General features: G+C 42.0%; 2 protein-coding genes across 4 annotated transcripts in view; one reads left to right on the forward strand and one right to left on the reverse strand.

The window, feature by feature from the left end:
- Positions 1-8,187: 8,187 nt before the first annotated feature.
- Positions 8,188-68,006, reverse strand: LOC143974982 (cilia- and flagella-associated protein 337-like). 2 transcript variants are annotated; one of them, XM_077476884.1, is made up of 26 exons: positions 66,475-66,524; positions 65,159-65,385; positions 62,025-62,113; positions 60,791-60,886; positions 55,828-55,873; positions 55,422-55,468; positions 53,399-53,516; positions 51,522-51,591; positions 48,038-48,278; positions 46,708-46,813; positions 44,583-44,734; positions 40,433-40,535; positions 38,631-38,737; positions 32,259-32,353; positions 32,106-32,160; positions 31,974-32,019; positions 27,956-28,018; positions 22,097-22,247; positions 16,816-16,905; positions 16,652-16,710; positions 13,157-13,298; positions 11,450-11,489; positions 11,173-11,261; positions 10,428-10,588; positions 9,341-9,423; positions 8,188-9,148 (listed from the first exon to the last, which is right to left on the reverse strand). In XM_077476884.1, the coding sequence occupies exons 2-26, from the start codon at positions 65,366-65,368 to the stop codon at positions 8,986-8,988; spliced, it is 2,622 nt and encodes an 873-aa protein (XP_077333010.1). In that variant the 5' UTR covers positions 65,369-65,385; positions 66,475-66,524; the 3' UTR covers positions 8,188-8,985. The 2 variants fall into 2 exon arrangements, with proteins under 2 accessions (XP_077333010.1, XP_077333009.1); XM_077476883.1 differs by lacking the exon at positions 66,475-66,524 and adding an exon at positions 67,901-68,006 and having other exon boundaries at positions 8,191-9,148.
- An 18,634-nt stretch (positions 68,007-86,640) lies between these two features.
- The window catches only part of PLK4 (polo like kinase 4), a 41,050-nt gene continuing 4,819 nt past the window's right edge, over positions 86,641-122,871 (forward strand). Inside the window, exons 1-14 of one of the 2 annotated variants that reach the window (XM_077476887.1) lie at positions 86,641-86,875; positions 88,247-88,342; positions 88,624-88,719; positions 88,804-88,918; positions 89,817-90,834; positions 95,235-95,335; positions 96,577-96,899; positions 97,455-97,559; positions 99,022-99,124; positions 100,912-101,061; positions 107,031-107,164; positions 109,655-109,746; positions 115,505-115,652; positions 121,784-121,909. In XM_077476887.1, coding sequence (XP_077333013.1) covers positions 86,846-86,875; positions 88,247-88,342; positions 88,624-88,719; positions 88,804-88,918; positions 89,817-90,834; positions 95,235-95,335; positions 96,577-96,899; positions 97,455-97,559; positions 99,022-99,124; positions 100,912-101,061; positions 107,031-107,164; positions 109,655-109,746; positions 115,505-115,652; positions 121,784-121,909 — 2,637 coding nt within the window. In that variant the 5' untranslated portion in view covers positions 86,641-86,845. Of the gene's footprint in view, positions 86,876-87,093; positions 87,301-88,246; positions 88,343-88,623; positions 88,720-88,803; positions 88,919-89,816; positions 90,835-95,234; positions 95,336-96,576; positions 96,900-97,454; positions 97,560-99,021; positions 99,125-100,911; positions 101,062-107,030; positions 107,165-109,654; positions 109,747-115,504; positions 115,653-121,783; positions 121,910-122,871 lie in introns of those variants that run through there. The other variant, XM_077476885.1, reaches the window with a different exon arrangement.

Genomic DNA, 122,871 nt, shown 5'->3' on the forward strand with positions numbered 1-122,871 from the left:
TGTTTATAGACATATACATGGTCTACTGGTCACATGTGTTGAATTCCTCCGAGATCCATGCCTCATTCATTTTTAGAAATGTGAGGTAGTTAACACTGTCGTGAGCTAGGCGAGTACGCTTATCGGTCACGATCCCCCCTGCTGCGCTGAACGTCCTTTCGGACAGGACACTGGATGAGGGGCAAGCCAACAGTTCCATTGCAAATTGGGCAAGCTCTGGCCAGAGGTCAAGCCTGCCCACCCAGTAGTCCAGGGGTTCATCACTCCTCAGAGCGTCCACATCGGCCGTTAACCCGATGTAGTCAGACACCTGACGGTCTAGGCGTTCCCTGATGCTGGATCCGGATGACACCTGTCGATGGGTTGGCTGAAAGAATGACCTCATATCCGAAGTCACCAACACATCTTCAAACCGGCCTCTTCTTGCAGGCGCTGTTGGATTGGTACCCCCAACTACTTCTCTGGGAGTGGGAATTGCTCCTCTGCCAGCGCACGCAAAAGCAGAATGCAGCATTTCTCGAAGCAAGGCCTGGAAGTGCTCCATTCTGACAGCCCTCTGCGACGGCGGTAACATTTCCGCCATTTTGTGTTTATACCGGGGGTCTAAGTACGTTGCCACCCAGTACTGGTCCTTGACCCTTATGCTTTTTATACGGGGGTCCCTATTAAAACACTGGAGCATGAAGGCCCCCATTTGCACTAAAGTGGAAGCGGTGTGGTGGCCTGGCTCCTGCTCATCATCCAGGATAATGTCGTCCTCTTCATTCTCCTCTCCCCATCCACGCACAACAGGGATCCCAGAAAGGTTTAAAGCATGCTCTTCTTGCTCCTCCTCATCCGCCCCGGCACCATCCTCCACTGACTCCTCTTCAGACTCCTGTTGTTGACTTGTCTCAGATAGAGTAGCCCCCCCTGGTATTCATCCAGCATTGCGACTTCCTCATCTTCCCGCTCCTGCTCCTCCACAGCTTGATCAATGACACGACGCAATGCACGCTCCATAAAGAAGGCATAAGGTACCATGTCACTGATGGCGCCATGGCTGCGACTGACCAGTTTGGTGATCTCCTCAAATGGGCGCAGAAGTCTGCATGCGTCGCGCATAAGCAGCCACTGGCGCGGTGAAAAAAAACCCAGCTCCCCAGAACCGGTTCTGCCGCAGAGTTCATACAGGTAGACGTTAACTGCACGTTTCTGCTGGAGCAGCCTATCAAGCATATAGAAGGTTGAGTTCCATCGCGTCGGGCAATCGCAAATAAGACGTCTGACCGGCAGATTGTGTCGCCGCTGAATGTCAGCAAGGCGAGCCATGGCCGTGTAAGATCTTCTGAAATGGGCCGAGATTTTCCTTGCCTGCCGCAAGATGTCCTGGACCCCAGGGTATTTGACAACGAATCGCTGCACGACCAAGTTTAAGACGTGTGCCATGCATGGCACGTGCGTGATTTTGCCCTGTTTCAATGCGCTAAGCAGATTGGCACCGTTTCCACACACCACTTTTCCAACTGTCAAATTGAGCGGTGTTAGCCACTGATCTGCCTGTGAACGCAAAGCTGAAAGGAGTGCCGGGCCAGTGTGGCTCTTGGCTTCCAGGCACAACAGACGCAGCACGGCATGGCAACGTCTCACCTGGCATGTCGAATAGGTTCTGGGGAGCTTGGGCGGCGCAGCGGAAGAGACGCTAGCAGCGGAAAAGGAGGAGTCAGCTGAGGAGGAGAGGGAGGAGGATGGAGTAGGAGGAGGAGGAGGAGAAGAAAAGTCAGGCCTGCATGCAATCCGTGGCGGTAAAACCAAATCTACACGGGTGCCACGGGTTACATGCTTGACGGCCGTCAGAAGGTTCACCCAGTGGGCAGTAAAAGTGATATACCTTCCCTGCCCGTGTTTGCTAGACCACGTGTCTGTGGTCAGATGTATCTTGGCACCGACACTGTGTGCCAGAGATACATTCACTTGCCGCTGAACATGGCCATATAGCTCTGGGATGCCCTTCTCTGAGAAATACTTCCTTCCTGGGACCTTCCATTGTGGTGTTCCAATGGCCACAAATTTTCGAAAGGCCTCCGAGTCCACCAGTTTATATGGCAGTAGTTGGCGGGCTATGAGTTCTGACAAGCCAGCCGTCAACCGTTGGGCAAGAGGGTTATCCGGCGTCATCATTTTTTTACGCTCGAACATTAGGCCCACGGAAGCCTGTCTTTTTGCAGAAAAACGTGAGCTTGGCGTGATGGAAGGTGGAGTGGAGGACAATTGTGAGGAGAGAGGAGAAGGAGAAGTAGAAGACCAGGCTGGATGGTGAGAGCCTGCAGTGTGGCTTTGTGTGTTCCGTTGCTCCCACTCGGCTCGGTGATGGCTGCCCATGTGCCTTCTTAAGGCGGTCGTCCCTAGGTGAGTGTTGGGCTTACCGCAACTAATGCATTGACTGCAAAGATTGCAGATGGCAACGCTATTGTCAGCAGCGGACACGTTAAAAAAAGCCCACACTGCGGAGCCATGTGCCGGTGTCCTGGGAGCGCCAGATGTGACCGTACATGGTCGATGACTCGCTCCTGATACATTTGCAGTCTGCTTTGTCCCTCCTGTGCAATGTAAGTTATTCCTGCTTCTCCTCCCTATCTGCTGGTCCATATCTCCCTCTGAACTCCCTTCCTCTTCCTCTCTTGTGGGCACCCACGTGACATCACTAGACACGTCATCATCAATGTCACCTTCCCCATCCCTATAAGTAGAGATCTCGGAGTAGGCAGTAACACCGGGAACCAACCTCCTCCTTGGGCTGATCTGGGTACTGTCGTCAGACTGCTGAGTAGCGGTTGTTGCTACCTCCTCTTCCTGATCCAATACCAAGAGTGGCTGCGCATCAGAAATGTCCTCTTGATATGGATCGGAAAATAATTCCTGTGACTCAAGCGGAAGGTATGTGGTGGTGGTGTTGTTGGTGGTAGTGTCTTTGGGGGTGCACATAGCAGAGAGTGAAGAAGAGGGTGCAGATCGAGAGGATGAGGAGGGTGCAGAAGAGTAAGGCTGAGCGAGCCATTCAACCAAGTCTGGTGCGTCCTTTAAAGTAATTGAATGCAGCTTCTGCAACTTCCCACTTTGGCTCAAGCCTGTTGCTCCTGCCCTACCCCTACCACCCCTGCGGAAGGGCCTGCCTCTTCCTCTGCCTGTCATTTTTTAAATGACCCTGTGACAAAGCTCTCAGTCCCTATACCAATGAAGGACTGCTGCAGTATAGGGCAGCGGTCAGCAGTAGTGCACCTCAACCCTATGTATTGTGGACCGATACCAGTCCTTATAGAATAGCAGACTGTACCTCACTCAACCCTATGTACTGTAGCACCCTAGACCAAGTTACCAGTCCTTATAAGGACTTTTGTGGACCAAGTAGGTTGTGTGTGAGTGATTAGCAGACTGTACGTCAGTCCCTATACCAATGAAGGACTGCTGCAGTATAGGGCAGCGGTCAGCAGTAGTGCACCTCAACCCTATGTATTGTGGACCGATACCAGTCCTTATAGAATAGCAGACTGTACCTCACTCAACCTTATGTACTGTAGCACCCTAGACCAAGTTACCAGTCCTTATAAGGACTTTTGTGGACCAAGTAGGTTGTGTGTGAGTGATTAGCAGACTGTACGTCAGTCCCTATACCAATGAAGAACTGCTGCAGTATAGGGCAGCGGTCAGCAGTAGTGCACCTCAACCCTATGTATTGTGGACCGATACCAGTCCTTATAGAATTGCAGACCGTACCTCACTCAACCCTATGGACTGTAGCACCCTAGACCAAGTTACCAGTCCTTATAAGGACTTTTGTGGACCAAGTAGGTTGTGTGTGAGTGATTAGCAGACTGTACGTCAGTCCCTATACCAATGAAGGACTGCTGCAGTATAGGGCAGCAGTCAGCAGTAGTGCACCTCAACCCTATGTATTGTGGACCGATACCAGTCCTTATAGAATAGCAGACTGTACCTCGCTCAACCCTATGTACTGTAGCACCCTAGACAGACCAAGTTACCAGTCCTGATAAAGAGCTTTGTGGAACAAGTGAGTTGTGAATGATTAGCAGACTGCAGCAGAAGGGCAGCAGTCAAGTATAATATTCTTTCTATATTTGGAAGAAAGAATAATATACGTGTACAAGCCTATTACCATACCACTGATACCAGTCCTGAAAAGAACCTTTGTGGAACTAAAGCCCCGTACACACTATCAGATTATCTGCTGAGTTTTTCCTTCAGATTTACCAAAACCATGTAGTAGAAGGGCCTGCCTGATTGCATACACATTGAAACTCCTAAGGTTTGACCTCATATTATATGGTTTTGGTAAATCTGAAGGAAAAACTCAGCAGATAATCTGATAGTGTGTATGGGGCTTAATAGTAACAGCTACTGTTTAAACTGACCCTCACTGCCTGACACACTGCTTCCTGCCTGTCCCTATATAAACTGGCAAAACAGAGGCTGCTGGAACAATAACTGGTTACTGGAATAGCACTTTTGTGGACCTGATAGTAACAGCTAATGATGATGACTAATCTGGCTGTCCCTACAGCAGCACACAGCGTTCTGTCCCTTTCTCTAAACTGACAAAAGACACTCAGGCTGCTGCAACAATCAGTAGCACAGCAAACCTATATCCTGAACTGTGAACTACACCTATACCAGTCCTGAAAATAACTTTTGTGTACCAAATAGCTAGCGATTTATCTCTCCCTGCTCCACACAGCAACCTTTCCCTATAGTGACAGAAGAAAGAATGTAAAATGGCCGCCGGATCGGGTGTATTTATAGGTTAGGGGGAATGTCCAAGTGTCCATGTGCTGTAATGTCTCAATTGGCTGTCCTGTACCCCATGATGGATGTGTCATCAGGTCAAAGTTCTTTTACACAGTAAAAACACGGAAGTCCGCCTGGCGAACGGCGCCAATAGTCCGCCGAACGGGCGGACCGCGAACAGCCGAAATTCGCCGCGAACCGTTCGGCCATCACTACTCGGGACCTGAAAATTTTTTTTTGGGTTTGCTCTAGGGTTAAAAGGTTGTGAAAGTCTGCTCTATGAATTGAATTTCTAACCTTCGGCACGTGTTTTTGTAACTTACAATACACTGATAAATGCATTTTCCTTAAGATATATTCCACAGTGAGCCTAATACAGTGTATAAGAATTCCTACTTAATATATGGCAGATGTGTGCCTATGTTAGGACTCAGTAATTAGTGGCAAGAGAAATTGGCCATTTCTGTTCAATGTGCTGCCAGCTTGGGGCTAACCAAAGTAGAAATTACGACATGCATATACGGGAACTAAAGACTGAGGAAATGATGTGCATATTTGCGGGTAAATTAACCCTTTCCAGAGAAGAGAGAATTCTACAGGTAAAGTAGAACTCCAGGAACCTTACAACTGCCCAACTCCCATTATAAATTGCCCCACTCTGAGTATTGATGTCTCTCTCTGTGCCAGCTTAGGGTTGTTCCTAATTACCACCAGTTTCCTAATCTGCAAACTGGCAGTAAATTCTGTCACTATCCTAGTGCCAGGTAGTAGTAAGAACCTACCTGAATTTGTTGAAGGTGTTGTATTGTTTCCTCCCTCCCTCCCTGTTGCTTTCCCTCCTCTTCCTTTCCCTCTTCCTCCTTTTGTTTTTTAATTATTTTTTTGTTTTGTTTTTTTTTCCTCTTTTTCTTTTATTGTTTTCATAAAAATAAAAAAATTGCTCTATAAGCAGAGATATTAATATTTAATTTACATATTTGTTGATTGTTTGAATTGTTTTTCCTTTTTTTTTTTTTTAAGAGCTAAAATGCCTGACTATATTTATTCTTTTTGTATTTGTGTTTGAAATGGAAATAAAAAAATAATAAATAAAAAAGTACATGTTGTACTGTTGCCGAACCTGGCAAATGCTTAGTTTTATGGGGAGGTAGTTTTAAAAGGACCTACAGCACACAAAAAAAAAATAACATAAATGAATTCCCTTCATTGAATCCCCTTGTCTTTTTGGCCATGTGGCTGTATGTTTCAAATTCCATGGGGCTCAACTGAAAATAAGGATACTTATCCTGGTGAGTAAGTTTTCTCAACTAAGATTTTAGAGACTGCTCACACAAGCCTCATGCTAAAATGATCCAAAGGCAATTGTTTTCTGAGTGCCCCATTCACACTGCAGTGGATTGATGCGGTGAGCTGCGGTAAAATGCAGACATGTCGAATTTTACTGCAGCACACTGGAAAGCATCGCATGTCACCGCACTTCATTCATGTCTCTGGGCTGCTGTGAAGTATAACCGCATTCACACAGGTGTACCTATCTGTTCACCCATACAAAGTTCCATCTGCCTGCAAGGGATGCCCAGGTGTTCTGGGCATCTGCATGCAGGCAGTCCCATTCATTTCTATGAGGATACAGGGGTGAGCAGCCTGAAAGATGTTACTTAATGAAGAAGCTACTCATCAGTCACCAATAACGCCTGTTCCATTTATATTTTGAAATCCAAGTCTTGGTACACATTTGAGAACATTGCAGCTGATAGACCCAATCTGATTTTGACATTCTGGGGAAAAAAAAGGGAATTATTCGTTTTACTACTGCACATTCAAATCTCTGCAATTACGCATATTTGTCTTTTCAACACCTGCCATGATGACAAATAGGCAGTGTATGCAGGTAAAAGTGGCAATATTTGCCGGTTTATTTTATATAAATAGCAGATACCAGGGACTTTTTTCACCTTGACAGTAGAAAATTCATATCTATTTTACAATAAGCTATTCTGCTGCCCTCTAGAGGAAATCTTTCTACATTACAGGTGTTATTTGTAACCCGGCTTTCTTGTTTTCTAAAAACAATGAACATTACCAACTCGACTGAATATAGCTTGATTTGGCATTGAGACTACTTCAAGACTTTACATATTTTACAATGCCAAAAAAAGTATACCATGTTTTCACAATACTACTTAAAGCTGAACTTCAGGAATTGTTTTGCATAGTTATATTGGTCCAACTGGGCAGTATGCATGTGCCATACCTGGTCGATCATTTTGGAAATGGAGAATAGCTGTAGTAGCCTACTAAAGTGATCCTCACAGTCTTCTGTGTCCCATTAAGAATGGCTGCCTTTCTCATAATGAACACGGGTCACTCACCTGGCATTGGTGCCATTCAAAGAATGGCATTTATCTCAATGAATGCAAAACTTTATGCTTGGGTGAGAGGAATAGGCGGGACAGTGACACAATCTCCACCTTGTCCAGAGGTTGCATTCATTGACAAAAATACAAGGTGTTTACTCAATAGCCCAGTCAGTAATGGTTGGTGCTAAACTTTTTTTGGGGGGCAGCAAACAAAACCCCTACTCACATCTCCACCAATGCAGCTTCCCCTCCTGGCCAACCCAGTCTTCTTCAGATCTGCCTCCTGCCCTGATTGGCTGGGAGGAGAAGATGGAAATCAATAGCAAATATTGATTTGCTAGTGTCACAAGTGGGTGGGTTCTGCTCCCCAAGCCCAACCTTTTTCAAGCCAATTAGAGCCTCAGGCTCTAATCATGTGCTTGAAAAAACCTCATAGAAAGCTATGAGTCCAGCGCCCCGCATGCAAACTAGGGGGGCAACACCCGTTCACCCCTTATAAATCGGCCTCTGCTGAGCCCAGTGGAACTGGACCCAAAAGACAGTGAGGATCAGTGTAGTAGCAGTGGTTACTATGATTCTACACTTCCACAGGGATCAGCTAGGTATGGAATGTGCAGGGCTTTTTTCAACCACAACAGCTGGCCCTGTGCTCAGCACTGTCCACTTTCACTTAAAAAACAGAAGCCGGCTTTTGTATTTATAAGTAACAGCAAGGGTCTCCTAGTGGCGTCTACAGATTCCTTCCTGCCCCTGCACTCAGAGCTTGAACAAGGGCTACTGCCATGCGCAGTGTGTTCATGGGTGGGAGTGGGGCATTGCGTGGGGAGTTGCACCATGAACCCCATCTCTGGCCTGGTAGGTGAGAGGCAGAGCCCATTTAAAATTGTAAGTTAACAATTAAGGGACATACCAAAGTGGAAAACAATGAAACAGGAAAGAAAGGTAACTAAATATAACTTGAAAAATTAGCAACGTGTTATAGGTAAAAAATAATATATAGAAAAATGAACATGATAAGGTTGTACGCTCTGTAAACACTGGGAAATATAACAAGTATACACTACACAGTTTGGAATATATTATTTTATACCTATTTTTTTCTCAGCGATTTGGTTCCTCCTGCATATTATAAATGCTGCTATGTTCACATATTGAAAGGAACATTATAATTAGTTTACATACAGTAGAGTAAATACATCCTGATATACATCTTTGTTTCATAATTGAGCGTGACAGAACTAAAATGGTACTTATGGTTTTACCTGTAAAGTACAACAGAGATGTGAGACCTGCCTTTGAGTGTTCCCTAGCACTCTACAAGATCTTGTATTCCATCTATGTTGTATATTCTTCATGAAGCAAAATAATAATTATACATTAATGTTTTATACAGGCATATATAGAAGGGGATCCCATAGGTTAGTTATATTTGTGCATTAAAAGTAAGAGACGCTCTATAATTCTGGGGGTAACAGAACTCTTTGATCTCATTGTCGCTTAAATAACCTGCCAGTTGATACCATCACTTTACAGACCTGTTTTACAAGTATGCATGATTTTATTGTTTTACAATATATTGTTGTTTTGTGTTGAGCAATTATAGTTATATGTATGCTGTCGTGATTACTTGTGGAAGTTTCTGTTACAAAAATTACATAGCATCCTTCTCTGAAACCTTGGCCCCTTGATGAGAGAGGCTGTTGCTTTGGTTACTAAAGCTTTTTCATCAGGAATCACATTTACAGTATCTCCAGCAACATCCAGTCTTGAATGTTATTTAGGCAGACCCGATGCACCAAGTTAGAACAGCCACTGGATCATGAGTTACTGATGACTAACAGAGCTAGAATGCCAGGTCATATGGGTCATTGAGTTCTGCTCTTAGGTTTGGCTTCCGGATGGTAGCTGGCACTGGCATCAAGTCACAAATTTGTAAGGATTTATAAGCATTGAGTCTTCCCCAAGACTGCTGGAGTTCCAACTGCTTAGAGCCCACAGTTTTTATCCTGATAAAGAAGACAATGAGAGTCATACAAACATACACAAAATATTGAATGCACTAAAAATATGCGTTATACCATAATTTAGCTAAGTTCAAAAATATGTAACCTACCCACTGCTGTCAGTAAGATTCAGTTATGTAACAAAGTTTAATACTGTAACCCAGTTACCTTGCAATGATAAAGAAAACAGACTACCTGTTTTTGGAGTTGTGTGTGTTTATCTCCCTTAGATCTTTTGCAATGTCTGTTTCATCTACTGGGATGGAAAATACCTCTCCCTGAAACACAAAAATGATATATTTTAAGGGTCTTCTTATATGCAATCAAATAACAGCTTTCACCAATCCTGACGAGTGTTGAAGGACCAGAGGTCACAAAAGCAACCAAGCTTAGCTGTGGAAATTGGGCTTAACTGCTGACTAGGGGGGGCTATATTTTTTCCCAGGTCAAAGTAATATATCTGCATCCACATAAGTTTGAAAAAAAAAATTATATAAAGAAATTGTGTAATTCTGTGAAGCCCCCAAAAGGAATTGGCCAATATTTTGCTGAGGCTGTCGCTGGTGAAAAACAGTCTTGCTGCAGGCCATTTTCATGCTCTCATTAAGATTAAGGAGAGCACAGGTGACACATCAGTGTAAAATTGGGCAGCGGTAAGATTATTTTGAATAGCAAGGCTATGCTTAAATGTACTAGAGACAATAAGCACAGGCTGGGGCTTTACTATATAATTACAGATATTGCAGAGGATACAGCAGTGTAAAACTGTCTAGTAGCTGGACAGTTTTAATCAGGGATAATAGGCTAAAATGTACCAGAGACAAAGAATATGCAGGTGTTTTACTACACGAATAAGGAGACACGAGATGATACAGTAGTGGGAAATTAGCCAACAGTAGGACAATTGTTAAATAGCAAGGCTAGGCCTAAATTTACTAGAAACAGCACACAGGCTTGGGTTTTACTACAATAATTAGGATATTGCAGATGATACATCAGTTTCAAATTGGCCAATATAAGTTTCAAATTTAATCAGGAATATTAGACCTAACTGGTGTATGCACAAGCCTGGTGGCTATATTTCAAAATGAAATGTAGTACATTATGGTTTATCTCAGTCTGTGCAAAACATGGTCAGGAGTGCAAATCTCAATCCTGCAGGATTCACCTTGAACCTGTGGAAACAGCAACCCAAACTACATCCCAAGTAGCAGATTAGGCCATTTACATGTCACCTGCTGACAAGTGGTTCCATTTGGCAATTTGGCTTCAATGATATTACCTCTGGGCTAGTGTTTTGCTGTGCCTGTTCTTCTTCTGACTCTTGTCTAGATTCACACACAGCAGGTGACGCTTGTTCCTTACAGATACAATTGTTATTGCTGCTTTCCGTCTTGACTTCAGTGTGCTTAATACACCATGGTTTACGTTGTCCAAATGTCCCTAGAAAGTAATTACACATCACTGTCCCACTGTATAGTCTAAATAAGTTTCATACAAGTATAAGAAATAACAAAACCTTCAAAGTACAGGTAATTAAATGTGACTCTAATATCTGTATTTTTATATTTTTTCTATGTCTTGCATTGCCATCCGGTGAGGATCTTGTACTGAAGGATAGGGACAAATATTACCTCCTAGTTGAAGCAGGATTTAAGTTGGACGTTCTATACATTGGGTGGCCTAGATAAAGGAGCTCTACTGGACATACAAAAAACGATTTAAAAATGAACAGCCTTATCCACTGGCACCAGTTTAATATTATTGTTAGTTACTACAGTTTTATAACTTTTTAAAGATATATACCCAAAAACAGGAGCTCAAAGGCAAACATAATCCAAACCTTGGATGATTAATTCTTCAATTCTTAGCATCAAAAAGAACCATCCCAGGTCTTAGCATACAATCCTGTCATACGTCATGTAAAATGTCATATACATTTAATTTAAAATAGACCCATGACAAAAATACAGAAGCTACCCTTGCAGACACAACCTCATTCATAAATAACACATTTGACACCTTACCTATATATTCTCCATGCATTGTCCAAAGCTTTACTGTGCAGTCTTGGGATGATGTGACTATTACCTTATGCTTTACCACTGGTATAACTCTGTATAGATAGCAAAAAAAGCACAGCAATATGTTGATTGATAAATTGATTTTCTTTAAAGGGAGAGTATAGTGTTTTTCTATATATTTTAATTATGATGTTTAGGTCTAAATTAAATTACATAAAAATGTATAGATTCTTGTCGGTTAAATATGAAATATTGCATATACAGTATATTAGTTTCTTACCTGCTAATTGCACAAAGATGTGCTCTCCAGCAGTGAAGTACTGTTTAGAGAAAAGAAAAGAAAAAATATAATGTACATATGCGATAATTTCTATAAGCGCATTACTTTTGTAGCCGGTGTATATTTATAAGGGAGGCCAGAAATTAACCGAGAATCCAGCCTCTGCTAATTACCACACTGCTATGACCTGCCACAAGCGTCTAACTAAAAGATGTAATATATATGCATTCGATCATTCCCCATAGACATTTGGCCAACCTGAGGGGGTTTTTTTTAAATGTAAAATCCCTGAAATTCTTAAAGTGCTGATTATTGCCCTCAAGTTAATTCATACAAAACACATGTGTCAGAAAAGCTGTTTATATCTACACACTGCCCCTTTTAGGCAACCTTAGCAGACCCTTTTATCGCAGTACATTAGCTAATCCAGCATTTTAGTGAAGATCTGTACGAAAGGCAAGGGATTCCGGGAGTGACAAAAAAGTAGCCTCAGCCAAGACCTACTGTATGTGCTCACATAGGACTCAATGGGGGATGTGCTCTCCTTGCTTTAGCCACATTACAACAGTGACTTTTCAAGTCTTCTAGCTGTAGTGTTCTCCTAGTTGATAGGAAGATCTAGTTTTTGGCTTCACTGTAGGGAGTGGAGTGGTTGTTGAATGGTTTGGTCTCATCAGGGTTCTAAGCTGAGAGTCTGGTTGCTTCTCCCTGCATCCTAGAAGCAGGATCGCTGGGACAAGAGACTACAAACAACAAAAGTACACCACTCTAGGCAGACATCTCATTATGCATCCCACCTGCTAATGGAAACAGGTGCTGGCTATGACTAAGCATAGTGGTGTGAAACATGTCAGCTTTTCATTGATCCTTTGGCTCTTATGTCTTTGTGCCAGAAGACTTTTTAAACTGTCTTAAAGGTGTCAACAGAGTGCGGCCATGCAGTCTTTTATTTGATTCATCCCGACAAGACACTACAGTTTGAGCCTCAGTGGTTGCTGGGGAGAGGGCCTTAGAAGAATTGCTGAGGAGGCATAACTCCTGAAGGACACTGGTCTGGAGAAGGATTTTGTTATCTCCCTCATGAAAGATCTACCTATGGAGGCTGAATGGCAGACAGCTCCAAGGACACTGAGTAAAGATCTTACTGGGGACTGATAGCTTAGCAAAGCAGAAGGGATCAGTGGCCAAGGATTGCCCTATGGTCGGCAGCTGGGTGACATTCTAACCATCCCCTGCTACTTCCTAGAAAGCAGCTCCTGGGAGAGAATAAAGAAATTTGTCCTCTTATGTTTTTTCTGAACATTTTGGATTATCCTGTGACCTCAATCCCCATCCTCCTGTTAAAGTTCTTCAGCAATAAACCCTAAAAAGACATTCCCTAGACTAAGAGTTATTTGTCAGTGTGCTGGTATGATTGGTGGCTTGTAAACTACTTGGGGAGAAGCTGTCTGTTTCCAGCAACAGGTGATTGATCAGAGAACATAAATTCATTTTAAAAGCCGAATGTTACAGAACAAATGTTGCCAAATGTCAGGGAATGTCATTTTCACAAGCAAAGGTTTTGCAAATGTCCACAGATTTTGGCGAATGTAAGGTAAATTGGCCATTACATTGTTTATATATAGCCTTTTCTTTGTATGTATAAATTGAATCCAAGAATTACATATTAAATCGGTATTGAGGCAGAAATTTGGGGAAATAACTTACAGACAGGTGGTTTTTCCTCTGGTCCCGTCAAGGCATACTCTAAAATATTCCAAATGTAGACATAGAAGTACTCATCAGCTGCGCACAGGATTGAATCATCTTCACTGATGGCTATATCACTCACAACAGACTTGTAATGTGACTATAGTGAGACAATTAAACAGTACAGATGAAAAACTTAAAAGTGCAATTTTATTTTTCTTATAATACATTTTTATATGGTGTCCAAATATTGTAAAGCATTTCTGGAGAACATTTCACCATTTAGACAAGACTCTGCAACACTAAAGCTTATTGGGTTAGTTCACTTTCACCAAAAAACTGCATACCTCCTGAAGCCTGGCCAAAAATCTCCCAGAGATGGCATTTTCCCATCCTGGCTTGTTGCTAGGATGTTGCTAAGACTCTCAGCTACTACTGCTCACCCCCACCATCACAAGAATGAGCTCTCAAACCCCTGCACATGTGCAGTCTTCTGTGTCCCCATCACAGCATTTCTGAGGTCAGAGCTACTGTGACAGGGGCCAGAGAGAGCACATGCAAGAGGTTTAAGTCAGCTGAGAATGTGTCCTAACAACACGACATGATGGAATGATGCCAACTCTGGGACCTTTTCAGCCAAACTTCATATAAATGGCCTACACCTATAGCAAGGGCAAAGATGAACAGTTTATTTTTATTTACAGATGCCCCTTACTTCCATAGATAAGTAAATGTGGTTTGGTAAAGGTGGACCAACCCTTTAAACCAATTTCAACAATCTACAAAAGCATCAAAAGACACTCTATGGCTAATATTATAAGATAAATAGTCCCTCGTATCAGTGGGAGGAAGAGTGCCCCAAGGAACAGATAAAGGCAAGCAAAGGGCTGCATCTGACCCCAGGACAGCAGTTTGGAGACCATTGTTATAAGCTATGGATTACCTGGACCATGGAAGTGAATGGACTTACAGGTGACAACCAGAATTTTACCACACAGTGTTTGTACAGTACAGTGGCGGATTCCAGTTTGGCTCTGCCCTGGGCCCTGGGCCACACTTCTGGTGCCTTTTTTTTTACTATAATTCCTTTTAGTTGCACAAGATTCAGAAACTTTAATTTAAATAAAACTTCAATTCAAATAAAGGGATGAAATATACAGAATGTTTTGCTTACATGCTTATGGGTTGTAAAATATGTTAAGGTAATGAAACAAAAGGCAGCCTGTCTCCTCCTAAGCCAGGCCCTGTGTTGCCTTTCTACAACTAGGGAATACTGACAATTTGCCTTTTCTATTCTCCTTTTATACTTGACCTACATGGGCACTTCTGGGGCTGCTGAGACCTCAAGATTTGATGTAGCTATATCAGCATGTAGCCATGTAATTTTCTGTACATGCGCCTTTCATTTTTTTCCCTATTTCCAAGATATCCTGACAAATAGCAGAAACACAGGAGTTCTATTACAGATTTAAAGAAAGTGCTCATAGATCACTAATTAATAAATTAAGAGACATTTTTAAGCTGTAAAACATATCAAATATTGTCTTCTATAGAAGTCCTAAAGCTTCTTCAAAACTCTTATGCCGTGTACACACGACCGTTTTTTTCCGTCAGAATAAACTCTGACGGTTTTTCCGATGGCATTCCGCTGAAACGTTCTTGCCTACACACGGTCACACCAAAGTCCAATCATCTAGAACGCGGTGACGTACAATGCGTACGATGGGACTAGAAAAAGGAAGTTCAATAGCCAGTGGGCAATAGCTGCCCATGCGTCGTTTTTGGTCCATCAGAACAGCATACAGACGAACAGATTTCCCGATTAGGAATTTATTCCGTTGGAAAGATTTGAAACATGTTCTATTTCTAGGTCCATCAGAATTTTTGGAAAAAAAAGTCAGATGAGGCTTACACACGATTGGAATATCCGATGAAAAGATTCGGTCTGACTTTTTCTGCCGGACATTCCGCTCGTGTGTACACGGCATTATGCTTATCCTGGAGGAGATAAAGTACTACACAGGCAGCCAGGTCAGTAGTCGGACAATCATTAGCTGTTAGCAGATATCACTTCCCTTTTCATTCACCCCTCTGCAATGCCTGGAGCACTCCTGCTTCATTGTTTTCCTGTAGTGGGGAATATCCATGTTTTTTGGCCCTTATCTATAATGCATTTAACGGGACTGAGAGACAAAGAAATATGATTTGTCATAGCCAGGGGGTCATCTGCTCATGGAAATAATGTGCTATTTGTAATTATTAGTACTTTTACATTGGGATTTACTGGGGGTGAATCTAGAAGTAACTGTATTTTCTGACTGCAGATGCTGTCACCTAACTGGTCCTCCTGCCTGTTTTCACATTTTTTTCTACCATCGCAGGTAGAAAAAATTGCCTTAACCCCCTTAATACCAGTATGTTTTTTCATTTCTAAAAATTTCTAGAAATATTAGATTACCTTGGGGTGTTTTCTTTCCAAAAAGGGTCATTTCTGGGGTGCTCATACTGTCCTCCAGTAAATGTGGTAAAGCTCTGCTGATTTGCATTATCCAATCATGTGCAGGCAAAATGCTGTTTTTTTTACAGCAGGGTGCTGCAACTCAATCAGCTGGGGAGCCAGGAGACCCTCGGCCATGAGAGCTGAGAAAGGGCTGCAACTGGAAACACAGAGGTACTTTGAAAGGTAGTCTGGGGGACCAGAAGCCAAAAGCAAGGGGTTACGGCCTAAGCAGAAGTGCTGCCAAAGCAGAAGCTTGAAAGCCTTGAAAACCACATTGGTTGGGGACTCACTACAAATGCTTCTACAACTGAGCTGAATTCCCCGATATTACTATTGTCTATCTATCTATCTATCTATCTATCTATCTATCTATCTATCTATCTATCTATCTATCTATCTATCTATCCTTATTAAGGTATATTTTACATACATTATCTAGCAATCCATTTCCCATTGTGATTTTAAAAACAAAGACAAAGCCTATTGTTGTCCCCATTCTTTAATTGTAGATTATATATATGGACCTCTGCTTTAGCGCACTCGGTTTTGAACAGAGCATTACAAATGCAAAAAGGAGCCATTACATCAACCAATCTACATATTTTTAAAGGAGAACTGGACCCAAAGCAGAATCCTCCCCATTTTGGCTGGAACATGCCTTTCTCATATCTTTCTGTAATTTTTGTGAGGATATTTTTCTATCCTTACTATGGTAGTTGCTGCTTGTCCTTTTAGATAAAATTCTGGTGGCAACATGTAATCTCTATATAATAAGATCCGCATATAGAATTAACTGGCGGGTAGGTGGTACAGCATTACTGTTACCTGCATCATACAAAAATACAGAAACATAATTAGATGAAACCACAGGCTCAATCAAAAATTTGAGTTTTCTCAATTCCTGAATGACTTGAAAGACACGCCATTAAACCGTGTTCATCTCCACCTCAAACGCAAAAAGCAAACTGCACATCATAAAATTTAGTTTGGGTAAATTGCCATGAATTACTTACACCTGCAAACCTTCCAAAGACTTTGCCCCCACCAGCAATACTCCAGAAGGTAATATTTCCTAAAACAAACAAAGGCATATTTGCAGTTAAAGGTAACTGGTATTGGTCCAAGCAAGCATATTCTGGTCATACTTGTTATTTTTTTACTTATAATCAGAGCTCACCTTTAGGTCCACTGGCTATTAAAACTGCAGCTTCCTTTCGTCTCTCAACTCTTGAGCCCATGAAAAGAACTTTGTTGATGATCAAGTCATCTGCACAAAAAAAACATAAGCAAATACATGATTACATGTATAGTGGAGAAACATTAGCTGGAGTTCATCTTTAAATAAGAAAGTCCTGTTAATGTAATCAGCAAAAATACCTGTTAAGCCGCGTACACACAACCAGACTTATGTCCGACAGACTTTCGAAGGAGTTCTGACGGAGTTCTGGCAGAATTCTGACGGACTTTCCGAATGAGCGGACTTGGCCACACAAAATCACACCAAACTCCGATGGATTCGAACGTGATGACGTACGACTCGACTCGAATAAGGAAGTTCATAGCCAGTAGCCAATAGCTGCACTAGCGTCGGTTTTAGTCCGGAATAGCATACACACGAGCGAATTTCTCGGTAGGAACTGGGTCCGGCAGAGTTCTGGCGGAAAAATTTGAAGCATGTTCCATTTCTAAAGTCTGTCAGACTTTTGCGAATCAAAAGTCTGTTGCAGCCCACACACGATCGAATAGTCTGCCGGAATCGTTCCGTCAGACTTTGGATGTTGAAAAGTCCGGTCATGTGTACGGGGCATAAGGGAAGGGTGGTGGTTGTTTGTCACGTCTTTCATGTTTCCCTCCTCATTGGGTGCCAAGCAAGGGTCACATGAGAGGCTTAATTTGGGGTGGTTTCTTCTGGGCTACGTTAAGTCACTTTACACACATACACTGGTCACTTTACTGGTCACTGGTCACTTTACACACATACACACACACATGGGGTACCTTTGATTTGTGCTGTCTTCACCAATGCCCTGGCAACAAGGCTGGGGCTGCTGTAGGAGAATACTCAACCTTGAGCTAGGCCCCTAATCTTAGAGATGAACGTATACTATGTACAGTGCCTTGAAATAGTATTCATACCCCTTGAAAGTTTCGACATTTTGTCATGTTACAACCAAAAACATAAATATATTTTATTAGGATTTTTATGTGATAGACCAACACAAAGTGGCACATAATTGTGACGTGAAAGGAAAAGGATAAATGGTTTTAATTTTTTTTTTAGAAATAAATATCTGAAAAGTGTGGCATGCATTTGTATTCAGCCCCCTTTACTCTGATACCTCTAACTAAAATATAATGAACCAATTGCCTTCAGAAGTCACCTAATTAATAAATAGAGTAGACCTGTGCATAATTTAATTTCAGCATGAATACAGCTGTTCTGTGAAGCCCTCATAGGTTTGTTACCTTAATGAACAAACAGTATCATGAAGGCCAAGGAACACACCAGACAGGTCAGGTAAAGCTATGGAGAGAGTTTAAAGCAGAGTTAGGTTATAAAAATATATCCCAAGCTTTGAACATATCCCAGAGCACTGTTCAATCCATAATCCAAAAATGGAAAGAGTATGGCACAACTGCAAACCTACCAAGACTTGGCCATCCACCTAAACTGACAGGCCAAGCAAGGAAACCATTAATTAGAGAAGCAGCCATTGTAACTCTGGAGGAGTTTCAGAGATCCGTAGCTAAGGTGGGAGAATCTGTCCACAGGACAAATATTAGTTGTGCGCTCCACAAATCTGGGTTCTATGGAAGAGTGGCAAGAAGAAAGCCATCGTTGAAAGAAAGCCATAAGAAGTCCTGTTTGCGAAAAGCTATGTGGGGGACACAGCAAACATGTGGAAGAAGTTTCTCTGGTCAGATGAGACCAAAATTAAACTTTTTGGCCTAAAAGCAAAACACTATGTGTGGTGGAAAACTAACATTGCACATCACCCTGAACACACAATTCTCACTGTGAAACATGGTGGTGGCAGCACCATGTTGTGGGGATGCTTTGCTTCAGCAGGGACAGGTAAGCTGATCAGAGTTAATGGGAAGATGGATGGCACCAAATACAGGGTAATCCTAAAAGAAAACCTGTAATGCCCTGTACACATGGTCTGACATTCCGACAACAAAATCCGTTGGATTATTTCCGACGGATTTTGGCCCAAACTTGTCTTGCATACACACGGTTGCACAAAGTTGTCGAAAAAGCCAATCATTCAGAATGAGGTGACGTAAAACACATACGACGGGGCTAAAAAGAGGGCAGTAGCCAATAACATTCATCTTGTAATTTATTCTGAGCATGCGTGGCACTTTGTCCGTCGGAATTGTCTACACACGATCGGAATTTAAATGATCGGATTTTGTTGTCGGAAAATTTTAGATGCAACTCTCAAACTTTGTGTTTCGGAAATTCCGACAGAAAAAGTCAGATGGAGCCCACACACGATCGGATTTTCCGACAACACGATTCCATCGGAAAGTCTGACCGTGTGTACAGGGCATTAGAGTCTGCAAAAGACTTGAGGATGGGGCAGAGGTTTACCTTCCAGCAGAACAGTGACCCATAATATACAGCCAGAGCTACAATGGAATGGTTTAGATCAAAGCATTTTTATGTGTTAGAATGGCCCAGTCAAAGTCCAGACCTAAATCCAATTGAGAATCTGTGGTAAGACTTGAAAAGTGCTGTTCACAGACGCTCTTCATCCAATCGGACAGAGCTTGAGCAATTTTTCAAAGAAGAATGGGCAAAAATGTCACTCTCTAGATGTGCAAAGCTGGTAGAGACATCCCCAAAAAGACTTGCAGCTGTAATTGCAGCGAAAGGTATTGACTCGGGGGGGGCTGAATACAAATGCATACCACACTTTTCACATACCATATTTATCAGCATATAACACGTGCCGGCGTATAAAATGCACCCCAAGTTTAGGAGGGAATTTAAAAGAAAAAGCTTTTAGGTGGGAAGTTTAAGGAAAAAAACTTACATTTAAATGCCCATTAATGCAGCCTTGTCAGTGTCATTTGCAGCCTTGTCAGTCATTTACAGCTTTGCATTGCAGCCTTGTCAGTAATTTCCAGCCTTCCATTGCAGCCTTGTCAGTCATTTGCAGCCTTGTCAGTGTCTTTGCCATTTAAAAATGGCGACGCCGAGATACAGAGCGGATGTCCTGTGTATCTCGGTGGTGCACGGTAGCTCTCGGCGGCTTTCGGCTATTTTTGGCCGCACTTGACCGTTCTCGGCTAGTTTCGGCCGCACTCGGCCGCTCTCGGCTATTTTCGGCCACACCCGGCCATTCCGAAAGCCGCCGAGAATGGCCGAGTGCAGCCGAAAATAGCCGAGAACGGCCGAGTGCGCCCGAAAATAGGTGAAAGCTGCTGAGAGCGGCAGAGAAGCTTTGAAACGGCGGGGAATCGGTGTATAACACGCACCCACGATTTTCCCCTGATTTTAAGGGGGAAAATGCGTGTTATACACCGATAAGTACGGTATTTATTTCTAAAATATATTGAAAACCATTTATCATTTTCCTTCCACTTCACACAATTATGTGCCACTTTGTGTTGGTCTATCACATCAAATCCCAATAAAAAACATTTACATTTTATTTCAAGGGGTGTGAATAGGAACTGTACATTGCATTACAATTGTTCTCCAGTTAACTCTCCCGTGTCAATGCACACCTTCTCTGTAACTTGCATTTTGGAGGGACACGCTAAGCCAATGTCTACAACCACCTGTACAGTGTTTTCCACTACTACTCTCAAGCTTCCGTACCTCTGTACAGGATGGAGAACCTCTGCGGTGCAATCTGTTCCCACTGCTATGAGAGACAGACTGCTGTCAGAAGGAGTGCTGACAACATCTCTCTTACTGCTGGGGCTGTGCCACCTATAACAGGTAGACGCTATTGACAAGCCACTTGCCACACTTCCATTACTCTAGGTAACCACGTGTGTTTTGATATTACTCCATTCCAGGCTGATATATTCATATGTGTTAAGACTCACTCTTTGACTATATGTGTGCTAGTTACTTTCGATACACCTCTTTAGTAACTTCAGACCAGGCAGGAACAACGTTTTAAAACTTTACTCAGAAAAAGTGCAAAATAAACATCTCACAGTCCAACAGACAAAGTCAGTATTTATTCCTTATTTCCTAACTATAACTACAGACTGAGTGCTGCCCTGGCATACCTGCAAAAGCATATTCCAGTAATTATAGTTCTTCAGAGGCTCTCATGTAGATATAAGTCCTTTGGAGGCATTCTCCAATACTGTTGTCTTCAGGGTAAACCCCAAGTTAGGAGTCTACATGTGGGCAGTGGTGGATGACATCCTCCTGCTCCTCTGGGTCTCATACTGCACCTCATTCCTTTATGAGTCTCACAACCCACAGGTGCACTGGGACTCTCTCGAACTCTCCGGGGATTCTCCCTATCCCAAATACCTCTGGAGGACAACTGACTGCTCTCGCTCTGTCCCAATTTATATCACTGTGGGCGAGTAAGCAGAGAAAAACTCTGGAGAAAGACTTGAAATCCCGTCTTTTATTGAAACAACGTAGGTCACATCAAATCAAATCAAATAAGCCACAGCAAGAAGATAACAGGGTACAAAAACTGACGCGTTTCGCACCGTGATCAGTGCTTACTCATAGTGTTCTGCTTACTTGCCCACAGTGTGTGTAACAGCCAGCACCTGGGGCTCATCAATAGGAGGAAGAGCTTTTGCCCTGGAGGGTTACTTTGGAGCGGTAGTCTTTCTTCTCTACCAATTTATATCACACAGGACAAGTGGGCCAAACCCTCCAAAAAGACCAAGGAACCGGACATTGAATTAACTCTCACCTTCCCAGGTGGGACAGCACCTAACTAACTGGTTTAATCTTCCACATATTGTATACATGCCATATGTGCATATAAAATGACATACCACAAATAAATAGAAGGCTTTAACATATGATTGATAAGACAGCAAGTTTATCTATTTTACATGTTTATCTAAAAATAAAAAGTTATCCTTGGAAGAGACTTTACTATGAAATGTGTGTCCTCCAATAAAAAAGCTCAAAGATCTTTAGGAGCCTCTACCACCCCGGCCCAAATATATGCTGTGCCCTAGTTGGCCCAGGCCCAATACTAGATATTATACTTTGAAGCTCAAGCTGCAAAGCAGCCTGACAGGGGTGTACATATGCTGCTGCCACACTGCTTTGCTGTGTGCCAAAAATGATCCTCCCTGCCATGTTTGGTAGGCAGTAGTGCTACTGAACACAACATATGCAAGTGACTGGGGCCTCGGTGCAACCGCGAGCCAAATATGTTATGTAAAAGGTGAAACAGTCTAGAAATCATAGAATGATAGGAGAGTAGGAGGTGAGCAATCAAAGTTGTTACCTGTTCCATTGTCAAGTTCTTCTCCCTTAGGCATCTTAAGGTGAGAAAACACATCTCCAGACCCAAGGCTCCACACACAGACTTCACCAGCACAGTTTGATGTAGCCATGAGATTCGAAGATGATGCAGCCAGGGAGAACATCCCTTCTTTCTGTTTAATGAATAACAACAATCTACTGCAGTTCATTTCAAATAATCCTCTCGCCAATGGCCTGTGCTCCTTTCTATGTCAATGTAAAGCCGCGTACACACGGGCGGACTGTCTGGCCAACTTAGTCCGTCGAAACACATTTCAGCGGACAGTCCGCTCGTGTGTGGGCTTCAGCGGACTTTTTCAGCGTGCAGTCTGGCGGACTAAGTATTTCGGAATTTCCGTAATATTGTCCGTCATACTTTGGTTTCAGCGGACAATCCGCTCGTGAGTAGGCTAGTTGGACGGACTAAGTATGGCGCATGCTCAGAAAGGATTTACACGGCGGAAGGTTGCATTGCTGTGTATTGGACGTCCTATTTCTAGTCCCGTCGTACGTGCTGTACACGTCATCGCGCAAGCTTTCAACGGACTGTTTGTTCATCGTGTGTGGTCAAGTCCATTCATTCGAAAGTAGGACGGACTGTCCGTCGGATTGTCTGACGGACTAAGTTGGCCATACAGTCCGCCCGTGTGTACGCGGCTTAACACAGCAAAACAAAATGGCATTGCTCATCTCTGCTGTCTAAGCCCCTGTACACACGGTCGGAGATTTCGACAACCAAATCCGTCGGATTTTGTCCGTCGGATCTTGTCCGAAACTGTTGCATACACACAGTCGGACAAAGTTGTAGAAAAATCCAATCTTTCAGAGCGTGATGACGTAATTTCGTTACGATGGGACTACATTCAGGCTAGTAACCAATAGCTTTGATGTAGGAATTTGATCTGAGCATGTGTGGCACTTGGTCCGATCAAAATCCTCTACACATGATCGGAGTATGTCCGATCGGCCCAGATGGTCGGTAAATATTTTCAACAAGTTGGAAAATTGGGTCCGACGGATATTCAGACAGAATCAGTCCGATGCATACCACACAAAGTCGGATTATCCAACAACACGGTCCGATAGGACACATTCCGATGGATTCTCCGACCGTGTGTACAAGGGCTAAGACCTGGGACTTCCACTGACCATTGGTGTAAGGTAGCATTTTCAGTTGTGGTAGTACTGCTTTAACAAACAAACAGCATCATCCATCCCCTGCATGACTTATATTGAACCTCAAACAGACATATCCCACTTTTAAGTACACAATGGAGTTTATTTACTAAAGCTGGAAAGTGCAAAATCAGGCTCACTTCTGCATAGAAACCAATCAGCTTCTATCCCCAGCTTGTTCAATTAAGCTTTGGTAATAAAACCTGGAAGCTCATTGGTTTCTATGCAGAAGTGAGCCTGATTTTGCACTTTCCAGCTTTAGTAAATAAACCCCATTGTGTGGGCTATGCCTGTATAAACATGCCACAGAGTGGCTGATTCAGACCATAATCCATAGAGCTGGGTATGATTAAAGGCGACCTGATTGTTTTCATACCATCATCACTTTCAGGTATGTGCATTAGATGGACATGGCAATAATTATTATTCTACACTGTTAAGCATCAAACACACTACTAGTTCTTTTTTTTGTTCAGCCCAGGGGGGGTGAAAAAAAAAAACCTGACAGCTCAGGTCAGGGCCGCTATACCAACAATATGATGTTAGTACAGCAGCCCCCCCCTTCTGTGCTATTGTGTTCTGAAAGGGGGTGCCCCCCCCCACACCGCCAGAACACTCCAGCCATTGGCTGAGAGCGCTGACAGGGAACCAGTTGGCAGACCTTTTTCAGTCATGATCCTTCGACAGAAGCCGGGCGATGTCTCTTTGATATGCTGGTATTGAATGATAGCCTGGTCTTCTCTATACTATACAACAACTAATATTGGGGCTCCAAACAGAGAAAAACTGGGTCTTGGGGTCTGACCACAGCACAGTTTTTGTTCACTGACTATGCCCTGGTGTGTTGATTTTAGGATAAATGTTTGGGTTTCTGTAAACTTTGAATAAATAAAAAAAGCTGCTTCTACTATTTGACTTCTCTCACATACATATATCTTAAGGGCCAGTTCACACCAGAACACGTTGCGGGAAACCAGCATTCCAAGCAGTTGCAATCTGCAGCTGGTGTCAATATTAAGTTAATGACACCCCAGGCGCAGGTCACAAACACTTGCCCACACTGGATCGCACGGTACAGAAGTAACCTGCGATGTGGTTGCAATGAGTTTCCAAAAGTAGTGCATGCACTTCTTTTGGTGCGGTGCGGTGTGATTTCAGCCCATTCAAAATGAATGGGTTGAAATCGCATCTCACAGAACTGCATTTGAATTGCACAGGAATGCACAGTGCGATCCTGTGCAATTCTGGGTGTGAACCAGCTCTTAAGATGCTGATTTTCCATTAACAGTATGCGTATTTGTCAAACTGGATGGACTTGTGTCTTTTTTCAACCAGACTATGAGGGTTATTTACGAAAGGCAAATCCACTTTCCACTGAAAGTACACTTGGAAGTGCAGTGGCTCTAAATCTAAGGGGTAGATCTGAAATGAGTGGAAGCTCTGCTGATTTTATCATCCAATCATGTGCAAGCTAAAATGCTGTTTTTTATTTTCCTTGCATGTCCCTCTCGGATCTACAGTAACTTCACTTCCAAGTGCACTTTCAGTGCAAAGTGGATTTGCCTTTAGTAAATACTGTAACTCACTATGTAATTCATTTCACAGAATGTGCAGCCATTTTTTAAACCGAACTGAAATTACAGCATTTGGTGAGTGTCACGGTGTGGCTGCAAATAGTGTTCAGAAAATTTCTTCTTTAACTGTTTGAATAAAGATTATTTACATAATTGTCACTGTGGGGCAACACAAATTGTCATACAATCCTGCCATCTGACAAATTGGCAAAGCAGATCAGATAAAATACATTTTCTTAAGCCAGAGAAAGCATTAAATGCACATACTAACTATTCACTTTCAAAGTGTTATACTTTGGCATCTGTGGTTGGTTTCCATGCTGCTGAGGCAATGCATACTTTTCATCTAGCAATGCACAGTTATTAGTTTTGTTGCTACCGTGCTGTTGCTGTCTTGCTGGGAGAACACAAAGCAATGCCTATAAGCTTAGTCCTAACTGTTTATTACAATTTGGGCCCAGCCTGATTATTCTCTTAAATTCATTATTTCTTTCCACGTAGATTGCAGTTTTAGCTAGCAGCACAGTGCACATCCTGAAAACGATCGATTGACTTATGGCTTGTTTACACCACAGTTTCGGTGTTCTGAATGTGTTCTTGCATACACATTTGTAAATACATTGGTGTTGGTGCATTTTGACATGTTTTCAGTTCATTCCAGTTAGTTTTTTTCCTTTTTGACACCTGAAAAATCTTCATTAGGTCAATTTGCATTCTGGTGCATTTATATGGGTTTTAATGCATTCCAGATGAAAATGCAGCAGTTTGTACTTTTGTTCTTAACCACTTGCTTACTGGGCACTTAAACCCCCCTCAGTCCCAGACCAATTTTCAGCTTTCAGCGCTGATGCACTTTGAATGACAATTGCGCGGGCATACAACACTGTACCCAAATGAAATTTTTATCATTTTTTTCCCACAAATAGAGCTTTCTTTTGGTGGTATTTAGTTACAGCTCGGAGTTTTATTTTTTGCTAAACAAACAAAAAAAGATGCAAAAAAAAAAAAAAAAAAATCATGTTTTAATAGTTTGTTATAAAATTTTGCAAACGGGTCATTTTTCTCCTTCATTGAAGTGCGCTGATTAGACGGCACTGATAGGCTGCATTGGTGGGCACTGATGGGCTGCATTGGTGGGCACTGATGGGCTGCATTGGTGGGCACTGATAGGCTGCACTGGTGGGCACTGATAGGCATAGTTAAGGCGGCACTAATAGGCACAGATAAGGCGGCACCGATGGGCACAGATAAGGCGGCACTGATGGGCAAAGATGGGCACAGATAAGATGGCACGGATGGGTGGCACGGATAAGTGGCACGGATGGGTGGCACGGATGGGCACTGATAGGTACCACAGATAGATGGGACTGATGGGCACTGATAGGTGGCACTGATAGGTGGCTCTGATAGGTGGCACTGCTGGGCACTGATGGGCGGCACTGCTGGGCACTGATGGGCGGCACTGGGGTGCAGCACCTTTGAGGCAGATTTTGGGTGGCACTGTGGGTGGCACTGCTGGGTGGCACTGTGGGCACTGCTGGGTGGCACTGTGGGCACTGCTGGGTGGCACTGTGGGCACTATGGGCACTGCTGGGTGGCACTGACAGGGGGGCACTTACTTTATTTCAGGATGGCACTGCGGGTGGCAGGTGGGCACTGGCAGGGGGCAGGTGTCCGTTTAAATTGCTGGCCGTGATCGGGACTGATGTCCCGAACACGGCCGCCGGCGATCGGCTTTTTTTTTTTCTCCTCGCGCTGTCAGCGCGAGGAGGAATACTAGCCGATTACCGGCTCCGTTTTATCACATGATCAGCTGTCATTGGCTGACAGCTGATCACGTGATAAGGGGTCGGGATCGACCCCTTACACGGATCGGTGATCAGGCGAGTCTCACGGACTCGCCGATCACAGAGCGCGCCGCGCGCGCCCCTCAGGGGGCGCGCAGGCCGCTCGTAACCGGGACTACGTCAATAGACGTAGTCCCGGAAATGTGGGTCCGCGCTATTGCCGTCATTTTGCAATAGCGCGGTACCCAAGTGGTTAAAGCACTAGAACTGACTGCACTGGTGGGATCTAGGGCCAATGGATTCCATAGCAAACACTGTGCATGTGTTCTGGATTCACATGAAAAACACATCTGGTGTGAACCAGCACTTATACTTTTCAAAATACATATTTTGTAGCAAGGTATGTAATGCCGCGTAGACACGTATCAGACTATCCGGCGGACTTAGTCTGGCGGACAAACCGCCGGACTGTCCACCGGACTTTCCAAACGAGCTACCTGCCAACACATGGCACTTTTGCGGCGGACTAAGCTAGCCGGACTATCCGCCGTACTTTTGAAATGAACGGACTCGCCCACACACATGGAGGAAAGTCCGGTCATTTTGAGTGCGGCTCCAGGTAGCTGGGACCAGCGAAGGAGGGGTCACTGGCCCTGTCACCTGGTATGGACTTAAAGGGGAATCTCTACGCCAAAAAAAATGGCGTGGGGGTTCCCCCCAGGTCCATATAAGACCCTTATTCAAGCACGCTACCCGGCCGGCCAGGAAAGGGGGTGGGGACGAGCGAGCGGCACCCCCCCTCCTGAGCCGTACCAGGCCGTGTCCCCACCCCCTTTCCTGGCCGGCCGGGTAGCGTGCTCGAATAAGGGTCTTATATGGACCTGGGGGGAACCCCCACGCCGTTTTCTCGGCGTAGAGATTCCCCTTTAAATCCATACCAGGTAACAGGACCAGCGACGCCTTCTTCGCTGGTTCCGGCTACCTGGAGCCACGCTCAAAATGAGCAGACTTTCCTCGGGGTGGGAAAAGTCCATTCAAAAGTATGGCGGACTAGTGCACACACGGCCGTATTGTCCGCCGAAATGCGAGTCCGGCGGACAGATTGATGTGCAAAACTACAATCTTAGTCCATCGGACTTTTGGGTAAAAAAAGTCCGCCGGAGCCCACACACGGGCGGATTGTCCGCCGGACTTTTCCACCGCATTGTTTGATCGTGTGTACGGGGCTTTAGAAACATTGCATTTTCTATGAGGTATAGCCTTCCATTTTTGGTCTCCCTCATAAAGGTTACACAATTCACTTACCTTATGATTTTCCCAGGTGCAATGTGGGTAATCTTCAGCTGAAATTGATGCTTCATGCTGATCCTTTGAAATAAAGAGGGATAAACTATTTAACGCATTCCCTTTCACTATTCTTATACAAGAGATTGATGGCAGTGCCAATTTCTTTGTTTGGGGGTGTAGGGGAAAGACTGCGCTAAAACACAAATGAATGAATCAAAAGTGAAAAAGCTGCCAAACAAAGTTAAACGTAAATGGTGAATCAAAGAGTGCAGCACTAATGTGTAAAGTAAAGTGCATAAATATGTATATTTATCTCAATGTAGTGAAATGGCTAGTTACATACAAATGAAAAAATTCAAAGTGAGAGAGCTCAAGAGATACATAAATCAATAGGAAGATCAGTCCACAAAAATGTGCATGTGCAAGGGATAGTCTTCTTATTCAAGAGACACCAAACCAAATGGGGGCAAAAAAACAGCTTGTCTGTAGTTGTTCTCAAGATACTTCAAGATTGAGTCAATAAATACTCTTACCAAATCAGGTGGACACACATGTCATGAGACAGTGGGTCAAAAAGGCTCTGGGTCCTATGGGGTCTGAAACTGATGTTATACCTTGGAGATGGTCAATCCAATCCAGGATAGGATCCCCGGGGCTCGGTTCTACGGCTCCACCGGTGTGTCCAAAAGTAAGGTGTTATTGCTGTAGACAATTCCTCATAGGCTCCAAAAAGGCATATGGACAAAAAGAAAAAAGGGGAAGGAGGACTCCAGTGCAGGTCAAATCAGGTGGTTTATTAAGATATGTCATATATGCCAAATGACAAGATAAAAGTGATCACACAAATAAAAATAGTATATAAAATAGCAATGTGGGGTGCAGTAAATGCTAGTAAATACTAGCCCATAAAGCATTTACTGCACCCCACATTGCTATTTTATATACCATTTTTATAGTTGTGATTACTTTTATTGATTATTATTATTTACTTTTTACTGATCTTCCTATTGATTTATGCATCTCTTGAGCTCTCTCAGTTAGATTTTTTTAATTTGTATGTAACTAGCCATTTCACTACATTGAGATAAATATACATATTTATGCACTTTACTTTACACATTAGCGCTACACTTTTTGATTCACCAATATCTTTGTCTGGCCCATTTAAACCTATTCACAAGGCCTGTCATTTTCAGGGCCATCTTTAAGGCAGGGCAAAAGGGTCAGCTGCCCTGGGCCCTGTAATTATTGTGGGGCCCAAAGCAGCTGCCCCATACTTGCCAACTATCCCAGTTTAAATTCCCTTGTCCCTTGAGGTTTTAGTCCCGTGCTGTGTCCTGATATCTCAGTGTAAAGTTATGTTACTAATGCTGCCCAGGTCTGCCCTATTGTTGTGTACAGATGACTCACCTGCAGACCCTGTGTTTACATGTAAATTCCAGCATTGATATGTAAATAGCGGCCGGAAGCATTCATATCCGAATAGAGGCAGTATTCATATGTATATCATGTATATCATGCCCCCCTGTGCCCCCCTGAGGTTATATCCACCATCACCTATACGGTATGCTGCCCACTGGGGAGATAAAGGGGCATGCTGGAAAATGATCACATCCATTCCTCCCCCCCAGCACTGCCACTGATCCCAGGAGTCCTAGGATCCCTAGGAGTTTTCTGTCCATTAATGGGTCCCCTCACCTCCTCGGTCCATGGTGTGCAGGCAGTGAGGAGCTGATGTGCTGTAACCTCTAGCAACCAATCAGTAAGCAGTAATGATGTGCAGTAACCTCTAGTAACCAATCAGTGAGCAGCATTGATGTACAGTAATCTCTAGTAACCAATCAACAAGCATAAATCATGTGCTGTAACCTCTAGTAACTAATCAGCGAGCGGTAATGATATACTGTAACCTCTGGCAACCAATCGCAATTGCTGCCTGATCTGATTCAGTAAAATGATTTTGAGTCTAGCTGCTATTTATTGTATGCCTCAAAGCAGGTGGAGAGCAAAACTGCATGGGGGGGTGGCGGGGGCAATAAAATGTTTGCCTAAGGTCCAATCAATATTAAAGACGGCCCTGGTCATTTTTCTACATAAAGGACAATTCACGATAATTTGTTTATGGCGTTATGCACATATGTGCACTTGAAGTGTGCCGCCACTATAGTTAAAAAAAAAAAGAATACTCTAGGTACACTATATACACTGCAAGTATTCTAGAAAAATAGGAATCATTTGTTTTTTTTTATTTTCTCTGTTCTGATATAATGCTGATATCTTGGCGCCCATGTTTAGAAAAAGCAGAGAGTCATTCAAGCTGGAAAGTGGAATATTACTTAAAGTGGAACTATGGCCTCACGTTAAAAAAAATGTAATATGTGCATCTGCATTTACAGTTTTTCCCCCTGCAAAGTCCTAACAATCCCTTGTGTGCCTGCTTGCACTACAGGGCGAGGAGAAGACATGACTATGAAAATTGTCTCTGCTAAATCACAAGCCTAAGGCTTGTCAATCAGCACCAGGCCACACCTAGCCCTGCCCACTGCTTTCTGGATTGGCAGCACTCTGCCACTGTTGCTAAAGGCCTCTGGCAGTGAGCTGCAGTGCCTGGTAGGGAGAGCATAAGAGACACAAATGAAGGAGGATTTGGCTCAATGAGGGGAGGTAGAAGTATTTTTACTTAACAAGGCTTGTGCATCACACAATAACTGGATTTGAGACTAGTTTAGACAAATTAATGAAACTCCTGTAAGCTGCAGCTTGACTGCATTATTACCTGTCACAAGGGTACAAGCACATGCAGATGTCTTTCATGCATGTTTTTATGCACATTTGTTGTAATATAACCAAAATGGAGGATGAGAAAATACCGCAAACCCACTACAATGTCCAAAAACATGTATTGATCACATATAAATTCTCTTACACTCATTGAGCTTCTGAAAAAGGTTCCTCCCTTTTCTGTACAAAAGCACCCCACAAAAGTGCAATACAGGCTGTTCCCGGGTTACAAACAAGATAGGGTCTGTAGGTTTGAATCTGTTTGGAAATCGGAACAGGTTTTTTTTTTAAGTGTAGCTCCAGCCAAAAAACAATTTTTAAGCTTTTTGGATAGCATAGGGAAGGGTTAACACCCCATGTAACATTTGTTTTGCTGTCTGTGCTCCTGTTTAGAAGATTTCATCTCACTTTCTGTCCCAATGACAATTGGGTTTTGAAAATTTTGAGTTGTTGTGGAAACAAGGATTGGTGATAAAGAGTCAGTGGAGACAGCTTTTTCCCATGATAACTCTTATGCCGCGTACACACGGTCGGAATTCCGGCCAGAAAAAGACAGATGAGAGCTTTTCATCGGAAAATGCGACCGTGTGTATGCTCCATCGGAATTTAGCTGTCCGAATTTCCGCCAGCCAAAAATTGATAGCATGTTCTCAATTTTCCCAATGGAAAAACTTTCTATCGGTAATTCCGATCGTGTGTATGCAATTCCGACACTCCAAAAAATCACGCATGCTCAGATTCAACTACGAGACAGAAGCTATTGGCTACTGGCTATTGAACTTCCTTTTCTAGTTCCGTTGTATGTCACCGCGTTCTAAACTATCGGAATTTGGTGTGACCGTGTGTAGGCAAGACAGCTTGAGCGGAATTCCATTGGGAAAACCATCAGAGCTTCTTCTGACGAGAATTCCGATCGTGTGTACGCGGCATTAAGCCCCATACACACTATTAGATTTCTGATTTGTGTGTACGTGGCACTACAGGAGGGAATTTCCCTTCCTAGGGGTAGATTTCCTCTCACTTCCTGTTGTCTTCCTCCGTTTGTAAATCGGATGTTTGTAACTAGGGGGCCATCTGTACATAAAAACAGGCATCTTCTCTTTGTGGTCAGATTGTTTTTTATATTGCATCCTAGAGTTATATACAGTAGGACAATTTAACAGTTTGTAGCAGCCAGAGTGATGACAGATGCCTATTGATTGCTATGCACTTTGCACCATGCCTCTCTCCTTATATAATAAGCCCGATAGCTTACCTGGAAAATTTGAATCTGTCCATCACAAGAAACTGATATTATATACCTGTCAATTTAAATTTATTATCATCAGTTCAGAGTGGTGCAGAGCATGAAAAAAAAATTTCAGCCAAGTGTGTCAATAGTACATACCGATAATTACTGTGCTCTGCGTAGGTGACGTCACTGATTCCAACTCTTGGTTGTTCTGGGAAACATAAAAACAACCATGGGTCCTATTCAAGGTACCGTATGTCCACAATATAGGGAAGAGAGTTATGCAGATAAAGCTTGAAGAGCACAGACCTGAACTTCCTAGTCTCAGCATCTTCATGAAGGTGATGGAATTTGACATGTAATCCCACTGCTTCACACTGCCATCCATGCTGCCTGTAACCAGTCTGTATACACACAACATTAAATCAGTATATGTCTAATGTGTACAAAACAGCAGTATAGGTATACTCTTTTTTTTCTGGTACAGCACTTTTTGGTTGTGTCAGCGTCCCCGATGCTACATAATTGATACTGAAACTTGAGCCTGTAAACATTTCTCTGTGAGGTATATACATTGCTTCCTGATACATTTATAAATTTAGCTTAAAGCGGAGTTCCACCCAAAAGTGGAAAGTCTGATTTAAGGACTCCTCGCCCCTTGACATGCCACGTTTGGCACGTCTTTTTTTTTGGGGGGGGGTACCTGGTTTTGACAGTTACTTCCTGTCCCACTTCCTCCTTCCGTCTTCTACCTGCCTAGGCGACTCCTCCTCTCCCTCTAGGCAGCCCCTTCTGGGACACGTCACGGGTCCCAGAAAAGTGCCTGGCCACTAGGAGAGCACAGAGTGACTCACGCATGTGCAGTGCGCGTCCAGCTGTGAAGCCGCAAGCTGTCACAGCCGGGTGCCCACATTTGCAATGACAGTGCCGCAGAGAGGAGGAGGAGAAGAGGAGCAAGGCTTCAGGGAGGCCGTATCGCTGGATCTTGGGACAGGTGAGTGTCTGTCTATTAAAAGTCAGCAGTTATACTTTTTGTAGCTGCTGACTATTAATACACTGAAAATGAGTGCAACTCTGCTTTAAGCCCTCTATGACAGTGGTTGCCAACCTTTCGAATCTCACAGACCAATAAACAATTTTGAGTCCCGTGGACCACTAACATGAATTTTACATGCCTTATACACGCAATGCTCCAGCTCTTTGCCCCCCTCATCCTGAATCACATTGCTGCCTTATACACACAATGCTGCGGCTCTCTGCCCCCCATCCCCCCGCACACTCTGCATCACACTGCTGCTTTACACAGACTCATCATTGGATCTCACCTCCTCATCCAGCACAGCTCTGTCCCTCCCAAAGTCTGTGATCAGCATTGCCATTAGAAGTCACCTCCTTCTTCACCTCCCGCTTTCTGCACTACTCCCGAATCCTCCCTCTGAGTTCACAGGGGCTGGAAACCAAAATTTTCTTGAGGACCATCAGTAATCACTGGGGATAATGGTTAGCAACCATTGACTATGATGGCTTAACATCTCCATCACTCACTTTTTCAAAGTCTCTAACATGAGATGGTCACAAGGAGCCTACTGCCACTGATTGCTGTGAAGGAAGACAGTAATACAAGACTGCTTACTTCCCATTGAAAATGTTAGCGGCCTGGCTGTCATACTTTTTAGGACACTGTCTCAGAAGTACTGTAAGTATCAAGCAAAGTCATAATCCTGATGTCAGTATCTCAGGGAGCACTGAAGCAAGAGGACCAACATGGCAGGTACCTAGCAATTCCAGAAGAGGTCAGCCCTGGTAGTCTATATATTTTTTCTAAGTTTAAAGTTAGGTGAGTGTAGTGTGGTGGCAATAATTCACACAGACAGGTGTTGAAAGGGGCATTTAAAAAGCCCCCTTGTGTTTTGCAATCTAATATACAAACTGAACCTTTAAAAGTTACCTTGCTGATTAACCACTTCAATACCAGGCACTTAGACACCTTCCCATCTAAGCCGATTTTCAACTTACAGCACTGTAGCAATTTGAATGACAATTGCGTGGTCATACAACACTGTACCCAAACAATTTTTTTATCATTTTGTTCCCACAAATGTAGCTTTCTTTTGGTGGTATTTGATCACCTCTGTAATTTTTATTTTTTGTGCAACAAATAAAAAAAGACAGAAAATTGTGAAAAAAAACAAGTTTTTCTTTGTGTCTGTTAAAATTATTTGTAAATAAGTATGTTTTCTTCTTCAATGACGGGCACTGATATGGCTGCACTGACGGGCACTGATGAGGCTGCACTGATGTGCACTGATGAGGTGGCAGCAATGAGGTGGTACTGATGAGGTGGCACTGACGGGCACTGATGATGGGCACTGATAGGCGGCACCGATGGGCACTGATAGGTGGCACTGATGTGCACTGATAGGTGGCACTGGTATGAGGCACTGATGGGCACTCATAGGTTGCACTGATGGGCACTCATAGGCAGCACTGGTGGGTACTTATGGGTGGCACTGATAGGTGGCATGGATAGGCACCGATAGATGGATACAGATGAGCATGGATGGGCACTGATGGTGGAACTGCTGGACACTGATGGTGGCACTGCTGGACACTGATGGGTGGCACTGATAACACTGATGAGTGGCACTGATAACCCTGATGGATAGCATTGCTGATTTAATTTGTTTCATCATGGTGCCAGTCAGTGCCCATCTGTGACACAGATTGGGCATTCATTTTTACATGTGGATGGCCACTGCCCCCATATGTGGGCACTGATTGACACAGATTGGGCATTCATTTTTACATGTGGATGGCCATGTGGTATATACCTGGCCATCCACATGTTGCCCACTTCCCTGGGGGTCCTGGGGGCTTACCTGGTGGTCAGGTATCAGTTGGGTTAACAGCGTCTGTTAAGAAAGCACAATATGGCCTGGCCATCTCGTGCCCAATCCGGAAAATATCCAAAGGAGTTGCGACCCTATGCTTTCCCTCCTCGTCAGGAATCTTTCCCTACCGCTAGTACTGTTCCTAACAGGCAGGGTACCTTTCCCTACACTGTTAACTCGCATAAAGTGCACCAAACCTAGGAGCCAAGACCTTAAATAGGCCCTGCCTGACCAAAGATGTCTGCTGGAGTAACAAGGGGCAACAACATCCAATTCAGTGTTTCCCAAGTGACCCATGAAACCATAGAGGAACTATGTTCCTCTTGACTTTCTCTCCAGCAGTGGTGCCGCTGTGGAAGAGCACCACCTACAGTGGAGAAAGTAGAATGCGCCTGCCTACATGCTAGCTTTTAGGTAAAACTTTGACCAAACAGGGAAAAATTCCTTCCTGATGCATAACAGTACTCACATAATTCACAGGGTCAACATATTGTTAAGAGTTTTGTTTTGAATTAGTTTGATTGATAGACTTCAAATGAGGATACAAATCTACTACACAAGTCATGGTCTGCCACAGAGAGATGTACAGTGGTGCCTACTTGAATTACATTTCATAAGACTGGACAGTGTAGTGAATGTCAAAATCAGAAAAGATAAAGATATCGAAGAAAACACTGTGGATAGGTTTCCTTTAGAGCAAACCTTTCAGCCAATTTAAACATTTAAAAGTCCTGCCTAATAGGCGGCATCACAAGATGCACAATGCAAAGGGTTGGAGGACAAAGCATTGTTACTACTCTTCGTTATTACAATGTCTCAAGAGGTTGTTTAAACTGAAGATGAACAGACACGGGTTCTTATTTATTATTTTAATGAGAGATTAAATTCAGAAGAATGGTTAACTACCTTGCATAGAGGGAATACATCTGCTAATTGACACCATAAACACACATTTGGATAATTACAGGTTACATGAGATGTCAACGGCTTCACGTGATGTTGCTAAGCAATCGTGTGGGCTACCAGCAACCATTGTATCTTTACAAGAATAATACATACTACCTGAGATGTGATACACAAATACAGTGAAATCCACACTACAGCCAAAGTAAAAAAATAGTCAGAAAATATACAGACTCAACTTTCACTCTCTGTCGTCATAGAGCAAAGTCTTCTTAATCTGTGCTGTATAATACTAATCAATTGTCTACAGAGTAAATAGTCCTTGTATATAATACGGTATAGCATCTCATCCAGTTTATCTATATAAATGTATTTATATTTAATCATTTTAAGTAATATTCATTTATTTTTCATATCTATCTATATTATATATACATATTAATTATATAATATTATATAATTTATTATTAATTTATTTATTTATATCTATATTATATATTAGTGTGAGATTCAACCTTTGAATTACCGCTCTTAACAATCTCAACAATCATTTAAATTTACATCAAGCCCTCATTCACGCTGGATGTTTTTAACGCTACTGTTAGGAGTGTCTGGCATTTTTTTTTTGCCTCTAAACGTCCTTGCATGTTAGCCTATGGGGGTTATTTACGAATGGCAAATCCACTTTGCATTGCAAGTGCACTTGGAGGTGCAGTCGCTCTAAATCGAAGGGATAGATCTGAAATGAGTGGAAGTTCTGCTGATTTTATCATCCAATCATGTGCAAACTAAAATGCTGCTTTTTTTTCCTTGCATGTCCCCCTCGGATCTACAGCGACTTTACTTTCAAGTGCACTTACAGTGAAAGGTGGATGTTCCTATAGTAAATAACCCCCTATGTGTCCACATGCACATAAGTGTTTAGAGGAGATTAGAAGCAGAGAAAAAAAACTCTGTCAGGGTGTCTAGGAATAGCGGCATTTTGGCAGAAAAATGCTTGACGCATGTAAACATGTAATTGCATCTAAAATTTTAACGTTAAGAGCGTTAAGTGTTATGTGTTATTTTAAGTGTTATTTTTTAAGTGTTATTTGTTAAGTGTTATTTTATTTCAAAGGCCAGAATAAATTATTATTCTGGCAAATTAATGTAATTAATGCTCAAGCACTTGATGCCCGAAAAATGTGGCAAACACATTGCACGCTTTTACAAGCATCAAGTGTTTTTTCTGCCAAAGCGCTGTTACCAAGAGGAAAGGCATCTAACAGAGATGCCCAAACATCCAGTGTGCATGAGGCCTAAAGCAGATTTTGCATTGTCTTTTCTCTTGCTTTCATCTACTGTATATTTTTTTCCAGGTTTGTGGCTAGTGAGCTTGTTCATAACTATTGAAGGCAGACAAAGCCAGGAACAAGCATTTTCAGAAGTGGTTCAACAACTGCAGTCTACATATTTCTCTTAATACAGGTGCATTTAGGGGCTTTAGGAATGTTGCCCAAAACTTGTTAACCACTTGCTGACCAGACCTTTTTTGGACATTTGTTTTTTACAAGTACAAATCTGTATTTTTTGCTAAAAAATTACTTAGAGCCCCCAAACATTATATATTTTTTCTTAGCAGAGACCCTAGAGAATAAAATGGCGGTTATTGCAATATCTTATGTCACACTGTATTTGCACAGCGTTTTTTGGGGGGGAAAATACACTTCACTACATTTACAAAACAGTAAAGTTAGCACATTTTTATTGTATAATGTGAAGCATGATGTTACACTGAGTAAATAGATACCTAACAAGTATTACAAGTATTACAAGGAATGTAAACATCCCTTGTAATACAAATAAGCATGACATGTCCTCTTTTTTTGAGAGAGCTGGGGTCAAAAAACACCAGATCTCTCATGTACCTTTAAAAGCAAAAAAAATAATAATTACATTTTGCCTTTACAAAACAAAAAAAAAATCCTGTTTATCTGCCCCGAGAAGTAGACAGCAAAGGAAAATCACCACTCTCACCAGGTGAGAAAACTCCAGGCACAATGAATAATATAACACTCCTCACATGGGTGCAAGCCCCGATTTACCTGCCGTTGAAGACTGAATGAAGGAAGAAATTGGCTGCACACCGATGTGATTGAAGTCAATTTATTGAATGTTCTATGCCAGGGGTAAGCAATTAGCGGACCTTCAGCTGTTGCAAAACTAAAAGTCCCATCATACCTCTGCCTCTAGGTGTCATGCTTGTGGCTGTCAGAGTCTTGCTAGGCCTCATGGGACTTGTAGTTCTGCAACAGCTGGCGGTCCGCTAATTGCATATCCCTGTTCTATGCAAACAATGTCACACACCACAGTTGCAGTAGCCGGAACAGAGGTGGACTTTGGTGATGAATAAAGCACAGAGTAGCTGTGCAAAACTAGTCCACCTCTGTTTCCGGCTATTGCAACTGTGGTGTCTGTCATTGTTTGCATGGAACATTCAATAAATGGACTTCAATCACATCGGCATGCAGCCAATTTCTTCCTTCATTCTATCTGCCCGAGAGACGGAAGTGACGTTAGACATTGCTCTGATCCTCCAAGGGCATAGATCCAATAGGTCTCATAGGTGTGAACCCAGCCTTAGGTGGCCGACAAGTGGAAACATGTCCTTTCATAAAATACAGAGTCTTCAGTTGCTGACCCCTTTCTGATATTTTGCGAATGGCTCTGATTTAACAAGAATGTGGAAAGTGAAATCAAAATAAAGTTATAACTCCTGAACTGCACGCTTGTTCTGGTTGAATGACTCCAATGGTATTGGTGATATTGAATCAGCATTGCAGTCAGGTAATTCGTATTTTGTTGAAGAACTTGAGCAATGACAGCCCATAATTAACAGTTGGAATACCTGTTACCACCAGAGTCCAGTGCAAGGCATGTGACAGCTGACCATCCATCATCTGCTTGTACTTCACAGATAAGCTGTCCCGTCAAAAGGTCCCAAGTCTTCAGAACCTGCATTTAATAATGTTCATTCATTATACACATTTTAATAAAGATGACTTCACAAGATTTAAGCGTCGTACACACAATTGGATTGTTGGCCAACAAAACCGTGGACTTTTGTCCGAACAACGTTGGCCCAAACTTGTCTTGCATACACACGGCAAGGAATTGTCGGCCAACAAGCACAAACGTAGTGACGTACTACATGGTTTTTCAGCTCTTTAGCACCACCCTTTGGGCTCCTTCTGCTAATTTCGTGTTAGTAGAAGTTTGATGAGTGTTGATTCCCTCTTTTCATTTCACACTTTTCAGTTTGTTTCTGAATGGCTGTTGGTCAACCAGACATGTTGTGGAATCAGAGGATAAAATGAGTTATTTATTATTGGCCTTGGAGTTATTGCTTTCACATTATTTTTTTGGTTGAATAATGATTTGATTTGGTATATTTTCTATATTTTTGGATGCATAGAATGCACTTCTTGGTTAAGTTCTATTGGCAGATAGCATGTCTAATTTTATGTGTTTTTTTTTTTTTTAATGCACAGTAAAATAATTGCGTAGAATAATACTTGGTTATGTGTTTTACTTCAAATGACAGATTGGGAGTAGGCAGTTACATTTTTTAAAAAAATACAATGTAAAATTAACAAGGGACACCAACATATTTGTATGTTTGATCTTAAAAACTATGGGATAATGGTGTTGTGGTAACTTGCCCCAAAAAAAAAAAAAAAAAAAAGCATAATAATATTATTCTTTATATCACTAGAAAAAAAAGCTTTTGAAATTTTTTTGCCATAACTCCATCAGTATCACCAGCAAAGCAGCTTCATTATTATCCCATTAAAGAAGAAGAGAATGTGCGCTGCATTTCAAGATTTCATAATTTGCCGCGTCACGAATGTAAAATCTCAATTACGAACGCTAGTTTACAAGACCGACCGCTTCTGGCTTGTCCTTGCTTCCGAGCATGCGTGTTTGTACTTTGGACTTTTGTCTGACAGACTTGTGTACACACACTCAGAAAATCCTACAACAGACATTTGTCCGTGGAAAATTTTAAAACCTGCCATCCAACATTTGTCTGCGGAAGATCCGACAACAATTGGGGATGATGGAGCGTACAAACGGTCGGATTTTCTGAAAATACAATCGTGTGTACGAGGCTATAAAGTGTCCAGAATATGAACTTTGCATTTGGTATCTATTCATCCCTACTGGCAACCCAAATGTGGTGTGAATTTGCGATGATTGTTACATGAGAATTTGTGTCAAAACGCTTGTGTAAAAAACGCACCTGTTTCAGGGCCAAAATGTGGTCCTTGAGCTTCTTAGCCATGCAAATCATGCAGCTCATTCAAGTGAAAGGGCTGCCTTATGTGCGACATGCGAAATCGCATGAAAAGGACCCCCTCACAAAACTGCAAATGGGAATGTGAAGTGTGAATGAGGCCTTAGAGCCACGTTGATAAGTCATGCACCAAATGATGAAAGCCCTGCTACAGTTTTCTTGCAATTTCTGACACCTGCAAACACATTCAGGTAGTTATGTGCAACATTTGTGTCACAGACAAAATTCTGCAACAGATTCAAATACACCTTACACACAGTTACATAAATCTAAATGACAAAGCGGGTGGTCATTTTAGATCAATATAGAATATCCATCCCACCCCCAAAGTATTTAGGCTGGGTGTAACTTACAGAAGCCTCTGAGCAGCTAATTATCTGGTGATGGAAATGATTATATAGACAGCTGGTGACAGGCTCATTGTGAGAAACAGGTGACGGTCCATTTTGTGTAGCACTGTAATAGCAAACAAAAAAATCACAGAGGATGAAGCTACCAATCAGAATACAAGGTGTTTGATGAAACTGTTTATTAAAAGTAACATTGTAGCATGACAAATAAACCATGAAGTCAGTGAAGCTCTTCCAATGTGCCGGTTCACACTACAGCGACTTAGGATCTGACTTGTCAGACCTTAAGTTGCACCGAGTCGCTGGACATAAGAAATTCCATTGAAGTGAATGAGAGTTGTCTTAATGTTCACTACTGCTCCAACTTCAGAAAAGGTTCCTGTACTACTTCAAGGCGACTTCTAGTCGACTTGTACCCATAGATTTCAATGGAAGTTGTCTCCAAGTCAGATCCTTATCTTAATTGATGTGATTGGGATCTGGAATTACAGGAAGATTACCCAGGAATTCTCTGAAGTTGCCGTGAAGTTGCCTCGCAAAGTCGTGCCAACTTTCAGGTCGCTGTAGTGTGAACCGGCACAATAGCTTACCTTATAGAACTACAGTACTTTTCCTATGTAATACTGGAGATTAATAAATGGACCATAAACTCTTATAAGATTCTATCTGAAGTTTTAAAACATAGTTTCTTTTCATATGAAAATAATACAAAAGAAATATCTGTCCTATTCTTTATTCTTCTCAATTTTTTTATTAGGCTTTAAAGTGGAACTGTACCCATAAGGGGAGGATCTGTTTTTCCACATCCTCCCACCCTCCTCTACCCTTTTTGGGCACTTATTTTTTTGAGTGGTCTTGACAGGTACCTAAACCTCCCCCCCCCCCCCCGATTCCACTAAGATCACCCATTTACCTGCAGCCTTCTGGAACATGTCACAGGTCCCAGAAGCCTGCGGAACCTTTCACAAGGCACAGCACGAGCTTGCAAAGTGGGAAGCTGGCTGTGAAGCCACAAGGAATCACAACCAGCTTTCTTTAGAAAACATGCAGGCACCAGGGACATGAAGACTGGCAAATAAATGGCCTGGGTGAGGATGGCGCTGGATCTTTGTACAGGTAAGTGTTTATTTATTAAAGGCAGAAGCTACAGTATTTGGGGGGGAGAGACCAAAGCTCCTCTTTAACCACGTCAGCTTCCGGAAGGTTTATCCTCCTTCATGGAAAGGCCATTTTATGGCACTGCATTATTTTAGCTGACTATTGCGCGGGTGTGTGATGCTGTACCCAAATAAAATTGATGTCCTTTTTTACCATAAATAGAGATTTCTTTTGGTAGCATTTGATCACCTCTGCGGTTTTTATTTTTTGCATTATGTACAAAAAAAGACAATTTCGAATAAAAAAAATATATATATTTTTTACTTTCTGCTATAAAACATTTTAAATAAAAAAATGTAAAAAAATCAAATTTCTTCATCAATTTAGGTCAAAGTGTATTCTGCTACATGTTTTTGGTAAAAAAAAAATCCCAATAAGTGTATATTGATTGGTTTGCGCAATTGGTTTGGGATCATTTTATTTACTTTTTTTATTTTATTTTTACTAGTAATGGCGGCAATCAGCAACTTATAGCAGGACTGCAATATTGCAGTGGACAAATCAGACTCCTAACTGACCCTTTTGACACTTTTTGGGGACCAGTGACACTAATACAGTGATCAGTGCTAAAAAAATATACACTGTCGCTGTACTAATGACACTGGCAGGGAAGGGGTTAACATCAGGGTGATCAAAGGGTTAACTGTGTTCCCTAGGAGCGATTACTAAGGCCTGGTTAACACCTATGCATTTTTTTGGTGCATTTTCAGTTTTTCAGAAACACACTACAGTCCATTTAACATGGTTTCCTATGGTTTCAGTTCAAATCTGTGCATTTTATGGAATGGGCCATGTTTTTTTTTCTGGTTTTTGATTCCATAGACTTCAAAGGTTTAAAGATGTGTATTGGAAAACGCAAAATGCACCTGCAATATGCAAACTGCAACCTGCACAAGTGTGAATCAGACCTAACTGTGGGGGAAGTGCTTTGACTGGAGGAATGTACAGGAACACAAGATCAGCACATTTGCCTCTCACAAAATAGGAGTCTGCCTTGTTTACATAGGCAGACCGCTGTTCTGCCTTTCTCCTGAATGATCGGCAGATCCCGGCGGAAACTGCATTCACCAGACCCACTGATTGGCTCCCACTGTGTTCAATCACAGAGGGAGTAGGGCACGCACCGGCAGCGCGCCTGCGTGCCCCCAGACCCGGAAGTGCCAGATCAAGTACTAAGTATGGGATCTGGCACAGAGCGGCCACCCTGCCGCACTAAATCTACCGTGGGCGGTCCGCAACTGGTTAAGTCTGTTTTTATTTGTCCTGTCTCTGTCCCATTTGGAAGGGTTTGTTTTACTAAGACCCTAGAGTACAAAATCTGGTGAAGCTCTGCATATAAACCAATCAGCTTCCAGCTTTTTTTTACTAAAGCTTAACCGAACAAGCTGAAGATAGAAGCTGATTGGTTACCGTGCACAGCTGCACCAGATATTTCACTTTCCAGTTTTAGTAAATCAACCCCTGTGTCAGCAACAAGCCCTTTGTATCGTAGCATAGTAAGGTTAGAACCTCTGTGAGGATTATAATGCTCTGTCAAAAGGAAATTTAATAAACCATTACCAACACTTTGCTGGCAATAGGTTCCTTTAGCACTACCTGCACCTAATTTGGCAAACATTTTCACCAGTCTTAATAACATTACCAACATGCTCGACACATTCAAGTAGTTCTAATTACTGCCACTTTAAGAACCTGCAGCTATGCCTGCACTTCATGTGGGCCCATGCATATGGCAGCTTCCCACACAGGTCTCCATCCTCCATCCCATTCAGCTGTCGGCCAGGAGATTCTCCAGTTGAAAGCTAAGTGTATACAAAAGGGACCAACGATAGTGATGATGTCCTTACCCAAATATGGCAATGCGCGACTTTGAAACCACATAGATGTGGCTCCATTATGACTCCAGGTAAATAAGGCCCGCAAGGCTGAAACACATTTACAGCTACTGTCTGTGTCTTTTTTGGGGAATCAATACATTTTGAAAATTTTAAAGAGCAAGCAAGGAATTGCGGACCATCTTTTTTCATGATTGCTACTGCAGCTGTGCGACTGCCTCTCCGCACTCAGGTAGCTCTAAACAATCTTCTGATCCTATTGGGAAGTAGCACCCCACTTCTGCTTTAATAGCTCCATTCACACCTGCGCATTTGCGATTGTGGGCAGAATTGCTGCAGTTCTGCCCGGGATCCCAAATGCTATGCAAAAATGACGAATCGCACAATGCTTGTTCAAGTGCCATTCATTTTCAATGGCACCTAAATGCTGGTGTGATTTTGCAGCGATTTCCGCAATAAATTGCGGCAAACTGCAACGCGCGAAGCTGTCGCTCAAAAAAATCTCCTGCTCCTTTTTGAGCCACAAGCTTGGAGCAACAATTGTGGCAGAATCGTGGCAACATCACACATGCATCATGCATTTAGGTGCCATTAAAAATGAATGGCACCAGAACAAGTGTGTGATTTGTCATTTTTCCACAGCATTTTGGGATCTCGGGCAGAATCGCAGTAATTCTGTCCACAATTGCAAACATCCAGGTGTGAATGGAGCCTTAACAAAATGGGAATTCCCATCTTATCTAGTTGTCACCTCGCCAGAACAGGTGAACCCTGGATGATATTCTCCCACCTTATGGATTTTTCATCACTTTCTGTCTTGGAAAAAAAAAGTTTTGCCTTTATAGGCTGTATCAAAGTCCAAGACCAAAAAAACCAAGCCCAACCACAACTCTTTTTGCAATTTTGGTGTATGGGACACAATGGCCTGAGCACTGTTATTCAGCTCATCATCCTATAAACATGCGGTTGAGCTTGGGTGAGTTTTTGTCTACACAACCACAACTGATGTTTACATTTTTGGAAGCATTTGTTCTGTAAACCCGCAGTTTTTTTTTTTTTTTTTTTGTGGAATTGAATTTAACGGAGAATGACATTATCAGATGAATATCCATAGTAGAAAGTGAATAACTGTCATTTATGTCATAATGTACACTACGTACCTTTCTTGTATCTGCAATAGAGCAAGGGCATCAGTTGCTAGGTAGAGGGCATGGAGCTTATGTGAAAAGTAACATGTAGCAAGTTCTCCTCTGATCTGACTTGCTTTGGATATAACATTGAGAAGACAGCTGTGATTTTCAATGTCCCATACCTATTAGTTACATATAGTTACATTCTTATTTAAGTTGAAAAAAACAAAAAAAAACAAATGCAGATCAAATTCAGCCTCTCACTAATTCTGACAGTTTGATCCTAGAGGAAGGCAAAACAACCCCCACAGGCTATGGGCAGCACAGTGGTGTAGTGGTTAGCACTCTCGCCTAGCAGTAAAAAGGGTTGCTGGTTCAAATCACAACCACGACACAACCTGCCTGGAGCTTGCATCTTCTCCCTGTGCAGGTAGGTTAATTGGCTTGTGTCCAAAATTGGCCCTAGTATCCATATACTAGGGCCAATGGGGACCTCGGATTGTGGGCTCCTTGAGGGTAGGAACCAATGTGAGTGTGCAATGTACAGGGATAGGGACAATGGTAGATACTCACTCAGGATGGACTGGTGTCTTTATTCAACCTTACTAACTATGTAGGCTATACTGCAAGAGTTTGCAGTTTAGGTACAGGGTTTCCCTGAAGGCAATGGTGATGCTGATGTGAAACATAGGTAAAGGGGGAAAGATCCCCTTTAACAGGGGTTCTAAATTTTTCCTATTATAACCAAAACTACAAAAAGTTTTGACTATACATACACTATATTGCCAAAAGTATTGGGACACCTGGCTTTAAACACACATGAACTTTAATGGCATCCCAGTCCTAGTGTGTAGAGTTCAATACGGAGTTGGCCCACTCTTTGCAGCTATAACAGCTTCAACTGTTCTGAGAAGGCTGTCGGGTTGAGGTGCAGGCCAGTCAAGTACCTCCTCCCCAAACTCGCTCATCCACACTATATTGCCAAAAGTATTGTGCCACCCCTCCAATTAATTTGGTGGAGATGGGATTATGGTGTGGGATTGTTTTTCAGGGGTTGGGCTTGGTCCCTTAGTTCCAGTGAATGGAACTCTTAAGGTGTCAACGTCTCGCTCCCAACTTTGTCAGAACAATTTGGGGATGGCCCCTTCCTGTTCCAACATGACTGCGCACCAGCGCGCAAAGCAAGGTCCATAAAGACATGGATGAGCAAGTTGGGGGTGGAGAAACTTGACTGGCCTCAACCCAATAGAACACATTTGGGATGAATTAGAGTGGAGGCCTTCTCGTCAAAACATTAGTGTCTGACCTCACAAATGCTTTTCTGAAAGAATGGTCAAACATTCCCATAGACACTCCTAAACCTTGTGGACAGGCTTCCCAGAAGAGTTGAAGCTGTTATAGCTGCAAAGGGTGGGCCAAATCCATATTAAACCCTACAGACTAAGACTGGGTTTCCTTTAAAGTTCATGTGCATGTAAAGGCAGGCTTCCTATTACTTTTGGCAATATAGTGTACATTTTAATTAGAGTGAAAATCCACCTGCGGTTCCGTGTGGGTGCATTTTGGGAACAAGGTCAGGGGGTGCTTTTTCTGTGCGTTTCCTGCAGATACAGCAGTCCATTTAAATGTGAACCTATCCTAAGCCTTTCTGCAGGGAGGACAATGTCATTGCAGAGCAGGTGTAGAAAACCACTAACGTGTCTGTTTCTCAAAATGATGGACTAGTCCACCTTTCTCAGGAGAGAAAAATGGGTCTCTTGAGATTGCAGGAAGAATCATTTTTTTGAATACAATACCAGATTGCAGTAAAAAACGTAATAAAAAAAATGCTTTTCACACAACAGAAATGGGTACACTCTGTGATTTATTCATATTCCAATTGTTATTTTAAGCATATTTCTGCCCGGAAGATGGTGCTACATTTGTGTCTCATGAATTTTTCATAAAACAAAAATCCATACTTCTTCTACTTCCCCTTCTTGCATAATTACTCAATCAAACATTTCACAACTTCTAAGTAACTAATTATGTACTCTACAGCAGTTAATTAATGTTCATTCAAGTGACTGTTGCAATGCATAGGTAAATAAAGCTGAACACTCATCTCTAAAATAAAATATTTCAAGTCATGTAAAGTGAAAACCAAATGCATTACCATCACAGCACAGTCTGTAGACACTGAATAGATCTTTGTGTTCTCATCAGCAATCTGTAGATAGCTTATAGGTGAGGAGTGTCCACGCAGTAATCCAGTGGGCCACCTAAAGAAGAGATCCATAAAAAATATCCAGCTAAATATTACACTTTATTTTTTTTTTACTCTAACACTATATATGAATCCAGTGAATAAAAGTGTAGCATCAATAGATTTACTACCTAGGTGTAGTGCCATCCCAAACCCCCCTTTTTGGTGCCCGGCCCAGTGTTCACCCACCATCATCGGCCCCCAGTTGGAACCATTTTTGTGGGGATTTCCCCCACAACCTTGAGATCTGGGTGTCAATATTTGCACCTGTTGCTGTACATCGCTCTTTTATCTTCCAACTTATCACCGCCTGTGTGAGTATACTCCTCATAAATATGATGCTAGAGCCATTTTCTGGCTATTGGTGTACTTTTGGCAATTTAAATGCATTAATTCTAAATTATTCAAGCTACTGTTGCTTTCTTATGACATGCTTTCTCTACAGACACAGAAAAAAAATCAGATCATGGCTGTCTTCGATGAAGTGGGCTTGTCCCATGAAACGCGTAGAGACTACAGCCTACATGAATTGAATAATTATATACCTCTAGAATCATGGGTAATATGTTGAATATACATGCTTGATGTTTTTGTAAAACAAATATATAATTGTGTGTTTTTAATGATATTTTGTAATAAATGTTGTACTTTTTTTTATATTTTGTTGGATCATTATATTCAGCATCACTCACAAAAGTCCCATGGGCATATCTTTCTGGTTTGTTCTATATATCAGGGACTGAGTGCTGCTGTCGTTTGAGCTTAGATGGCCTTCCTTCTTTCCCAGTAGGACAAGCAATTGTCTGTGTATATTAGAGCGAAATAGGTTAATTAAAAAGGCTACTTTAAATTAAAAAATATATATCTGTCCAAAGTCAAAAGTTGTGCGCACCAAGCACATAGGCCGATATCCCCACAGCAAGAGGACTGCGAGGGTTCAAACCTTGCTATGCTGTGAGTAGCACATATGCCATTCAACGCTGTGTAGGTGCTTCATTAAAAAAAAGTATGGGTCAGTCCTTTAAACTCCGGACCAGCAACAAAGTCTAATAAACAGTCTGATAAAGCCATGTGGGAAAGAGAACATTAAAAAATCAGTGTCTGGGCTGTACTCTCCAAGGCCATGATAGGTTAAGTTTGTTACTTACATTGCTACACTACTGCTGTGCTATATACTGTGATGCTAAACTTCAGCTCTGCATCTATATTTTCTGTATCTCAAGTACAATGGGGCACCTACCCAGGTACATACGGATTCCATATACGAACAATCCTATCCATTCCTCCAGTAACAAGAACATTGGCTTCCTTGGAGAAATCAAATGTTTTGACGCCTCTTTTAACCCTGAAGAGGGATTCGTCACTGATATTTCTTTTGAGAGGAAAATGGTTGGCCAACATGGGGCGTTTGCTCTTCGCATTGCCAGACTCCATTAGATCCTTTAAACGCTTCTGCAAATTTTTTGTTCCCTCTACGCAACCTGTTACGAATTCAGTAATATTGTATTACTGGATCTTAAACAATATATGGATAATTGGACTGAAAATATATAAAAAGCAATAAATAGATTGTATTTATTATTTTATTTTTGCCATTTTTGAATATTTAAGGTTTTTATATTGAAGATGCACAAAAACAATATTTTAAGCCGTAGGTGACTTAACTCACACGTGAGATATTACTATGTAGGATCCATTATCAGGCACATTATATAGTATGTTGAGTGCTAAAATTTGGAGGATTCTCGGAATCCTCACGTGGCAGCATCACAATTGTAGCTTGGCTGGGGATCTGAACCTGTCCTTACATAATCAAATACAGTAGTTACTTTATTATCCAACTCATAAACTTCAGCAGTTCTGGTCCAAATAGAATACTAAAACCCTGGATAACTATGGCAAAACATGCCTCAAAAGTGGAGATAAGTTGTAGATCTCTCTGCCCTGGTACCTTTCTATTTTAAAGCCTTGGGGAACTCTGCTTGGGTGAAATTGCTTTTAATTTTTTTTTAAAAAATGACTATTTTGTCTTAAAAACAAAGCTCAACTATCATGATTTATCTGGGCACAAATTTCCAAAGTAATATTTAACCACTTGACCACCGAAACATTTTACCCTTTTCATTACCAGGGCATTTTGTGCTATTCAGTACTGTGTTACTTTAACTGGACACTGCTCAGTCATGCAGTATTGTACTCAAAATAACTTTATATCATTTTTGCACACAGATAGAGCTTTTGGTGGTATTTGATCACTGTTGGGTTTTTATTTTTTATCATATAAATGAAAAAACACAGAAAATTTTGAAAAAAACAACTATATTTTCTACTTTCTGTTATAAAACATATTCAATAAAATCGAATGTCTTCATACATTTAGGTCAAAATGTATTTCGCTATGTGTATTTGGTAAAAAAAAATAAAAATAATAATAATTGGTTTGTGTGAAAGTTTGCACTATGGTGTATATATACAGTGCCTTGAAAAAGTATTCATACCCCTTGAAATTCTCCACATTTTGTCATGTTTCATGATTTTATGTGATAGACCAACATAAAGTGGCACATAATTGTGAAGTGGAAGGAAAATGATAAATGGTTTTCCAAATTTTTTACAAATAAATACGTGAAAAGTGTGGTGTGCATTTGTATTCGGTCTCCCTGAGTCAATACTTTCTGGAACCACCTTTCCCTGTAATTAGTGGGAATGCTTTAGCAGTCTCACTATTGTTATTCATTTTTTTATTTATTAGTGGGGCTGCTTCAACTTTTAAAATGTTCAGCTCTTTCAGCTGATGATGGGACTTCTTCAACTTTTTTTCTACTATTTATACTTTTTAAAATATTAAGCTTTTTAACACTTTTTTAACATTGAAGTCAATGAGAGCATGCTTAAAATCCTTAAAATCTTCTTTTCAGTTTGATATCTTTCACAGTTTTTGTGAAAAAGCTATTTAAGTTTAGTGATCATTTCAGAAAATGTCATTAAATTTAGGGCATCCAGGCTTTTGTTGTCTGTTTTGTTCCCATGGTTACCAAAGCTTCTTATACACAGTGATGGGCAGTGGGGGGAGGTGGCTGGAGCATCTGAGATTATAGAGCTCGGGGGAGAGCACAGACACACCATGTACTGATTTATAATAGAGGAATATGATGGGACAATTCTGACGGGGCAGTTTTGATGCTATTCAGCATTCCCACGAATTTTCTCCAGGAAATGCATTTTCTAGTTCCTATAAAAGAACTGTCAGATAGAGGAGCCTGCAGTAGGCAAACAGCCTTTATGACGGTGAGAGCAATTTTTTTTATTCTTTTTCGGGTGCTGCGGACGGCGTGATTGATGATGGATTTACATTGGGGGACACTGTTTTTTTATTTTTTAATAAAAGAATTGTTAAAAACTGTCTGTGTTTTTATTACTTTTTGACACTTTTTTGATGAATGGGTAGGAGTACTATGTACCCCATACTCATTCACATAGGGGGGGGCGGGATCTGGGGCCCCTTGTTAAAGGGGCTTCCACATTCTGATAAGCCCCCTGCCCGCAGACCCCCACAACCACCGTCCACAGGTCTTGGGATGAGGCCTTTGTCCCCATCAACATGGGGACAAGGTTCTTTAGGGTGTGGGGGGCAAAGCTCTCCCTGCCCCAAAGCAACCACCCCCCCCCCCATGTTGAGGGCATGTTGCCTGGTATGGTTCCTGACCTTCCGGGCTGCATGCTCAGATAAAGACCTAGTATGGACTGGAGGGACCCACGCTATTTTTGAAAACATTTTTGTATTGCCGGCATTCTTTTTTCACATTTATCTGTCAGTGGGGAAGCCCGGTGACAAATAATGACTCATCGGTTGTTAAGGATGCGGGCGGCTAGCTTCCCGACCCACTGCTTAGCAACCAGCTATTCTTCACACAGAATTTGAATAGGTCAATCGTTTTGTGACCGGTCCAAATTCTAATCGTTCTGAAAAGTTGGAATTCATTAGAATAAACAAAACAAATTTTAACGATTTTCAACTAAATTCATTACTATTCATTACTATTTCATTCAGAGATTCGGATACATCCAAATCTATGAATAACCAAAAATGTAACCGATATTGTATTCGGACCAAAAGGAATTGCACGTGTCTAGTTGCTTGTTTGGTAGGGGCGCCACTAAGAGAACACCTTGCATTTTCTAAATGAATGAAAAGCATTCTCTGATAGGACAAGGTGGAGAGGTAGAGCAGTGGCATCACAATCTCAACCCTGTCCAATCAGAGAAAACTTTGCATTCATTGAGACAATAAAAGGTATTCTCTTCATGGCGCCCATGCTGAGCCAGTGACCTCCTGTGTTTAATAAGCAGCAGTGCAGCTGCTCAGCAAAGGACCCAGAAGCTAGTGGAGGTAATTGTAGTAGCAGTACCCACTACAGTGATTTCCAGCTACACAGGGGATCAGCAAGGTATTGTATATGCATGGTCACATTGGTCCAAGCTGGACCAATGTAACTGTGAAAACATTATCATAGCTGTAATTCAACTTTAACCATGTACTCTATTATTAGCATTTTCTGTGATCCCTCAAACATCATGTATTTGGTATATTTGATCAGTATCTTGCATAAACAGTCACTAAATATTTGCTTGGGGCCTGTTCCAACTACACCAAACTGAACACAATGCTTTTAACCATCAGGCAGTCCTATCTGTAGAAGCATTTTTTAACATGATCTACTTACCTATTATTAGAGATGTGTAATCATCATTGGAGCTTGAAATAATTGATTCAATTGAATGGACATATCTGATCTGAGAATGAACAAAGAGAGGGCATAAATCATTCAGTTTATATGCAATGTGTGGTGTGTAATGTACGTGTTAGATCACTCTTCCAAAAGCTTGTCATGGCAACATTTTGCTTCTGGTAGAGCATTGTTTTTACTTCAGTTGATCCCACATCAGTATATATTTACACTGTTACCCGCTGATTTTATATGGGTGGTTAATAACTTATCTCAATGTACTTAAAGTCTAGCACCAGCCATAGCTGTTGGACAGCCCCCATTTAGGTCTCAAACAGGTCTTCTGGCCTCTTGTCCACAAGGTCCTTAAAAACCAGCATTTCCTTGTCAGGGACAGTTAAGGTTTTGATAAGGCAAGAAATAGCCACTACCAATTTCTTAAGGAAGACCTCAATAGGATGATGCAGAGAAAAAGGGTTGGGAGGATCAAATATATTTTCAGGATGAGACCATTTACTGTACAAAATGGGCTCTACGAGTAAGTGTACAGGGAAAATCTTGGCAGGCTTGGGCATTTTTAGGGAACTCAGACAGATGGCCTGAGGATGGGCCAAAGCAAGCTGCTTTCAGGCTAGGTTGGGCATACCACGTCAATAAGCATAAACGTGGTATCCATAAATTTGGGAGAAATATCAGCAGATTGATCCTACTGAATTGTTGAAATCAGATGATGTTACATCCTCCTCTACAGAAATGTAGCAATAGCAAAAGAAAATCAGAGGCAGACTCTTGAGGGTAGGATGAGGGGTCACCTTGCGGTCCCTGTAATCAGCAGCCTCCAAAAGACTGAAAGCCTGCCCATAAATTCAGATATGGAGGCTGAACACTCCTCTAGGAGGTGCACCAGAAGTAGCAATGAAGGTCTCAGAGAAAGAAAGAGATTGTGGACTGTGGTCAGGGTTGCAGAACCAAGGTCTTTAGTAGAAAGTCTACGACTCACCCACAGCTATTAGCAGCCCATGAGCAGACAAGCCCCCTAACTCATTGCCCTTGTGCCTATGATCTTCCATGTGTGTTTGTCCCCCCTGAGGTACTCACAATCAACCACTACAGAAAGGGTGGAGCCAACACAGTGAGCTCACATAGACTGAGGTTACACAGGCACAATAGTGCCCGAGTGGATAGCAGGGAGATCAAATTCAAATTAGGAATGCCCCAGAAAGCAGCACTACTCTCCTAAGACCACAGCAATACATTTAATATTTCTCAGCCCTTGTTCCACTGTCAGCCACAGTAAAAAGGGAAGAAAATAGCACTGTGGGCACCAGTAAAGGGTACAAAGCCCAGACTTACCCCAGCAGACAGAGTGCTGCTCTTCTTATAGGAATGGTTAAAAGATAAAAAAAAAAGCTGCATAAGCAGAGAGATCTCAATTGGGCACTTCAGGCTTCACACCACCATACATTTTACAAAAGGGCCATGAAATGCAGGCCTCTTTGCGCATAATCCACTATGTATAATGGAGAGCTCTCAGTTACTAATTGGCTGTCACCATAATGGTGAGTCAATCTGAAGGTTTGGCAGACAAGGCAGAGCATCAGGCTCTGACACTACCAGGAAGTGTCAGATCGTTACCGATAGGAATGGCTCAGGATTCGGAAGGCAACTGTTGAAACTTGTACCTTATACTTAACAGCAGTTTTTCTTTTTTCTTTTTTTTCATCTGTCTACTAGATTTTACCAGCAGGCGATGCTCAGGTGAATTTTTTAAACTACCATGACAGACAATTCTGTTTTTATTTTCACTGAACAAGGAGAAACACTGAAAGAAAGAGAAACATTGTAGTTTTCATAACATTGTAAGAGCCTATTACCTGTGTAACCCAGTCATTGTGCACCTTCCAACGAACAAGCTTAACATGGCTTAGGTCTGCAATGTTATCTATTGAAATACTAGGAATTTCTTCCACAGCTTGGCATTTTGTCCAGTTCCTGTTAAAAAATGATTTATATAGAGTTGACATAACTCATAAAACTATGAGTTAATTGTTCCAATGTTGTCTGCTTACCCTGCTTAGGCACATGTTAAAGTAGATGTTACAGAGATTAACATTGCATTTGGAAATACTTCAGAACTCAGGTTCAATAGCTTTTTGCAAGAATTATAAGCTTTTAAACTGTGTAGACTTATCCAAGGAGAGGTAACCTTACTCGCTGCAGAGTTAACAGGCTTGTTATTTTGGCAGAAATAATTTTTTATTTCTCAGTATAATGATTGTTACTTTTAGTCCACAAAAAAAAATATTATTATGACTCTTTTGAAGCACAAAACTGAGTAGAACTGTTTTTCCAATGCCCAAGGAATGCCTAGAGGCACTTTGCCAGTGGAATTTTCAATATATCTAAAATATATCCAGTTGGGGCCACCTATACTGTGATGCTACAGTCTTTACATACTTTATGTTTTGATAATAATGGATGTATCTAACTTTCCATCCCTTTTTTACTTTCGTTCTACTCTTTCCTCCTTCTACTCTGTACTATTTCTCTTATTTATTATTTGAGTTGACTCACTTGTCCTGGTTTGTCCTGTGCTTTTATTCAACAAGACAGCAAGCAAATACAGTTCTGATACAGGAGGGCTTTGTACAGTAAGCTCATAGCTTATGTTCTCTCTGCAGGCAGCCTTTCATCCAGCAGCAGGTACCCACTGCAGGGAAAGCAAGCGAGAGAGCCCTGAGCATCAGTCAACTCACATACATAAAAGCCCATGGACAGCTGAGACTAAGCCCCCGTACACACAATCGGAAATTCCGACGGAAAAGGTCCGATCGGATTATATTGTTGGAAAATCCGATCGTGTGTGGGCTCTATCGGACTTTTTCCGTCGGAAAAAGGATCTCAAATTTTCCGACAACAAAATCCGATCGGACTTTGTCCGATCGTTTGTAGAGAATTCCGATCAAACAAAGTGCCACGCATGCTGAGATCAAATTACGAGACCAAAGCTATTGACTACAAGCCTGAACATAGTCCCGTCCTAATGAACGAACGTCATCCCGTTCTGAACGATCGGATTTTCTGACAACTTTGTCCGACCGTGTGTATGCAACACCAGGTTCAGAAAAAATCCAACGGATTTTGTGGTCGGAATGTCCGACCCTGTGTACGGGGGCTTATAATGAAGTCTAGCTACCAGGTGAGATATGGACCTAGGAGTAGAGGCTTTATCTTACCAAATGCTCTACAAAACCTCTGGAATCCAGGACCCAGAACATAAAGTATTAGGAATCTGAGAAAGCAAAATATTTTCTCTAAATCCGCCATAAACTCTGATGCCCCTCACAATGTGTGTGTGTGAGAAATGGAAAAACCTAGAGATATACACACTGTTCACAAGCCTGCCAGTGAATCCCTTACGATATATACTAAAACACAAAATCAAGAATGTTGCAATAATTTTATTGCAGCCCACAATACAGAAACTGTTACATATGTTGAACTGTTACTATGCTGAAAAAAGCCCATTGTTTAGAGCACTTTGTATAAAATAGGTAAAAATTGCTCCCCCCAACCTGGCAGCTATGATCTGGGGCTTTCTAGAGTTCCAATCAGAAAGAGAGTCTGAAGTCAAACAGTTTCTGCTGTTCTTTCTGTTTAGAAACCTCAGAATGCCTTGGCAATTTTTTGTCATGTGTGTACCCTATAGATAAAGCCTATTTGTAAACGTTTTGATAGAAACAATAAAACAAATATAAAACGTTCTTTAAGTAACTTTTAAACTTACAAAATAATACAATTATTCAAAAGTACTTGCTCTTTAAAAACACACAAATGATTGAACTATTTTATTTAATCAGCTAAATGAGCAATCAGCAAATGATGAATCCACTATACCTGAGAGTTTCTGCCATGTGTGAAATTAGAATAATGTTAACACACCCCTGTAACACAATAAAAATTATAAAGCAGTAATACATTAATGCAGCCTTTTCTGATAAAAAGACAAATAATATTTGAAGTTATACTGATAATTGATCCATAATTATAATGAATTATACTGTAAGGTAAGGTTCACGTGAATACGCAAATAGTTCAGTTTGTCAAATTGTATGCAGCTGCACTGTGTATTAGCAGAAAACTGAACAATTTATTATGCTGGGTGGTCACTTTATTTTATATAATGAATGGACAATATGATTTTCAATAATGTATTTTTATTTAACAGCAAATATGTACTTAAAAAAATCAAGAAACCTGTTAAATAATAAATCATTTTGCGATTAATAAAAAACAAACTTACTTGCTCATCACCAAAATAAATAACACCCTCCTCAGTATCTCGCTGACTAGAATATAAAAAAAGAAAGTGTAAGCAATGTTTAAAGATAAAAAAAATAAAAATTCTCCTCCAAAAATAAGTCATATTTTTATGGTAAGTGGCCACGAAGAAATTATATTACCTGAGCACTCTGCATGCTCTCCTCGTTTCTAGCATAAATAGAAGGGCTATATGAGGGAGGACCACAGAACTTTTAAATGCAAATTTTTAGACTGTGTAATTTGCTTTATTTGCTGGCTAGCTGGTAAGTATGCTGGGATCTTTTTTGTTTTGTACGTTCTGTGAAAAGCACTTCTATGTGCACCCTACTTTAAAATCTATCTTTAAATTTGGACAGTTGACATTTTTTTTAGTCTACAAGAATTGGCGTGTGAACACAATGGACTCCTTCAGCTGCCCTTGTGCTGTACTGGGCTTGTGGTGTGTCTATGGGACTTAAAGAAGAGTTCCACCCCTTTCTGTATTCATTAAAAAAGTCAGCAGCTACAAAAAATTGTAGCTACTGACTTTTAAATTTGAGTCAGTCTGTCATTAAGTTTGGGTGAGACAGCCTTACAAGATTCCAAAGACTCCTCCCATTCCACATCCTCCAGAGGGCCTATCTCCCTTTCCCAACGAGGTTTGAGTTTGTATGCCAATTTGGTGGAGACTGGGGTAATGAGCATGTCATAGAAGGACGAGGTTAATTTACGGGGATCAGAGCCCTTGATTATGGCCATAAGTGCATTAGGGGTAGACTGTGGTGCGGATTCCAAAAACTGAGCCCGAGCCGCATGTCTCATCTGTAGAAACCGAAAGAGCATGGATCTGGGAAGTGAAAATTCTGCGCTAAGCGTGGCAAAAGTTTTAAAGGTTCCGTCGACAAACAATTGGTGCATATAGAGAACACCATATGTAAACCAAAGGTCTGTATCGGGAAGTCTTAGAAATTCCGACAAAGTTTTATTGTACCACAATGGAGTATAATCATTATAGAGCGGTATCCCTAGCTTGGCAGAAGCTAAGTCCCAAATGCGTCTGTAATGGTATAGCAAGGTCTGTCTGTTGTCCCCCTGACCCGTACCGCTAGAGCCCATCGCCAGTGCGTAAATTGAGTCTCCAGTACGTCGAGCCCATCTCGGACAGAGCAGTTGGAGAAACCGCTCCCTGTCCGTCTTGTCAATATGATACAGGTGGGATAATTGTGATGCGATATAATAGAGATTAAAATCGGGAAGGGCAGTGCCCCCTAGGTCCGTGGGGCTTTTAAGCGCCTGCCAAGCTAATTTGTGTCTGTTGGTTCCCCACACAAAGGGTTTGAGCAGGGCCTCAAGGGACTTAAAATGATTCAGGGGTAAGTACACCGGGGAGTGCCAGAGGATATAGAGTATCTTGGGTAAAAGGACCATTTTAATAAGATTTATCCGACCCCAAATCCCCAGCGGCAAACGGGCCCAGGCCCGCAGTTTGGACTGAATGTGGGAAATTAGAGGGCTTAAATTTAAATGTGTATAGTCCGCCGGCGATCTGGAGACACACACCCCCAGATACTTAATGACACTGACTTGTCGTAATGGCAGACTGTCCTGAAATTCAGTCGGTGGGAAGCTGTCAAGTGGAAGAATTTGGGACTTCCCCCAATGAATTTTTAACCCAGAAAAGGTCCCAAATCTCTCGATTGTCTGGAGAGCCGCCTGCAGAGAGGGGCCCGAGTCCGCCAGGTATAGCAGTGTGTCGTCAGCATACATGCTGATCTTTTCGGTCAGGGCGCCATGGCTCAGTCCCCTGATCTCTGGGTTAGCTCGGATGGACATGGCCAAGGGTTCCGCGGCCAGGGCGTATAATAGTGGTGAAATAGGGCAGCCTTGTCTCGTGCCTCTGCTGAGGTCGTAGCTACTGACTTTTAATAAACACACACTCACCTGTCCCACGGTCAAGTGATGCGGCTGCCCGAAGCCTCACTACTCTCCCTTTGCCTCCACGGTGCCGGCATTACTACTGTGGTCACCCAGCTGTGGCAGCTTGCGGCTTTAGTCAGGTGCGCACTGCGCATTTGTGCAAGTTGCACTGCACATCCTGAATGGCTGTGCAATCTTCTGGGACCTGTGACGAGGGTGGGAGGGGCCGCCTAGGCATCCTGGGCGTAAGTGAGAGCTGGGTACCTGTCAAAATTAGGTAGCCACTCCCCTCCCCACCCAAAAAAATGACATGTGAAATGTGGCATGTCAGGGGGTCAGGATTGCTTAAAGTAGAAGTTCCACTTTTGGATGGAACTCTGCTTTAAATGGGCTGCCTCCAGGCATACCTGCCTTTGATGAGACAGTATGGCTTCCACATATTAACCACTTCAATACAGGGCACTTAAACACCTTCCTGCCCAGACCAATTTTGAGCTTTCAGCGCTGTCGCACTTTGAATGACAATTGCGCGATCATGCCACACTGTACCCAAATGAAATTTTTATCATTTTTTTCCCACAAATAGAGCTTTCTTTTGGTGGTATTTGATCACCTCTGCGGTATTTATTTTTTGCTAAACAAATAAAAAAATGCCGAAAATTTTGAAAAATAAAATGTTTTTTTTTTGTTTCAGTTTCAAAACTTTGTAAATAAGTACGTTTTCTCCTTCACTGATGGGCACTGATGGGGCTACACTGATGGGCACTGATAAGGCGGCACTGATGGGCACCAATGATGTGGCACCAATGAAGTGGCACTGATGAGGTGGCATTGATGGACACTGATATGTGGCACTGATAGGCGGCACTGATAGGCGGCACTGATGGGCGACACGGATGGGCGGCACGGATGGACACTGATAGGTGGCACAAATTGGCACTGATAGCTGGCACAGATTGCCATGGATGGGCGGCACAGATGGGCATGGATAGGCGGCACAGATGGGCATGGATAGGCGGCACAGATGGACATGGGTGGGCACTGATAGGCGGCACAGGCGGGCACTGATAGGCGGCACAGGTGGGCACTGATAGGCGGCACAGATGGGCACTCATAGGCGGCATTGGTGTTATACTGTACTAATGGATGCCAATCAGTACCAAACAATAATGCATGCCAATCAGTGATGCCCATTGTGGGCACTGATTGGCATCCATTATGGGCACTGATTGGCATCCATTGTGCTGACTGACATCCCTGGTGGTCTAGGGAGGATTACCTTTTCCCTGGTGGTTTGGTGGCGTCCCTGGTGGTCCAGTGTGGGCATCCTCGGGGGGGCTGTGCTGATAATCGATCAGCACAGACCCCCCCTGTCAGAGGAGCAGCCGATCGGATCTCCTCTACTCGCGTCTGACAGGCGCAAGTGAGGAAAAGCCGATCACCGGCTCTTCCCATTTACACTGTGATCAGCCGTGATTGGACACGGCTGATCACATGGTAAAGAGTCTCCGTCGGAGACTCTTTACCGAGATCGTAGTTGCCGGGTGTCAGACTGACACCCCGCAACAACGATCGCCGCGATGCGCGCCCCCGGGGGCGCGCAGCGGCTCATAATCCTGATCACGTCATATGACGTCCGATGCTCGCTGGGGTGCTGGGCTGTGGAGGGGGAGGGAGCAGCAGGCTCAGGCTCTCAGTGTCTCACTGAAAGGGTGAGCCAACTACCAGTCCAGGCATCTAGGTTGATCCTGACCATATGGTTGGGATCTTTTCAAAGCCTGGACTGACTGTGATATAAGCCGACAGCAGGCTTTAGCCCCCTGTAGGCTGAAAGCGGGTCACAGGAGTGCAGAACAAACTGATTCAAAAGAGACGTACATCCAAAAAAAGCTTTGGCTATACTTCTCTTTTAAGTAAGTGTGCTGGAAAAATTTTAGTTTTGTTTGTTATGAGGACTACTTTTGCTTTCACAGGTATTTATTACAAACAGAATTAAAATAATGAACAAAAATGGGTGCTGGAGGGATGCTAAGCTCATTGATTAAAAAAAAGAAATAAAATAACACATTTTAGTTGATGCCAGTAGCTTTATTCACACACAGTTCTTTTATAACATAATGAACATATTTTGCTAGTCACTAAAATGCTAGTTTCCGGACTGTTTTTGGCTTCAATAGTTGGAATCACTTGTCTGTAGCAACTGAAGTCATAATACATATACATACTATATTTGGATCAATGACTCGCAAAGTATTAATTCCCCAAAAAACAGCATAACAATCAGGTAACTAGCAAGTTCAGAAGGTGGGCAGAAATAGCAGACCACATATGGTACCAGACTTTATTAGGTGAGTGATTATAATGCACAGGTAGTGTAACCCCATTGGATTCCTCAACAAAAAGAAGTTTTATAAAACTAGGACTTTTCATTCTTTCTACCATAAAAGTGTTGATACATAGTAATAGGAGGAAACTGTTGCTCCTCATGCAATAATGTGTTCTGTGTTAACTGAGCCATAAACAGACAACAGGGGGATAACACAAATGGATCCATTGAGTTCAGACATTTTTATATGTCCATTTATGACAGGCTCAGCAGGGACAAAAAATACTCAAAGCCCAGGGAACTATATTTCTCTAATATCCATTCCAACACTCTATTGCCCGGTACACACGGTCGGATTTTCCAATTTCGACTCACAAAGTGCCACACCTGCTCGAAATCAAGCAGAAGAGCCATACTGGCTATTAAACTTCATTTTTCTCGGCTCATTGTACGTGTTGTATGTCACCGCATTCTTGATGTTCGCAATTTCCGTCCAACTTTGAGTGGCCGTGTGTATACAAGACAAGTTTGAGCCAACATCCGTCGGAAAAAATTCATGGATTTTGTTGTGGGAATGTCTGATCAATGTCCTATGGTGTGTACGTGGCATTTCTCTTAACTTATCTACAATAAAAGCAGTGATGGATGGGGTGTAGATGTGCAACCTTAACAATTAAATTATTGTAAGAAAACTGACCAGATAAACAATGGGGATCATTACCTGTAACAACCAAGGTGCAGTGGTATTGTCTCAAAACCCACTATCTGGCAATACGGTTCAAAGTTGGAGAGTTCATAAAGACGTATCTCTCTGTCACTGCAAACAAGCATGTAACAGAAATGCCATCATGGGGAAAAGCATTTTCATATAATTTCAGTTACTATTACATTATTTGCCATAAAAAAATGAATGTGACATTCATAATTTACTTGAGCTTTCATATTTTTGTTATTCTTTTAATTTAAAAATAATTAGGAATTAAAGAGGACAAATGCTTTGCAATCATTCAGCCTCTCTGTTTAAAGTGTCTTTAAACCCTGTTACACCACTTGTACCTACACGGAAGCCTATACTAAGGCTTCGCTGTAGGTACTCAAAATACCACCTAAACCTACATAGTTTAGAACAGGGATATGCAATTAGCGGACCTCCAGCTGTTGCAGAACTACAAGTTCCATGAGCCATAGCAGCCACAAGCATGACACCCGGATGCAGAGGCACGATGGGACTTGTAGTTTTGCAACAGCTGGAGGTCCACTAATTGCATATCCCTGGTTTAGAAGATATTTACCATATACACTGGCGCCAATGTCATCGGTGCATGCACACCGAGGAAGCTGCCCGCTCGTGCCGTTTCTTCAGCAGCCATGCTGTGACCTGATGCAGCACCTGTGCATCCCTGTAGAGGTAAAACACGGCCCTGCACAGGGCATAGATTGCCTTGTGTGAATAAGGCCATATGTACAGTATTTCAACTGTGTATTTAGCTTTATTTCTTGAGTTCAACTTTAGCCTAGGCTCACACTGAGTGTGGGAATGAAATCATGTGAGTTCAGCTGAACTCGCACAATTTCATTCCCGCATGTCAGTTCCAATTTCAGGGACGATTTCATAGACATCTGTGTGAGTTTCTCCACAGATGTCAATGGAAATCGCATCCCGAAATCGCATTCCCAAAATCGGCAAAAGTAGTACAGAAACTAATTTTGGAAATCGGTGCAGCACCACAACTGCAGCATCGCACCGATTAGGATGGTGCCATTGCCGGCAATTGCTGCTGATTTGACATGTCAAATCCCATGCTAAATCGCACCAATGTGAACCAGGGCTTTTACAAATATGAGCACAGCCAAAAGATACTAAGTGCACATAGAAGAAAACTAAAAAACGACAGTTACTGTGCCCTATACAATGTAACTTTCCCAATACAGCCATGCAGATTATTAAGTCTTACCATGTTCCAATAATTATCTTGTTATAATGAGGCATCAGTGTGGAATCTGAAATCCATTTTATTTTCCTGTTCTGTTGTTTGTTTTCCTCCTAAAACAAATGTAATGATAAAAATTCCTGTTATGTTCCCTTTGTACATGCACTGCACTGCATTGTCTCTAAGCCTCGGTTCATGCTATGAATCAAAAAAAGACAACAGTTTTGTGCCAAGTGATGTGAGGTATATAATGTCTCTGGAAACAGTCTATGATGAAAGTGTAAGAAATAAAGGACATAAAATAGGGAGATAACTCCCATGGGCAGCTGGTCCAAGAGCAGAAGCAGCCTCTTCGGGGGTAGAAACAACAAAAAAGTACAGGCGCCTCTAGGTGTAGTGTCTTGCATAAAATTTATAAAATTTATTGTAACAACAATAGATAAATGGGAACTTAAAAGAAGACCCTGGTTGTCACTTGAATTACCAGAACTAGCATTCCTATTGAAGGATTTCTCATCTTTTCCTGTTTTGTTGGCAACATAAAATGTTGTTCTCTGTGATAATGATAAAACAGAACAAATAAAGTTGGTAAATCCCTCTAATGGGGGCACAGACAGCAATAAAAACTGACAGGGGTTTTAGTTCTCTCCATTCTATTCAAAATGGTGTCTGTTGTCTTGCGGAAGAAACCAACAAAAAAGCAGCAAAAACGCAAACACTGTGTTTTTTAGGTGTTTTTCAGGTGTTTCCGCTACGTTTCTATTGAAGTCTATGGAACCAGAAACATAACCTGATGCTGGAACAAAAAGTCCCTGACCCTTACTAAAAAAAAAAAACACCAGCACAAAATGTATGTAGCGGTACCCTCGTGAGGGCTGCTGAGTATAGTAGTTCACCTGTCACCCTGCCCAGCCAGGGACACACTTTTACACTCTTTAGAGACAATAAAGCAGTCCTTGCATTTTGCTTTGTTTATTTTATTGAGGGGTATTAAACTTGGATAGGGATGGGGACTTATGGGATGCCCAAGTGATCAGAATATTGCAATTTGTGACTATATATATATATATATATATATACATCCGATATATAGATCACCCAATACTCCTCCTACACATTGCTTCCTCTTTACTGAGTATCACTCCATACTCCTCCTGCACATCGCTTCCTCTCTTCTGCTCTCCAGACTAGCTAGCACTGATTTGGTAGGCCTGACACTGGTTCAACCAGGCCCAAGGTAGATGCCCTTTGCAGGTAGGGACTGTGGGTGCCTTTTTGTGTAGCAACAAAAATAACATAGTTCTTTAGTGCTAGCTGTTCGCGTGGCTACTGAGCCCAGTACCACATCTTCCGGCCCTGCCAGCCATCCTGGCTACCTGCATTGAGCCATAGACTTCTGTTATTACCTGCGGGTTTGTTGCGCCTTCAGAAAGTGCGCCACACCTGCAGAATATAATAGAAGTTTATGGCAAAGTGCAGCTAAGCCACAGAAAATCCACAGGTTCACTGAGCTGCACCTGCGCTTTGGGCAAATCGCAGCGCATCAATGTGAAAGCAGCCTTAGCCTCCTTTCACATGATTGGTCCGACCCAATCAGACTTACTATTCACCTCTATGGAGCAACAGATGCGGTTTACACCCGCCTACCTAAAAAAAAAAAACAGAAAGGGATCTGCCCCTTCCATCTGCGCAAATCGGATTGGATCAGAGGGCCCATAGAGTAGAGTGGGCTGTGTCTGTGGACACGGACCTGTCATCCTTCCGCTCCGCTAATTGTGGCCTGCGACCAGTTACCAATTCACTTAAGTGGCCCTCTTCAAAAGGTTGGGCACCCCTGCTTTAGAGTACAGGTCTGTTGGCCAGTTTTAAAGACTGGTCAACGATGAATGATGTCAGTATTCAGCTAAGGATTCTGTTTAGTGTTTATATATGTATCCACACCTTGTAATAGAAGAATCCTATAATAAAGTGATGATTACTGACAGCAGGTAGTTTGCGCCCCATGCCTATTATTACAGTATGGTCACAAGAACAATTAGGAGCGCAGAGGTGATCATTAACGCAACAATTGCCTCATCGTTGGCCATTAATAAACGTCAGCTACAGATAGCCTAGCTTGAACAACGAGATAAACTGCTGTGTCATTTGATCCCAATCTAAATTCTAGCTCTTCTTTGTTAGAGGAACTAGACCAACAGACACCCTGAGCCTTCACTAAACACAATTTAAAGCCAGACTCCAGCCAAAATATTTCTGATTTGTTTTGGTTGGATTGCAGAAGATTCAACATTCCTGTTAGGTTTTTATTTCCCAATATTGGGGAGCTTTTCCTTAACGTTCTGTCTCTTGGAAACCTGTGCAAAGAAATAGGGGGATGATTGTTTCCAGGACAGGAAGGTCCTATTGTGCATATTGTACAGTCCTACATATAGAGATAATCATCCACCTTCTCCTTTAAAACCATACTATAAATTATGTTTTTTTATATATAGTTTCATATTTATAAAGTCGAGAATCTGCCATTCACCAAACATTCACAGGTGCAGCATGTGTGTTAATTGATTCATTGATTTGGTGAATGTTAGGCAATAGTCACATTCAGTATATTAAAGTTTTTTTTTTCTTAGCTTTAGATAAGGTTCAGAAGGGTTTGACTCCATGAGAGGAATTTATTATGACTGGAGCAAGCATAATCTGGAGCACCAAATCAGCTTCTGTCTTTCATTTTCAAAGCTTAACCGAAAGAGCTGATGGTAGAAAAAGATTGGTTGCCATGCACAGCTGTGCCAGATTGCGTCTGCTCGTTTCGAAAAATTCCCCTGTATGACGGGTTTTTATCGATGTCTATAATGGGAACCAAAAAATGATAGCATTGTCACCAGAACAATTGGTGAGGGAAAAGTCAAAATTCCAACCTATTCAAAGATAGTAATTTTGCTTGCTTTGGAAAGATAACCTCTAATTTCCTGTAGTGCCTTCAGGACAAGAAGTAAAGGGGAAATCTTCCCAATGGAACACAGAAGCAAAAAACAACCTGATAGGGGTTTTAATCCCTCTGTTCGCTATATAAAACCAAAAAAGTTTGGCTTTAAACTGGTAATTACACCTCTGCAGATTTATACAAGTTATATCACGTACACCGGGAATAAAATACTCACCAGAATAAACCGACTTTTCTTCAGTTTAAGATCTGATGTCCAAACTGAAAGAAGACCATCCTGTCCTAATGCCAATAATGTATTGTCAGGCATGGGAGATATTTGTATGAATGGTTCCCTGTGTGGAGTGTCTGTTATTACTGCAGGAAGCTGAAAAGTCACATTGTAATTTGGTTGTTCATGAAGATGGTGAGACTCCAGTTCTTCCATACTCAGCACCTGTAAGACTAAATCCCCCAAAAAAACTAAATAACTTTTTTTTAAAGTGCTTATTTGTATCTCTAAACATCATACATCTTACAAGTGTAACTGTAACTTAAGCGCGCCATATGAATGGTTAAATTTTTATTGACTGTTCCTGTGAAATTCTGAAAAATTGTAGGTCAAGGAATTTAATGATGGCGTCAATGAGTGTGCTAATTTATTTTAAAGGCCCTTTAAAATTTCATCCAGACCTGCTACTTTTTCCAGATGTATTAAACAGGTTTCTTTTATTGCTTATGAATCAATGAAATAACAGCTTATTTAAATTTAGTAAATTGCATATATAGAAGTATATTTATATATACATTGTATGTAGATCAGCAAGTGGGGTTATAGTGGATATACTATATATATATATATATATATATATATATATATATATATATGTGTGTACACACACACATTTTTTGCATACACTATACATAACCCATTGTTGTATTATTCTTTCAGATACTCCTATACATGGTTGTTAAAAAGAACAAATATTCATGACCATGAGAGTTCTAATTCCAGATGAAAATTTTCCAAGCACATGCATACTACAGTAAGAAAAGTTTTCCATCCTTTGCCTTCAATCTTGCTCGTCATTACAGTTGAACACAATCATCAATATGCCCTCATTAACCATAGAAAATCAAAAAAAAGTTTAGAAAACAAACATTTTCGAATTAAATTCCATCCGTGTATGGCCAACTTTACACTTGAATAATGACAACTATTTTCATATTTTTTTTAATCAAGTCAATTCGACAACTATTTTGAACATTAATCTATATGCAATATTGTGTTTAAAACCATGTATTGATCTTTAAACATAGGTAACTAAATGTATAAAAACAAATGGAAACACATTAGACAAGATCACTGTATTTTTGAACAGAATGAGATAATGCACAAATTATTATATCCATTGCATGAATGGCATGAAATATCAGCAACTGGACATTAGTGGAATAGACTAACCTGTCATAACAGAAATACAGAGGCCGCCATTTTTGACCTCCTTCTAAAATAACTAGCTGCCTAATATCAATACTTTCTGAGCCACTAACCTGAAACAAGCTTACAAATCAGTAAGTTCAGAGGAAAACCAGAAATTCTTATCAACCTATTGGGACATAAGCACGAGCATCAGCACAGAAACAATTTTTTTTGGGCTAAATCTTCAATTTCAAACTGACTAGACAAATAGAAGAAAAGACCCATATGGTGTAATGATACATGTCCCAGAGTCATTAAAAACCCTTTTAATTGGTCATCATGGGAATAATTATCCTACTGATTACTGCATTGGGATTGTTTAATAACTGAATCTAAAGCTTTGCACATCTATTGAGCAGAAAATGACTTCAATAGCTTTCAGTTTACTCCAGTATGTTATTTAAATGGGTTTGAATGTATCTAAACAAATTATACCCTTTAAGGAGATTGGATATATGTGTAAAATATTAGTATTCTCATTGATATGTTATATTTATATGTCTATTACCTACTTCAGCTCCAAAAGATTTTATCTACTTCAGGACCAGGCCATTTTTTTGCTATACCACAGTACGTTAATTTAACTGATAATTGCGCAGTCATTTGTATTATTCTTTTTAACACACAAATACAACTTTCTTTTGGTGGTATTTGATCACCTCTGTTTTTTTTATTTTTTGTGATATAAACAAAACAAAAGGGCAAAAATTTTGAAAAAAAAACAACAATATTTTTTACTTTCTGCTATAAAACATGTCCAAAAAAGTTTCTTCATTAATTTTGGCCAAAATGTATTTTGCTATATGTCTTTGTTAAAAAAAAAATATTACAATAATATTATATTGATTGGTTTGCGTGAAAGTTATAGCGCCTACAAACTATGGTATATAAATTGGAATTTTTATTTATTTTTATTTTTTTGCAGTCATCATTATTTTTTATTTTTTTTTATACTAAAGGTGTTCGTTTTAAAGTTTTCTACCTCTTTCATCATATTTCAAACACAGACAAATACTGCAACTGTCACTGTATCATTTAAATTATGACCACAATAAATATTTCAATCAGCAAGTGTTAATGGTCATAGCATTGATTCATGCAGTAAAAGAGGTGTCCAGCTTACATAGTAACTAACAATCCTTTTATATATATATATATATATATATACTGTATTATTATTATTTTTTTAATAATAGTATACATAATGCCATTCGTTGTATGCCTTCTGCCAAACTGTAAATGGTTTTATGGTTTTGCATGTAAAGAAAAAACATTTGACTAGATCTACTGAATTTTACAGGCAGAATTATTTTTTTATTGCTAAAATGTTCTTTTTATTAAAGGAATGCTACCCCTTTGTTCATCTTTTATACCCAAAGCACCTTCTTTCAATGAACTTCTAACTCCAATAAATATTTCAATGAGCAAGTGTTAATGGTGACACTGATTCATCTAATAAAAGAGGTGTCCAGCTTCCCATGTGATTGGAATACTTACAGAGTGTGGGTAGAGAGCAGCGTTGGGTACTTCCTGGGACAGCCGTACTGTGTAGTGCCAGCAGCACTCTGCCTGTGCTCAAAAGGTCCCATAGTTAAGTATGAAGAGGTTGCTATAGTGACATAAATTAGAAACATTCAGTGACACTTGGCAAAGAGAGGGCTGAACAATAGTGAATGCAAATACCTTTCAACAAAGGTCTCTAACCTTTTTTTTAAGCGCCAGATAGGTCTTAATGTAGCCTTTGTAATAGAGGGACCAAAAGGATGAAAAGAATTTTGTGTAAGGACGGAATGAGATCAGCCCATACAACCGTTCAAACATACTTTCAATAAAGTTTAACACGGTTTAATGGAAAAAAAAGATTGCACTGTAATGACATTAAATTTACATAAAAATGAGTCCAAGGGGTAGACTTCAAGGCTGCACAGCACACAGGAATTTGGGTGACACTATTGCGCATGTTGCAATCTGAGTGTACAACTAACTGTATTTAGGAGGAATTGTAAAAAAAAAAAAAAAAAAAAAAAGCAACCTTAAAGCAGAGTTCCGCCTGCAAGAAAAAAAATTAAAAGTCTGCAGCTGCTGACTTTTAAAATAAGGACACTTACCTATCCAGGGCGCCCGCGATATCCTCACCCGAAGCAGACTCTTCCCTCGGCTTCACGTGCATCTTCAGTAAGCCTTGTGGCTTCACAGCCTATTTCCTACTGCTCATGTGCAAGTCGCGCTGCGCTTTCTAAATGGTCCCTGCTGTCTTTTGGGACCTGTGTACCTCCCAGAAGACAGTAGGGGGGAGGAGGGGCCAGACATAGCGTAGTTTGCCGCAGATTCTGGGGTGCTCTTCCGCTGGAAATGGGAGCATATACCTGGATTAGACGGGTATCTGCTCCCTCCTCCCCATGAAAGGTGCCAAATGTAGCACCGGAGGGGGCAAGGAACCGGATCAGCGGAAGTTACATTTCTGTGTGGAACTCCGCTTTAATACAATATTATCATAATATAATTTTTTTCATTATACAGAAACATGGATAGATGAATAGGAGAAAGGTTAATATAACCTGCTAAATACACGAGAATGAATAATTGGATTAATAATTGAATTAAAAGTTTTGTTTACATACAATAGGTAAAATAAGTATTGAACATGTTACCATTTTTCTAGGTTAATATAATTTCTAAAGATGCTATTGACATGACATTTTCACCACATGTCGGTAACAACCCATGGAATCAATACATATGTACAAAGAAACAAAAACGAGTAAGTTCAGAAATTCAGTTATATGAAATAAAATGGAATGACACAGGGAAAAAGTATTAAACACGCTAACTGAAATCTATTTAATACTTGGTACATAATCCTATGTTGGTAATGACAGCTTCAAGACGCCTCCTGTATAGAGAAACTAGTAACATGCATTGGTCAGATGTGATTTTTGGCCCATTCTTCCACACAGTCTTCAAATCTTGAAGGTTCTTTGGGTCTTATTTATGAACTCTGATCTTTAGTTCTTTCCATAGATTTTCTATTGGATTCAAGTCAGGTAATTGGCTCGGTCATTCTAGCAGCTTTATTTTCTTTTTTGAGTTTCTTTGGCTTTGTGTTTGGGATCATTGTCTTGCTGAAATGTCCACCCTCATTTCATCTTCATCATCCTGGTAGATGGCAGCTGATTTTTTATCAAGGATGTGTTGGTACATTTTTCCATTCATCCTTCCTTCAATATTCCCACCTCTAAACTTCACTGCTGGTATGGCGTTTTTGGGGTGATGTGCAGTGCCATTTGACCTCCAAACATGGTGAGTATTATGGCATCCAAAGAGTTCAATTTTGGTCTCATTGGTCCAGACTATATTTTCCCAGTATTTCACAGGCCTTTCTAAATGTTGTGCAGCAAACTTTACACAAGCTTCAACATGCTTTTTCTTCAGCAATGGAGTCTTGTGTGGTGAGAGCGTGCATATAGGCCATGGTGAATTACTTATTGTTTTCTTTGACACAATTGTACCTGCTAATTCCAGGTCTTTCTGAAGCTCCCCACAAGTGGTCCTTGACTCTTGGACAACTCTTCTGATAATTATTTTCACTCCTCTGTCAGAAATCTTGCAAAGAGCACCTGGTCGTGGCTGGTTTATGGTGAAATTGTGTTCTTTCCACTTCCGGATTATGGCCCCAACAGTGGTCACGGGAACATACAGAAGTTTAGAAATTCTTCTGTAACCAATACCATCAGTATGTTTTGCAACAATAAGGTTGCGAGAGTATTGAGAGAGCTCTTTGCTTTTAACCACTTCTCGCCCGCGCTATAGCCAAAAGACAGCTACAGCGCAGACGCTGTCTGCCGGGAGGGCGTCCCTGGACATCCTCCCTTTAACTTCCCCTCTGTGCGCCGCCGCGGGCGCACATCGGTGAAGTTCTGTGCTGGCCATGTCCCCCGGACACAGCCATTCACAGATCGCTGTAAACAGCCGCTGTGATTGGCATGATCGGCGTGCCCAATAAGAGATGATCTCATATGTAAACATATGAGATCATCTCTCATCGCCGGCTTTCCCTCCTCACACAGACAGCGTGTGAGGAGGGAGAGATGAACCGCTGCAGAGATGCAGCGGTTAGTATAAAAAAAAATAAACAAAATGAAAATAAAGTGCCCATGTGTCCCCATTGCCACCTGTCCCCACTGCCATCTGCCCCCACTGCCAGCTGTCATCAGTGCCACCTGTCCCCAGTGCCACCTGTCCTCAGTGCCATCTGTCCCCAGTGCCACATATAAGTGCCATCTGTCATCAGTGCCACCTGTCATCAGTGCCACATCAGTGCCACGTGTAATCAGTGCCACATAGTGCCATCTGTCATCAGTGCCACATCAGTGCCACATAGTGCCATCTGTCATCAGTGTCACATCAGTGCCACATTAGTGCCACGTGTCATCAGTGCCACATATTAGTGCCATCTGTCATCAGTGTCACGTATCAGTGCCACGTATTAGTGGCATCTGTCAATGGTGCCACGTATAAGTGCCACCTGTCATCAGTGCCACGTCGGTGTCACGTATCATTGTCCTGCTGCTTCAGGGCCCTCAAAAGTGTAATAGGTAGTCAACAAGTTAGATGTGTAATTTATGCTCCTAGAACATGTGACGGCGCTCCCTGCATGTTGGGCCTCTCTAAGTGGCCAAGTTGTGGAAAAGTCCCACACATGTGGTATCATAATACTCAGGAGTAGCAGAATTTATTTTGGGGCATTATTTGTGGTATACACATGCCATGTGAGAGAAATAACCTATTACAATGACAATTTTGTGGAAAAAATTAAAATAAAATAAAAAATCTTCATTTTGCAAAGAATTGTGGGAAAAAACGACAACATCAAAAAGCTCACCATTCCTCTTACTAAATACCTTGGAATGTCTACTTTCAAAAAAGGGGTCATTTGGGGGGTATTTGTACTTTCCTGGCTTGTTCGGGTCACAAGAAATGAGATCGGCCACAAGTACATCAGATGTGATCAATTTTGTGTGATTCGCACCACAGCTTGTAGACTCTCTAACTTTCACAAAGACCAAATAATATCCACTAATTTGGGTTATTTTTACCAAAGATATGTAGCAGTATAAATTGTGGCAAAAATGTATTAAGAAAAATTAATAATTTGCTAAATTTTATCACAGAAACAAAGAAAAATGTGTTTTTTTTTCAAAATTTTTGTTATTTTTTCAAAATTTTTGTTATTTTTTCATTTATAGCGCAAAATATAAAAAAAACCCAGAGGTGATCAAATACCACCAAAAGAAAGCTCTATTTATGGGGAAAAAAGGGACAAAAATTAATTTGGGTACAGTGTTGCATGACTGAGTAATTGTCATTCAAAGTGTGAGAGCACCGAAAGCTGAAAATTGGTCTGGGCAGGAAGGGTGTTTAAGTGCCCAGTAGGCAAGTGGTTAACCATCATGAGATGTTTCTTGTTGTTGTTGATGTTTCCTTGGTAAAGAGACACCTTTTTATAGGCCATAAGTTGAGACTGAACCAGCTGATATTAATCTGCACTTGCAGGGGGCAGGATTGCTTTCTAATTACAAATAGATTTCAGCTGGTGTCTTGGCAATTCATGCTTTTTTGCACCTCCCTTTCTTCATGTGTTCAATACTTTTTCCCCTATGTCATTTTTTTTTTTTTAACATAATTTAAAGCGGAGGTCCACCCTAAAGTGGACCTTCCGCTCATCGGAACCCTCCCCCCCTCCGGCGCCACAATTGGCACCTTTCAGGGGGGAGGGGGGTGCAGATACCTGTACAGTACAGGTATCTGTACCCACTTCCGGATAGCTCTCTGCGGAAAGGGGCGTATATTACGCCCCTTTCCGCAAGTGCCCGCCCCTTCCCACAAGTGCCCCGCTGCCTGCTGGGAAAACACACAGATCCCAGAGGCAGCGGGGACCGCCCTTATTGCGCAGCGCGGCTCGCGCATGCGCAGTAGGGAACCGGGAAATGAAGCCGAAAGGTGGACTCCCGGTTTAACTTCTGAACTTATTTGTTTTGGTTTCTGTGTATGTATGGATTACATGGGTTTTCATGTTTGATGATTTCATGTCCATAGCACCTTTAGAAATACAGTATCTTACAAAAGTGAGTACCCTTACATTTTTTGTAAACGTTTTATTATATCTTTTCATATGTCAACACTGAAGAAATGACACTTTGCTACAATGTAAAGTAGTGAGTGTACAGCTTGTATAACAGTGTAAATTTGCTGTCCCCTCAAAATAACTCAACACACAGCTATTAATGTCTAAACAGCTAACAACAAATGTGAGTACACCCCTAGGTGAAAATGTCCAAATTGGGCCCAATTAGCCATTTTCCCTCCCCAGTGTCATATGACTTGTTAGTGTTACAAGGTCTCAGGTGTGAATGGGGAGCAGGTGTGTTAAATTTGGTGTCATCACTCTTACTCTCTTATACTGGTTACTGGAAGTTCAACATGGCACTTCATGGCAAAGAACTCTCTGAGGAATGGAAAAAAGGATTGTTGCTCTACATAACCAAGATGGCCTAGGCTATAAGAAGATTGCCAAGACCCTGAGCTTCAGCATGGTGGCCATGACCATACAGCGGTTTTACAGGACAGGTTCCACTTAGAACAGGCCTCGCCACGGTCCACCAAAGAAGTTGAGTGCACATGCTCACCATCATATCCAGAGGTTGTCTTTGGGAAATAGACATATGAGTGCTACCAGCATTGCTGCAGAGGTTGAAGGGGTGGGGGGTTAGCCTGTCAGTGCTCAGACCATACGCCACACACTGCATCAAAGCGCAGGGTCTTTAACATCCACCAGCTTCATGATGTCATCATGAAGGAGTGGAAGAGGACTCCAGTGGCAAACTGTGAAGCTCTGGTAAACTCCACGCTCAAGATGGTTAAGGCAGTGCTGTAAAATAATGGTGCCCACACAAAATATTGACACTTTGAGCCCAATTTGGCCATTTTCACTTAGGGGTGTACTCACTTTTGTTGCCAGCGGTTTAGACATTAATGGCTGTGTGTTGAGTTATTTTTAGGGGACAACAAATTTACACTGTTATACAAGCTGTACACTCACTACTTTACATTCAGTGTTGTCACATGAAAAAATATAATAAAATATTTACAAAAATGTAAGGGGTGTACTCACTTTTGTGAGATACTGTATATTTACCTACAAAAATGGTGATGTGTTCAATACTTATCTTACCCGCTGTATCTTGTCCAGAGTTCAGCTAGTAACGGAAGCTCCATTAGCTCTGACCGGTCAATTTTTATCTTTTTTAACTTGATTGAGATGTCACCAAATGACACTGCATCAGGGGCGGACTGAACATTAGGGCACTCGGGCACTGCCCGAGGGCCCAGGGCCACTAAGGGGTCCCATCAGGGTTGCCAGTCATAGTAAAACCAGGGACAGTTTGTAAAAATCTTTGTTTTTTTACATCTGTCCCTGAAACGTCCCTTACCGACATCCCTTTGATGTAAAAATCTTGAAGCTATAGCTGCTCTGCTTTTCCACTGCCTCCTTAGCCAATGAGAACACAGTGTACCAGCCTCCTTCCCCAGCGTGGCTTATTTGAGGAAAGAGCAAGAGATGCCTACTGCTAGAGGACAGGAGAGGAAGGCGTGTACACTTCCTGCAGTATGGGAGGAGCTGCATCCTAGAGGAAGGCTGGGCTGAACAAAATGTATTGTTGTCAGTGCTTACCCTGGTTAACAGGTGGGAGGGGGGAGCTATGTTTCCTCTAGCAGGGCCCCTCCTGCCTCTAAGGATGTTGGATCAATGTTATGTTTGAGGAGAAGTGCACTACTCCTGCAGGAAGGACGTTCTGACCTTCTCTCCCAATCTCTGCTACACCTCCCTACTCATTACCTGCCCACCAGTACACAGGCACAATCTCCTCCTCTCCTGCATTACCACATTCAATGTCTGGGGTCTGCTGGGGCACAACAAGTACAGGCTGAATTTTGGATGAAAAGTGCTGGTGTGTGTGACTGTCTTTATATGCATACTGTCTGTGTGTATATGTTTTTGTGTGTATGTATGTATACGGTGTGTATGTATACTGTATATATGTATACAGTGTGTGTGTGTGTGTGTGTGTGTGTATACTGCGTGTGTGTGTGTGTGTGTGTATATGTATGCATACTGTGTGTGTATGTATGTATACTGTGTGTGTGTGTATGTATGTTTACTGTGTTTGTGTGTGTATATGTATGTATGTATACTGTATGTGTGTATACTGTATGTGTGTATACTGTGTGTGTATGTATGTATAATGTGTGTTTGTATACTGTGTATGTATACTGAATGTATGCATACTGTGTGTGTATGTATGTATACTGTGCGTGCGTGTGTCTGTCTGTGTGGGTGTGTGTACTGTATGATCCATGTGTGCCCACTGCCGCTCAACAGAAGTCGATCTAACTATCCAGTGCCCATGAAAAATCCACTTCTTGCCATTTGGAGCCATCTGAATAATGCACTGCTGAGCTCGGCCTCAGGTCAGGCAGCAGGGCAGGGCTGGGTGCACACCTGTGCAGTGACATCATGGCATACATCAAGCATGCCTTTTATTCACAAGCCCCACTGCCTGATCTGAGGCCAACCACACCAGTTCACTTTTCCGCTGGCTCCATGTCTCACTTGTGCAGTTCAGAGCCTACAATAAGTGGATTTTTCTTAAAAGCCTTTTCCCACCAGCTGCCTGCCACACCAAGCACTAAGGTGCAAAGGTGTGTGTAAGGGGACACAGATGAAAAGTGACACTCTGGGGGTTTTGCCGTAAGGTAGCAATCTGGGGGCTCTGCCGTAAGGTGGCACACTGGGGGCTCTGCCATAAGGTGGCACTCTGGAGGCTCTGCCGTAGGGTGGCACAGGGGGGGCTCTGCCTTAAGGTAGCACTCTGGATGCTCTGCCTTAGGGTGGCACACTGGGGGCTCTGCCATAGGGTAACACTCAGGGAGCTCTGCTGTAGGGTGCCACTCTGAGGGCTCCTGCCATAAGGTGCCACTCTGGGGGCTCCGCCATAAGGTGGGACTCTGATGTAAGGGGGAACTCTGTGGACTGTGATGTATAGGGAGAATGTTTGGGACTTTGATTTAAGGGAGGACTCCGATGTGAGCATCGCACTTATCAATACTGCTGCACTCTATATGTAGTTTTGTTTGTTACTGCTCAGCCTGGCAGGGGTTACAGCTGATGTTGTCTCTTGCTGACTCACATTCTCTCCTCACAATCTTGAGATCCCTAATCTGCCAACCTGTCAGTTCCTCGGAGTACACAGCAAGGACAGCAGAGCTGAGAAAAGTCCCATAACAAGCCACTAAAGCCAGAGTGCCGATTGCAGGCAACCCAGAGAGAGGTCTGATTCTTACCTGGGGGGGTCAGTCACAGAGCGAGAGAAGTCCACCTGGAGCACGCCTATGCGTAGGAGCTGGAGGACAGGGAGAAGGTAGGCTAGGAAGAGGAAGAGCTGCTCCATACCGCCATAGCAAGTGATGCCGCTGCTCTCCACACAGCAGTGAGCCAGGAAACCGTAAGTGACATGGCAGTGGTCGCAAAAAGCACCGACCAGTCTTCCTCCGTCCCCACCAATTAAAAGTTGTAAAGGAGGCCACGTACGAGTCAGTGAGGAGTGGGAGTGTTCGCGGGCGCACCACTTGCGCCCGGAAACCCCTTAGCACGGGCAAATCAGCTTCCCATAGACTGCTGTGTGTCTGGTGCCTGGACACTCTTAAATGCCCATTTTTATTTATTTTTTTAGCTTGCAGGGGCAGAGCCATGCACCCCCTATGGATGGGCATCCACTGCCAACCGGAGTAATGCATTTCACACTTATTTTTAACAGTAAACAGAGCTTATATAGTGAAATACAGTATTTAAAAATCCATCTGACATTGGGGATGAGTTGTGAAGTGTACTAAAACAAAAGCATACATCAATAGCTTGTATTGATTGGCTCCCGCTGAAGAGACTGGCAGAGAGAGTCAGCAGATAAGAAGTGGCTGGAGAGGTGAGGTAGATAAGCCTTGCTGCATTCAGCCAGCATGATGGATTGTGGAGGCAAGAGTCTTCTCATTGGAAGACCAGACTGGAGGATATTGCAGTAGCTGAGATTAAAAACTCACATGTCAAAGTGCTAATTGATACTGCTAGTAATTGCTATATAATCCTTGCCAGCCATTGTGTTTTTAAATATACCACATAAAAAAGCAACCTTTTTTACCTGGTAAAGGAGTTCACCTACCTCTACCAGATTGCATAGTTGGGAAGATACCGGTAACCTCCTCTCTTTTTCGTTCAGCTTCACATATACAGTATCTTACAAAAGTCAAACGTGAGTACACCTCTCATATTTTTATAAATATTTTATTATATCTTTCCATGTGATAACACTGAAGAAATTACACTTCGCTACAATGTAAAGTAGTGAGTGTACAGCTTGTATAATGCCGCGTACACACGACCGGACTTTTCGACAGACTAGGTCCGACAGTGTTCCTGACGGACTTTCGGCAGAGTTCCAACTGACTTTCCGAATGAACGGACTTGGACACACACAATCACACCAAAGTCCGACGGATTTGAACGTGAAGTACAACCGGACTAAAATAAGGAAATCCATAGCCAATAGCTGCCCAAGCGTCGGTTTTTGTACGTCGGACTAGCATACACACGAATGGATTTCTCGATAGGAACTGTTGAAAAAATGTGAAACATGTTCTATTTCTAAAGTCACTCAGATTTTTGGACAGCAAAGGTCCGATGGAGCCCACACACGATCAAATCCGTCTGACCTTTGCTGTTGAAAAGTCCGGTCATGAGTACGCAGCAGTACTTGCTGTCCCCTCAAAATAACTCAACACTTAGCCATTAATGTCTAAACCACTGGCAACAAAAGTGAGTACACCCCGAAGTGAGAATGTCCAAATTCGGCCCAAAGTGTCAATATTTTGTGTGCGCACCATTATTTTCGAGCACTGCCTTAACCCTCTTGGGCATGGAGTTCACCAGAGCTTCACAGGTTGCCACTGGTGTCCTCTTTTAATCCTCCATGACGACATCATCGAGCTGGTGGATGTTAGAGACCTTGTGCTCCTCCACCTTTCATTTGAGGGTGTCCCACAGATGCTTAATAGGGTTTGGTCCGGAGACATGCTTGGCCAGTCTATCACCTTTACCCTCAGCTTCTATAGCAAGGCAGTGGTTGTCTTGGAGGTGTGTTTAGGGTCGTTATCATGTTGGAATACTGCCTTGCGGCCCAGTCTCCAAAGCGAGGGGATCATGCTCTGCTTCAGTATGTCACAGTACATTCGCTTTAATGGTTCCCTCAATGAACTGTAGCACTCTAGTGCACTCATGCAGCCCCAGACCATGACACTTCCACCACCATGCTTGACTGTAGGCAAGACACACTTGTCTTTGTACTTCTCACCTGGTTGCCGCCACACATGCTTGACACCATCTGAACCAACTAAGTTTATCTTGGTCTCATCAGACCACAGGACATAGTTCCAGTAATCCATGTCTTTAGTCTGCTTGTCTTCAGCAAGTTTGCAGGCTTTCTTGTGCATCATCTTTAGAAGAGGCTTCCTTCTGGGACGACAGCCATGCAGAGCAATTTGATGCAGTGTGTGACATATGGTCTGAGCACCAACAGGCTGACCCCCCACCCCTTCAACCTCTGCAGCAATGCTGGTAGCACTCAAACGTCTATTTCCCAAAGACAACCTCTGCATATGACGCTGAGCATGTGCACTCAACTTCTTTGGTCGACCATGGTGCGGCCTGTTCTGAATGGAACCTGTCTTGTTAAACAACTGTATGGTCTTGGCCATTGTGCTGCAGCTCAGTTTAAGGGTCTTGCCAATCTTCTTATAGCCTAGGCCTTCTTTAAGTAGAGCAACAATTCTTTTTTTCAGATTTTCAGAGAGTTTTTTTCCATGAGGTGCCATGTTATACCTCAAGTGACCAGTATGAGTGAGTTAAAGCGATAACACCAAATTTAACACACCTGCTCCCCATTCACACCTGAGACCTTGTAACACTAATGAGTCACATAACACTGGGGAGGGAAAATAGCTAATTGGGCCCAATTTGGAAATTTTCACTTGGGGGTATACTCACTTGTGTTGCCAGCGGTTTAGACATGAATGGCTGTGTGTTGAGTTATTTTGAGGGGACAGCAAATTTACACTGTTATACAAGCTGTACACTCACTACTTTACATTGTAGCAAAGTGTAATTTCTTCAGTGTTGTCATGTAAAAAGATAAAATTAAATATTTCCAAAAAATGTGAGGGGTGTACTCTTTTTTGTGAGATACTGTGCATCTCTGAATTTAACTATTTGGCAGGAGGCTGCATTCACGTCATAGTGTTTCCTGAGTGCACACAAAATCACGCACTTTTACACCGGTTTTTACAAAAGGTGTGAAAATCAGGTGTCTCACTCTTGTAGTGGTATATTGTTAAAGCAGTAGTAAATTCTATACAACTGATACACTAAAAGCATAATACCAGAACTAAATGCACTTTCAAATACATAAGGATAATCCAGAGCGTCAAGCAATTGTTCTTACAATTTCTGCAGCATATTATTATTGCAGGTGTCCCATCTGAAGCTGCCGCCATCTTTGCAGAATCTTCTTGCTCCCTTCCCCACCTGAAATTCTGCTGTTCTCATATGTCAGACCGGTAATCTCATGCATGTGCATTCAAGTTAAACCAAGGAACTGATGAATGGTCATCACTCTCGTGAGATTACAGTGTAATGCCGTGGACTAATGCTGACAGAGACACATAGCTGTATTGGGATATCAATGAGCATGTGCGAGTGATGTAATTGAGACAAGGAGCAGGCAATATCTTCTAAAGAGCACACCTTAAAAAACTTTTAAAGACCCCTACTAGTCAGTCATTTTATTGCATTACATGGCACTGACTTGTCCTGGGGAGTTTACTATCACTTTAATGGCACCCCATATGTGGCATAACAGATGCGTTTTTCACTATAAATGTGTGGTTCATTTCGTTCCGAATAGAAATTCGGACTGAATTGTAACTATTCGGAGATTCGGAAGTATTCAAATTACAACAGTAATGAATGTGAAGGAATCCGAAATAACAAAACAAAATTTTGTCTGAAATTCGAATCAAATTCAAAAACAAATTAGAAATATAAGCATATTGCTGATTTCCCTCAAAGACTATGGGGTTGATTTACTTGTAGTGTACTGTGGATTTGCCTTTATTAAATATACCCCTATGTGTATTACTGTTTGAATAAATCCGTCTCCTGAAATTTTAAACAGAATAGAATAGAATAAAAAATAAAAGAATATAATAGAAAATAAAGGGCTGGGATAGAAAATAAAAGAATAGAATAAAATATATAAGAATATATTTTTTTATAGATTTGAATAGAATAGAAAAGAACAAAATATAAAGAATATAGCTGTCTTTCGAAAATTGAACTTCAAAAAGAATAGAATAGAAAAGGGTAGAGTAAAACAGAACAGAATAGAAAATAAAAGAATAGAAACAGAAGAATAGAACAGAAAAGAAAAGAATAGTATAGAAAATAATAGAATAGAATAAAAAAAAGAATAAAATAGATTGTAATTGAAAGAATATAATCATCTTCTGGAATTCGAATAGAATAGAACCAGCTGTTCTTCACAATGAATTTGGATTGATTCGATATTTTTGATTTGAATTTGATTTGAATTCTTCAAATCCATTGGAAAAATTTTAATCTGTTGAAAATGAATAAATGAAACGAAACTAAGCAAAATGAATTTCGTTATGAAGTCAATGAAATAAAATTACTAACTTAACGAATGGATCTGAAACTAAACACGTTTTTTCGTATTGAACATTTCTAGTTTTCACACAAAAAAAGTGCAACATATGTGGCAAAGTACGCATTTAAAAAACACTCACAGCTCAAAAAGGTGCTTGACGTACTTACTTACATTCACTTACTTACATTTTGGTTGAAGAGAATAGGTCCTAGGCGCGTGGAGTGACATTGTGCAAAAATGGGAATATGCGTATTGTAATTTTAGAATTCTTCACGAAATGCTATAATGTGAATGCAGCCTTAATGTGAAGTCCACACTTTTCTGTTCCGTTATCCAGAGGACACGTTTTTATACATGTGAAATGGTTTTTCGGTGTCAAGGAAAATTGTTTATCGGTAGTTATGGTAACATTTTAAATAAAGAATGGTGATTTGAACAGAAGAGTGTAGGATTACATCTCATCTTTCTGTTTTGTGTGTAGCTAACACTGTAACAATTCCTGCACTTGTCAGAAAGTTGGGCAAGAGCCAACATTGAATGGATACATTGATTGTTACATGTAATGCCTGATGTCCATCCAATGCCCCCAGCATAGTTAGACCCCCCATCACATCTGAGTACTTTGTAGCTCCATGCTCAAATCTCCAAAACTCTCAACAAACATAATCTCTCATAAAGAACTACTTGCCGCCCACCCAAAGTACTTTTGCTGCGAAAGGGGCAGCAGCTGCAGACTAGGCAATGTAACTGTATGGTGTCCCGAACCTCTGGGCTTGCGAGTGCCCCCTGCTGACCTGTGCTGTGATTGGGCACAGCACAGGTTTTTCAGCAGGTTACAGCCAATGATTTTGGTTGTACATCTGCTGATGGGCTGTGCCCAATCACAGCTCAGAGTTCTGTGTTTACAAACACACAGAACTCTGTACACAGACAGCAATCTGGCTGTTTCTTCTCCCTGAAACCAACTGAGTTCAAGGAGAAAAAAACGCCAGATCTGTGAGTTTTTAAAAGCAGCACATATTACACTTGTTAGACACACAGTTAACCCCTTGATGTTAACCCCTTCCCAGCTAGTGTGATTAGTAGAGTGTATGGTATTATCACTGATCTCTGTATTGGTGTCACTAGTGATGCCAGTGTCAGTTAGTGTCCCTCCCAGCCAGTCTAGGTTAGTTGTGGTATTGCATTCTTATTGTGAGGCTGGACTCTTTTCTTAGCTACTTGCTTTGCACTGTTTCGACATATAAGGGCCCCTTCAATGCAATAGCCTTGAATTAGCAGGCTATTTTTTTTCATACAGTAAGGGTCAGTTATACATCCATGCATTAACCGATCGAAAGTCACTTTCTCCATTATAGTTCCCTGCTTTCAATGTGGGGGCTTATATATATATATATATATATATATATATATATATATATATATATATATATATATACTTATATGTATGTATATATTTAACATTGTGTAATTGTGTATGTTTACACAGTTTCAGTGACTGTTTGTTACGTTTTAAAATTTTAATAACATGCCACCTGGAGGGTTTCAAAGGTGTACCAGATAATTTTTAGTATGGATGTGATATTGAAATGAATACATGTTTCCTAAACAATTATTTTAAACTATGATTTTCTTATATATGGTTTATGATTTATACCTAGATCAGTTCAAGACTTCCATGTTAATTGCTTTTGAAACATTTCAATAAAATTTTTATTCAGTGCAATACGATATGAAATTGGTCTATGATTTTATCTAAGTATGTAATTTGTTTTGTCATGATAAATTGAATATTCCACACACATATTGGGACTCGAGTGGGAGGTCTTTTGACAGGGGTAGTAGTACGCATTACATTCCTTTATAGGATTTCATGTACCTGCACCTGCTCATTGATTCTCCTCCAGATGTCCCTCAGTCATGTTTTGATTGTGCAAAGAGGGTTTTTTTAGTGAAATTTATTTTGATTGGCCATCTACCCCTACTTCTATACACAAACAGACCATGTTACATTAGCTATGATAAAGCAACAACATATGGGGGGTTATTTGCGAAACGCAAATCCACTTTGCACTGCAAAGTGCATTGAAAGTGCACTTGGAAGTGCAGTCGCTCTAAATCTAAGGGGTAGATCTGAAATGAGGGGAAGCTCTGCTGATTTTATCATCCAATCATGTGCAAGCTAAAATGCAGTTTTTTATTTTCCTTGCATGTCCCCCTCAGATCTACAGCGACTTTACTTCCAAGTGCACTTGCAGTGCAAAGTGGATTTTCCTTTAGTAAATAACCCCCATGGTGTGAAATGCGTTAGCTATCTATCTCTGCCTCTACACCATATGGACTGACCATTGGATTTTAAATTATTAATAAAGGTGTTGTATCAGTGTGCGGCTGTCCAGGACTCCTTTTTGCTTTGTGATCCATTGCAGAGCCTGTGTGCCCTGTTAGAGCGTGAGCTTCGAGGAGCTATTATCTGGAGAGACAAAACATTTTTTCTTTTAGCGTGCTATTATAGCAGAGAAGGGAAGTATCCTAGAAGTCCCTTTATGACTAACTATGATGTGGAGTGATTGTTATCCATTATTTTTCTATGATCTGGATATATATTATGCTAATCAGGTGGACTATTAAGTACTGTTTCTAGACCCTACTAGGAGTACCTTAATGCGATGTTTAAGCCGATTTCATATCTCTATTGGTGATAGTCCATATAAGCCATGCCAGTATTAATCTAACCATGGATGCATCTGATTTTCAAATATAACTAAAGGCAAAACTTTTTTTTTAGTTTTGGATAGAGTGGAGTGGGATTAGTACCCTTGTCAGGTTTTTTTTATTGCTATCTGAGTTCCGTCCATCCCTTTAACAATTAAAATTCAACAGCTACACATACTGTAGCTGCTGACTTTTAAAATTAGGACACTTACCTGTACCTCTGACACTTACCTGTACCTGGCAGTGCAGCCTTTCATTTTCACAACCAGGTCCCTACTGCGCATGCGCAAATCACTCTCTCACTGGCCCGGCAGAAGGGGAGGAGGGGGGGAGCGGTTGATGTAATTTATTGCGGGCCAGTCTCCCGGAAGTGGGGACAGGGTACCTGTAAAAAACAGGTACCCACTCCCCCCTTCCAAAGGTGCCAAATGTGGCACCAGGGGAGGGGGTCAGATAAGCAGACATTACACTTTTAGGTGGAACTCTGCTTTAAGGAGATTCACCATCTCGAATTGTTCTGTTTACGATTAACACTGAAAGTGAAAGTATAAGAAAATCCCACATTTTGGGTTGTCCCCAGAAAAGTAATAGAGGAGAAATCTTCCAATGGGGACACTAGTTCTGGTAACCTGGGGGTCCCCAATGAATTTCTTTTATTTGCAGGGATTTCCTCTCACTTCCTGTTTGGCTTTGGGATAGGAAAAGAGGGGAAATCTCTGCAATGGGACATACATGGCGGGAAAAAAAATCTGACAGGGGTTCTAATCCTCACTTGCTCTATCCAAAATAAAATGCCTATAGTTCTACTTTAATACATTTAAAGCTCAGGTCCACCCATTTTTACAACTTGGTTTTAAATGAAAGACCACCCCTCCATTTTGGATTATGATTTTCTTTCTTTCCTACCTTTTCTGAAGTACATAATGTACTTCTGTCCTAGCTCGGTTGCAGCCCAGTGCGTCATTTCCTCCTGCCCCCCTTCCCCCACTGCCTTCTGGGACCTGTGCGTGTCCCAGAAGATGACAGGTCCCTTCAGAAAGCGCCACAGGACTTGCACAATAGAAAACAGGCTGTGAAGCCTGAAGGCTCCATTGCCGGTTTCCCTTAGTTACAATGGTGGCGCTTGCACCCAATCCGATGGATGGAATGGCCTCGGGGGGCCGACATCGAGGGCTCCCTGGACAGGTAAGTGTAAATTTATACTAACTAGGTGGATGCAGCATGGGTCTGATGCTGCATCTACACTGAGAACCGAGTGATCAAACACCGCCGATTGCTCGGTTTTCAGAGCTCCGTGAGCAGAGTGATGAAGATTGTCATCACAGCTCTATGATCTTCTCCCTCCTCACTCATTGGAGCGCTGGGCTGTGGAGATGGGAAGCAGCCAGCTCAGGCTCTCAGCGACTTGCTGAGAGGCTGAGTGGGGTGTCAGTCCAGGCACCTGGCAGATCCAAACTTTATTGTTGCGATGAAGCGGTGCCTGGACTGAGACCCCTTTCACACTGAGGTGCTTTTCAGGCATTTTAGCGCTAAAGATATCACCTCTCATGCCACCCCAGTGTGAAAGCCTGAGTGCTTTCACACTGGGGCGGTGCGCTTGCAGGAAATAAAGTTCAGCAAGCAGTATCTTTGGGGCGGTGTAGGAGTGGTGTATACATCGCTCCCAAATGAATGAGCAGCGCTGCTGAAGTGCCTGCAAAGCGAATTGGCAGCGACACAACATGGGTGATTTTAACCTATTTCTTCAGTTGCTAACAGGGGTTAAAAGCACCCTGTTAGTGGCCGAAAAGCATCACTATAACTAGTTAAAAGCGCCCCACTAGTGTCCGAAAAGCATCACTATAACTAGTTAAAAGCGCCCCGCTAGTGGCCAAAAAGCATCACTATAACTAGTTAAAAGCACCCCGCTAGCGGCCGAAAGGGATCACTATAACTAGTTAACAAAGCATCACTATAACTAGTTAAAAGCACCCCACTGGTGGCCAAAAAGCATCACTATAACTAGTTAAAAGCACCCCGCTAGTGGCCGAAGCATCACCATGACTAGTTAAAAGCACCCCGCTATCGGCCTAAAAGCATCACTATAACTAGTAAAAAGCACCCCGCTGGCGGCCGAAAAGCATCACTAGAACTAGTTTAAAGCACCCCGCTGGCGGCCGAAAAGCATCACTAGAACTATTTAAAAGCACCCCGCTGGCGGCCAAAAAGCATCACTAGAACTAGTTAAAAGCACCACGCTAGCGGCCGAAAAGCATCACTATAACTAGTTAAAAGCACCCCGCTGGCGGCCGAAAAGCATCACTAGAACTAGTTAAAAGCACCCCGCTAGCGGCCGAAAAGCATCACTAGAACTATTTAAAAGCACCCCGCTGGCGGCCGAAAAGCATCACTAGAACTAGTTAAAAGCACCACGCTAGCGGCCGAAAAGTATCACTATAACTAGTTAAAAGCACCCCACTGGCGGCCGAAAAGCATCACTAGAACTAGTTAAAAGCACCCCGCTGGCGGCCGAAAAGCATCACTAGAACTAATTAAAAGCACCCCGCTGGCGGCCGAAAAGCATCACTAGAACTAATTAAAAGCACCCCGCTTGCGGCCGAAAAGCATCACTAGAACTAGTTAAAAGCACCACGCTGGCAGCCGAAAAGCATTTCTAGAACTAGTTAAAAGCACCACAGCCGAAAAGCATCACTATAACTAGTTAAAAGCACCCCGCTGGCGGCCGAAAAGCATCACTAGAACTAGTTAAAAGCACCCCGCTGGCGGCCGAAAAGCATCACTAGAACTAGTTAAAAGCACCCCGCTGGCGGCCGAAAAGCATCACTAGAACTAGTTAAAAGCACCACGCTAGCGTCTGAAAGGCGTTGCTATAGCTAGCAGCGCTTTACTGCTAACAAACCCCCACCCCAGTGTGAAAGTAGCCTTATATCCGTGACATCAGCAGAGAGCAGATCTCAGCCCACTCTCTGCTGAAAACGAGCCACAGGAGTACAAAACGAACTGCACTGTTGTGATCCATAGAAGTACAGCTAAACGAGCTTTGGCTATACTTCTCCTTTAATCGTGTATTAATAAAGTTGCTTTGTACTTTGCCTATAAAGGCCATCATTTCTGGTAATGCCATTATTGCAGTGTCATTTAGTGTCAGATTGTCTGCCACATCTATCACCACCATTATTAGTATATTGTCTGTACAGATTAGTATCTTGATCATGAATCATTTTGATCTAAATTTCATTTGTGTACAGCGTTGCATGATGGCGCAATTTGCAGATAAAGTAGCGCAGTGCCGTATAGCATAAAATGCCCTGGTCAGGGGGTAAAATGTCCCGGAAGTGAAGTGGTTGCCCTAGGAGTGCCAGGGGACTGTCTGGAACTTGATGTCTGACATCCCTAAACTACAGGTACTGCTTTTCAGGCAGATTTGAGCCCCATAGACTTCAATGAGAATGACCTCCGTCATTAGAATACAGATATAACCCAGTAGCAGTATACTGGGACCCCTCGCCTGATTACTGCCCATCACACCCCTATCCTCTCCAATTATCCTTCAGCCTCCATGTATCGGCTGGCAAATCGCTACGTCTGCTAACCAAGCACTCACAACAAACACAGCTTTATTGAAACACCAACACTCAGTACAGACGACAAGGACTCTGGAGGTTTGTGCTGACGCTCTCACGCTGTGTACGTACGCCGCTTGGATCACGTGACTGTAACGGGCGGAATTTTCGAAAAACAACCAAGCGGCCCCGCGGTAATGGAAGCGGGCTCTCGCGGCTCCATCCACCGTTACCTCCAGCGCGTAGTGACCTTCCTGTCCGCCACCTCGGGAGTCTCCGAGCGCCCACACCGTCTATTTCTGCGATGATGAGCCGGGCCGCCCAGAGGAAACATGGCGAGCAGCATCGGGGGGACTATAGAGGTGTGTAGAGGGAAATCACACCTTGCCTTTGTGTCTGCAGGGAGGGGGCGACAATTCCCTCCTGTCCCTGGGGAGCCCGCTCCGGGTGATGGTTACCCCGCCCCCCAGCGTCCCCAGGGCCATGTTGTGTTGTCTGTAGGGATGGTTGTCATGTACGGATTGTTGTCATGTACGGATGGTTGCTGTCAGTTAGGACAGCGGGAAGGGAGCCGGGCTGGACCTGAGTGTAGCTGCTGTCATCATCATGCCAGGATCCTCAGTGTGCTGTCAGCTCTTGTGCTGTGTCTGCTAGCATCATGCTGGAGAGAGTCCTCACCTTCCTCTTCCCCAACCTGGTCCCCAAAGACTCCTCATCTGATGGGGGCCATGGGCAGGACATGGGGGGCACCTGTACACCGCTACTGCAGGGGGAGAATGCCATAGAGGTATCTGTACCATTGCCCTCTACCTTGTGTATACAGGGGGATCCTGCAATACATCTGTATATAGTATGCTCAGGATCTGCCTGTGTGTGTGTGTGTATATATGATAGTCATATACACCCGCAGACAGACAGATCCTGAACATAGTTGACTGTGTGCAAGATCCGTCTGTGTGTTTTTGTATGACTGCGTGCAAGATCCGTCTGTGTGTTTTTGTATGACTGCGTGCAAGATCCGTCTGTGTGTTTTTGTATGACTGCGTGCAAGATCCGTCTGTGTGTTTTTGTATGACTGCGTGCAAGATCCGTCTGCGTGTTTTTGTATGACTGCGTGCAAGATCCGTCTGCGTGTTTTTGTATGACTGCGTGCAAGATCCGTCTGCGTGTTTTTGTATGACTGCGTGCAAGATCCGTCTGCGTGTTTTTGTATGACTGCGTGCAAGATCCGTCTGCGTGTTTTTGTATGACTGCGTGCAAGATCCGTCTGCGTGTTTTTGTATGACTGCGTGCAAGATCCGTCTGCGTGTTTTTGTATGACTGCGTGCAAGATCCGTCTGCGTGTTTTTGTATGACTGCGTGCAAGATCTGTATGTGTAACTGCAGGAATTATCTATGTGTGTATACACACATATACACACTTTTACCTATGTTTGGGATCTCTCTGTGTATGCATCACTATGTTCAAGATCTGTGTGTGTGTGTGTGTATATGTATAACTGTAGTCAAAAGCTGTGCATGACTTATGTGCAGGATCTGTCTGCATATGTATGACTGACAATGTTCAAGATCTCTGTGTATGTATGATTTGAAGGATCTGTCTGTGCTTGTATGTATGACTTATGTGCAGGATCTGTCAATGTGTATGTATGATTTATGTGCTGGATCTGTGAAATGCTGACTGATGCCATTTTTAATTTTAATTTTTTTTTCCCATTTCTCCCACCTTCCAGGACTTCAAGGTCCTCAACCTCCTCGGAAAAGGCTCATTTGCCTGTGTGTACAAGGCACAGTCCAAACATACAGGCATCGAAGTAGCTATCAAAATGGTAAGTCTCACCTGAAAGGTCCCATTTACACAGGTGCGCATCATGTCCTGTATAACGCTGAATACCACACTGTGCTGCATACAAATGCAGCCTGTCCTACTTTTTTTTTTTTCTATTTTTTTTTTACTTTTTATGTCAGCGCACACTGCAACAATAAGACATTGCGTTGCCTAGGCAGGGCTAGTGTGAATGAGCCCCTAACTAATAGTTTTTAGCATGTTGAACATTTGTTTGTACTGGTCCAGAATATTTTTTTTTTCATTTTTTTTTTATCATTGTAGATTGATAAAAAGGCCATGCAGAGGGTTGGCATGGTCCAAAGAGTGCGTAATGAGGTAGAGATCCATTGCCAGCTAAAGCACCCATCTATTTTGGAGGTAGGTTTCATTTTAAACAATACTTTGTGATATACTGGAGAAAAATGTGTGATGCAGGTTTTATTTCTGTTTTCTTTGCAACAGCTTTATAATTATTTTGAAGACAGCAACTATGTCTATCTGATACTTGAAATGTGCCACAATGGAGAGATGAACAGGTTTTTAAAAAATCGGAAGAAACCCTTTACGGAAAATGAAGGTGAGTTAAAGTTAGCTTATGCCTTAAAGCGTTTTTTTACCTTAAAAATAAAATTGATCCTGTTCCTTTAAAGTATGTTATACAGCACAGTGCCCTTGCTGTTTAATTTGGCCCCTGTATCACCTAAAAAACCTGGCTGATCCTGCCAGTTTCTACCCTCTCCCCTGTAAACTGACCACGGCTGCTGAGCCCTGACACCGCGGTCAGTTTACGTGCATCCGTCACACGCAGCTCTCCTGTCTGCTCTACTGTCCTCTCCCCTCCATACCTAGCAGCTTGTGACAGTGCCCACCCATCCCCTCCTGCTGGAATAACAGCTACATTTTTATTCTATTTGCTCTGTCTCCTAAGGCTCTGTTTCCACTAGCGCGACTTGCCATGCGACTTTGGACACAAAGTCGCATGATAAATCACAGCCCATTGATTTCAATAGCACCTGTTCCAATCTATGCAACTTGAAAAGGTTCCTGCACTACTTTGATGCAACTTTGATTGAGAGACCGTAAAGTTGGATCAAAGCTGTATGCAAAGTCGTGGAGTCGCAATAATAGAAACAGAGCCTTAAATCCGGTATAGACAGCATTTTTTGTTTTTTTACAAATGGCACACACGGGCACACAGCTCTAGGAGACAGAGCAGAGAGTGGTTTAACAACCACTTTAAGTCAACTTTTTGACATGCAACTTTTTGACATGCATTTATAAAACCTGTAGTGCCATAATACCTTAAGCTGTGATAGGGCCTTGTTAAAAGTGCACGTTCAGAGTGGGGTAATTATTTGAATGTTATTTCTGGTTTATAGTAAGAGTAATGTTATTCTGCTGTTGAATTATTTCCTATACAAATTGGATCAAAGGTGTTTTAAATCCTCTTCCCTTTTTTTTTTTTTTTTTCACAGCTCGGCATTTCATGGAGCAGATAGTGAAAGGAATGCTGTACCTTCATTCCCATGGCATCCTACACCGAGACCTCACCCTTTCTAATCTTCTACTCTCCAGTGACATGAACATCAAGATTGCAGACTTTGGCTTAGCTGCCCAGCTGAAGTTGCCAAATGAGAAACACTTTACAATGTGTGGCACACCTAATTACATTGCCCCGGAAATTGCTACCAGGAGCGCTCATGGCCTAGAATCTGATGTCTGGTCCTTGGGCTGCATGTTGTACACTTTCCTTGTGGGTCGACCACCTTTTGACACAGACACAGTAAAGAACACTTTAAATAAAGTAGTTTTGGCAGATTATGAAATGCCCAGTTATATGTCAAGAGAGGCAAAGGACTTAGTTTTTCAGTTGTTACGTAAAAATCCTGCAGATAGGCTAAGTCTGTCTTCTGTGCTGGACCACCCATTCATGATAGGGTATTCTTCTACCACACGTACCGATATGGCAGCAGTTGAAGATTCCATCGATAGTGGCCATGCTACAATTTCTACAGGCTTTACTGGTTCCTCTGGGGTAAGTGTTAGCGGACGCCTACCAGAGAAGAGGATTTTATCTGGCCCCTCACTCCCAAACAAAATGAACATCTTCCAATTTAAGGACAGAGAATCAAGTAATGCTTTAACCGGAGATGGAGGGAGCTTCCATAACCGCCAGAGGGAGGAATATGATCTCTCTGAGGGAAGGGGTAGAAAAGCTGTTGAAGATAGGCCACATTCTCGCTACCTCCGCAGAGCCCACTCCTCTGATAGAACAGGTACCTCCCACAGCCAGAATCATAGTAAACCAGGCAGCTTCTCCGATAGGTGTCACTCTGTGGAAAATCTGGGAAAACCTGGTCCGCTGACAGGTTACAGGACCTCTGCCTCATCTCCTGGAAACAGCTATGGAGATATTCCTCAGATGTTCTCAGACAATGCAAAGCATGGATCCTTGGACAGACACACCTCGCCCCCAGTGAAAGAGAAAACACCGTAAGTAAATTATATATTAGTAGAGCAGAATATTTACTGGTGTAAGGTGTGTGCAGCTGGATGCTCAATAGTACCCGTTCTATGCCTGATCTTGTTTTTGAACAGCAGCACTGTATGATACCAGTATGTTATTATGTATCAGCTACGCTGTAGGTAAAGTTAAGACTTTAATTTAAAACAGGTTCATTAATTTGTGCAGCTGTAACACACTTGAAGAAAAAATCTATGTATGAGCTGGTTTCAGTTATCTGCTAATTATCCTCTGGGGAAGGTGCTGTCCTCTACAGATGGCTGCTAAAGCCCAGGGGTAAGGTGATAATGATTCTGTTATATCAGTTGGTTGTGTGTCATTATAAAATCCAGGACATAGGCAAAATCGCCATTAGTTTTGATGTCTACTTGCAAGATTGTAGATGGTTCTATACTATATGGGTAAGGTGAATATTTGTATTTATTTTTGAATATTCATATTTTTAAGTTGTGGTCATTAGCTTGAGCTGGATAAATCCTAGGGGCCAAGAAGCCAATGCACCTAAAATTCTGCTGGTGTTTAGTTCATTTATGATGTTCACGGTGGCAAAGTGTGATTGTGTACCACTGGTAGGATTCACCCTTGCCAGTAGTGACGCTGTGCCAAGGATCAGGATTTCAGTTGAGACTTTTCTCATGGCAGAATGTATATACTCGAGTTTAGAAACCAGTGAGAAATTCAGTAAAATGCATGGTGAAAGTGATATTTTAGGGGCATAGGGAGGAACTAATGTCCTAAATCAGGGCCTCCAAACTATGACCCTCCAATTGTTCAGCAACTACAATTCCCATCATGCCTAGTCATGTCTGTGAATGGCAGAGTTTTACAATGACTCATGGGATGTGTAGTTCTGCAACAGCTGGAGGGTCAGAGTTTGGAGATCCCTGACCTAAATGGATGATGGCTGGATAGGTTGGCGGAACATGTGGCCATTTGTAATCTCATGTATTCTGAAGGTTGTGGAGGTAATAAAGTATAGGAAGTTCTCCTGTAGGAAAAGCCCAAGTTACGTAAAAGCGTTTTTTGCATGTTTTTTTCCTTTTTGCAACTGAAAAAAAAAAAAAAAATATATATATATATATATATATATATTCTCTATCTTATGATCAATAAGTGGAACATTACACTGTTTTACATGGTCGAAATGTAGCAAACTGTGTGTGGAGCTACTTGTTGTGTTTACGTGTATTTTGGATAAAGATTGTAAGGTGATGACTGCATATCTAGAAATATGCATTTAGCTCTGATTCACACTGATGCGGTGCAGGAAATGCAGCGAATACTGTGCGTTTCCTGCATCTCAATCGCACTGTTCTGCGATCTGATGCGGTCAAAAGTTACAGACATCCCAGAAGCAGGTCACAAATGCAGTGTGTTTGCCTGAACTGGATCTCATAGGTATAGAAATCCATGCGGTCCAACTCCAGTGCGGCTAAAAACAAAAAAGGTGCTTGTACCTTTTTGATGCTGTGCATTTTGAGCCATCAAAAATTACTGGGCTCAAATTGCACCACACAGAATTGGTGCAATTCACATGTGGCTCCCAGTGTGAGCCTAGACTTTAATGTAAAAGCAAATAGTATTAATTGACAGGAAATATACCCTTCCCCTGCGCTAATAAAAAAAAATATGGTTATTTCTGTTTGTGTTCAGAGATTTTTCCCACACTTCCTGTCTGTTTGAAATCATTGTCATCAGGACAGTGAGCATCTGTAATGGAGCCTTTAGAGAGATTCTCCACTCTGTTAAAAAGGGAATCGGTCCAGAAAGGAAATTTGTATAACTGTTGTACAAGCTAGTACTTAATTTTTTGGGGGGGCCTGGAGCTACTCTTAAGTCAGTAGTTACAAATATTCTAACTGCTGACTTTTAGTATAAGGCCACTTACCTGTCCAGGGATCCGGCGATGTCCTCATCTGTGCCAATTCTTCAATCGGCTTCAGGTGCAGGAGCTGGCATCTGAAGTTAGGGAAACGGGAAGTGCAGCCTTGCAGCTTCACAGCTGGTTTCCTACTGCACGTGTGCGGGTCTCGCTGCACTTTGTGAAAGGTCCTGTAGTCTTTTGGGACCTGTGATGTGTCCCAGAAGTCTGCGGGGGAGAGGGAGTGAACTTCCGGTTCACTTCGCAGCCAGAAGTGGGAGTGGGTACCTGTCATAACCAGGTACCTATCCCTCCCAAAAAGCAAGCGGCTTTCTCTGGGTGCACTGTTCAAGGGGGAGGAGCCAGATACGCCGGATTAGAGCTGCACGGAGCAGGTAAGTATAACATGTTTGTTTTTTAAAAATCACAAAGCTTTAATTCCACTTTAATGCATACTCCATATTAGGGTAAAAAACCTTCATGTGTCTGTGCCTCTCAGCCGTTGAAGTATCACAGGGGGCACACATGGACAGCAACGTTGTCAGTCTGGGAGGGAGGGGAGTGTTAGATGGGCTATCAGATTTAGATAAACTAATAAATTGAAGCCGAACTCCTGCTAATACTTTATAATCAGTTACAGCAAACAGTTTCTTGTTCCTTTTGGGATAAAGGTTTTACTTAAAGCTGATTATCGTAAACACCCATCAATGGTAAATGGTTTGTCTCATCCCTATAACTGATACATCTGCAGGACAGCTTGTTCTGTTGGGGAAACAATAAACTTACTGGTTTGATCACCAGATAAAAATAAAGGACAGCCTAAAAAAGAAAACTGATGCAGTCATCGCAGCTAAGAATTGGTAACCTGCAATATGTTTACTTTTGGGTTTAATATCACTTTAAATACTTACTTAAACCCAATCTCAATCCAGCACTGTGCCCAGCTGCAGCATGTCTTCTCCCTCTCCTCCTTCTCACAGAAGACTCAGCAGGAACTATTGGCTCCTGCTGCTGTCAGTCAAATCCTGTAAGGAGGGGGCAAGTCCGAGCCACGCTTTGTTTGTCTATAGATGCACACAGCCCAGTTTGGTTATATACTGTATGGCAGACTCGATAGAACACTTGATCTCCTTTCCTCTTCTTTTTTTGCCATTCTTCTATTTTGTTTTTTTAATATTGGTGCAACTTTACCTGTCTGGGTGATGGTTGGTGCTGTCCTTTTTTAGTTGTATTCTCTCCTTTTTATCAGAGCAGAAATGTCAGTCTAGTGTTGGGCTGTAAAACTCCTTTCAGACAGGCATGTCAGTCAAGTCCACCTGTCACGTTTTCAACCGGACCTGATCGGAAGGTCTATACATCCATATGGACAGGTGGTTTACACTCTCACATACCTCCTGGGTCTTAACAGGCCCGCTTAAAAAAAAGAAAAAGAAAAAACCCCCAAAAAAAGAGGACTCGAATAGGTGGAACGGATCAGAGTTAGTGGAGTGTAAATGGACAGCAGAGTCCATATACTCCCAGCTGCCCATACAGCAGAGTGGAGTGTGCTTGTGTCTGCTCAATTTATGCAGAGCAGTCTAATGTGTGATTTGCCCACTCTGCTTCGATTAGTAAGGGATCAGCTCATGGATCCCCCTGTTAATCAGAAAATAATTCACCCTGTGTGAAAGGGGCCTAAGCCCTCTTCCCACTCATCTGTGGCTTTGAAATCCACGTACTAGAATGCACTTGTGTGAACCAGGATTAAGGGTGCACTCAGACTTGCAATTTTAACCCTGCCTGAGCACAGTTCACCACCTTGGTCCAGTTTATGTAATGTGAGTGCACAAGTGAACCGGGATTGGTTTAGCATACCGTGCCTGGGATCACTTGAGAGGTTCAGTTCGCTTCAGTCTAAGCGCAAACCATGCCTGAGCACAGATCTCGCCATAGATCACTGCTCACAGAAGTAGGGATCCCTGTGGTCTGGCAGAGGTGATATACGTTTGAATGAAAACGCCTATTGTCCAGTGTGAGTGCAGACCAGCAGGGGAGGGAGGATAATCAAACTTTGGCATGGTTCAGTTCAGCCGTGCCCAGTGTGGGTGCACCCTAAGGTTCCAACAGAAGAAGGCAAACTGTGCATGGTTCTTAAAGAGAGTAAAACCTCTGTTTACAGTCTTTAGCTTTCTTTCATGGAATTCTGAAAATAAGGTGGTTGTGCAGCGATTCAAATGACATATGCCCATTGGTGACCGGTTCTCTTTCAGCACAATGCAAAGCCAATATCTAAGAAATTATGCATACCTTGTGCCCTTTGTGTGTGCAAAACCCAAAGGAACTGCATTAAGTTTTGATGTCACATTCAAGTAGTCGGATCTTGAGAAAAAAAATGCTGTTTTTATAGTGGCAAAGGGATGTAATAATAAAGACTGTGCTACATTACCCTTTAAATAGGACTACCTTTTGCATCCTGATATCAGGTTGTCACTTGAGGTTATAACATTATTTTTGTGTTTTTGGCTCCAGATCTGAATATTTCTGTCTTCCAAAGCCAACTACTGCAAGGTCTGATGAGAGGTGCCAGACTGAAACTGTACAGCAATGGTTTGGAGCAATGCAACTAAATGGTAGGTTTTTAAAGTGTCACTAAATCCACCTCATAAAAAAAAAATCTATCAATGGTGTATTACATGCTGTTTATATTTACTCGGTCACTATGAGATTCTTTTTCCTATTCTGCAAAAAAACTGGTTGATTTTGCTGTTCTCTATCTCCAAATTCTGTTCATGTCCCCAGTGCAGCTAGGGATTTTGCAAACCAATGTTGACAGCTCTGCACATGCTTAGTCTTCAGGGAGTTTCTATGCTGAGCATTTCTTCCATATCGCATCTGAGCAGTCCATGTGACTATAGAATCACACATGTGAGCGTATACGTAGTCGTAAATGTCTTCCTACTCCCTCCCTCCCCTAGATTAATGATGGCTTCACCTCCCTCTTATTCCTTAGACATAGGCTGGAGGGGCGTAACACAGCTCGGAACTGGCAGAAATCCACCCGCACCATGTTATTGCCAAAAAATTATTTGATTTCAAATATATATTTGTATGACCATTTTAAAACTGTTTATTGATATTAATTTATTTTTTACTGTGTATTCCAAGGACTGGGTGTGTTTTTATTTTATTTTTTAACATGTGACCAGCAGCAGAGGACTAGAAGCTCCTCCTGCTTATGTTTCCCTGCAGACAGGCTGGGAAAGATCTGGGTCACATGACAGCTGTATATCAATTAGGAAAAAGTTACTTATGTGTTTTTTTTTTTAAATTAAAATAATTAGTGCCATTACTGATTATCCATATAAAGAAATAGGAGGAATAATGCAAATTAAACCGTGTGAAATATTTATACAAGGTTGTTGAGTATTGCAATATTTATATGTGTGATATGTCGTTTTTCCTATAATTTTGTATCATCATTTTTATTAGGATCAATTAAAGCTGAACTTCAGGAAAAGCAAACTTTTTAATTTTCTTGCAAGGGTTAACTGCTGGTTTATATCTAGGGGGATCAGGTATTGCTGCTTTACTTACCAGATCCTTCGCTGCCACAGGCTCCTCTGCGCTGCTAGACTGGTCCCTGCAGCCTCTTCTCCCCTGCACATCTGTGCTTGGATGCTTCTGTCATCATCAAGACCAATGTAGGTACCATAGCCCTGCATTGGACATGAGGATGCCAAGGGACAGTCCACTGCCAGAGTGTAGGAGAGTCCTGTATTGCTGAGGGAGCAGAGGATTGCATAAATATAAGTGCTTTGCCCATCCCTTGCAGGGGAGGCCCACACTGATGCCGTTTTTGTTTTTTCTTTAGGCCAGATAAACAAACCTCAGGAGATAAACGGCATCAATAATTCAGGTGCTAATTACTACTGCCAACCTGCCATGAAACCAGATGCTCCACAATACAACTGGAGTGATGTTAAAGTGAAGAAGGCCACCGACTCCTCCTTTGAGAATGTACAGAAAGGACTGGGTAAACTTCCAGCTGCTGGCCAGCGTAAAGCAGAAGAAAACCAGCACCTTAAAGGTAGAATCCCCCCACAAGTTCCTGGTTACAGCAGCTTGAGAAGTATCGTTCTTCCACTAAACTCTGAGAGATTAAAGCCCATCAGGCAGAAAACAAAGAATGCAGTGGTATGTATGAGCTCAGTGTTGATGTTTTGTATCTTATAAATCACTACGACATTCAAACAGCCTTCATGTGGTAGAGATGGTTAAAGAGTAATTCAACTTTTGTTAAAAATAAAAAACAAAAAAAATTTATGAACAGGGATTCTAAGAAACTTAGCACAGTCATATGAGATTGAAAGCCCAGACTGTGTGTGCTATGTATGCATCTCTAAATGTCATATAGACAATAGCATTTGTAGTCGTAGGACATATTTAAAAAGACTAAGTATAATCAAAATAATTTTGTTAAACTCCATTTAAAACCTATACAAAATATATTAAAAATACTCTCCACAGCAGTTTACATGTATAGAACCCAAACACAATTCACACGTAGGCTCAACGCATTTCTTCAGGAGCACATGTGAAGGAATCCAATACATTTAGAACCTGCTCTGGATCTTTTCAGGAATATAAATATCCAAATTTCACTACTTGTTGGTGAAGATTTGTCACTGTATTGTAATCTATAATTCTATTTACTGTTTTTATATGCTTTCTTTTCTTCATTATATATAGGTGAGCATTCTTGACACTGGAGATGTTTGCATGGAATTTTTAAAAGAGCAGAATTCTCAAGAACGGGTTAAAGAGGTGCTGCGGATATCATGTGATGGCAACTTAGTAAGTGCTTCTCTTCTTCGACACACAACGAGACAACCAACTGGTTTTTGTTTGTTTTTTTTGCATCAAAGTCTGTGTTTACAGCTGTATATCCCCCCATTCTATTTAGAGAGTGCTTTTTTAAATAAAACACACATGCAAGATAATGGCACTGCAGCCCAATCATGCAATCAGTGCTGGTAAGAACTCTGTTTCCACTTGCTGTGCCTGACTGGTGGTCTCTACCCTGCAACACAAAAGTCATTGAAGTTGGAAACTTGGTGGTAATGAATAAAATGTCTTTTTTATTTCGTCCAAGGAGTACACATGTTCCAAACAGAGCTGACATTAACACATTTCAGCCTATGAAGACCGTACTCATGGTTCCAACTATGAGTAAAGCCTTGATGGGCTGAATCTCATCAGTGTTGGCTCTGTTTGGAACATGTGTACTCCTTGGATGAAATAAAGAGAAATTGTATTCATCTTCACCTGGTTGCCAACTTTTATCTACATGGAAGTACTTTTTGATTAAAGCTTTTGCTAAAGCGCCCCCACCTGCTCACATCTGCTTACCTAACTTACAGAATTATGACTTTCAGTTGCTTTACAGCCTTTTCTGACAAATCTTTCAGACCTTGACTTGAATGGGGCCATAGATGGCTGGAGATCCTCAGTATACAGCTCAATTCTAGTCAATGGGGCCAGCACCGAAGAGAATAAATAGTCAAAGGACAACTATCTATTAATTTACTTTAAAGATCTAGTTAAATCTGCAGAATGTATTCATTTTGGATCTGTCATTTTTTTAACCTTACGTGTTTCTATTTAGTGTCTAAATCAGTGGTCTCCAAACTGTGGCCCTTTGCCTGCCTTTATCCAGCCTTTGAGGCACAATTCCTCCCACTGGCACTAACGATGGGGCATAATTTCTTCCACAGACAACAAAAATGGGACACTATTCCAACACCAACTATTTCTCCCCCTAATTCCAAAGACCGGGCATTGCTTACTCCCACTAGGCACAGTCTGTCCCCCCTTAAGTCTGAAAGACAGTAAACTGGCCCTTTCTGTAGAAAGTTTACAGACCCAAAAACAGTGTCCTCCTCTAACACATATAAAGTGGAACTCTAGCATATTTTTTTTTTTTTCTATTGTTGGATAGCATGGAACCACCACCACTTTTTTTTTTTTATCACCGCTCTGGGTATTTAGGCAACAGTGAAAAAGACATGGGGTTGTGTCCCATTTTTATTCTCTATCCAAAACGTTAAAAAAAATGCTTTTAGGCTTGAGTTATTACTATTAGTTATTTGAACTATTACTTTAAGAAAGCTGTGCCATTGCTGTAAGGGGTCTGTGCCAAATGTCATTATAAAGATCTTGATATTTGATTTTTAACAACATAATGTCTATTTGGTTTAACTGCTTGGTTCAATATCTGATTAATGACATGATTTGACCACTTATGTTTTCTTTTCAGATATATGTGTATCATCCTAATGAAGGCAGAGGGTTTCCTCTGGATGACAGGCCTCCATCTCCCCCAGAAAGCATGCTGAGTTACACTTTCGAGAGCTTACCAGGTATAATGCAAATAAACATGTTCTTTGGTCTAGCTCCTTCAGGGAAAGCTATAATGATTTTTGTATAGGTTTTATATACACGCTCTAAAAAATTAAAGACACACTTTGAAAGATCAGATCTCCATCGGGAAAAATATCATGCTGGATATCTATACTGATATGGACTGGGTATTGTGTCAGAGGGAGTCCACTGAAAAAAAAATTATTAAAAGCCAGCAGCTATAAATACTACAGCTGCTGACTTTTAATAAATGGACACTCACCTGTCCCAGGGTCCAGCGATGTCAGCAGCCAAGGCTGATCGATCAGCTCTCAGCTGCTGCCATCGCCATTTTCTGTGAGGGAATCAGGAAGTGAAGCGTTGCGGCTTCACTTCCCGGTTCCCTACTGCATGTGCGCGAGTCGCGCAGCGCAATGGAAATGGTCCGCGCTGTCTCGGGGACCAGTGTGTGTCCCAGCAGACAGCACAGCAGGACAGGAAGAAGCATAGACTCCCGTGGGAGTATATGCCCGGAAGTGGATGCAAATACCTGTCTTAGACAGGTATCTGCACCCCCCTCCCCCCTGAAAGGTGCCAACTGGTACACTGGAGGGGGGGAGGGTTCCGATGAGCGGAATTTCCTTTTTAGGGTGGAACTCCGCTTTAAGAACGAAAGGATGCTGCATCGTTTGATGGAAATTACATTTATCAACCTTCAGAGGGCTGAACTCAGACACCCAAATAAAAAAGTGAAAAAATGATGCCGCAATCTAGTCCATTTTGCTGAAATTTTATTGCAGCAACTCAAAATGGTACTCAGTAATTTGTATGGCTCCCCCAGGTGCTTGCATGCCTGACAACGTCGGGGGCATGCTTCTATTGAGACAGCTGGTGTCTTGGGGTATTTCTTCCCACATCTGGGCCAGGGCATTACTGAGCTCCTGAACCAGATTGAGGTGCAACCTGGCAGCATCGCATGGACCAAAACATAATATCCCAGAGGTTATCTATTGGATTTAGGTCACGTGAGCATGGGGATGTCAATTCTTTCATCCTCCCAGGAACTGGCTGCATACTCTCGCCACATGAGGCTGGGCATTGCCGTGCACCAGGAGGAACCCAGCACCCACTGCACCGGTGTAGGGTCTGGCAATGAGTCCAAGGATTTCATCCCAATATGTAATGGCAGTCAGGGAGGCATTCTAGCCTGTAGAGCTCTGTGCGTCCCTCTATGGATATGCCTCCCCAGACCACCACTGACCCACCACCAAACCAGTCATGCTGAACGATGTTAAAAGGCAGCATAACATTCTCTACGGCTTCTCCAGACCCTTTCACATCTGTCACATGTGCCATGTGCTGAGGGTGAACCTGCTCTAATCTGTAATTGGCACAGGGTGCCAGTGGCCGACCTGCCAATTCTGGTGTTCGATGGCAAATGCCAATCAAGCTCCATGGTGCTGGGTACTGATTACAGAGCCCACTAGAGGACGTGGGGCCCTAAGGCCACCCTCATGAAGTTTGTTTCTGATTGTTTGGTCAGAGACCCGCATCCAATTCGCATAGGTGTGAACCCAGCCTAAAGGTCCGCTTTAACACCAAAGCAGCTGAAACTGATTTTATATATAACACCGACTGCTCCTCTCAAAAATTGTTCCGAGACTCACTCTACGCCTTTGTTGTAGCCAGTGCCTGTAAAATGCATTTTGTATCAAACTGATAATTGTAGTTTGCTTTTCTCCTTGTGGTCCATGAACATTTGCTTTATTTCTTATTTACTTTGTGTGTTGTGTTTATTTTTCCCTAGAAAAATATTGGAAGAAATACCAGTACGCATGGAAATTCACAGAACTTGTCCGGTCCAAAACTCCAAAAGTGACCTACTATAGTAGATACGCAAAATGTATGTTAATGGAAAACTTTCCGAATGCTGATTTTGAAGTCTGCTTTTATGATGGTGAGTTCTCTATGTTCTGCAAAAGGAAAATAGATACAAACAAGGAAATAATGTAAATAAGGCAGAAAGTAACCCCATTACACAACAACATTCTTTCCCAAGTGTTCTTCCAGGACAGCCCTTGAGAGATGGAGCTCCTCCCATCGACACAGGAAACACATTGCCACAGTTCAAAAGGCGGTCCCTCAGGTCCCTGGTCAGTCATTTGTGTTTCCTCCGTCGGAGGAACATGTTGCCAGGAACCTGGAGGCCCCTCTCAGGGGCTGCCTGAGAATCTGCAAGCCTAAGGGACCGGGTCCTGGTTTATGGCTGCAGTTTGGGTCCATACCTTTTTTCTTTGGCTCGGGTACCGTCCAGCTGAACCGGAGCAGACCCGTTACCCTCCTCCTTCCAGTGCCGAGGTGGCCAGGGGCAGAATGACGCCGGTTTCCCCCAGGAGTGGTGAGTGGAACCTTCCATCTTCCCTCCTCGTTGCAGGGGGTCGGAGACGCCGAGCGTTCACTTCCGGCGGAACCGCGTCATCACTGCGTGCCGAGACTTCCGGTTCCGGGTCTCTAAGGGTACAAGGAGGAGAGGGAGAGCCAGCGCTGTGCCTGTGAAGCCCGACCAGCGTCCAGCTATACCGGATTAGCGGCGGGATTCGGAGCGTCAGAGGGGGACCATGGAGGCTATTCCCCAGGATACTCCGGCGGAGACAGGCACCAGCCAAACCCAGGTAGGCTGCTGGGCATGCTATTACTCTGGTGGAGTGGTGGTGTTTGTAGGCTGGGCCCTGTAGTACCCCACGGTGGCGGTTTACTCACAGTGAGGTTGTTTGTTAGTGGTGATTCTAAGAGGGACATGGTGCTGACGCTAAGAAATCCTTTTGTCTTCTTATTTTCAGGCTAAAGAGATGCCAAGGGAAGACAAGACAGGCCGCAAAAAGTGCCCTAATTGTGGGAATAGGTTGTCCTCGGGCTCTAACAAAGCCCTATGCAAGCAATGCATTGCAAGCTTGCTTAAATCTGAGGCAGATTCCCCTTTAGCAAAGTTTTTGGGCTCCTTTAAAGAGGAAATGGCGTCGACCTTTAAGTCCCTCCGGGAGTTAATCACTGACGTGGGATCAGCTGCAGCTGCCTCCACGAGTAAAACAACTATAATCTCATCCTCACCATGCCTTACAACACCCAGCTCAGGGGAGCCCCGTATGGTCAGGGAGCCTAGCCCCACGTTGATTAGTCCCGAATCCTCTGACACTGACTCGGGTCAGGAAGAGGATCAAGCAGCATCTAAAGCCTCAAAATATAGATTATCTCTCGAGGAAGTAGATGAGCTAATGGGGGCTATCTATGATACGCTGGAAATTGAGGAGGAAGAAACTCAGTTATCCAGACATGATCAAATGTATGAGGCTCTGGGGAAAAAGAAAGCAAGGGTTTTCCCTATACATAAGGTGCTTTCTGACCTTGTCCTTAAGGAGTGGTCTGAACCAGACAAGAAGGTTTTCTTTCCTAAATCCCTTAAGAGAAGGTTCCCTTTTGATGAGAGCCCAGAGGCGGTCTGGAATAAAAATCCAAAACTAGACGCCCCTCTGTCCAAAATCTCAAAGCAGGCTGATCTGGCCTTTGAGGATATGGGCCACCTGAAAGATCCCATGGACAGGAGAACAGACATTGTCTTAAAGAGGGCCTGGGATGCCTCTATGGCAGGCTTAAAACCAGCTCTAGCCACTTCCTGTGTAGCTAGAAACCTGGAGTTCTGGTTATCGCAACTACAAGAACACTTAAAGGCAGGCACTCCTAGGGGGGAGCTTTTGAAATCCTTCCCTATGCTTTTTAAGGCCACCAGTTTCATCTCTGACGCCTCCACGGACTCCGTTAAATTTACGGCTAAATCTGCAGCACTTTCAGTGGCAGCAAGGAGGTCAGTATGGATGAAAACCTGGGGGGGAGACACGGCGTCTAAAACCCGCCTGTGCAGCGTCCCTTTTACAGGAGACTTAGTCTTCGGGCCTGAATTAGACTCCGCCTTAGAAAGGACGGCGGACAAAAAGAAAACCTTTCCCGCAAAAAAGAAAAATTTTCAAAGAAAAATTTTTCGTCCCTTTAAGGAACCCTCTAAATCAGAGAAGAGTTCAACCCCCAAAAAGCATTGGTCGGGACATAAAGGGAAAGGAAAAGGGGGCATACTGTTTAGCCGCCCCAATCAGGATCCCAAACCCCAGTGACGTCAGGGTTCCTGTGGGAGGAATATTAAGCAAATTTCTTCCTCAATGGGAAGAGACAACCTCGAACGAGTTTGTCTTAAATATAATAAAAAGGGGTCATGCGCTGGAATTTCACAGCAACCCTCCTTCCAAGTTTCTGGTGACAAAGCTTCCAAGTCACTCAGAAAAGGCCAGGGCCTTACCTTTACTAATAGGGGAAATGGTAGATCAAGAAGTATTGACACCAGTCCCTATTCAGGAACAAGGGGACGGTTTTTACTCGCACATCTTTGTGGTAAGAAAACCGTCAGGGAGATTCAGACTAATTATGAACCTCCGTCCACTGAATCGCTCCATCCGTTACAAGAGATTTCGGATGGAGTCCATTTATTCCATAAAGAATCTCCTGCAGAAAGAGACATTTATGGCAACCCTGGACCTAAGGGATGCTTATCTGCACATTCCAATAAGGGAGGAATGCCAGAAATTTCTTCGAATGGCAGTGCAGATAGACACAAAGGTTTACCACTTTCAGTGCAGAGCACTTCCCTTCGGTCTATCATCCTCTCCGAGAATCTTTACCAAGGTTCTCGGAGAGGCTTTAGTTCCTCTGAGGCTTCAATCAGTCTCAATTATCCCCTACCTAGACGATCTGCTCCTAACAGCCCACTCAGAGAGTCGTCTTTCTCAGGACCTAGAATTGACTCAACTCAGTCTGAGTCGATTAGGGTGGATTGTCAGTCAGGAGAAATCCAAGACAACCCCAACACAGGAGATCCTGTATCTGGGGTACTGGATCAAGTCTGTAGATCAGAAAATTATACTGCCGGAAGAAAAGATTTTGAATCTGTGGCAGAGAATATCTTTTCTTCAATGCAGCCCCAAGTGTACGGTGAGGGAAGTAATGTCGGTCTTAGGTCTTATGACGGCAGCCATTCCAGCCGTACAATGGGCCAGGTTCCATCAAAGAGAACTTCAGGGTTTTCTGTTAGAACAATTAAAAGGCAGAGATCTGGAGGAGGAGGTATCGATCCCCTCAAGGGTAAAACGCTCCCTCTGGTGGTGGAAGGACAGGGAGAACCTAAACAAAGGGGTTCATTGGGTCCTTCCTATCACTTCAACACTAACAACGGATGCGAGCAGTTGGGGCTGGGGAGCCCACCTAGGCTCAAGCTGGGTCCAGGACAAGTGGACCCCGGAGGAGAAATGTTTCTCTTCCAATTGGAAAGAACTAACAGCAATCCTGAGAGCTGTTCTAGCTTTCCACCCCGCAATACAGGGTCACCATCTACAAGTCCGTTCAGACAATACGACGGCTGTAGCATACATAAACAAACAAGGAGGAACCAGAAGTCCTCGTTTGATGGTGGTAGCCAGACGCATTCTCCAGTGGGCAGAAGCCAATCTGGAATCCATTTCTGCAGTTCACCTGAAAGGGGAGCTGAACAACAAGGCGGACTTCTTGAGTCGACAAAAGATTTCGAACCAAGAATGGTCCTTACACCCAGAGGCATTCAATCTCATAACAGCTCACTGGGGAGAACCAGAGGTAGACCTTTTTGCGAGCAAGAAAAATGCAAAGGTTCCCAATTTTTTCTCGCTAAACCCAGGAGATCAACCCCTGGCGGTAGATGCCTTGCAAACTCCATGGACTTTCAGTCTGGCGTATGCATTTCCCCCTCTTCATCTCATTCCGAGGGTCCTAGCAAGATTCCTCAAGGAGAAAACCTGTTTGATTCTAGTAGCACCTTTTTGGCCCAGGAGACCGTGGTTCACAACGTTGCTACAATTGACAGACTGTCCGCCTCTAAGACTTCCCTACAGACAGGACCTCCTGTCGCAGGGACCTCTTTACCATCCGCAGGTCGCCACACTGAAGCTGTCAGCGTGGTTACTGAGGAGGAAATCTTAAGGAGTAAGGGCCTGTCAGACGAGGTAATTGCGACCTTACTACAGAGTCGCAAACCAGTCACGAGAGCTATTTACAAAAAAGTCTGGAAAAAATTCAATAGCTGGCTGAATAGCCGGGACATAAATACGGCTAATATTCTACAGTTTTTACAGGAAGGTGTAAACAAGGGTTTAACCCTAAGTACTATTAAAGTACAGATAGCTGCCTTAAGTGTATACCTAGATGAACGCTTACAGGAAAATCCTTTTGTCGCTAGATTCTGTAAGGCAGTCGCTAGACGCAAGCCAGTCAGAATCACAAAAGTCCCATCCTGGGATTTAGCAGTTGTGCTAAAGGCTTTCTTGGGGTCACCCTTTGAGCCTATCTCAGAGGCCTCCCTAAGGCTTATTACCTTTAAGACAGTTCTCCTGGTGGCAATCACTTCAGCCCGTAGGGTCAGTGAAATCCAAGCACTTTCCATCAGGGAACCATTCCTACAGATCCTAGAAGACAGAGTCATTCTAAAGACAGACCCTGGGTTCTTACCAAAGGTAGCATCTAGCTTCCATAGGTCCCAAGATATTGTCCTCCCTTCATTTTGTCAAAATGCAGCAAATGAGAAAGAGGAACGTTTTCATTTATTGGATGTGAGGAGGTGTATTCTAGAATATCTTAAAATGACAAATCCATTCAGAATCTCAGACTCCCTTTTTGTCCTTTTTTCCGGACAGCGTAGGGGACAGAAAGCTTCAAAAGTAACCATAGCTAGATGGATTAGGCTAGCTATAGCAGAGGGGTATAAGGCCTTGAATAGAGATCCTCCTGAGGGTGTTAAAGCTCACTCCACAAGAGCGTTGTCTGCATCCTGGGCAGAAAGAGCGGGTGCCACCCCGGAGCAGGTATGTAAAGCAGCCACATGGTCAAGCTTTTCCACCTTTACAAGGCATTACCGACTGGACTTAATGTCTAGTCAGGATCAGGCCTTTGGGAGGAAAGTCCTCCAGGCCGTGGTCCCCCCCTAATCTGGTAAGTACTTGGGGATCCTCTCAAGGGCTGTCCTGGAAGAACACTTGGGAAAACTGGAGTTAGTACTTACCGGTAACTCCTTTTCCGGTGGTCTTCCAGGACAGCACGATCCCACCCTTTATTTGATTATAGTGATGTACTAATGTTATTACCTGTTATGGTTTATATGTTTTTCAGTTCCATCCTTCGGTTCTTGGTGAATGACTGACCAGGGACCTGAGGGACCGCCTTTTGAACTGTGGCAATGTGTTTCCTGTGTCGATGGGAGGAGCTCCATCTCTCAAGGGCTGTCCTGGAAGACCACCGGAAAAGGAGTTACCGGTAAGTACTAACTCCAGTTTTCTCATTGGATCAAAAAGCAGAGCTTCCGGATAAGAGGGTACAGAATGAAGCCTTCCTAATTTTTAGCATTTTAGAACACTGCAAATATGAATTCACACTGATGCGTTACATAGTGCATGCAATCCCACGGTTTTCTATGGAGGCCGTTCACATATATGCAGTGTGATTCCCAATGTGTTTTTAAAAAGGGTCCTGTGTGAATTTGAAGTGGAGCTTTGCAGTGTGATTTATAGCTCTATAGACTTGAATGGTAACTGCTTGTAAAACTTTTATCTGTCCTAAGATGACACAATTCTAGTAGTTTTCTGGAAGTCTTTGCTATGTTCTTGACCTGCCCGAGACAGAGACCAGGACAGAAATCGCATCAAAAAACTGATCAGTCTCGCATCATCACGCAGAGCAGCTGCTGCTTCAAATTGCACTGCAAAACTGATTTGACTCACACAACATCAGTTTGAACCTAAGTGTATGCTACTTTAATTTAAATTATTTTAAATATTGTATGTTGTATTTCATATTTGTTAGGAGCTAAAATCCAAAAAACAGCAGAGTTCATTCGGATAATAGAGAAATCTGGGAAGTCCCACATGCTGAAACACGGGAGCAGAATAAGTGGCATGGGCGATGAAATTAAATCTTACATGGATCATGCCAATGAGGTAATCAAATGTTAATCTAAACACACATAATCTAAGCATTACATAGAAGTGCATTTTAAAAGTCCTCCCTCACCATGTATGTTAAATGTGGAAGATAATGTTGTGATGTGTAGGAATATTTTTAGACCTCTGCAAACCTGTTTATCCATCTGCAGGTCCGCTGAAAATAAAAGGTGCTCTAAGTGCTCATTTACACTTGCTTAAAAAAAAAAAAATATGCCCCATGTCGTTCATGGTGCTTCGAAGCACGTTCAAAGCCTCCATAGAAGTCTATGACTAAGCTCGCTTACAGCACCTTCAGCTTTTGAGAAGCTTTTATTCAGCTTTAGCTTTGCTTTGTTTTGAAGGTATTGCAGCAGGTATGAGATCTCAGCACAGCATACAGGGCATCTGCCAAGCTTTGTTAAAGCTCCAAAAAAGTATAATTGACGGCTCAAAAAAGCATGTTGAAGTGGTATGCGCTTTAATGTGTGTTGAAGTTAAAGTAAGGCCTAGTACACATGACCAAAAATTCCAATGAATAATAGGACCTTTGAAGCGATCGTACCATAATCTGATCGTTGGTACACAGCTTTCGAGAACCAATCAAAACAGTTCATGCAAAATTATCCAAAGGGACAAACGCCAACATTTTTCTCACCAGAACGATTGATTTTTGATTACAATATTCATTATAAAAAATTCGGAAGACCAAGGCCACACATGCTCAGAAACAAAAGCATGCATTACAATACAGTACAACACATTACAAAGTTGTATTCTGTTGCAATATAATTTTTTGTAACTTTTGTAAACTATTGGTATTCGATAGGAGACTAGCATGCAAAAAGGGGGGTGATCATTCGTCCAATATCATTTTGTACATATTTTGGAAGTACAGAAATATACCGGCTGATCCTGCCAGAAATTTAGTGAGCCCTGGACTTCCTGTGCACTGAAATTTCATGCAATATCAGCTCTTACCAGCTGTTTTTTGTAAACTACACCCTCCTATTATGTTGAAGGGGAGGGATGGGGAGTGCTCAGCAGTCTTGTCCCTTGTTAACAACGGTTATTATTGTGCACAGAAATTAACATTCTGGACCAAAACTGAAAGTTTAGGATGCACTTGGCCGATAACCGACATGGAGAGTTTTAAAAAAAATGTAAATATATATATATATATATTTGTATTTTTGACTTTTTAACCGCTTAAGGACTGCCTCACGCGATATACTTCGGCAGAATGGCACGGCTGGGCACAAGCACGTACAGGTACATTGCCCTTTAAGTGCCCGGTCGTGTGCGCCGTCGGCGGTGCACTCGCAACCCGGTCCTGAGCTCCGTGGCCGCGGGACCCGCGGACCCGATCACCACCGGTGTCCCGCAATCGGGTCACAGAGCTGAAGAACAAGGACAGAAAAGTGTAAACAAACCACCTCGTGCTTCCTAGTGAGCCTGTCACTGATCGTCTGTTCCCCGTCATAGGGAAAGACTATCAGTGACGGCACGCCAAGCCACGCCCCCCTACAGTAACAAAACCACACACACACTTAACCCCTACACTGCCCCCTAGTGGTTAACACCTTCACTGCCAGTGACATTTTTACAGTAATCGGTGTATTAATACCAATGGTCCCAAAAATGTGTCAAAATTGTCCGATGTGTCCGCCATAGTGTCACAGTCGCAATAAAAATCGATGATCACCGCCATTACTAGTAAAAAAAAAAATTTTTTTTATAAAAATGCCATAAAACTATCCCCTATTTTGTAGACGCTATAACTTTTGTGCAAATCAATCAAACACTTGTTGCGTTTTTTTATTTTTTTGTTTTTTTTTACCGAAAATATGTAGAAGACTACGCATCGGCCTAAACTGAGGAAAAAAACATTTTTTTAAAAAATATTTTTGGGGGATATTTATTATTGCAAAAAGTAAAAAATATATTGCATTTTTCTCAAAATTTTCACTATTTTTGTTTATAGCGCAAAAAATAAAAATCGCAGAGGTGATCAAATGCCATCAAAAGAAAGCTCTATTTGTGGGAAAAAAAGACGCCAATTTTGTTTGGGAGCCACGTCGCATGACCGCTCAATTGTCAGTTAAAGCGATGCAGTGCCGAATCACAAAAAAGGGCTTGGTCCTGTAGCTGCAAATGTATTTTCTTTCTATTTCAGACGATCATTTTCAGCGGCCATTATTGCCACATTTTTTATCTATGTGGAGGCCGATATATCGGTGCTTCCCTACTAATTATCAGTAGATACGATACAGTAGTGTTGTCACCATGAGACAAGAAGTGTGTTTTAGCAGGATTATTCGTTGAAAATACAGGGGGAAAAGAACTATTGCTGGAGAGCCTTCCCAGGGCATTGTACTGCTTATGGCTATAGTAGGGTAGAGATCCTATGGAGCGCATGTTAGAAAGAATTGTTCTATAATATCAGCAGTGTATTTGCAGTTTTATATGGGCATTATTTAATCTCTGTTACTAATACATGCTTTGCAGAGCCACCAGGTTTGTCTTTCCTTGGAATCAGCTGTTAATGTTGAAGAGAAGAAAGGAGAAAATCTTTCTTTGTTCCCTGTAACATTTGGGAGGTAAGACAAGTTTCTTTATAGTTGTGCAAAAATTGCACAAGACATCATAAAATAGAACATACACATGTTGGACTTATTTTTACACTGATGGCTAAAAGCAGTGGCAAGCTTGCCTGATAACCAAACCTGTTTAACCACTTCACCTCTCACATCTTTTCACCCTCTATGGATCAGAGCAATTTTTATATTTGTGCTATGGAACTGTTTATTCTGCAAAAGCTTTGTCGTTGCTTAAGATAACAAGATACTTAAGTGTAACTTAACTGTGTGTGTGTGTGTGTGTGTGTGTGTGTGTATATATGTATATGTATGTATATGTATGATGTGTATATATATATATATATATTTCTTACCATTTCAATGCCAGACACTTTCACCCCCCTTTCTGCCCAGGCCAGCTTTCAGCACTTTGAATGCCAATTACTCAGTCATCCAACACTGTACCTAAATTAAATTAAATTATCATGTATTTTTAGACAGAGAGAGAGCTACTTTTTTGGTGGTATCTAATCACCACTGTGTTTTTTTATTTTTTTGCTATATAAACAAAGGATAGATACATTTTGAGAAAAAATGTTTTTCTTTGTTTTCTATGATACAATTTTGCAAATAAGCTTTCGTCATCATTTTAGGCCAAAATATCTTCTGCTACATTTGGTAAAAAAAAAAAACAAATCGGTGTATATTTTAGCCGTTTGAAAGTTTGAGTCTACAAACTATGGTATACATATTTGAAAATTGATCAGTCCTGATGTATGCCCGGACTAGCTCATTTCTTTTGCCTCTGAAATGCCAGGACAGTACAAATGACCCCTTTTTTGGAAAGTAGGTAGGCCAAGGTATTTAGTAGGAGGCATGGTGAGTTTTTAAGTGTTTATTTTTTTTTAATCACACTATTTTGGAAAACAAAGAAATTAAAGTGCAATTCCAGTCAGAACCTAGCTAACTCTAAACATACGCTCGGCCACATTCTAAGCCTAATATATCTAGCCCTGTAAAGCAAAAATCGGTGTACTTAACTGTTTTGCAGCCGCTCCGGTCCCATGCTGAGCTGTCAGCAGCTGCTCCAGTATGGAGGCGAGTGCAGGAGAAGCAGCTGACAAATAGAAGCCCTATAGTAAGTCTATGGGTAATGTCACTTCCCAAGCTTTTTAAAACCATTGTCGGTTCTCTCCTGTACACAACATCCACTGCTGGAGACCAGACCAGATCAGCTTCAGAAAAGGTAGGTATAGCAATTTTGTTTACAGGGTTAGATAGATTAGGCTTAGAATGTGGCAGAGAGAGTAGGTTTATCATTAGTTTGAATTTGACTGGAATTCCACTTTAAATTTTGTGTTTTTTTTTTTTCACATTCTCTTCCCCCCGCCCCCCTATTGTCACCTAAGCAGTACAGCATCCTCATTTGGCTGGTGATCAGTGATACAGACTTGTGACAGTATGTTAAAAAAATGAAATAAATTATTTCTTAACTTTTTTTTTTTTTTTGTTTTTATTTTTATTTTTTTTAATTGTGCATATTTTTTTATTTTTACATGCTGTGAGCAGAGCAGTATAGTGGCAATGTAGTGCTCTGGGAAGGTGATAAGCAATAATTTTTATTAAAGGTCGACCAATATATCGGCCAATATTTCGCGTTTTTAAATGAATCAACATCGGCCATTTGTGCTGATAAAAAAGGCCTATTATAACTTCAGCGGGACTTGCAAATTACTTCTGTAATATAAATCAATGCAAGTTGCCTGAAGTCTTCCATGGAGGGACTTGTTTCTCTTCTCTGGGCAGCCTGCCAAGTCTGAGAAAAGAACCTAAAGAGATACAATGTTTATACTTATCAATGAACTGAGCTGTGTGTGTAGGAGTTCTCAGTTTAACCATTTTAAAGACTAAATCTTTTCTGACACTTGTTGCTTACAAGTAAAAATCCAGTATTTTCTGCTAGAAAACCCCCCAAAAATTATATAAACATATTTTTTTAGCAGAGACCCTAGGGAATAAAATAGCGGTTGTTGCAATATTTTATGTCACACGATATTTGCGCAGCGGTCTTTTAAACGCAATTTAAAAAAAAAAAAAAAAAAATACACTAACGATTAAAAAAAAAACGGTAAAGTTGGACGAAAAAAATGGGCTAAACGTTTTGATGACCTGTTTTTGTGTATTTATTTAATATTTTATATATATATATATATATATATATATATATATATATATATATATATATATATATATATATATATATATATATATATATATATATATAATTTTTCTTTTCATCTAAATTATACATACATGTGAACTGATTGGAGGTTTGTTATGTTTAAATGTAAGACATTTTCTGTATCACTTATTACTTAAGGCTGCTTACACACTGGAGCGGGCAGGCATCGACGGTAAAGCAATGCTAGTTTTAGTGCCGATTTACTGTCATTTTAGCGGCGCTATTGGGCTGCTAGCGGGGTGCTTATAACCCAGCTAGCGGCTGAGGAAGGGGTTAAATCCGCCTTCGGCAGCGGTGCCCATTCATTTCAATGGGCGGGAGTGGTTGAGGAGCAATATACACCGCTCCAAAGATGCTGCTTGCAGGACATTTTTTATTTTTTTTTAACATCCTGCCAGCGCATCGCCTCAGTGTGAAAGCACTCGGGCTTTCAGACAGACTGCAGGGGAGCCGTTTTGCAGGCACTTTACAGGTGCTATTTTTTAGCCCAAAAGCGCCTGAAAAATGCCCCAGTGTGAAAGGGGTCTAACTGTTAGATTTTATGAGACGAAGGGGGAAAAAAAATGGCCTAACATATCGGGCCAAAAAAATCGGCATCATATATCGGCCATCAGCAGCCATGATTTCTAAAGATTGACCAGAGAAAAACCCATATCGGATGACCTCTAATTTTTATGAATTGCCATCCATAGCATTCAGCGAGTGACAGATTGAGCTGCAGTGGAGGATATCGTTTGATATCCACCTAGAATGGGAAAGCTCCTGCTTGGCCATCAGTTGGCTACAGACTGGGTGGGAAGCAGTTTAGGACAGACAAAGCTTCTTTTCATCATATTTGTCATTGTTGCAAGACATCATTGGCAATAAAATACAATAAAACTAAACAATGCACTCTTTTTTTTTTTTTTTTTTTTTTTTTTTTGTTAAATGCATATACGTTAGTAAATCTGCACATAAAAAGTGTGCATTTTATTATGTAATTTGTCCTGTTTAACCTCCTCAGGCCCACATTATAGCTGAAAGATGGCTACAAAGCGAGCCTAAATTGCTGGGAGGGCGTCCATGTACGTCCTCTGGTGCATTAGTTGCCTGTGGGGCACACAAGGCGCACTGTGATGGATCAGCGAGTCAGTGAGACTCAGCTGATCACAGATCGGAGTAAGGGGCCAATTACGTGATGTAAACAGAAGATCGTAATCTGCTTATTTTTTTTTTTCTCGCGCTGGAAACGTGAGCAGAAAAAAAAGAAGCTGATTACTCTCTTCTGTCAGAGGGACATCGGTCCGGCACGTGAACACCCACTGCTGCTAAGCAGTGCCATCTATCAGTGCCGCCTACCAATGTCACCTACCAGTTTTTTTGTTTGCAAAATTTTATAACAAACTATGAGACTGGTTTTTTTTTTATTTTTTATTCCATTTTCTGTCTTTTTTTTTGTTTGTTGTGTGGGTTTTTTTTTTTTTTTTTTAGCAAAAATAAAAAAAAAACCATCAGTGATCAAATACCACAAAAAGAGAGCTCTATGTGTGTGATAAAAATTTCATTTGTTTACAGTGTTGCATGGGCGTACAATTGTCATTCAAAGCGTGACAGCGCTGAAAACTGGCTGGGCAGAAAGGGGGCTTAAGTGTCCAGTGCTTAAAATGACACTAAAATTATGATTCTGGTACAAAGTTACAAAGTTATTTACAAATTAAATAAAGTATTTTTTTTTTATTATGGGAAGTGTGTACATTTCTGTTAAATGTGTAAAGCTATTAACAAACAAAAAAGTTTAAATATTAATGGTTGAAGTATAACTAAAGGCAAAACTTTTTTTTAGTTCTGGACAGCGTGCAGAGGGATTAGAACTCGTGTTATGGCCTCTCTATTTGTCCTGTTTTCCATAATCATTGAAAGTAAGAGAAAATCCCAAATTTTGGGTTGTTCCCAGAAAAGTAATAGAGGGGAAATTTTCCTATGGGGACACTAGTTCTAGATCCCCAAGGGATTCCCTTAATTTGCAGGGATTTCTTCTCACTTCCTGTTTGGCTATGGGACAGAAAGTGAAGGGAAATCTCCACAATGGGACACATATGGCTAAAAAAAAATCTAATAGGGGATATAACTCCATTGATCTATCCAAAATGAAAAGGGGGAAAAAAAAAAGGTTTTGCCTAGTTCAACTTTAATAAAAAAAGAGAGAGAGAATATCAGCAGAAAAATAATAGTTGAAGGGAGAAGGAGAATAATTAGGGCTGATAAGGGTAACCTAAGGTTAGTAAGGGCTTAAACAGAGAAGGACATTTTATTAAAAAAAAAACAAAAAAACACTTGTCGGCTTGCTTTAAAGCGGAGCTCCAGTCATTTGTGCTTTAAGTCAGCAGCTATAAAAACTGTATCTGCTGACTTTTCATAAACACACACTCACCTGTCCCAGGATCCAGCAATGTGGTCACCCAAACTGTCGCTTCTGTCCCTCTCCTCTGCACTGGCATTTCAACTGTGGGCACCCAGCTGTGATAGCTTGCGGCTTCACAGCTGGGTGCGCACCGCTCATGTGCGAGTCATGCTGTGCCTGCTGATTGGACTGGCAGTTTTCTGTGACCTGTGACCAGAAGACTGCAGGGAGGGAGGGGGAGAGGAGAAGGTGATCTGAGCGGAAGTGGGAGCAGGTACCTGTCAAATCTAGGTACCCGCTCCCCTCCCCAAAAAATTACATGTCAAATGCATGCAGGGGAGGAGTGCTTAAAGCGTAACTCCCCCTTTCAGATGGCGCTCTGCTTTAACTGACATTTTGCAGATCTAAGTTAATTTCCTTGATTTGCAGTTGAATGAACAGAAAGATAAACGAGAAACATGTTAATTGTATCTTTGCGTCTGAGCGAGTTTTTTTCTAAACACCGAGTCCGACTGCTTTTTTGACGGCCACAAGCTGCTGACACCTTTTTAAGTATACTGTAATGCCGGCTTTGTTTAATCAATTACAGTATACTGGGAAGGAGGTTTCCAGAAGCAGGGCAGAGAGACTAGATGAGCTACACATGTCCTGTGTAAAATTACGTTTGTTTTTGTGTGTGTGTGTGTGGCTCATTCAAAGTCTGGAACTAGTTAAATTACACTAATTTGTTCAGAGTCACCACAGTAAGTTTAATATTCCAAAAAGCAATTGCATTTTTGGTGACTATCAAGGACAGAATTGTGTCTTATAATAATATTATTATTATTATTAATAATAGTATTTTTTTTTATTTTTTTTATAAGGAGCAAAAACATATAAATATTCAATGAGGAGGATATACTGTACCTTGAAAGCAGTGTTTTTTTTTTTGTTTTTTTTTTAAGCAACTAGAACAGTGTTTGGCTAAGATATAGTATGTATCTTGGTGCCGAGTGCGTGAGGATGTATAGTTTGTTTCTGTATTTCCAGTACATTATGCATTTTGGATTCTACGCATATAATGCAACAAATTAATGCTTAAAAGCATAGCATGCAGCCATGTGAAATTGGGTTGAGAAACACTGCTTTAAGTGGATCTTGTATTTTATATTCGGCAGGAGACCAATAACCACAGATTCTCCAAAGCCCCTTAAAGAACCAACATCTACTGGGGAAAGAGGATGTGGACATAATGATCAAGTCTCTAGCAACAGGGTTTTAAGCAGCTCCTCATCTCCCAACCAGATGCCAATCATCAATCCTTCTGTAAGTTGAACTGTTCTTGTAGAAGAGTACATATCTAACATCTAAACGGTTAATACAGAATCCCTGTTCATAAATTTTTTTTGTTTTTTATTTTTAACAAAAGTTGAATTACTCTTTAACCATCTCTACCACATGAAGGCTGTTTGAATGTCGTAGTGATTTATAAGATACAAAACATCAACACTGAGCTCATACATACCACTGCATTCTTTGTTTTCTGCCTGATGGGCTTTAATCTCTCAGAGTTTAGTGGAAGAACGATACTTCTCAAGCTGCTGTAACCAGGAACTTGTGGGGGGATTCTACCTTTAAGGTGCTGGTTTTCTTCTGCTTTACGCTGGCCAGCAGCTGGAAGTTTACCCAGTCCTTTCTGTACATTCTCAAAGGAGGAGTCGGTGGCCTTCTTCACTTTAACATCACTCCAGTTGTATTGTGGAGCATCTGGTTTCATGGCAGGTTGGCAGTAGTAATTAGCACCTGAATTATTGATGCCGTTTATCTCCTGAGGTTTGTTTATCTGGCCTAAAGAAAAAACAAAAACGGCATCAGTGTGGGCCTCCCCTGCAAGGGATGGGCAAAGCACTTATATTTATGCAATCCTCTGCTCCCTCAGCAATACAGGACTCTCCTACACTCTGGCAGTGGACTGTCCCTTGGCATCCTCATGTCCAATGCAGGGCTATGGTACCTACATTGGTCTTGATGATGACAGAAGCATCCAAGCACAGATGTGCAGGGGAGAAGAGGCTGCAGGGACCAGTCTAGCAGCGCAGAGGAGCCTGTGGCAGCGAAGGATCTGGTAAGTAAAGCAGCAATACCTGATCCCCCTAGATATAAACCAGCAGTTAACCCTTGCAAGAAAATTAAAAAGTTTGCTTTTCCTGAAGTTCAGCTTTAATTGATCCTAATAAAAATGATGATACAAAATTATAGGAAAAACGACATATCACACATATAAATATTGCAATACTCAACAACCTTGTATAAATATTTCACACGGTTTAATTTGCATTATTCCTCCTATTTCTTTATATGGATAATCAGTAATGGCACTAATTATTTTAATTTAAAAAAAAAAACACATAAGTAACTTTTTCCTAATTGATATACAGCTGTCATGTGACCCAGATCTTTCCCAGCCTGTCTGCAGGGAAACATAAGCAGGAGGAGCTTCTAGTCCTCTGCTGCTGGTCACATGTTAAAAAATAAAATAAAAACACACCCAGTCCTTGGAATACACAGTAAAAAATAAATTAATATCAATAAACAGTTTTAAAATGGTCATACAAATATATATTTGAAATCAAATAATTTTTTGGCAATAACATGGTGCGGGTGGATTTCTGCCAGTTCCGAGCTGTGTTACGCCCCTCCAGCCTATGTCTAAGGAATAAGAGGGAGGTGAAGCCATCATTAATCTAGGGGAGGGAGGGAGTAGGAAGACATTTACGACTACGTATACGCTCACATGTGTGATTCCGAAATCTTGAATTTGAATATTCCAATAACAGAGCAGAGCCGCCTTCAGTCTAAATTCCCCTTCAGATGGTGTGGGAGGGAACTGGTTTATTTGGGAATAAGGCTGACAGCAGAGGTGAGTGATCTGTTCGAGGCCAATTACATACCCCTATTAAATAAAATTAAACAACATTTGGAAAGGTGTCAATATAAAGCTCTATCATGGACAGGTAGAATAAATGTAGTTAAAATGTTTATCTTACCAATTTTCACCTATACATGCCAAATGATCCCAATAGTGTTACCACAGGTTTATCTAAATAAATTAAAAATTTTGATTAATAGATTTATATGGAAAAAAAAAGCGGCGAGGGTGGCTCGGAATACCCTGATTAGAAGTAAAGAAAGGGGAGGTCTGGCAATGCCGGATCTCCAAAAGTATTATGAGGCCATAGCAATCTCTCGAATACCGGACTGGATTTATAATAAAAAGGGTAAGGACTGGGTTGAATTAGAAATTAAGTTAAGTAGAAGGGAATTAGGGGAAATAGTATGGATACCTGCAAAACACAGAGAATTAGGTCTTAACACAAGCACACTCACAAAAAATTTATTTCAGATATGGGACACAATAAACAAGCGACACAACTGGGAACACAACTCACCATTAATGCCACTACTGGATACTAAATTTTTTATCCCAGGTCAAGAGGAATATTTATATTATAGTAGTTGGGTTAAGAAAGATAACATTAAAGTACAGGAGGTGATGGAAGGTAATAGGATGTGCACATATGAAGAAATTATAGGGAAATGGGGACATAAACCATTAGACAAATGGAGATATTTTCAATTATATTATTTTATTCAGTCTTTATCACAGCCACTACGGGGTATGGAACAACTTAGACCGTTGGAGAAGCTATTAGTGAACCGTCAGTGCCTTCAAAAAAGGATCTCAAAATTTTATAAAATTCTAATAGAAAGAATAGAGCAAAATTACCCCCCCCTATCTAGAAAAATGGGAAAGTGAAATCGGGTCCTTAGGTAACGATGACCACAGAAATAGGATAATTAGACGAACCTATTCGGTTACCGTAGATTCGCAAACACGAGAGATGTCATATAAACTATTAACAAGATGGTACATAACCCCACAACAAGGAAATAAAATATGTAGTGCGACCCCCCGGTTATGCTGGAGAGGTTGCATGGGGGAGGGGTCTTTTGCCCATATATGGTGGTTGTGCCCTAAGATACAGATATTTTGGGATAAAGTAATAGAAACTATTTTTGAAATAACAGGGGAAAGGATTAGGAGGGATCCATGGGTATGTTTGTTTCATGATATAGAAAAAGGAGAGAAGGAGTATGGGTATTCCTTGATACCCTCTTTATTAAATGCTGCTAAATCATTGATACCGCTTAGATGGAAAAGATCTGACCCTCCCTCAATGAGGGAGTGGGCAGATAGATTAGAAAAGATACGAATTATAGAAGAGTCAATGTTCAAACTGGATAACTTGGAGGAAAGGTACCAGAATAAATGGCGCCTTTGGGTATTGTTTGGTAAAACCGAAAGTTACCTGAAGATGGTGGAATGCTAGTTAAAAGGAATTCCATGGAGTAGGATCGAGTGAGAGAGGGGTGGGAAGGGGGGGGGGGAGGGAAAAGGAAGATAACCTGTATAAGAAATGATGTTGTATTTATTATGCGAAATGGCTTATATATGAATTGTGGTTTTTTGTAAACTTTGGAAAATCTTATAAATAAAGAATTTAAAAAAATAAAAATAAACGGTTAATACAGCACGCCTACAGCTACCAGTTTTTAAGGAATGGTTCTCAAAGCAGGTTAAAATGTTAGCTGTTGAGGTTAAAGTGGAACTATAGACAAGGGTAAGTCTATCCCATTGTGGAAATTTCCCTTCACATCCTGTCCCAGAGTAAAAACAGGAAATGGGAGGAAATCAGGAGATCCCTGCAAATTAAGGGAATCTTTTAGGGACCCCCAGGTCACCACAACTAATGTCCCCATTGGAAGTTTTCCCCTCCATTAATTTTCTGTGGAGAACCCAAAATTTGGGATTTTCTTTTATTTTCACTTTCAATGATAACAGTAAACGAGACAGAGAGGGTGAATCTCCTTAACTGGAAAACTGACGGGTGTTCTAATCCCTCTCCACAAAAAGTTTTGCCTTTCCTTTGGTTATATTTTAATATTGCCATTCTACACCCCCCCCAAGATGGTGTGCGTATATGTGTGTATGTTTGTGTACAAAGCTACTCTCACAAAAGTGAGTACACCCCTCACATTTTTGTAAATATAAAGAAATGACACTTTGCTATAATGTAAAGTAGTGAGTGTATAGCTTGTATAACAGTGTACATTTGCTGTCCCCTCAAAATAACTCAACACACAGCCATTAATGTCTAAACCGCTGGCAACAAAAGTGAGTACACCCCTAAGTGAAAATGTCCAAATTGGGTCCAAAGTTTCAATATTTAGTGTGGCTACCATTATTTTCCAGCCCTACCTTAATTTACCCTTTTGGCCATGGAATTCACCAGAGCTTCACAGGTTGCCACTGGAGTACTCCTCCATGACGACATCGCGGAGCTGGTGGATGTTAGAGACTTGCGCTCCTCCACCTTCCGTTTGAGAATGCCCCACAGATGCTCAATAGGGTTTAGGTCTGGAGACATGCTTGGCCAGTCCATCACCTTTACCATTAGCTTCTTGAGCAAGGCAGTGTTTGTCTTGGAGGTGTGTTTGGGGTCATTATCATGTTGGAATACTGCAGTGTGGCCCAGTCTCAGAGGAGAGGGGATCATGCCTCGGTTTCAGTATGTCACAGTACATGTTGGCATTCATGGTTCCCTCAGTGAACTATAGCTCCTCAGTGCTGGCAGCACTCATGCAGCCCCAGACAATGAAACTCTCATCACCATGCTTGACTGTAGGCAAGACACACTTGTCTTTGTACTCACCTGGTTGCCGCCAAACACGCTTGACACTATCTGAACCAAATTTGTTTATCTTGGTCTCATCAGACCACATGACATGGTTCCAGTAATCCATATCCTTAGTCTGCTTGTCTTCAGCAAACTGTGAGCTTGCTTGTGCATTATCTTTAGAAGAGGCTTCCTTCTGGGACAACCATGCAGACCAATTTGATTCAGTGTGTGGCGTGTGGTCTGAGCACTGACAGGCTGATCCCCCCCCCCCCCACCCCTTCAACCTCTGCAGCAATGCTGGCAGCACTCATACATACAGTTCCCAAAGACAACCTCTGGATATGACGCTAAATATGTGCATTCAACTTCTTTGGTCGACCATGGCGCGACACCTGTTCTGAGTGGAACCTGTCCCGTTAAACCACTGTATGGTCTTAGTCACTGTGCCGCAGCTCAGTTTCAGAGTCTTGGCAATTTTCTTATCGCCTAGGCCAGTGATAGCGAACCTTGGCACTCCAGATGTTTTGGAACTACATTTCCCATGATGCTCATGCACTCTGCAGTGTAGCCGAGCATCATGGGAAATGTAGTTCCAAAACACCTGGGGTGCCAAGGTTCGCCATCACTGGCCTAGGCCATCTTTATGTAGAGCAACAATTCTTTTTTCAGATCTTCAGAGTTCTTTGCCATGAGGTGCCATGTTGAACTTCCAGTGACCAGTATGAGAGAGTGATAAAACCAAATTTAACACACCTGCTCCCCATTCACACCTGAGACCTTGTAACATTAACGAGTGGCATGACACCGGGGATGGAAAATGGCTAATTGAGCCCAATTTGAGCATTTTCACTTAGGGGTGTACTCCCTTTTGTTGCCAGTGGTTTAGACATTAATGGCTGTATGTTGAGTTATTTTGAGGGGGCAGCAAATTTACACCGTTATACAAGCTGTACACTCACTACTTTACATTGTAGCAAAGTGCCATTTCTTCAGTGTTGTCACATGAAAAGATATAAAATATTTACAAAAAATGTGAGGGGTGTACTCACTTTTGTGAGATACAGTGTGTGTGTGTGTGTGTACACACACACACACCAGTGCAATTTTATTCTGCATCAAAAACGCATGGACAATAGCAATATTTATCATGAATTCCAATGGCCCTAGTTCACACAGGTGCAATGCGTTTTAGTGCAGTCAACAAAAGTAGAACTTTTTTTTTTTTTGTATGGAACGCTGCAAAATGCATTGGAATGCGCACATCCTCAATTGTCCCCAATTGAGATGAATAAAAGGGGGGGGAACTTACTGGAATGCATCAAAAACAGCGGAGAGCGCTAAAACATGCATGCAGAAACTCCTCTGGAACACAGAAAATGTGGTGTGAACCGCTCCTTACTATGCTTTGCCTCTACTCTTCTCGTTCGATATACAGTGACTCTAGGGCAATACTGTCTTTTATTTTGTAATCCGTACTACAAGGTTATATAGGAGTACTGAATTTGAATCGCTGTGCAGACTAGTTGATGCTGTTACGATATAGAAGTTTATTTTTGGCTGTCTGTGTCCCAAAATGTTGTGGAAGATTTTCTCTTGCATCTGTTCTGATATAGTTGCGGAGATAGAGTTCCACTTTAAATGCCCTATAACTGCAAAACTAGTTACTATTTTTTATTATTTTTTGTGTGTAATTTTTATTTTTATTTCTTGTACCAGATGTTGTCATACGAAGGATCTGTATTTTCTGCTCAGACTGCTACTACCTCCACTAAAGCCCACACTCCAGATCCAAGCCATGTCGTTAAATCTGTATTTGTTAAAAACGTAGGCTGGGCATCTCAGGTAATTTTTTTTTTTTTTTTTTTTTTTTTTAAATAACATATTGAAAACTGTACAGAATTTTGTCTAATTTTTCCACTGGATTATTGCATATTTAAAGTTTTTTTTTCACACAGAACACACACATGCATTTCCTGTTCCTACAAGTAACCTTTTATTATTGCTATAATGGTATGTGTACATATAGGTACATAAAGTAGTTAATGGAAAATACTGTAGTTTGTAGAAAGGCTCTTTCTGAGCCTCACAAGCACTGCCTAATGTCCATGGCTAGTATAACTATAGTAAAGCCCCATTCCAGGCAAAATATAACCCCCATTACTCCCTCTAACTCTTAGACCCCTTTCACGCTGGGCGGCTTTTCAGGTGTTTTATTGATAAAAAAAAAAGCGTATGAAAATCGCCTCTTATGCCTACCCAGTGTGAAAGCCTGAGTGCTTTTACAGCTGGGCGGTACGCTTGCAGGACGGAGAAAAAAGTCCTCCAAGCAGCATGTTTGGGGAGGTGCAAAAGCGGTGTATACATCGCTCCCAAAATGTCCTGACCATTTAAATGGATGGGCAGCACGGCAACACGGGCGCTTTAACCCTTTCTTCAGCTGCTAGCGGGGGTTAAAAGTGTGGCTGTAAAGTGGCGTTAAAGGTAGCGGTGCTTTACCGCTAACGCAGGCACTGCCCCAGTGTGAACCCTTACTTGAAAGCTCCTTGTTCAGGTCCCCAAGTGTTTCTGGGTGCGGGGGACTGCTAACACAGCGATGTAAATGGTCCCTTGCTGGCTCCTTTGTGTCAATGTCCCTCCTCTTGAAGCCTGAGAGACCCCGCCGCTGGACAGTCAATAAGAAATGTCCATGTCAAGCAGGCAGGGACTTGTACAACCCAAAGAAGTGCCCCACAGGAAGTAAAGGAAGAGAGAATTCTTAAGACTGCAGCACCATGCGACTGTGGCTTTAGGTAAGTAAAAGTGGC

This window comes from Lithobates pipiens, unplaced genomic scaffold (assembly GCF_037356315.1).
Source record: "Lithobates pipiens isolate NorthernLeopardFrog02 unplaced genomic scaffold, aLitPip1_a1.2 Scaffold_13, whole genome shotgun sequence".
Classification (NCBI taxonomy): domain Eukaryota; kingdom Metazoa; phylum Chordata; class Amphibia; order Anura; family Ranidae; genus Lithobates; species Lithobates pipiens.

Bases quoted from the DNA above. Each gene is read 5' to 3' on its own strand.
- LOC143974982 (XM_077476884.1), bottom strand. From the start codon at position 65,368: ATGGAAGAACTGGAGTCTCACCATCTTCATGAACAACCAAATTACAAT. The intron at 46,814-48,037 runs GTAGGTGCCCCA...TCTCTTCTTTAG, and splicing joins TGGAATCCGTATGTACCTGG to GTGGCCCACTGGATTACTGC. The intron at 44,735-46,707 runs GTAATGCATTTG...TGTAACTAATAG, and splicing joins CTACAGACTGTGCTGTGATG to GTATGGGACATTGAAAATCA.